This window comes from Coenobita brevimanus, unplaced genomic scaffold (genome assembly GCF_032717465.1).
Source record: "Coenobita brevimanus isolate Jiangsu-jjx unplaced genomic scaffold, ASM3271746v2 jjx.HiC_scaffold_2552, whole genome shotgun sequence".
NCBI lineage: Eukaryota > Metazoa > Arthropoda > Malacostraca > Decapoda > Coenobitidae > Coenobita > Coenobita brevimanus.
The window spans coordinates 27,123-171,301 of NW_027643492.1; the positions used below are offsets into that span (position 1 = coordinate 27,123).

Here is a 144,179-nt window from a genome sequence, read left to right on the forward strand (position 1 = left end):
CCCATTTATCACACACACCGCACAAGATGGAATTACTTCCCACGCCCTTGTGGCAAACTGCACATGGCCACTCTCCCTCGTCTTTGACAGTACCGCCACCAACCCTAGATATCATCACTTTTGTTTTATCTGCATTTTACCCTTAAACCCTTTTGCCCCATACCATCTCTCCACTTCCTAAACCTTTCCTCCGCCTCCCTTTCATTCTCTGCAATCAACACCAAATCATCAGCATACAACACCTCCATATCATTTAAGAGTCTCTCCCACCTGCTCACTGTGACATCCTCTGGCACAGTCACCTGAGCACACCGACTGGCACTAGCACAAATGTACAAAATATCGGCCATTTGGCTCACATTAGTATCAATGTCAGGATCAAACTGGGGAATATCGAATCGAGAAAGGTCCCCAATAAAGTTTTCGATGTGAACATCACAAAACTTTATAGGACGTTTTAACCGAGATTTCTTCTTCTTACAACTTCAATACAAAACTGCATGATCACCAAGCGAACCCGCCCGCACACCAAGGCACACCCTATCCACCACAGGGGGGGACAGAGCAACCGCTGTGGGGGCGTGATCCGATGGAATATCAAGACCATTATTCACAGTGAAACTTTAAATGCAGTTTAAAATATTGGTAGAAGCATTACACACATCTACTTCAGAAATCCATTCATTATGTTTCTGTGCGTGACAAAAATAAATGGGGAGAAATTGTGAATGAATGAATGATGACGCAGCCCTGAGGGGATATTCTCCCGCATTTGGTCTGATTAGCTAGTCAGGTCAGGTGCGAGTAAGGGGATGGGTCTATTATGATGTGAAAGGGGTAAACCAGCTCTGCTGTCGGGCCCTGCTGCGGATGTCACTGATTGTACTGTGCATTTGACCCATGTGTGGTGTGGTGCGGTGAGGATCTGTCCCTTCTCCCCTTTGGGGCTAAGATGCGAATGACTCTGTTTGAATGGATGAGTAAATGTGGAGTGTGTCGTCCTGTCTCGGCTACCTCCCTTTCCATGGGGGAAGCAGCCTAGGTATATAGATAGATAGATGTTTCCTATACGTCAGATTGCTCTTATAATGTTTTTCACCATATTTCAAGTTATTTACCACCACTAAATTTTGTTCTACACATACAGTAGTCATAGTATTTGCATTCTCATTAGGCAAATTAATTTGCTCAGGAATCTCAGGGTAGGTGAAATAATCAGATCCAGGGACAAGTAAATTCACTAAATACTTTGAACACCAGTACCAAAACGTGTGTTCAGGTCTCCCATTCGTAGAACATTACAATTTTCCTCTTTTCCACATATGATTTTCTCTTGTATATAACTGAAACTGTTAGGATTAAAGTACTGCGAATCTGTAGGGGATATATACACAAACCCCAAGAGCACAGTGCTCAATAGGGACAATCTGAGCCAAACTTGGTCTTTCATTTTACAGTCTACACCCATCACAGATGACTGTAAACAACGCTTTACCAGTACCACTGTGCCCCCTCTATGTCCGTCTGACCTCACAGTGTCTCTATAACAAACATAGCCAGGTAGAGAGATACGATCACTAGTTTTCACTTCATTCAACCCTATCACATCGTAATTCATTAACAATGCCAGTACAGTACATTGGGCTTTTCTAACTTTGTACGAACCCCATTGATGTTCCACGACATGATTGCAACATGTCTTCTTTGTGGTTCACCTAGACAGGAGCCGGCCGCCAGCTGTCGATGACCACCTGATCGCGATAAAGTTTCCTCTCATTCGTGTTCAGCCTGATCGTGCAGCCGACGTTCTCTGGTTTAGTCCTCTCTGCCGGCTCAACATCCCGCAGACGCACGCACACACACACACACACACACACACACACACACACACACACACACACACACACACAACTTGTCGGCAGACGCGAATACATGATTTAGGAAGCAGCTTTTTTTTTTTTTTTTTTTTTTTTTTTTCCTATCGACCATTGAGGCCGGGTCCCATGAGAGATGTTGATGTATACCAGGGGAGGCCAAAGATAAGTCAATGGCCGAAAAGTTACCAGTACGATCATCTACACGAGTCGCTCTACCATCGTTCAGAAGACAGAGGTTGGACTGTAGTATTAGGTCGGCTACTTGCTCCCCACGACCATCGATCCTCAAGCTACCACATTGATAGTGATGGGCGTTAAAATCGCCCAACACTAACTTATTGCCAGGTAGATGTTCAACTAGTGAATTTAAAGCATCACTATCAATGGGGCCGTGTGGAGTACAGTACAGAGAGCAAATAGACAGATACGTGTTATTAAATTTTACCCTGCACGCGACAGCTTCCAGAGTAGAATTTAGAATCACTTCCGTTTGTGGGTGTGATTTGTGTGTGTAAATGGCAACTCCGTGACCTTCATTATCTTCTATACGAGTGGAAGTGTTTGAACTGTGGAGGATCAGGATGATCCTCCAGGCGCGTCTCCTGTAAACAAACAACATCTGGCCTGTGTAGTGAAAGCAAGATTGCTATATTATGTAACTTATTCCCAATACCTCTACAATTCCACTGTAGTATAGTGAATGCGGCGGTTTAAGATTTTCGTGGGGGGCCAGCGTGCTTAGTCTTTTAATGCCCCCCGCGTCCACGCGAGTGGCTACCGGGGGACCTTTCCTGGTTCTTGTTCATGGAGACTTCCATATTTTCATCAATGATAAGGCTCCCAGACTCCACCGAGGAAGAGCTATTCTTTCTCCCTTGCTGGACCAGGAGCGGGAAGGACATGAGGACGTGACTGCTTAGTGAGGGTGGTCAAATTAATTTTGTCAGACTTGTCAGGCTTCTGTTTTGGCCGCACTGACTGCGAAGGAGCAGCGGCAGCCTGGGAGTATGAAGTGGCAACAGGGATGTCCGTAAGAGAGTTGGAACGTACAGGAGGCTTAGACTGAGAGGTAGGGCGTGGGGCATGAGGAGCGAATGTTAGGTCAGTCTGTGTCTCAACGGTGCACATCACGGGACGGGACACAACCGCCGATGCATAGGAGATATTAGGCTTGGGAGTTGCATGCAACTCCTTCACCTTCTTCCTTGCATCGTAAAAGGAAATGCCCTCAGTCGCTTTCTCAGTGCAGACCTCTTTCTCCTCCTTCCACTTGGGACAAACCCTCGAGGAAGTGGAGTAAGCATCCTGGCAGTGAAAGCAGCACTCAGTCTCGGATGTACAGTTGTCAGCAGAGTGACTTACAGCCGCACACTTGCCACACACGATGTTGGAAGCCCGACAAGCCTTTTCATGATGTCCATAGAGCTGACATTTTGAACAACGAAGGGGATTCGGGATGTACGGTCTTACATTTACAATTTCATATCCTACTTTGACATTTGTAGGTAGAAAAACTTTGCCAAAAGTGAGGACAACAGTGGCTGTCTTCATCCTTACGCCTTCCTAATAACGAGTGATGAATCTGGCATCAATTACATCCTGCTGAGCAAGTTCCTGTATGATCTCTTCCTCACTCATCACCATGAGATCCCTGCAAGTGATAACACCCTTGCAGGAAATCATGGATGTTGGGATCTTGGCTTCGATATCATGGCAGTGAAACTTGCGCAGCTTTAGCAAGTCTTTAACCTGAGCTGAGTTGAATGTCTTTACTAGGAGGTCCCCATTTCCAAGTGTTTTTACTTGTTCCACCTCTCCCGCACAGTGGTCAATCACCTTCTTGACAATGAAGGGATTGAGTCTGGACAGGGGAGTGGAACCTAGTGCATGAAGCGTTACGAAGGTCGCGTTATTTACAGGTATGTCAAGCGGGGAACGAGTCTGGCGTCCGTCAGTCTGGGGCCGGTCAGTCACGGTAGGGATGTCGTCAGGACTACCTCCCCCCCTGAAGGGGGGGAAGGCAGTAGGGGCGTCCGTCATAGCTACCACTTCCCCCGTGAAGGGGAAGTGGGAAGAGAGAGAAAAACGACCAAGGGGCAAAGTACCTGGGGAAGACCCACCTAGGCTGAGATTACCCTCTCAAACCACTCTCGGGAGGACGCGCCTGTGTGTGACACACCCCAGAGCGATCAGTGGGGGGTACACTCCAGAGGTGAGTAAGCAAAGGCAATCTCAGAAATTAGATATAGACACCTACTATATCTACTAAGGCCAGGGAGGAAAATGAGGTCTAGCTAACCTAACTTTATTGAAAAACGCCCTAGTGGCGAAAAAAAGAAAAAGCTAACGCCGGTGAGGCAACCCTGCAGCTAGAGGAGAGCTCAGAAACACGTCTTCCTTCTCCACGACTATTCATCAAAGTCCAGGAAGCAGCAAAGACAGCAACAATATTAATACTCGAAGGAAGGCCAAAAGCAGAGTACAGAAACCAGTTTATGTCAACGTTTCGCCCACAAAGCTTCTTCAGGATCATCATTACTGGACAACACTCCACTCCTTAAACAGACCCAAGCCTGACTGGTAGTGCAGGATTGTGTACTTGTGTTCTGGTCACCATTCAGGCCTAGGTCAATTTAAATAGTGAAGCACTGTCTACTGGTGTTGTTCCTGAAGAAGTCTTGGGGCAGAATGTTGCAAGTGGGATTCTGTACTCTGCTTTTGGTCTTTCTCTATATACAGCAGCGAATACACCATAATTTTACTGTTTATCTTCCTTATGAAAGCTTACCCAGAATCCAGCTAAATGAAACGAGTATTTCCCCATCCAATTTTTATCCCATACTTCACACTCGGGACGATTTGCATCAGTATATGACCGATTCCCGCCTCAGTGTTACGAGTCCTTTGACGGAAGGTAATCGAATATTGTTTTTGCTGGGTTTTATGGGCCGACTAAATGCCTCACACATAGTAAAGCCTCTAGTCATACAAGCCTCCGCACGCAACATACTGGTGAAGCACAAATGGTGATGGGTTTCTGTAGTGAGAATGACGCCAGATCCAATATTAACCCTCTGCAGTTCGGGACAGCTCTAGTATTACGCAAGTTTAATTGAATGTTGTTTTTGCTCAGTTACAGAATATGGACCAGGTTAATGTCTCTCACATTGGGAGGCCTTGTCTTACAAGGTTAGGCACGCAACACAGAAGCAGAAACAGTGATGGGTGTCTGTAGTGAGAGTGATACGTAAATGTGTTATAATGATTCATCCCGTCAGCCTGCAATATGAACCGACAGGGTGATCACATATGGAAATGTCCGTGAGCAAAAAGCCTCCAACACCTATCTGCCAGTTGAGGGAATGGAAGGGTGCCACATGAATTAGTTTCTTGTGACAGCAATATGAAACACACAAGAGAAAGGTATCAGAAGGAACGATACTCTCATTTGACAAGAGTGAGAAATACGGAAAGTAGGACGCAAGGCTGACAGAGAATTTTGACTCCACATGAAAATACTTAATATCAGGATTCTCTTTAAATGGCCGCCTTGGTTTGAGTTACCCTAAAAACAGATCACGAGACAAAAACGCTTTCACTGAGCGACCGTGGATCTCCAGCTGAAAGTATATTGATGGTTAAATAGTAGTGATATGTACGTTGGTCTGCTGTAACATCACATATTAGTTCTGTAGTGTGTTTTTATGAGCAAAGTGCAAACACCAGTAGATTACATGACCTCCCCCCCTTTCCTTGCGCGCGACCCCCCCCCCCCACACACACACATCTACGCGCAAGCTAATCAGTTTCCACATCTTAAAGTTGTACAAACCTACCTACGTGCAAGATATACAAGGAAAGTTATTACGAAAATGGTTATGGTCATCTTCATCTTGCTCGTTCATTGGCGAGTTTCCTTAATTGGCCTCTGGGTGTGGTTTATGGCTTCTCTCTAGACTTGAAGGACTTGTATCTCAGTACTTGAAGCTTATTGATTCCTTGTTTTTTATACTGTGATAATTATAGGTCTTTCACAATAACCTGGCCCATTATTTTCGTCCTTCATACATATATCTCCTGGTTCATTTTCTCGTCCTTCATACATACATCTGCCACCCATTTCTGTATTACCTTCACCTTCACTTGGTAGATTTTTGTCCTGTATACCTACTTCGACCATCCATTTCTACTGTACACTCACTTTAAGCTGGTCCAAATTTACGTCTTCCATACAAACTTCACTTATCAATCAATCAGTCAGTCAGTCAGTCAATCTAACTGTCTACCTGTCTATCACCAGATGCCTTAATCCCGTCAGGGGTGACCACAAATGAATCACCTCCATGTCACCCTTTCCTCCTCCATATGGCGACCTTCTCTGCAACTCACGCCCGCTTTTCGCACCTCAACCCTTCCTCTCTAACTTCACTCCCCTCCACAGTTTCTCGTACTGAAATAGATAATTTTCTGACCTGAAGTTTCCTTGTCTTGCTTCACTCCTATCCAAAGGCCTCTCGTATTGAAGTAGGAATCCTCTCATCTCAAGCCCTCTCCTACTTCTCTCGTCTCCAAAGTCTCTCATATTAAAGGCGATACACTTTCTTAGTATTCTGGTCCACCTCGGTCTCTTAAATTGGTCTCGGGTCCTCAAGGCACAATCAAAAGCTGTAGGTGTTTCGTCTGGGCAATAAAACGATTTCTTTGAGACTTCCCTTCCAGTTTATTGGCTGTAAAATCTACCGTTCTTGAGTTTTCGGTGATACAATACATTTTGTGTTCTGGCATGACATGTAAGTTAATTGTGCATCTTTTTTTTTTCGTTTGAGAGAGAGTGGGTGAGTGAGTGTGTGCGTGCATGCCTCCTTTACCGCAGCATTTTGTAAGTAGAAAATGGAAAACTTTGACCAGTTCCCTTTCGCTACCTCAGTCCATGTAATAAGGTGCTGGAATTTCCTATCAGCAAAAGGCATGGTATCACTTTTCTCTCATGTCATCTCAGTTTATATTTTTATTTTTATATTTTCCTTTTCCCTACTTTCATTTATTCTTTCCCCCATTTATATCCTCCACACTCCTACCTTCATTAATTCTTTTCCTCATTGTAATTTCCCTTATCAGGCAAATCACTTAGGATCCTCGCAAGCCTGTACTTAGAGCCGGTAGCATCAGTGGTTATAATCATTCCAAGCAGGAAAATTGTACACTTGAAATACACAGCCTCTTCGACTTATGGTCCTCCTCATCACAAAGGGTGAGGCATAAGTCTGTAGGCATATGGAAATGACACATCTGAGGTTATACTGTGTGTGTGTGTGTGTGTGTGTGTGTGTGTGTGTGTGTGTGTGTGTGTGTGTGTGTGTGTGTGTGTGTGTTCGTTATCGTGTTCGTGTTCTTGAGGCAGTTCTGCTTCATCACCAAACTAGCTCCCGTAACATCACTAACCAACACCGATGACTGGCACCTCAAATCACTAGCTCCCTCGACCAGTGCCCAGTTATCAAGCCTCTTCCCCTGTATGTTGCTGAGAGGAGAATTGGGTGATATTTTTATAGCCTCGTGACTGACTTGAGATGGAACAGTACTCGTTACCAACAGTGTATCAGGCGCCTTGGTCATAATTCTTAGTCCTTTCAAAGAGATTACATTTAAAAGATTCAGTTTAGGTTTAGGATGGATTAACTTGCCTACCTGCTTACCTGCCTGCGTGCCTGCCTGTCTGCCTACCTGATTACCTACCCACTTACATGAGTTCCTGCGTAACTGCCTTCGTGCCTGCCTGTTCGTCTACCTACCTGCCTGCCTACACACACACACACACACACACACACAAAGGCTAGGCAGACATGTTTAAGGCTATTTAGCGATGAGATGAATCCCGTGATAAAACTAGCAAGGTTTTGTTTGGTGTGTCCTGCCCTCTGTTTCTCCAACCCACAAACCTGTTTATTTATTTCCATATTAAGACAAACCCCCCATTTACCATATAATTATCGAAGTTCCTATTTATTCTCTTAGTTATTATTTATCTTCTATCTTAATTATCCATAGACTACCCCAAAGCTGTCTCATTACCATACTAATCAGATCCACCTCTTTCTCAGACACTCTTTCTCAGTGTAATTATTTATCCCAAAACCAATTTATTCTCCAGCTCAGCTAAACCCACCTTTATGTGTTAGTTTTATGTTTTTCCTTTTTAATATTAACTTGCCTTATTGTGAAACGTTTGGTGGTTATATAAGTGAAGACAAAGGATTAAGTAAGCAGTCCTAAACTCTGGTTGAGACAGAGAACGTTGATAAGGCAAAAGAAAGATTATAAATGTATGTCGACCCAGCATCCTAGCCGTCAATTCTCCAAGTCTAGAGAGAGGGCCGAGGGAGCGCAGTGGTGAATGGAGTCAGTGTGGACCGCGAGTGAGGCAAGAGAGGACTGACGCCCCTGTCACTCCCTCCAGGGACAGAGTGTCGCGGCTGTGTTAGTGGTTCGGTTCCTTACTCTCCTGCAGAAGTCTCACCTCCAAGCCTCCTTCCCCTCGTTCACAAGTCTCAAAAGCCTCCTTGAGCACCTACAGCAGTATTTTTCCCCTCCTGCAAAAGTCTCAAAAGCTTCCTTGAGCACCTACAAGTCTCATTCAGTGGCCTACTCCTCCTCCAGAAGTCTCAAAAACCTCCTTCACCCCCCTGAAGAAGTCTCACCCAGTCCCCTTCCCTCCTGCTGAGGTCCCAGCTCAAAGCCTTATGGTTTACATGCAGTGTATTTTTCTGGAATAGAACAGTGAATTTACCTAACATTTTCTGAGTGTCGATGATCCTGTTAGCTCCGTGATAATGAGGGACGGCATCAGTGCTTAGGACGATTGTGTGATACCATTCCGGCAGAAGTAACTAAAACTCCATTAGTATATTTCTTTACAACGAAGCATCTTTAGGCTGGTTGAGAAGGTTGCAGAGAACCTTCAAGACACAGGAGGTTCACCTGAAAGGATAAATACGATTCCGGCAGATATAAGGACAAGACACAATTTTTTCGCTGCGACAAGAGTACAAGCCTTCAAGCTGGTTGAGAAGGTAGCAGAGAACCTTCCAAATAGAGGAGGTTCAAGTCCAAGGATGATGGTGGAAGAGGTGAGACTTGGCGACGGAGGTAAGACTGAGGGAGATGGTGGCGGTGGCGGGGGTCTACAGGCAGGCCAGTGGAGCGCCGACCCCGAGACTGGGCTATCCCCTCTTCCTCTCCTGCCACGGCTCAGAGCCGCATCCAACCTTCACCCCGAGGTACTATCCAACAACTGGGTACACTCTGCTGCACGTGCCATTCACATTTTTGAACTCAACCCATTCATTACACAAGCCTCCGACACACCCAGCTCGTCCTACCATCCACAACCACCGTGGAACACCCCATTGTTAAATCTCCTTCTCCCTCACTCACCAACCAAAGCCCAAACTCCCACCCAACAGCTCCGTCAGGAGGGCCTCCAGCGTATAGCCCTCCTCACTCCACTGAACTCCACCACCTACTACACTGACGGCTCCGTTGCTGCATCGAGAGCCGGTGCTGCCTTCGTCTGTGGAGACAGAACATGTGGCTTTCGCATCACCAACGGAGCCTCCACTCTACAGGCTGAACTGACTGCCATCTCAGCCGCCCTTTCAGATGCCCTTGCCAACGCCCCTGCATCCACAGTCATCATCCACACAGACTCTGCAACTGCTATGCACACGCTACGACGATCCCACCATACCGACAACATCCAATTAACCTCTGACATCCTAGCCACCGCCCAAAAAATCCACGACACTGGAGGATCAATCACCATTCATTGGGTCCCCAGCCATGTTGGCATAGCTGGAAATGAAAAAGCCGACAAGATCGCAAAGAGCGCCATTGAACACCCTCACATTGACATCAACATTTCAACTAGCCTAAGCCACATCAAGCGCACCATAAAACAGAAGGCGCTCACTCTCAACCGCGAAGATCACCAAGTACACGTACAACTGGGCTCACCTTCTGCCATGTGGTTTGCCATGGCCACACAATACAAGCCACTAAAAATTACCAAATCCATTGACAACAAAACACTTACGCGCCTACACCGTCTTCGCCTGGGATACATGTGCCGGAGTAACCTTATCACCACAGATAACGACCCCACCACTGAATGCTCACACTGCAAAATGATCACGCCCTACCCACTCCTACATTACCTCCTCCGCTGTCCAGCCACTTCCCGCATCAGAACAAGCTCCCGATACCCAAACCCCGACATCCCTCGGTCCCACACTAAAGCAAAACCTGAAAGCACACTTAGAAACACTGCCGCCACAGTTGTTGCCACCTCCCACCTTCCCACTCTCATTGAAGTAGTGCGTAGCACTCCCCCTCCAACTTAAAAAAAAAAAAAAAAAAAAAAAAAAGACTGAACAAACAACTACTCTCTGCCCATAACCCACCAACTGGGCTAATATATGGCCCGGTCCCCTCTACAGGGGGGGGAAATCTTTGAACGAGCGAACGAACGAACGGGCTGGTGACACTGACGGAGGCGGCTCTGGCCAGGCTAATCAACCTGACCCCATTGACAAGTGGTCTCAACTCGACCCACAGCCAATTGCAGGGTAGTGTGCTTTGAAATTGTCGATGATAGTATGATGATGGTGATGATGATGATGATGATGATATAATGATGATGTGGACCTATAGCAATGTGGTATTAAGTCGACCCATAGCTAGTTGCAAGGTATTTGGCCATAGCACTTTAATCTGGTCGTGTGTATGATGATGATAATGACTGATGATTTGATTCTGCACAGCCATGACCAAGAGTTCATCGGAATTTCTCAGCCAGCATTGCGTCGTATCTTGCGTATTTCTCTTTCCTCCCCACAGACAGGGAATATCCTTCCTTCCCATACTCTTTTCTTGCGTACTTTATATTGCTATCACATAGAAATAGTTCATGTAACAGCCCACATTGCCACAACCGGTAGGGAATGTGGGCAAACTTTGGCTGTCCCGTACCACACCACTCTGAGATTTTAACCTTCCTGTATTGCAACGTAGTATATTGATGATGTGAGCTTAAAGCAAGGTACTGTGTTAGTACTGTCCTTGGGTGATGATGGGAACGGTGAGACTTGCACGGAACCACTTTGATTTTGCTAGTACTGGCCAGAAATACTGATGATAAGGGGTCGTTATTGCTTGTGTTAGTTCTTGGTGATGACGGCAACCTGTTGCAAGGCAAAAAAGTCAACTTTTCTCATCCGGCTGGAGCTATAAAAGGTAGTAAAGGAGAGATGCCTGAGATAGCGTGATCAAGTAATAAGTGTCCACTCACTGGGTGTAGAACACATCCGAGATGGCAAGGGTAAATTTGTGGCCCTTTTTTTACTGCAGCATTTGTCGTTGTTTTGGCAAGTATCTGGTACCACTGGAAAACAGCTTTCACCACAGTTTAAAAAAACCACGACAAGCCATGATCGGCACAACAGCTGAGGAGAGAAAAAATAATGGTGCTGTTTTCTTGCCTAGCGGAAAAGTTTTGGCGTTTTTCGGGAATATTTGGCTCTATGGAAAAAATAAAAAAGAGTTCAATAGATGGAAAGTAGACAATGTTTTGGTGTTCCTCAAAGCAGGGCAATTTTACAAGCCATACTGGGCAAGAATTTCACTTACTGATACCCAATTTTAGCTGAAGTATCGTGTTCTCAGTCGATTCGCCCACTTAAGAAGAGTATCCTGTCCTTGTGTGTGTGTGTGTGTGTGTGTGTGTGTGTGTGTGTGTGTGTGTGTGTGTGTGTGTGTGTGTGTGTGTGAGGCAGAATCTATGACGTGTGTGTGTGGCGCCGCGTTGGTGCTTGTGTTGTGCATACGTCATGAAATATACCTTTTGTGTGTGTGTGTGTGTGTGTGTGTGTGTGTGTATGTGTGTGTGTGTGTGTGTGTGTGTGTGTGTGTGTGTGTGTGTGTGTGTGTGTGTGTGTGTGTGTGTTTCTCTCTCTCTCTCTCTCTCTCTCTCTCACACACACACACACACACACACACACACACACACACACACACATATTCACACGTACCAAAACCTCGATTAAACCTATAATTGCATTTAAGGATTTAATTTTGGTTGTCATATGAAGTCTTATCAGGCGTGGTCATGAGATTACAGATGCTTAAAGACAGACTATTATTGTTGAATTGATGGTAACTCCAAGGGGGCTAACAGAGACTTGTTCTTTGTTGAGGTCTGTTCATGAAGATATTGTAAAAGATTCTTGGTACTGTAGCCTATGATTATTGTCGTTCTTGTTGATACTGATCTTGGTGCTTAACTCTGGTCTGCCTGGCCGAGCAGATGCGTCGGCCACAGGCAAGCACCTACGTTTGAGGGGCTGTCCTACAAGTATTGGGATTCGTTGCCCCCTTGTGCTAGACAGCGCCTCAACAGGTTCGGTCCAGGTTCCTTCCCACGGCGAGGTGTAGGGAAATATGGGGATATATGGCTCCCGGGTGTGCGCCACATCTGCACCGTCCAGGATGCACAGCGCCATCACGTGTAGGCTCACCTTCTGGGCCACAGACATGATGTAAACTGCATGAATGGCACACAGAATATCAAGGCCCTATGCAAAGAGATCTATTAAGGAGAAGTGATGACATATAGTCGTTGAGTTGTAGTTGTGAGGTAGGAATGAGTCTCCTTGGTTACTAGACGAGTTTGCTTTCAAGTCTGACTGCACTTGGTAGAAAGGGGTGGCAGGTGTTTGTCAACTTCGAGTAAACCCACTATAGGAGGATTTATGGTGCTCTTTACTATGCATATTTATCCCCAGTATCCCCCCCCCTCTCTCTCTCTCTCTCTCTCTCTCTCTCAAACGATCCAAGAGAATATTAATCTCCCATATGCAAAGAAACAGCTTAGGAAAAGCTACAAGGCCTGCTTAGCTAACAAGACCACGCCCTATGACTCACTAGCAGCGTCTATCTCAGCCATGTCCTGTGTGTGTGTGTGTGTGTGTGTGTGTGTGTGTGTGTGTGTGTGTGTGTGTGTGTGTGTGTTAATATGCATGTCAGGATGCGTGTGTGCGTGCTTGCATGTCTCTCCATCCACCCTTCCCACACTGACGCACAAGGACAGAGTAGCATCGTGGCCACATGTTGAAAACTGTACTCTTTTCACCTTAACTTGGCCCAGATTTTCGTCCTTTTGCAGCTTAACGTAGGTAAGTGAAGGGAAAGGACAGTACTGTGGCACTACAGGTTTCCACAGCACTTCTTCTTGACTAGCGTCCCATTTTAGTGTGTACTGTTACAGCTCAGCATTCAAAGCGGAGAGATGGCAATTTTAGGCCAAGTTAGAGGAAAAGGGGTAGTCATAGTGGTTTAGAAAGGAGGTTTGAACAGGTCCCTTGCAAAGCTGGCTCAGGTAATTTCTGTGGGGGGAATGGTTTTTGTCTCAGTGATGATAGTTTGTATTTGGGGTTTGGAGGACTCTTATCTCCTTTTCCTTGGCAGTTTATTATCTCTAGTACATATCAGTATTTTTCTTCATACTTTATATAAACATAATATGTATTTTTTTCATATAATACATTCATACAAAACCGGAGTCATGGACTGACCTCTCTCTCTCTCTCTCTCTCTCTCTCTCTCTCTCTCTCTCTCGTAAGCGAAAGCATTATCATCTTTAAAAACATCTATATTTGGTTCATCCGACTGTCACAAATAACACAATATCATGAGATCTTTCTTCTCTTGTGACAGGGCATCATTTCTCTGTTATCACATGTATTTTGGTCCATCTTGTCCGTTATTTTTATGCTTGAGACGCTTTGTATAGAGCTTAGTAGCTTGCTATGGCGCCAGTACCACCATCGCATTAATTATTCAGCTAGGATGGCCACAGTAATAGCTTTATATAAGATTCAGTAGCTTGCCATGGGCGCAGCACTGACATCACAGTAGCTATTCAGTGAAGGTGGCCATAGCAGTAACGTTATAGAGCCCAGTAGCTTGCCATGGCGCCAGTACCATCATCACATTAATTTTCCAATAAGGGTGTCCACACTACTAACTTTATGTAGGGTCCAGTAGCTTGCCATGGCGCTAGTACCACCGTTACGTTAGTTATATATTCAGTGAAGGTGATCGCAGTAATAACTTTATGTAAGGTCCAGTAGCTTGCCATGACACCAGAACCACCATCACATTAATTTTTCAATAAGGGTGTCCACACTACGAACTTTATGTAAGGTCCAGTAGCTTGCCATGGCCTCAGCATCACCATCACATTAGTTATTCAGTGAGGGTGGTCGCAGTATGATGGTAGCAGGGACAACGTAGTATAAAAACAACCCCATAACTTTCCCTTGACCGATGTTCACGTACGAAATGAAGTCTGAGTCCATATTCGTAAATTTTCTTGATCTTAAGTGGCATACGATATCATTTTTTTTTTATTTAATGCCAGAAAAGGAAGAAAGCAGAGTATTATCCCTAGATCCATGAAAATCCGTGCCTTTCAAATAATTTGGAGAAAAACAAAATGCCAAATTTCAAGATTAATTCATTTTGAGATTTCTGCACACACACACACACACACACACACACACACACACACACACACACACACACACACACACACACACACCGGTAATCTATATATATACTCTGTGAGTAGACTTGACAGCCCGTTCCCAAAGGCCTGGCAGTCTTCTTACACGCCACGCACCTTGCTTATCATCAAAATGGGTGCAGTTCCTTTCCCTCAGCTGGCCTTGTGGTTGATTCCTTAGGTACTCCATATTTACTGCCGTCAGAGGGGGTCCAGATGATATCAAGGGTAGTACAGTATTCAGATCGCCCCGTATGGCCAGTCTCGCTATCTTGCTATGTAGTCTTGGTGCGGTTTTTGCTCGCGGGTGTAAATATATCTGGTAATGTGGTTTTCATCTCCTCTTGTGCCTCGATTTCCTTAGGACAGATGCAGTATTTCTTACCTCGTTTGCAGCTACATTTTTCTTGTGCCTCAGATTTCTTTAGACAGGTGCAGCATTTCTTATCTACGTTTGCATTTGTGTTAGTCATTTGCCTAGATTTCCTTTAAGACAGATGCAGTTTTTTTCTCCTATGTTTACAGCTGTAGTGTCATTACCTTCGCTAACGGTGCCGGAAGGCCGTTTTCATCCGTGTCAGTCAAAAAGTTGGCATCGGATTTTAATAAAGATCTAGCGGACAGGTGGACAAAGGAGCAAGAAAGAGTTGTTTCAGTTTTGAGGTGGATCTGAGTCTGGAGTCTGGAGTAAAGAGTAATTTTATTTGTCGTTGGTCAAGGCATGTGCCCTCATAGTGTTTTCTGATTTATATTGTACTGTCGGCTTCACAATGCACTGTTCACTCCAACTAGGCGTAAAAGTGCCATCATCACCCTGAATGATGAGCTATGAGAAGAGATTAACACTAGGATGTGATGCTAGTCACGAAAAACTGCTATGGAAGGAATGAGAAGCCGTATCATTAACTCTGCCACTAGGTTACGGGAAATAGCTTGCAAAGGTCGGAAATATCACCAGGTTAAATATTCCCTACTGTCTTCAAACTGTGTCAAGGCCTAGTAATGTCCTGCTAAGCTAATCAGTAACATTCAGTGGGCTGGAAGGGTTGGAATCTGGTTCACTAGTTAGGGGACCCATAGATGATTCTCCTTGATACGATGCGTCAGGGTGGAAAGCGGCGGACAGACCCAAGTGTGAGTAGGGGCGGTGGAACAATAGGCTAACATTTGTCCTTAGTGTGAAGTAGACGCAGTGGAGTAGTAAGCCTGTTATTATTATTATTATTATTATTAATATTATTATTTATTATTATTATATCTCAGTTAGCGTCCTATTTAAAACCGTTAGTAGAAACTGCTTTGATATGGGTATGGCTAATTTGATAGTGTATATGTAATAGTGATCAAACTGAATTGTATGTGAATGATGTGTAGTCCATATTACTGGGCACGTAGCTGATAGTCCTGCCACTTTTATATATACAGTTTTTAGGTGTAGTAGCTTCAGGGAACGACTCTGTCTGTCTGTCTGTCTGTCATTAATGATTTTAGGACCCGAGGTGCATCACTCCAATGCACTATAGCGACATCAGCGGAGCCACACCACTGCACACTATACCATACCATACCACACCATACCACACCACACCACACCACACCATACCATTCTACCCTACCACATCACACCACATCACTTCACCACAGCATTATAACGACATCAGCGGGGCCGCACCACTGCACGCCATACCATTCCCTACCATACCACACCATACCATTCTGTCCTTCCACATCACTCCACCACAGCACAGCAAAGCACACCACACCACACCACACCACACCACACCACACCAAGAGCATTAACTGAAGGGTCCTGAAATTTCCTCATCAGATATTTTTGTTTTTAATGAATTATTTTTTATTTAATCCAATCTCAGCTCACTGCGCCTTTAAATCATCCTGTCAGTCCCACTACACATTACTTGACAACCCGCAAATAAACGAATAAATAAATGTATCAATTAAATAAATGATTAAATAGATAAATATATAAAGTAATAGACAAGTGGCTAACTCACTCACTCACTACGTAAATCTGTAAAAAAATAAAACACATTCCCTTCTCAGACACCTGCAGTTCTAGTCCTACACTCTCCACTCTCTCTCCTTTCTCCTTCGATTCCCAGATGGCCAATGCACCTGATTTACCTCCACGCTAATATGATCATTTGGCTGCCCTGCCCATCTCACCACCTGTGCCCACCTGTCTAAACACATTTTAATATCCCTACCCACTTTTTTGCTCTCTCTCCTTTCTTGCCACTTTTCCTCTGGTAGTGGCTTTGTGCACCCTGAATGGAGCAGCTGCAGCGTCCACCCAGGAGCCAAGCCTCCCCATACTTCCCTGCATTTCACCGTGGGGAGGACCCTGGTCCGGCGCTGTCTGCCACAAGGGGACGTTGTATTTGCTGTACTATTCTTGTAGGACGTCCCCGCAGAAACAGTGACTTACCTGTGGCCCACGGGTCTGCTCGGCCAGGCAGCCTGGGATTGCAGCAGCAGCAACAACAAAAACAACAACTTTGTCCACATTTTCCTTGGTGCAATACGTAACAAAATCTGTCACCGAGAATACGAGCTCAGTTTGAACAGGCCATCAGTGCTGTTAGTAGCCTATAGATTATGGGTGTAGTAGACAAAGTAAATCGCTAACGGAGAGATGCTACGAGCCCCAAGTTTTGGACATGCCGTCAGTATAGTTAGTATTCCTTGTAGGGCAGGTTCGTGTAGTTGGGATGGCCTTATCTCGCGAGACATTCATCAAGTCTTATTCACACCACACTGAGTTACACCTGCCATGAATCACTATCAGATTTACGGTGTTTATATTTGGCAAGGGGAAATATGTGACACTTTAACCCCTACACCACCAGAGACTAAGTGCAGCCTGGGTAGCAGCGTCTGGCACTTGTAGCCTAGAGAGCAATATCTGACACGTGTGGGGATATTATGACACCTTAACTCAATATCTGACACTTTAACTCCTACATGACCTAAGAGCACTTTAGCCTCGGTAGCACCATCTGACACTTGCAGCCTAGTGAACAGTATCTGGCACTTGCAATATGTGACACTTATATGGTTTAGTTAACACTTAAGATTGTCACAGCCAGCAAAGAAGTGTTGGTGAACTTTCCTCAGTGTTGTAGCTACGAAAATTGCTAACCCTCTCAGCATTATTTGGTTTAAACGTAGGAAGGATGCTGAAGATTTGGAAATAAGTAAAAATAGTGGTAGTGGTGTTGGAAAGGTCAGAATGGTAGAGAGAGAGACAGGGAGATAAGGAACATGATGGTGCTGGTAGAATGATAGGCAAGCTGGTTATGCTGATAGGGAATAGATGGATTGATAGGGGTTCTGTTGATGCTAGTTGGGAGACAGATAAGGAAGATGGTGATGCTGGTAAGGAGATAGAGAGATAGGGAGACAGGAAAGCTGGTGGTGACGGTAGGGAGATGGAGTTAGGGAAGATGATGATGGTGGGAGGGAGATAATGACAGAGAGATAGGGAGACGGAAGTTGGTTCTGCTAGGGTGATAGAGAGATAGGGAGGCTAGCTGGTTGTTTTAGTAGGAAGATAACGAGACAGAGATAGGAAAATAGTGAGGCATAGATATCAAGACAGAGAGATAGGGAGACAGAATCTGGTGATGCTGATAGGGAAGACGTATGCACCTGTATCCCATCACACCCGGATCTTGCCTGACATAACTGCCTTTTCCTCCTCTTCTGTTCTTCCCTCTACTGCCAGAATCTGCACTCCGGTCTCCCCTCCCTCCCCATTCTCACACCCCAACATCCATCCCTCCACTCCTTACTCTCTTTTTCGATCTGTTTCGCGCCCAGGTCAGTTTCACAGTTCTTTTTTGTACGCGTTCTGACTTAGCGTGATTCAACCTAACCTGACTTAGCCTAACTTAATCTAATATTCATTCCATATTCTTCTTCACATAGTCTCACTCTTTGCCAGGCTTCATAGTCCCTTCGTACGTGGTCTGACTTAAACTTAGCTGAGCCTGATATTTCTCTCATTCACCATAAACTCCTAACTCCCTGGGCCGGTTTCATAGCTCCTTCGTATATGCCCTGACCTAACCTAGTCTAACCTGGTCTAACCTAATCTACTAAATCAATCTCTGGTAGTGAAGGAGTTAAACAGAGGTTGTAATTAATCACGTTACTATGTTAGGATTCTTCTAAAATAAATATATTGTGTAGCTGTAACTAATTAAATAAAAAACACATAATAGCAGTGAAAAGATTTACGTATTAATGTGTGCTTTTCATTACACCTCTACCTAATTCCCTTTCTGAACCATCACTTCCAATTCTTCTCTGTCTCTCTCAACATCCCAATATTTTTACCTCCGTTACACTCGCACATGCTTCCTCTTCCTCCGTCACTCTTACACTTGCCTTCTCCCCCTCCATCACTCTCACACTTGCCTTCTCCCCCTACCTTCTTCCTCTCTTTCTCCTTCTCTCTTTCCATCACTCCCACACCTGCCTTCTCCCCCACCATCACTCGCACACCTGCCACCTCTCACTCCATCACTCCTATACGTGCCTCCTCCACGTCTGTCACTCACACCTACTCCCTCCCCCTCCATCACTCTCACACCTCCCCCCATCACCACTCCCTCTCACTCCTGGCATGATCGTTGGACCGGTTCCTGATTAACCTCCAGGTGTGCTAATGTGCTCAGATTATTTGTCTCCCAAGTAGGTGATAAGCAACTCCAGAATTTTACATAGTATCTATATCTGTCTATGTCTACCTATCTGTCTATCTGTCTACTCATCTATCCATCTGTCTATCTATGTATCTATCCATTTATCTATCTGTCTGTCTGTCTGTCTTTCTGTCTAGAGAGAGTAAACTAAATGAACTCTAATCTCGTAATACCTACTCTATAACTATTTTAGTATACATAGGCCATTGATTCCTTTACTCCCTATTTAGATCGACCGCTGCCTATTTTGGAGGTCGTATCGTTGAAGCGTTGGCTGGCTTAAACAGATGCTTATATTGCGCCAGCCTAATTTACGGACGATTTTACTGCACATAAATAAGCTTTGATGCTGATTCTAGTGCTGCTTGTGGCTGCTCATATGGGTTAGTTAATTCCACTCTCCAGTGCGAGAGAGAGAGAGAGAGAGAGAGAGAGAGAGAGAGTTGAGGGCGAGTGTACTAAGGCATGGGATATAATGTATGTTTATGGTATATACGGCGATTTTTACCTGACAACGATCTGTGGCGTCACTGAACTCGGTTGGTGGTCAGGTGTAGTCAGACTGAAGGGTTGATTTGACTAGTAACCAAGGAGACTCATTCATGCCTCTTAACTAAGGCTCAACGAATTTCATGCAACCATAACTTTGTACTAAAGATGAAACACACACACACACACACACACACACACACACACACACACACACACACACACACACATACACACACATACACACACACACAAAGACTCTCTAAGAGAGAAATCTATGCTTCCACAGTATAAACAATAATCTCATTTTACTTTTAAAATTCATTCGGTCTAGGAAAGAAGAGCATTAAAAGGTGACAGGAGAGGCGGGAGAAATAGGAAGAGAAAGGGACAGACACAGAAAAAGAATGATAATGGTAAAAGAAGAAGGAGGCGGCACTACATCAAGTGAGTGGAGGATGATAGTCACCAGCTACCACTAAGAGGTGGTTCTGAAACTTGGATACCTGAATATTAAGTACTTTCCCGATGCCCAGACGGCTGTGCATTTGTGACTTTTTTTTTTTTTTTTATGCGAGGAAGAAGGAACCAAAGGCCATGAGCCCGCAGTAACAGTTCCCTCCAAGAGAAAAACAAAATACAATAGAGAGCCAAATTCAAGATCCGATCATTTTGAGATGCCTGGACACACTGCGTTTGAAAGACTGGAGATCATAGGCAGGAGGAAATATAGACAGAGGGAGACAGTTCCAGAGCTGACCTGTTGCATGAATGAAAGACTGGGAGTAACGGTTAACTCTTGCATTAGAGAGTTGGACAGAAAAGGGATGAGAGTTTGCTGCCAGACGGGTGCTACGCGCCCGTCGTAGAGGTGGAGGAATGCAAGCAGACAGTTCAGAGGAGCAGTGACCATTAAAGTAACGATAGAAAAGAGATAAAGATGCAACAGTGCGGCGAAGAGACAGAGGTTGAAGGGAGTCAGTAAGAGGAGGAGAGTTAATGAGACGAAAAGCCTTTGACTCCACCCTATTGAAAAGAGCTGTATGTGGGGAGCCTCCCCACACATGAGAGTTGTACTCCACACAGGGGCGGATAAAACCCCTGTATAGAGTCAACAATTGTGCAGGGGTAAAGAAAGAGCGGAGTCGGCTTAGCACACCCAATCTCTTGGAAGCAGATTTTACAAGAGATGTAATATGATCTTTCCAAGATAAGTCCCGAGTAAATGAAACCCCAAGAATGTTCAAGGATGATGCAGGATTAATCTGAATATTATTAAACATTAGTGGGTATACCTGTGGAAGATTTTGTCGGGTTGATAGGTGTAAGAACTGAGTCTTAGAAGCATTAAAGACAACCATATTATTTTTACCCCAGTCAGAGATATGAGCCAAGTCAGACATTAGGTGTGCCATAGCCTCATCCCTTGTTTCTTGAAGTAACTGTTGAGATGGGCGTTGCGGGAACCGAATGGAAAGGTGAAGGGTGGAGTCATCAGCGTATGAGTGGATAGGGTTAGATGTACAGCTTAGAAGATCATTGATGAATAAAAGGAAGAGAGTTGGTGATAGGACAGAGCCCTGAGGAACACCACTGTTGATAGATCTAGGAGAAGAACGATGGCCGTCTACGACAGCAGCTATAGAACGACCAGAAAGGAAGCTAGCGATGAAGGTACAGATAGAAGGATAGAAACCGTAGGAGGGCAGTTTGGAAATTAAAGATTTATGCCAGACTCGATCGAAAGCCTTTGAGATGTCAAGTGCAATGGCAAAGCTTTCGCCAAAGTCCCTAAAGGAGGATGACCAGGAGTCTGAAAGGTAGGTGAGAAGATCGCCAGTGGAGGCGTCCCTGACGGAACCCATACTGACGATCGGAAAGAAGGTTGTGATAGGAAAGATGCCTTAAAATTTTTTTATTAAGAATTGACTCGAAAACTTTTGAAATACAGGACGTTAAAGCAATTGGACGATAGTTGGAGGGTTGGGAGTGGTCACCCTTCTTTGGGACTGGCTGAATGAGAGCAAACTTCCAGCAAGAAGGAAAGGTACAAGTTGACAGACAAAGGCGAAATAGTTTGCCTAGGCAGGGTGTAAGCACAGAAGCACAGTTTTTGAGAACAACAGGAGGGACCCCATCAGGCCCATATGCCTTGTTAGTACTGAGGCCAGTAATGGTAGAAAATACATCAACTGAAGAAATTTTAATGTCAGCCATGAGGAAGTCAGAGGGGGGAAGTGATGGAGGAACAGCACCGGAATCGTCTAAGGTGGAATTGGAGGAGAAAGTCTGTGCGAAGAGATCTGCTTTATCAGTAGAAGAAATAGCTACAGAGCCATCAGAGTAGAAAAGAGGAGGGAAGGATGATGAGGTAAAGTTGTTAGAAAGATTTTTGGCAAGGTGCCAGAAGGAGCGGGAAGAATTCGAGTTGGAGAGTTGAGAGCATTTAGTATGGATGAAATTATTTTTAGTAGAGCGAAGAACAGACTTAGCACGATTCCGGGCAGAAACGTAAAGATGATGTGATTCAGGGGTGGGTTGGCTCCGGTACCTTTTGTAGGCCCTCTCCTTGTTGTGGACAGCATTAGAACAAGCGTGATTAAACCAAGGCTTTCTTGCGTTAGTCAAAGGATATGAGAAAGGAATGTATGCTTCCATGCCCGAGAGAATAACCTCCGTAATGCGCAAGGCACACTCAGATGGCTCACGGCCATGGAAGCAATAATCATTCCAGGGAAAATCAAAGAAGTACTGCCTGAGGGCCTCCCAGTCCACAGCTCCAAAATGCCAGAGACGACGTTTCCCTGGAGGGTCCGCAGGCCGTACTGGAGCGATAGGACAGGTTAAGGTAATAAGGTTGTGATCGGAGGAGCCCAACGGAGAGAAAAGATTAACAGAGTAAGCAGAAGGATTAGTTGTGAGGAAGAGGTCAAGTATGTTGGAGCTCTCTCCAAGGCGGTCAGGGATACGGGTAGGGTGCTGTACAAGCTGCTCTAGGTCATTAAGGATAGAAAAGATGTAGGCTTGTTCACCAGGTGGATCCGTGAAAGGAGAGGAGAGCCAAAGGTGGTGGTGAACATTGAAATCTCCATGAATGGAGATTTCAGAGAAAGGAGAAATGGACAGAATGTGTTCCATCGTAGAAGTAAGATAGTCGAAGAATTTTTGATAGTCAGTAGAATTAGGGGATAAGTAAACAGCACAGATATATTTAGTCAGAGAATGACAGGAAAGCCGAAGCCAGAGAGTGGAGAATTCAGAAGAATCAAGTTCAGGAACACGAGAGCAAGATAAGTCGTTGCGTATGTATACACAACAGCCACCTTTGGCTTTGAAATGAGTATAGAGAAAGTAGGAGGATACAGAAAAGGGTTTGCTGTCAGTTGCCTCAGACAGCTGAGTCTCCGTTAGGAAAAGAAGGTGAGGTTTAGAGGAGGAGAGGTGGTGCTCAACAGAGCGAAAGTTAGATGAAAGGCCGCGAATGTTGCAGAAATGAAGAAGAAGAGAGTCAGACAGTGGTTCCAGGCACCTCGAGTCGTCACCGGGAGAGGGGCAGATGGCGGGGGCATTTATGGTCCCCCCCCCTGGGGACTCCGAGGCTGGGTGAATTGACGCCATTTTGGTAAATTTTGAATAAGAAGTGTAGTGTGTACTGTGCATGTAGTTTGGTGAAGATAGATAGAGAAATTTGTACTGGAGAGCATGCTGGCCTACTCTCTGTGTAACTGAGACACTGAAAAAGTTCAGCAAAGGGGGATGGTCAGGAACTAGTCCTGAGGGCTGATGAAACGGGAGCTCCAGCACTCCCTGTCATCAGCTTTCCATCCACCTCGGGAGTACTGCCCTGCTCGACTGGTGCTACAGTCTACTCCTCTAAAGGTTCTGTGAATGCAATATTATTTATACTTAACTGGTTAGGCAACCTGATATGGTGCCTCACAGCTTCCTTCCTTCTCTCTGGCCAACTAGTTACTTCTCCATTCTCTTCATCGTCTTTCCTCCAAGTTTCCTCCCACTTTCATCCAATCTTCCCCATAGTTTCCTTCCAGTTTCCTCCTCGTTTCCTCCTCGTTTCCTCTCAGTTTCCTTCCAGTATCCTCCCAATTTCCTCCCAGCTTTCTCCCAGTTTCATTTCAGTTTCTTCTCTCTTCTTTCTCATCCAGTTGCGTCACCCTTCAAGGACCTACTAAGTGGTTTTCCCTTTCCTCTTCTCTTCTCTCTCTTTCCTCCTACTTTCCTCCAAGTTTCCTCAAATTTTCCACCGTTTCCGCTGAAGTTGTCCTCCTACACCTCACCAGCTTCTTTTGGGAGTATAGGGAGGGACAGGAGGGACGTTTGTACTGTATAACCCGGGCAGCGAAGCAGCTTGGTTATATCAGTGCCACCACGTGAAGGCTCTCACCAGCACGGTTCAGAACTCCAAACACGTACAAGCATTATAAACACACACACACACACACACACACACACACACACACACACACACACACACACACACACACACACACACACATTTATTCACAACCGAGCCATTTGGAAATCATCTGTTAATAGGTGGGCAATTTTATCTCAATATGGATGACAGGCGTACGTGGGGTAATCTTGCTGAGTGTGGGTAACTGTCTGGGTCCGATCGTGTGCTGAATGGGGTCGCTCTCCCCGCACTTATATATTCCTTCATATGATCTGTACTGGCAGGAAATCCCGTCTCTGTGCCAACGTCTGAAAAAAGAAAAAGAATTATGCGGTATTGATGTTAAGGAGAATGGGTCGACAGTGGTTCATACCCCAAATGACTTTACATGCATATAGTAAAAAATAATCCACATCGTTGTTCCATATAATATCAAGTCGTGGGCACAACCAAGAGGGGAGTGGGAGACGATTAGCCTGCCCCCCCTCCCTCCACCCTTCCAACAGAATAAAGTGAACTGGAAGGTAGCTAGTCATTTATCATCATCATCATCATCATCATCATCATCATCCAGACCTCTTTTCCCACTCCAAAATGATATAGATATTAATCAAAGTTTGCCCAGTTGAATGTGCCACACTCCCATTCACTCACCATTATTTTATTTATTCATTTAGGTATTAGTCATTGTTTCCGGGGTTGTTTCCTAGAGTAATTAACAATATATATATTTTTTATGGACCAAATGGTTTCCTGTAAGCCAAGAAACCATTTACAACGCTGGGTGGTAACCATATAACCAAATCATACGTGTTCCCTACGTGTCAAGTGGGTTTGTGGAGGGTTAGTGCCCCTCCCTGTAAAACAAGTAACTCAGAGTCAAATGGCCACCCCGTACGGGATTATGGCGTCTGGCAATAGATAGATAGATAGATATTTTTATGGACTGCTCTCACCCTGGCATTGCATAGTGGCAGTAATTGCATGAGTCTGTATAGTCATCGTGAGAAGCTCATCAGGGTACAGCACTGATAACACGTGTAAAGACATACCACTACACACACTTCTAATGTCCGCCCCCACGCTGGATTGATCTCTTGTCCAGATATGAGGGTGATGGCTTGACAGGGATGTTGTATAAGAAGTATGTGCCTGGGAGTGAAGGAGGCTTTTGTTTAACGCTCTTCTTCCTTGATCATACACGGAGGCAGCTCTGAAAACAAAAGAAAATATCCTTACTCTTTTATATTCAGTCTGTCAGATGTATGGACTAACATCATTATATACCTACCAGTGTATATACGTGGAAGGAGAATGAGATATCGACTAGAAGAATGTATGCGAGTGAGGTGGAGGGGGGAAAGGGAGATTGAGGATGAGATGGAGGGATAGAGTGGAGAAATATATGAAAGAGGGTGATGTTAGTTGGAGGGAAGGCAGCTAAATGGTAGGGGACAGGGTGACAGAGAGGAAATTTGTGGCTACCCCATACGAGAGTGAGGCGTTGGGCTATAGATAGATAGTATATATGTGTGTGTGTGTGTGTGTGTGTGTGTGTGTGTGTGTGTGTGTGTGTGTGTGTGAAAGGGTACCGGTAATATTAAAATTGCAGAAGAATAAAGACTTCGCATTAGTAATAATTTAAAACAAATTTTTAAAGAAACATTCAACTGCATCCCTTATCGAGCATTCATCAGTTTTCAGTATTAGATTTTTTACCGCCTTTCTCTCCCTGTCCCATATTACCTCCTTCCTTCGCTGTCATCCTCTCGTCCGCCCCCTCTGCCTCCCTCTTTGCAACCTTCCGTCCTGCCATTCCTACTTCTTTCCCTCCCTAAATCCCTCCCTATCTCACTACCTCCTCTTCAGCCATTCCTTCTACCTCTCTCCCTCCCTGTCTCCATTTCAAAACCATCCTTCCCCACAACAACATCTTCGCCTTCTTCCCTCCCTTCCTCCCTCGCTTCCTACCTTCTTCACTCCCTCCCTCCCTACCTCCCACTCTGCTTCCCTCCCTCCCTCGCTTCCTACCTCCCTCCCTCCCACCCTGCCTCACTTTCACCCATCATCCTGCCTCACTCTCGCTCACCTTCCCCATATCAGCCTTGTCTCGTCCTCTTGTTGTGTCCAGAAGTGAAAGTTGGAGAGTGGACCATGTGTTAGAGAGAGAGAGAGGAGAGTGCGCGTGCGTACGTGCGTGCGTGTGTGTGTGTGTGTGTGTGTGTGTGTGTGTGTGTGTGTGTGCACTGCTACTGCTACTACAGAATAGTAATCTGTAGTTCCACCCCAGAAAAAAAAGAACTTGCATCTACAAGCCTTTATCAACTTTGTCATGATGATGCTGATTTGCACCCAATATATTTACTCTTCCCACACCCCAACACCTTCCCCCTCTCCTCCTGCCCCTCTCAGCCTCTAGTCATATATCCACGGGCTATACCTTAATAGATGGAAGGTAATTCCTAATGGGGACCACCTTGAGCTGCCTTCGTCACTAAATATAATTGGTTAACGTAATGGGATCCTATAACAACCATGACCATCTAACAAGCTATTATGTGCTACCTTCGTTGAGCACCTGTGTGAAGAGAGGCAACGAAAATGCGTGTTTAAGGCCTACCAATGCTCGGTTATACAAACAACTCTCAATCCCTCCTTCTCCTCTCCAGGTAAGAGAGTGTCATAGCGTGGGCAATGATAGCTGGAACGTGTGAAGTAAGTGATAAATATGCTCCCAGATTTTAGTCCTTTTGCAGCTTGATTTCGTGTAGGTCAGTGGCCGAAAAAGACAGTGCTATGGCCCAACAACACGTCCTTTCCATAACAATGTACGTGACCAGCATAACATTCTAGCGTTAATTTACTGTTCCCGCTCGGCATTCACGATGGATAGATGGCAGTTTTTGGCCAAGTTAGAGTAAAAAGAGCATAGTTGGTCCGCTACCTGGCCCAGCACGACGGTGGGATAAAAAACGTTTGTGTAACACAGGGGCTCCAACTGTCACCCTCGTGTTTGTTGCTGTGTCACTTTGGTATCTCCAGGTTTCTCTCTCTTGTCTCCTTATTTCCCTCCTTCCATACCTTTCATTCTTTCCCTCCTCTCTACATATCTGTCTCTGCCATCGAACTTGGAAAATGCTATATCAGTTTGCTTCTCTGTTTGGTGGATAGGTGGGCTGTGGGTCAAGGAGGAGTTTATCATATTTTGAGGTGGATCCGGATCCAGATACAAGAAATCATAAATTATACTGGCGTTAGCGGAGGTATGCACTCTCTGAACGCTTTGTATTTGCTGTGTCATTTGAGTCTCTCCTCATTTTTCCCATCTCTCACTATTTCCTTCCTTCCGTACCTCTCATTCTCTCTGTCTTCTCTTAATATTTGTTTTTGTGACATTATTTTCATTTCACTCTCCTCTCTTTGTATTTCCTTCTTTATCTATCACTCCTCTTCATAATTTCCTCCTTCCCTGTCTCTCTCCTCATTCCTCTCCTAACCAGCCTTTCGTTCTCTCCCTCTTATTTCACTGCTTTCCTACCTTCTTCACTCCCTCTTCTCTCCATTGTTTTCTCCTTCCTTACTTCTCCTTTCCTTCCTCTTCTGTCCTGTTTTCTTTCTGTCTTACCTCGCCCTCTCACTCATTTTCTCCATATTTCCCTGTTTCCCTATCTCTCCTTCTTTCCCTCTTCTCCCCGTATTTCCTTCCTTCACCATCTCTTCAAGTATCATGTTCACCTTCTCAAACTCTCGCTCTCTTCGTCTTACCGGAACATTTCTTTGCTTCCCTACCCCTCCTTCTCTCCTTCTTCTCCCCCCCCCCTACGTCTCTCTCATTCTTTCTATATTTCCCTGCTAACTTTCTCTCCTTTTCTCCCCTTATCTCCAAATGTCCCTAATTTCCAACTCTCCTCTCACCCTCTTCCCTCCTTATTTCCTTCCTTCCCTATCACCTCTTTTCTATATTTCCCTCTTCCCCCTCGTCACTACTTTTTAAATAACGATCCCCCCCCCACCACCACCACCACACCACACCACACAACACAACACCACACCACACCACCGTCACCACCACCACCAGTCATTGTTGCTGTGTCACTGGTCACCCTCATTCGCCACAATTGTTCTGAAATAAGAGAGAAGGGTGACGCAGGCAGTGAGGTGTTGACATAACTTTCAATTATTTGCCCGTACGAAATTAGTCACTAGGCCACGATTCACTCCCTTCCAAATTAGTATCACAATGGCCACGAGTCATACCTGCCCCTTATTCCTACACCTTTCCATACCTACCCATATTCCTAAGCCTTTCCCTACCTGCCCATATTCCTAAGCCTTTCCCTACCTGCCCATATTCCTAAGCCTTTCCCTACCTGCCCATATTCCTACACCTTTCCACATCTGCCCATATTCTTACACATTTCCATACCTGCCCATAGTCCTTTATCATAACTCCTTCGCATGTAACTATAACTCTAATATGAAACAGACAATACATAAAGGTGATGGAGTTAAGAGTGGGGTTGGATGGGAATATGTGGAAGGGAATTTGTAGTACCGTATATTTCTGAGTATACGATAAGGGGTTAAACATGACCAAGATCCGTGGTACCTTCAGCTCTGTAGATGGCCAGAGGTTGTCACATTGTAAGGCTGATGTAACTAGTAATCAAGGAGCTTCTACTCTTTATCACCGCCTTGCCAGATTTCATTCAACCACAGCATAGAATTTAAGATATGAGTGGCCCAAGTCAGTGAGATGAAGGACAAGAGAGTGTAGTGTAAATATCCCATAAGTCAGTGTTCTTGGTCTCTCAGATGATGACTACACTGAGGGGTATTAGTGTAAATAAACCGCTTGCCATCATGGGCTTAGTTCTTTGGTTCAACTTACCCCATTAGATGTTCACAAAAGGACCGCTGCCCCTGTAGTGCCCTGCTACTTTTGATGTTATCCGGGGGCTGTAATTTCAAGTGGTTAGAGAGAGAGAGAGAGAGAGAGAGAGAGAGAGAGAGAGGAGGGTGGAGGAGGTTACTTAGTTACCTGTACAGACCACCGATTTCTTAACTTACTTTTTCCAGACTGAGGGAGATGGTGACGGTGGCGGGGGTCTACAGCAGGCCAGTGGAGCGCCGACCCCGAGACTGGGCTGGTGACACTGATGGAGGCGGCTCTGGCCAGGCTAATCAACGCTGACCCCATTGACAAGTGGTCTCAACTCGACCCACAGCCAATTGCAAGGTAGTGTGCTTTGAAATTGTCGATGATGGTATGATGATGGTGATGATGATGATGATGATGATATAATGATGATGTGGACCTATAGCAATGTGGTATTAAGACGACCCATAGCTAGTTGCAAGGTATTTGGCCATAGCACTTTAATCTGGTCGTGTGTATGATGATGATAATGACTGATGATTTGATTCTGCACAGCCATGACCAAGAGTTCATCGGAATTTCTCAGCCAGCATTGCGTCGTATCTTGCGTATTTCTCTTTCCTCCCCAGAGACAGGGAATATCCTTCCTTCCCATACTCTTTTCTTGTGTACTTCATATTGCTATCACATAGAAATAGTTCATGTAACAGCCCACATTGCCACAACCGGTAGGGAATGTGGGCAAACTTTGGCTGTCCCGTACCACACCACTCTGAGATTTTAACCTTCCTGTATTGCAACGTAGTATATTGATGATGTGAGCTTAAAGCAAGGTACTGTGTTAGTACTGTCCTTGGGTGATGATGGGAACGGTGAGACTTGCACGGAACCACTTTGATTTTGCTAGTACTGGCCAGAACTACTGATGATAAGGGTTCGTTATTGCTTGTGTTAGTTCTTGGTGATGACGGCAACCTGTTGCAAGGCAAAAAAGTCAACTTTTCTCCTCGGTCTGTAACTTTAAAAGGTAGTAAAGGAGAGATGACTGAGATAGCGTGATCGAGTTATAGTGTCCAGTCACTAGGCGTACAACGTATCCGAAAGGGCAAGGGTAAATTTGTGGCCCTTATTTTCTGCAGCATTTGTCGTTGTTTTGGCAGATATCTGGTACCACTGGAAAACAGCTTTCACCACAGTTTAAATATGTGAAGCAGAGAGATTTAAGGTAACTATAAATTAAACTTCTAAAAATAACTCGTAAAAAGTACCCTAGTGGTGCAGGTGGCCGGCCTTCTCCCGGCTGTTTGTCTTTACTTGGCGCGGACGAGTACATCATATTATCTGGCTGGTGGAGAGAGAGAGAGAGAGAGAGAGAGAGAGAGAAGGCTCCATTTCTCACATCGTAAAGTGGAAGGTAATCTCTATCTCTCCTTATACCCTAGATAGATTGAAAGATAGATAGATGAGCAAAGATTAGTTTGCCCCTTCTACCCTAGAGCAATATAGTCTCCGTCATAACCATTCCGAGAACATCACTTCAATTTTCCTTCTTGTTACCGCCAGACGATTTTATTCAGCTTAGGAAGGATGACCTCGAATAAAAGCTTTTCGCGGTCACCTACATTCCAGTTCACGGTACTCTGAATGACAGTGGTAGCGTACGAGCCAAAATCCACCATCATTAGTCTACAGTATAGCCCTTGTTACGGTATATTTCCCTGGTGTGCTTGTAAGTGTGCTGTCGCCTTTTGTTCCATATTACAGGTTGCAGTGTAGACTTCGGAGCTCCCTTTTCTCAGCGATTTATTGCGTGTATTGCACCTCGGCCTCTTGCTGGATGTTATTAGGAAAGTTGTTGTTTGTTTCTCGCTTTTTTCAGCTGGAATAATACCTTCAGTAGGAGAGGCTTTATGTTAGAAAATAAAGCAGCGTAAAAAACGTAAATTCTGGTTAAAGAGGATCATGACCATTGTATTGTAATTGGGAACGCGAAGGGGAAGTCAAGTATTGTCCTATGATTTGACGGTAATTAAAGAGACACCTGTAATTAAAGGTGATTAGCCCACATCCCTCACTGCAGGTACGGAAAGGTGAGACGTGTCCTATCCTCATCAGGTATTTCAAAAATTGTCGTAACCAATAGGGAGCTTGTCTTTACATTTGCGCTTTCAATTTTAATACTGAATCCTGGCTGCAGCATCCAGGTGACGTCCTGTTTATTCTCGTTATTACGAGACGATTTTATTCAGCATAGGAAAGGTCTGTCGTACTGGAGGGGTCATCTCTTCCTGTTCTATAAGTCTGTCCTGTGTTGAATGAAACTGGAAGAAAATATTAAGGAATGAAGAAGGCATCCCCAGGGTCAGAGAGTTGATCAAGCAAACCTAAGTGTGTGTGTGTGTGTGTGTGTGTGTGTGTGTGTGTGTGTGTGTGTGTGTGTGTATCTTTTTCTCGCTGCCATGGACTCACCTAGGTATTCCACTGAGGCAAACATCATACCCTTATACTTAGCGGAGGGAACATATCGCAGTCAGGGGGTTCATCTGTCCATCCCCGAGTTTGGCATCAGTTGGGATTCGGAATAATCTTTTTAGTCGCGTATTCTCGTCAGGTAAGTAAGCTTCCTAACACCTTTTCCTTACCAGTTTATTTTTGCTTGCATCTCATTAATAATTCCTTGCATGTTATTTTTGCCTTCCATGATGGTGTTTAAAAGATATACGCAATATACAGGAGAGTAGTAAGGCACACTATGGAAAATAATTCGCTATGGATAAGGTGTCAGGGAGCCACCTTAACCGACGAGAATACAGGCCTTAATCCCATCAGTCTGAGCATTATTTCCTTCACTACTGCAGACAGAGTGGCAGAAAAAAGAAGATATGGAACGTTGTGGTGGCGCTGTGGATGTGCTGGTGTTTTTAGAGAGAATGGAGAATGCGAGACTGACTAGGAGAGTATGTGAGTGGGGTGAAGGTGGAGGGGGTGTGGGAGAAACCGAGGATGAGATGGAGGGGTCGGGTGGAGAGGTAGATGAGTGAGGAGGGTGTAAACTGGAGAGAAGGAAGCGGGATGGCAAAGGATAGAATGACCTGGAGACGATAGATTTGTAGCCACCCTTTCCTAGATTCAGGTATCTTACTATAATACTCGAAGACAAATTAGAAGAGGCCTGGTCTAAGCTGAATGAAAACGTGTGGGTGATAAGAAGATACCGATGCCGAGAAACGTTTGTATATAGAAAGGATTAATGGGGGCCTTCTAACAAATTTACAGATACCGAATAACGTTTGCATATAGATGGGATTAATAGAGACTTTCTGGTCGATATACCGACACTGAAAAATGCTTGCATATAGAAGGGGTTAATGGAGACTTTCTAACCACGTACTCAGCGTAGGTCAGACGGGTTCACCTGACAGCACCCCTCCACCTCGCTCTCTTCTGCCCAGCGAGAATAAAACGGAAAAGACGTGATCCTATCGTATCTGGGAGTCCGGGGAGGTGCCAGATTCAGTCACGTTGTTACTACACGTGCGAATTTCCCGCTACTGAGTGAAATCTTCCCTGGTTAATGCCTTGAATCCCGGTGATGTCCATTCTTTTTTTTAAGTTTATTCTTGTTATTATAGTCTGTTTGTTTTCATCTGACGGAACCAGACCACTCCCACAAAGAGAATGCTAAGTCGTGGTTGTGTGAAATTCAGTGGGCCTCAGTTAAGAGATAGATATGAGTCTCCTTGGTTACTAGTCAAATCTGCTCTCCAGCACGAATGCATAAAAAAATACCCCGCCGAATTGAAAGGGTTAAATTTGTTATCACGGAAAAGGAAAAAAAAAGTTGATAAGAGATAGTTTTCCACCGTTTAGCCGCAGTTCCTTCTTCCATGCTTAAAAAAATAAAAAAAAATTGTCCCTCGGCTGAATAAAATCGTCTGGCGTTGGTCATAGAAACTGGTTAACTCCTTCAGTCCGATGACACAGTTTTATTTTAATTCTGTCTGTCTATTTCTGTCTCTCTGTCTGTCTCTGTCTCTGTCTGTCTGTCTGTCTCTCTCTCTCTCTCAAGACGATTTTAAACTTGGAAAAGACCCTTAGTGACGAAGGGATTAATGAAGGCTAGATATAACCCCTCCAGTTCGACAAATCCCCTTTAAGCTGGATAAAATCGTCTGGAGATTGCACGAATAAGATTACAGTACTCGTAGTGAAAGGGTTGTGTACCACATTAGCCACACCGCACACCCTCAGTCCTCGAATTCTAGGACAGTGAATGAAACGAGCACTCCTCTTGCATAGCTTGGCCTGGCCAGTCGTCACTATGCCCGAAACTTCCAGCGACTCTGCTCGTGCCTGCGACCCGTTGAGGGGGGCACCAAACAGCAGCGTGCCGCCAGGAGCCACTTCCATCCAGGGATCCGTGAAATGGTTCAACGTTAGATCGAGTTACGGTTTCATCAAACGCCGGGACACTGGCGCTGATATTTTCGTGCACGCTTCTGGGATCTTTGCACCAAATCCACGGCATTTCCAGCGCTCACTTGCCGAGGGAGAGACGGTGGAGTTTCGTGTTGTACAGGCGTCCAAGGGTCCCGAGGCTAAGGACGTCACTGGGCCGGGTGGTGTTGCTGTGCAGGGCTCTGCCCGTGCACGGCGGCGTCACCCTGCCCAGAGACGCCAGCCAAAGGGTCCTGGAAGTGCTGGCAACACAAACACACTCGTTGCGATGTGTATCGCGACGGCTGAGGCTTTTAGTGGGGGTAGCAAGGCGGTTCTGGCTGTTCTCCTTCCTCAGATCTTTGAGGAGAACGGCCTTCCACGCCTTGCTATTCCCCGAAGCTTCACCCGCGATCCTCGTCTCCCCCCTCGTCAGGAGCGTCAGGCCCGGTGACAGCAGCCACCACCACCTCGCACGACACTGCGAAAACGGCTGTGTTTGGATGCCCCTCTCAACCGGACGACTGGCGCCACCACCATTGAACCTTCGATCACCGACCCGGAACCGTCACAGGCCATGGATATTGAGCATGGGGAGACTGTCGTGGAGGTCCGCCTTCCTTCGTCAGGAGCTGAGGAGGAGCGTGTCTCGTCCCCCGTCCCTCTAGTACATCTGGAAGCAGCGGAGCCCTCCTCCGTGCCCTCTCCATCTGCTCCTGACGAAGTGGAAGAGCCTCTTCCACCTTCACCACCGCCTGCCGCCATCGCTCTCTCTTCTTCTCCCCCTCCACCTAAGGAGAAGAGGAAGAAACAAAAGAAGAAAGGGGGAAAGACCAAGAGCGACCCCTCCTCCGTTGCTCGCCGGATCGAGGCCCTCCTTCCACCACTCTCAGGGACTCGTGATCTCGATGCCCGCACGGATGCGGACCTGGAAGAGCTACTCTGCTGCCTCACGGATCCGATCAACGACGCTGATACACTGCCTCTCTTCTATCAGACTTTGTATCAGAAGATCCGTGAGGCATACATCTCCAACTCCCTCTCTCCATCTGAGGAAGCCGCCATCCGTGAGGGCATCGGGTTTGATCCACCACGTGCTGCCCTCGTCAACTATATCGCCACCAGACTGCTCTCGTAACTGCTGAGCCACGCCTGATCTTGTCCTGCCTTGCTGCTTCGTCTTGCAGTTTTTGTCACCGCTATGCTCTCGTTTGAGAGCTACTTTATGCCACTTCTCTGACGGGCTCTATGTTTGCCCGTGTCCTCACCATGTTGTGAGGCAAATATCACAACAACAACAACAATGAAACGAGGTACACTTAAGAGACATAAGAGTTGTGCCTGGCATTCTGCTGCTCCCACTTAACACTTAGAGAGAGAGAGAGAGAGAGAGAGAGAGAGAGAGAGAGAGAGAGAGAGGGGTGGGGGGGTGGGGGGGAAATCCGTCACTTTCCTGTATTGTATCAGAGGGAATGATTAGGGGGAGAAGCATACGAAGCCTCTCCCAGCTTAGGAATATTAGGCAACAGAGGGAAGTAAAAAGTAGAAGAGATGAGGTGAAATATTGGGTGAAGTTTTTGTGTCTGGCTGTATAGTACTGTTACACAACTACACTTTCACACACACACACACACACACACACACACCTCAACCCCAGTGCCCTTTTATGCTCAGTGACCCGTACTTAGGCTATGGTGTCATGTGTTTACTTCTTTCCAGAGCTGAAAATATTGTCTGAGTATTAACCCTCTTATTCCCTGACATTTTATTATTCTAGCTATTTCCAGACGATTTTATTTAGTTAAGAGGGTCTGCTTGAAGTGGCAGGTCTTGATATAACCCTTAAGAAAGCCACGACATGCCGTGACCGGCACAACAGCTGAGCAGAGAAAAAATAATGATGCTCTGTTCTTGTCTAGCAGAAAAGTTTTGGGTGTTTCTCGGCTATACTTGGCTCTATGGGAAAAGAGAGAGAGAGAGAGTTCAATAGCTGGAAAGGAGACAATGCTTTGGTGTTCCTCAAAGCAGGGCAATTTTACAAGCCATACTGGGCAAGAGTTTTACTTATTGATGCCAAATTTTAGATGAAGTATTGTGTTCTCACTCGATTCGCCCACTTAAGAAAAGTATCCTATCCTTGTGTATGTGTGTGTGTGTGTGTGTGTGTGAGAGAGAGAGAGAGAGAGAGAGAGAGAGAGAGAGAGAGAGAGAGAGAGAGTACGAGGATGCAGACAGAAATAGGAACAAAACACATCCAGTCACTTAAACCTCAGACAGAGTACCAAGTGGAAGGGACTCAAGGTTTAGGCCACATTACAAAACACACACCAAAGCAATGTACAGGAAAAAGCACCACTGGGCCAGAAAAACAATATACGAAAAACAGTAGGGCCTTAAATACAAAAGACAACAAGGAGGGCGGGAGATCAGGCTGTGTTGATTGTCTTGATTGTCTCCTCTATCTGACAGAGCGTTGGACACTACGGGAGTCATTTCTGGTCATTGTCTTTTGTTTTCACCGTAACAGTGGGCCAAAACAGTAGAAAAAACAACAGAGGATTATAAACAGGAGGTAGGAAGGAGGGCGGGAGGGAGGGCTGTTATGTACTGCCTCTTCCATTCAACACAACACTAGCAGTTGGCCCTAATTATCTACGGGAGGATTCTCTCTCTCTCTCTCTCTCTCTCTCTCTCGATTTTTGTCTGTACTGCATTAGAAGGACGCATCGTGCCGATTGTGTACCCAATTTTTTAACACGAGAGAGAGAGAGAGAGAGAGAGAGAGAGAAAGTGTAAATTTTTCCCTGTAGTACACATCTCAGACACTCCTAAATAAACACACACACAAACACACACACTTATGTACACAGAACAGGCGAAACTTGGACTGTTACACCCGTAGACTTTCAGAGAGCATAGTTTCTTATAAAGCGATTTCATGGGCGACCGAAAGTTAGGTTAGGTCACTTTGGGCAGGGTTTGGTCTGATTAGGTAATTTTTGGTTGGGTTGGCTTCAGTTCGACTAGATATAGACGGATGAGGTTAGATTGCTTTAGAATACGTCGGTTTTGATAGGTTTTGGGTTGGGTTTTATTTGGTTGGGTTAGGCTGGGTTAGGTTCGGTTGGATTAGGTCATTTTAGGCTTGACTGGGTTGGGTTAGGTCAGGTATGGTATGGTTAAGTGAGACTGGGTAGGATTAGGTAGGGTTAGATGCGGTTAGGCTGCGTCAGAATTGGTTAGGTTAGGTATGAGGAGGTTAGGGGAAATTGTGAGGTTAAATACAATTAGACTGGGTTAGGTGAGGTTAATTTAGATTAGGTTGGGTTAATTTAGGTTGGATTAGGTCATTCGAGGTTTGGCAGGGTTCAATTCGAGCAAATATTGATAATTTAGGTGAGACTGGGCTAAATTAAATCGGTTTAGATGTGATTAGGTTGATTTGGGTTGGTGAAGGTGAAATAGGTTAATTATGGGTAGGATTAGTGAGATTAGTACAGATTAGATATGGTTAAGAGGGATCCGTGCACCATAGCATTGTCCTTCTCTGGTCAACCTACATTTTCCTTTCACTTTTCTATACATATCTCAATTTCTTTTTTCGACTCATCTTTCCTTGTAGCCTCACTTCATCGTCTCGTTTCTGATTCCCATATTCCAGTCAAGTTTCATATCCTTTTCCTTTTCCCTTTACGTATTTTCATATTTTCATCATTTTTTTTTTTTTACTCGTCTACGGATTATTTATATTAAACTTCAGTTCCTCACGGTAATTTCTTTCTCTTTCTCGTTCAGCCAGCCTTGTCGTCCCTCTGTTTTTATACTCACAGTTATACAAACGTTCCTGACTTTCTTCCCTCTCCCCCGAGAGGAGAATGGTGGACTGCTGGAGAAGCGCTACGTAAGCCTGTAATCCATCAGGAGCTGAGGAGGAGCGTGTCTCGTCCCCCGTCCCTCTAGTACACCTGGACGCGCGGATCCCTCCTCCTTGCCCCCTCCATCTGCTCCTGACGAAGTGGAGGAGCCTCTTCCACCTTCACCACCGCCTGCCGCCATCGCTCTCTCTTCTTCTCCCCCTCCACCCAAGGAGAAGAGGAAGAAACAAAAGAAGAAAGGGGGAAAGACCAAGAGCGACCCCTCCTCCGTTGCTCGCCGGATCGAGGCCCTCCTTCCACCACTCTCAGGGACTCGTGATCTCGATGCCCGCACGGATGCGGACCTGGAAGAGCTACTCTGCTGCCTCAGGGATCCGATCAACGACGCTGATACACTGCCTCTCGTCTATCAGACTTTGTATTAGAAGATCCGTGAGGCATACATTTCCAACTCCATCTCTCCATCTGAGGAAGCCGCCATCCGTGAGGGCATCGAGTTAGATCCACCACGTGCTGCCCTCGTCAACTACATCGCCACCAGACTGCTCTCTTAACTGCTGAGCCACGCCTGATCCTGTCCTGCCTTGCTGCTTCGTCTTGCAGTTTTTTGTCACCGCTATGCTCTCGTTTGAGAGCTTTTTTTTGCCATTCCTCTGACGGGCTCTCTGTTTGTCCGTGTCCTCACCTTATTGTGAGGCAAATATCACAAAAAAAAAAAAAAAAAGATCCGCCTTAGATATAACCATATCTCCATACACACACACACACACACACACACACACACACACACACACACACACACACACACACACAAAATACTCTCTAACGGATCTTGCTGGTGAGGAAATGTCTTGATGTAAATGTGGTGGTGTGGGAGGTTGCCATGGTAACACAGTCAAGTAAGGATCTTCTTAACGATATATTTTGGATAAGGCTGGTTAATATCCCTTTGAACACACACACACACACACACACACCTGCACATAGCTGCACTTCCACATATCCACACCTCACAATGTCTCCAAAGTCACATGCAGTAGAATATGGCATAGAAGACCCTGGTTGTGATATGATTACCCCAGTGAATCCTGGATCATACGTCTTTTATTTTATTCTTACTATCTCAAGACGGTTTTATTTAATACGGTAAATCAGTGGCAGTGACGGTTAACTAAGATATTAATCCATGCGCAGGGGAGACGAACGGCCAGTAACAGGAGTAGCCAACAGAGAGCTATGTGGCATTTCTTTACTGCAGTGTGTCACCATATCCCGCCCCACACCACCACACATCCCCGCCAGTCCCTCTCTACTCACCAGTCTTCGAAACGATCTAACATAATCTTTCCAGAGTCAGGAAGTGTAGATGTTGATACAAATTAACGTGAAATACAATTATGCCTGAGTTTCTCTCCTCATCTGAGCATGACATCCAATAACTGGTATTTTGTGTAATTACCCTTTTCGTTATTAACTAACAGTAAACTCCCAGCCCAAAAGCAGTCAAGATAGAGAGTTCCCACACCCAACATCACTTCAAAATCTCTTTACCCAAAATCTCGTGGCGAATGACGTGCAAGATTTTCGCATAATTCTCTGTACGTAGAGCGAATAACATGCTAGTTTATGGAATACAGGAGTCTGCCACAACTCTCCATTGAGGATAAGAATGGTTAAAGGAAAAAAACGTAGACAGAGGCCAGTGGGAGAAGGCTGTGGTATTGGACTGTTCGGGGGTACTATCGATGTTTTCACTGCCTTTTTTTTCTCATATACTGAGTGAAACTAAAGCTTTATTAATCCTCAGATACGCACATCATTGTTAACTGACGTGATCTGGTACGAGTATGGCTGAAAACAAAATATGTAATCAGAAAAGCGACCAGAAAAAAAAAAAATCGTTGTTTCTGCTACTAGTGGATGTTATTACAGTCAACCGAGAAAGCCCGATGAAGGTATGTGTTTGGCCAGGTTTATCTATCTATCTATCAGTCTGTCTACCTGACCGCCTGCCTGTCTGCCTTTTCTGCCTCCCTGCCTGCCAGCCTGTCTGTTAGCAAGATTATAAGGAAAAGTCAGCAGATTATCTTATTTCTTTATTTAGATTTTGAATTTACCATTCTAAACAAACCCTTACGAACTCGGGAACGTTGTCGCTGGAATCCAAGCAGGAAGAGTCAGCGGACAGTGACTAATTGTTCGCAGTTACCCATTCATTTTACTGCTTTCTCTGAATAGGGCCACCCCGACTTAATGTGTTGCGTCACAAAACGTGCGCGGGGAAGTCAAGCGAGCAGATTATCTCTGTCATTAGACTTTGAGTTAGGTTAGGATGAAGTAATTTTTTTTTGTTTTAATAGCATTCAGTAAAAGGTCAGGGGTACAAGACAAAGATAAAGGTTCAGTCAGCCGTCATGTCCGAGCGAGAGGCTCATCAATTTCGAAGCATTGTGATGAGCAAGTAATAAACAGTAGCTCAGAGATAGACTCCGTGGAGAGAGTGCATCAGTACGTCACGTCTACACGATTATTTGATTTTCTGTTACAATACTCTAGAATCACAGGTGTTTATTGATAAAGTGGACTGGCGTTTGAATCGACTGTGAGGCACGAGAGTTGTTGGCGTCACTTCATAAGCTGGTGGATAGATTTTGCTGGATTTTCTTGCCATTGTCCTCCTGCCTGTGATCTCGCCTTGTTCCCGCTGCACCCTCCAAAGGTATGCTGTTTGGCTTTTTCTATACTCGCGGCTCACGACCCTGAGGTTGTCATTATCGTACCCTGGCAACTTACCATTCAAAAGCGCGACCGATTTCGTATCATATTATGCACGAATCAATATGATAAGCACGAATATATTATACACGAATATTATTATACACGAACATATTACACACGAATCACATGCGTCTCATATAATATCAACCTCAGAGGCGTGCCCCACGACTATAATTCTGTACTCGTTTTACTCTAACTTGGCTCAAATTTTCCATTCCTCCAACCTGAATGCTGAGTTGTAGGAATAGATTAATGCTAGAAAACGTAAGTCACAAAAAAGTGGTATGGAAAGGAAGCCGTAGCGTTGTCCGTCTCTTCCAATGATCCATGTGAAGTAAGCTGCAAAAGGACGAAAATTTGGGCCACTTAACAGTGAAAAAATAATATACTACGTGTTACAATGATAATCTAGGACGTTATGGACAGTTGAGAAGTTTGCGGTTTGCAATAGAAGGACAGGAAGACAGAGAGACAGACAGGCAGAAGACACACAGATACAAGGCAAGGAGACACAAAGGGGAGACGAAGCGTGACATTATTATTAGTGTAGATGACTACAGAGCACATTGCATTTGTGCCCTAACTTTAAAAGCATGTCTTCTCATGCAGAGGTTCTTTGACGAGTAGTGAACTAACAGACAGACAGAAACATACACAGAAACACACACACACACACACACACAAATACTCTCTAATGGAAAATATTGGTTGGGAAATGTGTTTATGTAACTTTGGTGTGGGACGTTGCCATCAGAACACGCAGGCACCTCCTGCCAGACAAGCAAAGATTTTCTTAACGAAATATATTTGCATAAAGCTAGTTAATATCCTTTTGTACACACACACACACACACACACACACATTTCCTAACATGCATACACAAACCTCCATTCACACAGACTCGCTATGAACTTGGCCATCACTCCACACGCAGCATCCCTTCCGGACACACACACAGATTCACCTCCGTAAGCACAGACAACTCAACACACACACACACACACACACACACTGGGTGTGTGCGTGTGTGAAGGTCACAGCCTTGCCCATAGATCGGACTATATGAGCTCTCAGCTCCCTTCCGGGAGGGTAAAAGCTGACGATCACGACCATCAAGTGATCCTGACCGACCCGGTGAATTACACACACACACACACACACACACACACACACAGTACAGGGAATCTCTACAAATGGTAAGAAGCAGACAAGAAACATTCAGATATTATGGATCTACAGTAAGAAGTGTGAACGTCGGGGGTAGGGTTGCGAGAGGCAGACCGAAAAAGACCTGAGACGAGGTCATAGAGTGTGACCTCAGGGATAAGGGACTGAATAGGGAGGCTGCCAGAGATCAAGCAGAGTGGAGAGCCATCATGTGACTAAGGCCGACACATGCAAGCTTATTGGAGCTTTTATAAAAGATACGATACGATCACAGTACAAAGCAACTGATTAAGCAGGAAATAACTTAGTGTAGAATCCGAATGCAGTATAGATATCGCTGGGAAATAAGCCAGGAAAGATGTGATAAACTGTAGATTAGCTGGAAAGAATGGAAAACACAATCCACTGAGTGTCCACATATAGAGCCACATGGAAATTTATATTAGACCACCGCCATTAAGAAATAAAAGGACCTTTGAACATGAGGCAACGTAAGAACAAGAGAGAGAGAGAGAGAAAAAAAAAAACGAAACGACAATGGACGGTATAAAGATTCGTCAAAGTTACATAAGGGTCCCCTACTTTTTGTGGGAATTTTCTTTATTGCAAGCCCCGCCCCCAATGCGGCGTCTACCTGTCTGCCTCAACCCATTTAAAACCCCCATGCCCAGTCAGCGACCCTCAGTGTCGCTCTTGAAATAGTGGGGTGTATATCTGCTTCGGTTAGGCCAAGGCGCCGGGCCGTCTACCAAGATCTTCATCCGCATCTCGCTGCCACACCACTGACTCCAGCCATCACCGCCTCAGTTACCAAATGTTATACGGGGAGTGTGTACGTGTGCCGCCCAGCTCCGCGGCGCCTCGCTGTCTAGTTACGCACGGGGTACCAATGCACACCAGTCTCGCGTCATGGCAAGGGCGGAACATGTTCGTGTTTCGCTGAGGGTTCACTTAAGCACCAATAGTTTATTTATTACTGACCCTTTTATTAATCAACTACTTAGTTCACACCCTGCAATTCACTTAAGACTCTAAACCACCCCTACACCCATTATCAAGATCACGGCAGCCACGTAATAACCCGCCATCCTCATATCCAGCCCCCGCCTCAGACCCTGCCCCCCATACTGCCCTTCCTCCACCCCTCCCCTTTCCTTATCCCCCTACCCAAGCCCTCTAGGGCTACAACACCTTACCCTAACACCCCTATCCTACCATCCTACCCAGGCTGCTGGAGCCGGAAAAATCAGATGAACCTGAGAGGCAGCCAATAAGCCAATGCTTGGCAGAGAAAGCCGTAGCGATTCACTCCTCCCGTCCTTAATTAACAACACAGTGCACGTGCGAGACCCCCCCCCCCTTCCCAACAGCAAACACACGCACGTTGGGTTAAGCCCCGACACTCTTTCTCTTAGTCTAAATTCTTCCTCTCGTACTTAAAAAAAAAAAAAACACACATGCACTTTACACAATGCAACCAGGACCAGAGCTCTCAGTAAGGCCGGGAGTTTAAACAAAGGCCTAGTTCCTACCACCACGTGTCGTCGCCCTGGTTGCATAACACTCATCACATATACACAATCATTCTTTACCTTCCTTCCTTTCCCCCCCTTTTCTATACGTCATTATTATTATTATTATGTGGGCCTGACGTTGTGCGGTGAATGCAAGTCCCGCTCTCACTGGTAGGTCTTCCCATGCTTGACTTCCAAGTCCACTGATGATCACGGTCAGTAGGACCTGTAAAAAGGGTCAACTTTTATTTTAGGTATTCTATAGGCCTATCCATAATATTAGGTAAGTCTGTTACCTGTCCCGTAGATCTTAAACTATAGGTTTTTCTTCCTCCTTCGGCATCATCAATCGAATCAGCCACCGCACCTTCTTCTTGCTCTTCGTGCAAGCTCTGCACGCTTTGAGTACTTTCCTCTGTTTCCTGCAATTGTGAGGCGTTTCCTTCGTCCGTTCTTTCTACGTCTAAAATATCTCTCAGTTCATATTTTTGCACTTCCTCTGGTGGGAGAGGATCCTCATGGAGGGGATATGCTCTCCGCACATTACCATTCATTGTCTCGTCTAAATTATCTTCGTGGGCAAGCCTGACTCTGTCTGTGTGGACTTTCATGACTCTCCCCGTGTTTATGTCTACCAGTTTTACTGTCACATCACTAATCTTCCCTTTCACTCTAAAAGGTCCATCGTATAGAGGTTGAAGTTTCTTAGGCTCTCCTGGCTTGGGAATCTTTCGTACATAAACCCTATCTCCTGTACGAATCTCTTTTACTTTTGCTCTCGATGTCTGTTGATTCTCCATGGCCTCTTGACTTTCCTCAATGTACCTTAAACATCTTTTAAAGGTACGATTAGCTTTAATGGCCATCTCATTTTTATAGTTATCCAGATCATAGCAGATCGGTTCCTGTTTTACGACATCATACGGGACACCAGGGTCCCTTAGGAACATGAGGTAGAATGGGGATTCCTTTAACACTCTGTGATACGCTGTGTTATATGCCCATGTGGCAAAGCACAACATTGAATCCCATATTTGTGGATTATCCTCTACTAAACTCCTTAGGTATTTCATTATCGTGGCATTGGCTCTCTCAATCACCCCATTGACAGACGGGTGATACGCTGTTGTTGTTGTCTGTTTCGTCTTTAGCAACTCAGCTATTCCTTTAAGAGTTGCATTAACGAACTCTGTTCCTTGGTCTGTGACCATCCAGCGTGGTGCTCCATGAACACACACGACATTTTTAACGAATGCTCTGGCAACCTCATCAGCAGTCTTCGTGCGAAGCGGGACGGCTATCAAATATCGTGTCCTCACATCTATTACTATCATAATATATTTATATCCCTCTTCACTTGGATTTATAGGGCCGATCAAGTCCATATGAATTCTCTCAAAAGGTACTCCTACTCTAGGGTATCGCTGCAACGGCGCCGGGGCGTCCCCCGACGGCTTGAAGCGGTTGCAAGTAAGGCACGCCTTGCAATAATTCTCAACATCTTTATTCATCCGTGGCCACCAACTAAATCGCTTTAGTCTTTCTAAAGTTACTTTGATTCCCCCATGACCTACAGTCGATAATTTATGAGCTATCTCTAATGCACTCTGTTTGCATTCATCAGGAGTTACAACTTGCATTAGGCTCTCATCATAGTCATTTGTAGCGAAGTGATAGAGTAATCCATCCTCAACCATGAACTCACTAGTACTAACTCCTAGTGCTCTATGTGCATCTTTAATTTCTTCTCTAGTCACTTCTACTTCTCCATCTCGTATACATTGAAGATACTGTTCCTTTATTCTTTTATACAGTGGATGCGCATCCTGTCTGGGTCTCACTACCAACTCTCTCCATCTTATTATATCTCTTTCTTTATCTTCATCGATCCTGGATATCTGATAATGACCTTCAGGAGAGGAAAAGGCCGTCTTTTCCTTACAATCTTCTGATAATGGTATGTGATGGTACCCCTGGTGGGGGTCCAAACAGCTGAAATAACGACACACACACACACACACACACACACACACACACACACACACACACACACACACACACACACACACACACACACACACACACACACACACACACACACACACACACACACACACACACACACACACACACACACACACACACACACACACACACGTTCACAAACACAGACACAGACACAGATACAAAGACAACCTTTGTTACAGGGTAGAAAGTGCTGCGGCTTTGCTTTTCACTGCACTTCTTCATGACTAGCACTATTCTAATACTACATCCTCTCCATTGCACTTCTTCGCGACTAGCACTATTCTGATACTACTATATCCTTTCCATTGCACTTCTTCGCGACTAGCACTATACTGTATTCTAGCACTATTACATCTTTACCACAGCACTCGTTTATTACTAGCACAGTATTCCATTGTCACTATTTCAGCTCAGCATTCAAGATGGAAAGATGGCAATTTTAGGCCTAGTTAGTGAGAAAAAATATATATAACTAAGCTTTGTTTCCAGCACTAACAATCATGTATGGCGTATATATAAGGAAAATAAAATCACTTCGAAACAAAAAGTGACATCTGGGGACTAATTTTGTGTTATATGTGCACTGTGTATTATTTCAGGACTCTATTAACATTTTCCCAGTTGTATCACGAGTCAAACATTCTTCACAATTTGGTCTGGCATTATCCCGCCATTTTACGAACTCCCAGGTACTCACACAATTATAATAGTCACAGTAATGATGTTTCAGCACGTTGAGCCTTGAAATTCAGGCTTCTGTCAACCTTTCAAGGCGAGGAGTCCAAATATTACTTCCGTGGTGGACAAGCTTCTACAGAGTGTCGCAGTAAGAGACGTGGGTTATATGCTCAACCCAGCACGTACATACATACACGTGCCACATGCTCACCATATCGTGTAATCACCTTCTATCTATCGCTGTTCCTAGATGATAGATAAACGTACAGTAATTCATTTTTAAGATATTTAAATAAGATATAGGAAAATCTAATGCCTTCTCTTATATACCAACCAAGGATAAACATGTGACAACAGCGCGCTCATCCACTGTGGCCTTTGCTTAACATGATGCAATTGGTGTCTACGTTGCCTTCATTTTAACAGGAAGAACTAGACAGAGGAAGATTTTGCAACTCTTTCCTTCATCATCCTGCGGGAAAAACACATACAACCTGCTGCAATTTTCACCTCGTAAGATTCATGGAGTGAGAGGAATATTCTCATCTTTCCTGCAATGTTAAGGCTGAGTTAGGACTGTGAATTGATGGCATGTTTGTGCATCCCGAACAGACGATTTATTCTGGATATTACATGGCTACAGATATTCATTTTGTGTGATATTAGATTGTTTTAAAAGTTGTCATTGGTTGTATAATATTGGAGAATTATATTAGCTTGTTATATAGTCTACATCAACAGAGTAGTTGATAGATTGGTAGGTAGGTAGTTATAGAGAGTTAGATGATAGATATGGATAGATAGACAATTATTCTCATTCGTTGCTTATTAACAAAAGAGGTGATATTGTATTAGTATGTACAAATCCATCCATCCATCCATACGTACACCCCATACATACAAACATACACGCAATAACACGCACACACAAAACGTACATGTGTAATATAATCAACACAAAACGTACATGTGCAGCATATTAACTATCAGCAGTTTCACCCACACCAAACGTACATGTGCATATATTCAACACAAAACGTACACGTGTATGTATTCAGGTGTGTGGCACCTGTGTGAAGGCACCGGATGTGTCTGGAGTAAACCACATTCTTCACATAGATGTTAGAGGATTTTCGTGCCCAGAGTCACTAACGTATAAATAATTTCCTTGTACCTACACTTCCTTCACTTTAACTTGGCCTAGTACTCAGATGTAGCGATAGATTAGCACTAGAATATGATGCTAGCCACGAAGAACCTTTGCTGTGAGGTACGAATGAGTCTCCTTGGTTACTAGTCAAATTTATTCTCTGACAGGGACATCACAGGACTAACTTTTCCTCCAAACGTTTGTTATGCCTCGAGGGGAAGTCCATTTTGCATAAACGTTTCTCTGTTAAGCAGCAAAACGTTTACACACAGCAGAACAAAAGCTTTAGTAGTAGCATCGTTTCCGTAGCGACTTATTTTCGCTATTCCAGCTTAATTTCTTTTCATCTTATGCTGCCACTCAACATTCAAGAGGGAGAGATGGCAATTTTAGGCCAAGTAAAAGGAGTATATACATAGGATTAAGATAGATTAAATGTCTTCTTACCGCACTTCTTCGTGACTAGCATAATGGTAGAGTAGGAGTATAGTTGAGAGTATAAACGTTTCGTCAGGCAAGAGGAAAATATTTGAAGAAACGTTTATGTCATAAAGATCGTCTCTCTCTCTCTCTCTCTCTCTCTCTCTCTCTCTCTCTCTCTCACACACACACACACACACACACACACACACACACACACACACACACACACACACACACACACACACACACGGCTTATATCGAACGTCAGTCGGGTTAGAGGAAAATAGTTGAAAAACGTTCCTATCATGATAAAGATAGACTACTTAATCTCTCTCTCTCTCTCTCTCTCTCTCTCTCTCTCTCTCTCTCTCTCTCTCTCTCTCTCTCTCTCAGCATACGTCGAGCGCCTAACAGGTAAGAGGAAAGTAATTGAAGATCGTTCATATCCTGATGCAGATCGACCTCCCCTCCCCCCCTCTCTCTATCTATCTCTCTCTACCTATCTATCTGTCTATCAGTCTTTCTAGCTAGCCATCCATCTATTAAATAGCATCTAAATTCACCCTAGTTGACGGTATAGGAATTATAATTGTGTATTGCTGTGATGTTTTTATCCAGTGTTAATCATAGCAATAAACCCCAACCATCCCCCAGATCTGAACCCTAGTGTATTTACCTGTCTGTCTGTCTGTCTGTCTGTCTACTCATCTACTGTACTGTATGTGTGTATCTATAGTCAGACACTTTAACCCCTTAAGAGGCAGCCACAGACAAAATGCCTCCATGTCACCCTGTCTTTTTCAATCTAGCTGCCCCACCTCTGCTGTTTTTAGTAGCATTTCTGCCTTCATGTCACCCTGTCCTCTGCTGTCACGCTTCCCTCTCTCTGCTGTTTTTAGTACGGTATCACTTCTGCCTCCATGTCACCCTGTCCTCTGCTGTCACGCTGCCCTCTCTCTGCTGTCACCCTGTCCTCTGCTGTCACGCTGTCCTCTCTCTTCTGTTTTTAGTATCATTTTTCCATCTTCCTTTCAGAAAACCAAGAAAGTGACCCAAGTGAGGATGGGTTGGGTGCAGCAGGACGCCAGAGGACAGTGTATCGTTGTGATGTTTGCTTCCAGTGTTAGTCACAGCACGGCACAAGAGACCTGCTCCTTTGTCATCGCTGCACAGCAAGAGGTGTGTTACGTAGCCAGTCAATCTGTCTGTCTGTCTATCAATCCCTCCGTCTATATCTATCTGTCTGTGTCTTACGTAGCCTGTCTATCTGTCTGTCTTTCTGTCTGTCTGTCTGTCTATCTATCTTTCTGTCTACCTATCTATCTATGTTTCTCTATCTATTGCCAGATGTCTCAGTTGATGTTCAGTTTAATATTTCTCAGTTCTTATCATTTTATCCATTATCAGTTGTTACACCAAATTTCACCAATCACCTGATAACATTCCCAGCCTGTGACGCCATATTCTCACCCTATCTACTACTTATCTACTGCCAGACGTATTAATCCCGTAAGGGGTGGCCACAAACAAATCGCCGCCATATCGCCCTGTCCCCCCTCCATTTCACCGCCCTGTTCCCAGCTCACAGCCCCCTCTCTCGTGTACCTTTCCACCCCATCAGCCTGTGACGCCATGACATTCTCAGCCTGTGACGGGAATGCAGTGCGGTGTGAAATTGACAAGTTTCGTAACGTCTGTAAATAATGCATTGTACCCAACATCGTCACTGCGCCATACCTTGCCTTTGTGACGCAATGTGACGCTATCCGACGCCTTCATGTGGCCTGGGATGCATGTATGTGTATGTACGTATGTATTCGTGTACGTATGTGTGTGTGTATGTGAGTAGGTATATCTGTAGGTATTTCAGAGGTGGTATTATGTACGCTATGTATTTATAACTTTTGTAGACGTGCATAATTTTATGACTGAATGCAGCTGTAACTTTCACACACACACACACACACACACACACACACACACACACACACACACACACACACACACACACACACACACACACACACACGTCCTTCAGGCAGTTAAGTGAGGGAATGTATGTCGCTGCATGCCCCCCTCCCCAACCTTGTGATGGAAATTTACCGTCCTAACTAGAGCAGACCTTGGAGAGACTAACTACGAGAGTGTATGTGAGTGAGAGGGAGGGGGAGACCGAGGATGAGATGGAGGGATGGAATGGAGAGGTATAGGAGAGAAGGGGGTGTAAGTTGGGGGGAGGGCAGCGATATGGCAGGGAACAGAACGACATATAAATACGGTACTTTTGTGAGCAGCTGTGTGTATTAAGCTGTGGGAAAATTCTCTCTCTCTCTCTCTCTCTCTCTCTCTCTCTCTCTCTCTCTCTCTCTCATCGACTCTTCCAGTCTCTTTTGTCTAGGGATACACGATTCCAGACTAGACAACTTCCTGTAGGACAAATACATGAATCACTTTCTGAGAGAGAGAGAGAGAGAGAGAATGTGTGCGTGCGTGTGTGTAAATGAAGCGAGAGAGCTGGAGGGAGGGGGGGGGGGTAAGAGGAATAGGACCAGCCAGGGAACCAGCTTAGACCAGAATGTGTGTCTTGGCCATGACCCCCAACCCCAGGCCACGTGTAGGCTGATGGAAGGATACTCTGACTAGTAACCAAGGAGACGCATTCCTACCTCAACTAGTAACCAAGGAGACGCATTGCTACCAAAGAGACGCATTCCTACCTCAACTAGTAACCAAGGAGACGCATTCTTACCTCAGCTAGTAACCAAGGAGACTCACTCCTACCTGAGAGTGTGTCATAGCAGCCTGAGAGTGACTCATGGCAGCCTGAGAGTGAGTCATGGCAGCCTTCACGTGGTGGCACTGATATACGCAGGCGGCTGCACTGCCTGGTCATACACACGTCCTTCAGCTCCTTCCCTGTCCCCCGAAAGGATGATGGTGGACTGCATGAGGGTAGTATCAGGCTGCAGTCCACCGGGTTCACCAGAATAAACCGGAAAAATATACGTCATCACCCAGAGTAGGTGATGACGTAACGGTGACGTCATTTCCCGAGCCTCGGCAGTGACGTCATAACCTGTTTGGTTGAGAGTGTGAGGGAATGTTTGGTGATGATGATGAGAGAGAGAGAGAATGATAGATCGATTGGTGTATAGATAGATAAACTGAGAGAATACTGTGTTGAAGAGGACTACGGTGTGTGTGTGTGTGTGTGTGTGTGTGTGTGTGTGTGGAGAGAGAGACGAAATGGGATCTCTATTTCTTTCTTATTTGTTTGTGTGTGTGTGTGTGTGTGTGTGTGTGTGTGTGTGTGTGTGTGTGTGTGTGTGTGTGTGTGTGTGTGTGTTACCCCGTACACTTCTCGTCTGGACAGAAACGTTCCAGTAACCTTCCGCACAGTTGAATATTTCTCAAGACTTCTACCTGAGCGAATTATTCCCCAGCCATTAACACACACCAACATGCAGTGGGAAATATAAATCGCTGAGGAATAGGTGTTAGGTAACCTTCACTCGGGAAAACGGCAGCTGAAACGTTCTTGTCCAAACCAAAACTCTCTCCCTCTCTCTCTCTCTCTCTCTCTCTCCTCCTTGGTCTCTCCGTCCACCTCACACATACACTCCTAATCAGTCTCTCATTCTCCATTCATACCACTTGACAGTCTCTCCTACTTGAATAAATCGCTTCAGAGCAGACATTACGTTTTTGTTTAATTACATCATCATCATCAGTTCTCCTCCTCCTCCTTCTCCTCCTCCTCCTCATCATCATCATCATCATCGTCCCTCCACCTCCTCCTCCTCCAGATCATCATCATCATCATCATCATCATTACCATTCTCTTCTCTTTTCCTTCTTCTCATCCTCATCATCATCCAGAATTCTTTTTCCATAAACAAAGGAGAGAGAGAGAGAGAGAGAGAGAGAGAGGGAATACGTAGCGTACAAGAATGATTCGCTTAGTAGACATTACGTTTCTGATATAGCCTACATGTAGACTGACTGTGTGTGTGTGTGTGTGTGTGTGTGTGTGTGTGTGTGTGTGTGTGTATCTTGTTTCTACCCTGTTTTGAGTGTGTGCGTGCTGTTAATGCCCTGTAATGAGTATGTGTGCGTGCTGTTTTTGACCTGTGTGTGTGTGTGTGTGTGTATTAAGTGGGACTGGGAGATGGATATGGGCTTTGTCAGGACAGCAAAAGATATTCTGAAACTCCATTTCCCCATTTAATATACAGTTTAAATTGCCTGCCAGTGCCGCTCAGGGACGTGCGAGGCTGGTCACTGTTGCCTTAAATATGGGGACTGAATAGCTGATCCCGGACCCCCATTCCCCTGTTAAATAAGGGCAAGATGGAATCGGTAATGGTGATTGGTTATGATGGTAATGTCCTGTTGGATGTTCATGAGCGAATTAATACCGTGAAGCCTTCTACTCATTACGGTATCTTATTATGTCCGGCCTACGACAGATTATGCTTCGTTATTAAAGGGGAAGGAAGGTTTTATTATTCCCATACAGTTAGATTGCCATTTTACCGTGCCTCAAACAGGTTACCTCTTGTAGGCTACTATCTAAGCCTTAAATTATTTGAAAGTAGGTGGTTAGGTTAAGTGGCAATCCTAGGTGGTTAAAATCAGTGGGTAGGGTAGCTCAGGATACGTTAGGTTAGGCTGGATCATTAAATTTGCCGTAGATTTGATTGATGCACTGACGAGTCCCGATTTTGAGATGGTAGGTAATCAGAGCGTCGTCCAGTCGGTAAACAGTGCCATGTGCGAGGTGGCGGCGACCATGGATACACTGAAATAGGTAATTTTTGTTTCCTTTGCGCCTTTTGTAGCCTGTAATAACAATCTAACCATCCGTGTTGCATTTGGTCATAAAATTACTTACCTGAAGTCCGTGGCATTCCAAGAAGACAGTTGCAATCGCCGCGGCTGAAGTTTTACCGTATGTTTTGCGTAGCTTTGCCCGGTGTAATTTTTGGGAAAGTCTAGCTGATGTGTTTCTTTGCGCACAGAATTGTTACCCGAGTTGACTATCCCCTGTGAAGCCTCCTATGTCACCTAGAATATGGTCCAAAAAGGCACGTGATACAGACTACCTTATTCTTTTGCAGTTTAAGTAGCATCATCGCAGACCCATCATCATCTCCCAGCCGTAACTTCTCCTAACTATGACAGAACTGCTCCAAGCGTCATTATCCCCGCATAACCCTACACAGACTCACAGCCTTCCATCTCTCATACCATTACACCATACTACTCGATTCTTGGCTTTCAGACCCTCATAAAATCCACGGTACCAACAACATTACCCACATTCTTACGTTCACAGACTTTTCGTAGCATCCCTTCTCTGTTCATTCTTTGTATGTGGCCATACCATCTTCGAGTATTCCATTTTATCAACTATCAATGGTATGTATAGCCAGATGCCTTAGTCCTGTAAGGGGTGGCCACAAGCAAATTGCCTCCATTCCCCTGCCATTATGCTGCCCAACCCCCAACTCACACACCCCTCTCTCATGTACTAGTGCCTCTCCAGTCATTCACTCATACTTCTTTGTCTTCCATCTCATAGCACCCATATACACTCGTGGTAAACAAACACTTCATGCAGCAGAAGTACATTAACTGATAGTCTGTCTAGTTACCTATTGCCAGATGCCTCAGTTCCGTAATGGGCAGCCATGAACAAATTGCCTCCATGTCACCCTGTCCAAAGCCATTTCACTGCCCTGCTCCTGGCTCACACCCCCCTCTCTCGTATACCTCTCCACTCCATCCCTCCATCTCATCCTCAGCCTTCTGCTCCTTCTCCCCTCCTCCACCTCACTCACATACACTCTCCTTGTTAGTCTCTTGCTCTCCATCCTCTCCACATGGCCAAACCACCTCAGTGTATTTCTTAACGCTTTCTATCGCATCCATATCCACACCACGACACTCCCTCACTTCCTCATTTGTCAGTCTGTCTCTCCATGTAATTCCACATGCTCCTCACAGATAACTAATTTCCACTGCTCTCACTCTTGACTTGTGTCCTTCCAACAAGGTCCAAGCTTCACTTCCATACGATAGAGTTGGCATCGCAGTACTGTCATGCAGCAATTTTTTCACTTCCATGCTCACTTCCCTGTTCCTTATCACTACTTTCAAGAAACCAGCAACCTATCTTCCCTGTTGTACCCTTTCAAGCACTTCACCCTCCAAACTTCCATCATTACTCATCACACTACCCAAGTACTTAAACGTACTCACATTTTCCATTTCCTCCTCATCTAACCTCACTGTACATTCAGTGGCTTCATTTCTCTCAAAGACCATAACTACTCTTCCCTACATTCACCTTTAGATTCTGTTTCTTACACACACTCCCAAACGCATACACCAAGCCTTGCAGTTCCCCTTCGTCTTCACTTAACAACACAGTATCATCTGCAAACAACAGTATGGGGAGTTTCAAAACACTGCCTTGATAATCTTTAATATTTTTCTGCTTGTTTTTGGGGTGATAAATGAACATTCCTCATTAAATTTCTTTCCTTGTTGATTTTTAGCCAAGTTCCTTCTACTTTATCAATTGCTTTTTCAAGTGTAATGGCAGACACTTCCAATGTACGTCCTGGTTGCTTGTAGTACTTCATCCCAACCTGACATTTTAACCCGACCTGTCCCAACCTAACCTAGCAGTTTAACCTATCCTAACTTAACCAAGATTCGAGTAAGATTTCGTTATTCCGTGATTACCGGGTATGTACAAATGTTGGCGAGGCACAACGAACACGACAAAAAAAACAAGGGAAAAAGTCAGCACAAAACAATTGTTTACCACCATGAAAATCATTTCATTTCATTTAGTTTTGTTTATAAAGGCGCCAACATGCTTGCATGCTTCGTCCTCGGTCACCTAATGGCGGCTCTCCATGCTGCTCTATCTCTGGCAGCCTCCCTATCCAGTCCCTTATCCCTGAGGTCACACTCTATGACCTCGTCCCTCGTCTTTTTCGATATACCTCTGGCAGCCCTACACCTCTCACTCTCCACACCCAATTGTAATCCCCCATCCTCTCTGCATGCCCAAACCATCTCAATCTGCCCCTCCTCATCACAGCACCAGTTCTCTCCAGTCCCATCCTTCTTTTCAACTCTTCCAGTAGCAGTTGAATTGGTACAGTCCTTCTGCTGCTGAAGTTAAAACATACATTTACCACCTTCATTATTGGTTATATCATCCAGCTTCTTTATGCAGTTAACTAAAATTCTTTCACCTGAAATTGGTCCAGATTTTCTTTCTTTTGTAGTTTATATCATGTAGCTACAGCATATCATTGGCTGAATACGATAATGCTACAGCTCTACACCCTTTCCATAGCACTTCTTTGTGACTAGCACCATATTCTTGTGTTATGGTAATATGGATTTCAGTTTTAGGCCAACTTAATGTCAGTAGATACTAATGGTACATACCCTTTGCAGAGCTGTACCTGAGCAGTGTGTCCAGCAGGAAGCAAAGAAAAGGACTCAAGATGTAATGAAGACACTCTGTTGGAAAAGGATGTAAGGAGTATCATCAAGTATGTGAAAGATATCATTATAAGTGTTTGATATTATTTACTAGTTAATTTTTTTTTTTGTTCCCTATATCAACAAGTGGGTTGGTGGAGGGTTGGTGCCCCTCCCCGTAAAACAGGTACCTCAAGAGTCCAGTGGCCACCCCATACGGGATTAAGGCATTCGGCTATAGATAGTTATAATGTTAATAGAAACTTTGATCATAACTTAGTATTTTGCAACAAAATTTGATCAGTTATCTCATCAGTTAGTATTTTGCAACAAAATTTAATCATTTATTTCATCAATTGTACAATACTTTCAACAAGTTTTTAAAATTGTAAGCATACTTTGTGGATGCCTTGTATAATCATTGTATGCTGTATACCGTTTGCAGAGCTGTACCATGTGTTTGGAGATAAATGGTTATTTGCCTATGGTTGCAGTCGGTTCAGGAACAGTGTCCTTGGAAGCAAAGAAAAGTATATTAGTTGTAATGGAAACACTCTTAGAGAAGGACCTAAGGAAGATCATCAAGTACGTGGAAGATGTCATTGTAAGTGTGCAGTATAATTTACTAATATTTGTTCTTTACTCAGTGTAGTGCTCCCTACTTCTTCCTTCATCTGTATCATCCTCTTTTCCTATTTCTCCCATCCAACTGTCCCTTTTTATTACTCTTCCTTTCTTTTCAGGTGACTTTACATTGAGTAACAAGCCTAATGGTTTCCTGTAAGCCAGCAAACCATTTACAGCACTGGGTGGTAATTAAATAACCAACCCATAGGCCTACGTGTTTTCATATATATACGTCAACAAGTGGGTTGGCAGAGGGTTAGTGCCCCTTCCTGTATAACAACTAACTCAGAGACAAACGGCCACCCCTTATGGGGTCATGACTTGTGACTGTAGACAGATATAGATATGTTCTTTTCTTTGGATTATGAATGTAGAAATACTTGATAGAATCATTAGGCTAAATTAATGTCAAAATACAATACTGCAATAAGAATCTTTAGACCAAATTATTATCAGAATAAACTAATGGTATATACCCTTTGCAGTGGTGTACCTAAGCAGTGTTTCCAGCAGGACGCAAAGAAGAGGAATTTAGATTTCATTGGCACAGCAAGGAAAATTGTTATGTCTGTGGAAGGCATCATTGTAAGTGTATGGTATTATTTACCTATGTACTCATCTCCCTCCCCCCACCTTACACTCCTGTCTCTCTCTCTGATACCCCTCTACTCCATCCCTCCATCTAATCCTTGGTCTTCTCCTCCCTCTCCCCCACTTAACAATTTTAATATGGTAATTTGACCCAAAGAGTTAATGTTAACACTCGGTTCCTATTGCCAACCGTCAGCTCAGTCTAATTATTTTTACAGAAGATGAACAGAGGAAGGGGCAAAAAAACATTGGCGAGAATAGAGTACATGTAATAGATTTGACATGCAGTGATTAATGGTGGTTCTGTTAATGTGCATGATTCATCGACACTCATATCTGGTGTGTTGTTCAGAATTCAGTACTAGATTTGTATTAATCACAGGTGGGTAAAAAGCATACTGTACTTTGTGGGTGACAGAATGACTTGGAGGCGTTTTGTCTGCGGCCACCCTTAGCAGGATTAGGGCGTCATGCTATAGATAGATAGATGGGACTTTGTATCGTCACTGGCGTCAGGATTCTGGGGTCTGGAATGCTGAGTGTGTGGTGCATCTCACTGATCATGCTCTTTATTAACTCTCCCTCTGTTATATATTTCTCTTCTATTCTTTTTTTTTTTTATATCCTGTATCACCACATCTTGGGTGGGAAAAAAACGTCGAGATGATGATGTATTGCCATGCACATATCTGCAATAGAACATTATCTATCTATCTATCTATAGTCAGATGCCTTAATCCTGTAAGGGGTGGCCATAAGTAAATCCCCTCCATGTCACACTGTCCCCTGCTATTTTGCTGCCCTCCCCCCAACTTGCACCCCTTCCCTCCCATACCTCTCTGCTCCACCTCTCCATTTCATCCTCGGTCTCCCCTTGCCTCTCCTCCCCCCCCTCCACCTCACTCACATACTTTCCTAGTTAGTCTCTCTGTCCATCCTCTCTCAATGGCCTAACCACCACAGTATATTTCTCCCAACGCTTTCCGTCACATCCACACCACAGTGCTCCTTCACATCCTCATTTGTTGGTCTCTCTCTCCATGTAATGCCACATGCTGCTCTAAAGTAACTCTTTTCCACTGTATCTGTTTGCAGGTAATGTGGAATATTCAGCTAAGGTGTGTGCAGTCTTCCTGGAGGTGTTGTGTTCACAGCGTCAGCAATGTTCATCACACATCATCACAGAAGATACCGTACCTAACAACCTGCACCATTAAGTGAACGCATCTGTGTTGAGGGACAGAGTTCTAAGGGATCTGCAAGTAAGATATATGTAGTATCATGGGGCTGTATTACTGGTAGGATGTTTGTATAATGCTTCATGGTACAGCACACCCTTGTTTTACAATGAGGTGGCATTTAAAAAATCCATTGCATAACTGTTTATCATGTATTGTCAATTATGTGGGTTCAATGGGGATACGTTTTCGGCCAAGAGTCACTCACCCAACAAAGTCTAAGAACGTGTTTTCAACTCACCTAAACTGCAAGTAATTTCACATCACTGCACTTCACCTGCTGCCTCAGCTCCAGCACCACACTGTTGTTCCATCCCTGACACTAACACATCCAATAGTGGGTGAGTTCAAAGGCCATCTTGGAGAAAAAAAAAATTGCCATAAGCTTGTGTGTTGGCAATTGTGTACAGTAAGCGAAAATAGCTCTTTTACATCAACTAGTGAGGCTTCATACAGGGTCTTAATAATCGTATAAGCAAAAAAAGCTATTATTTGTCAGAAAAATGTCTTACAAGTGATACATCGCATACCAGTTCGTCATATAACATTGGTCTACTGTACTGTACTTCTTCCTTAGCTATTTTTTAGCGTATTATGATTGAAGAGTTGAGAGGAAGGATGGGACAGCAGTGTATTGGTGTTTTAATGAACAAGAGCAGAGTGAGATAGTTTGACTATGGGATAGGATGGAGGATAACACACACACACACACACACACACACACACACACACACACGATTATACTATATGATACTCATTCATTTTTTATAGACGAAGATAGTCGTCCGTTTGCAGTTCATTTTCCATAGCTCAGTAACAGAATAAGGCAGTACTATGGCCAAGCATATTTGTCATACCACTTCTTCGTGACTAGCACCATATTCTAGTGTTAACCCTTTGTCACAGCACTTTATTTAAGAAAGAGATTGCAATTTTACGCCAAGTTAGAGTGAACAGGGTATAGCTATGATGACGAAACACATATTTGTCTCTTGGTTTCCAGATCACTGCACGCGCACTCCTCAGGTCACGTCTTCCATAAAACAGACAACAGAGGGACAGACAGCGTAACTGAATGGCAGGCTATAGATGGAGTGAGAAGAAGAGGTACACAGAAAACAAGATAGAGATGATACGCGCAGATCCACCGATATCGGAAGGAACAAGCTAAGAGCCAATGGATCAGAGTGGACAAAGGTGAGAGGGGTCCTTATCATGCAGTGGTGTGTCACAGTTTAATGAAGTTGATGACGACGATGATGGTGGTGATGATGATGATGATGATTGATGATGATGCTGATTGATGATGATAATGATGTTGATGCTGATAATGATGATGTAACTCTGTGCAAACTCTAAAACAAGGTTAGATGATGGTGATGAATATGATGATAAAGGTGATGATACTGATATATCTTTTGTACCACATTTTTAACAGTGCTGGGATGATGATGACATGCTGCTGCTGCTGCTGCTGATGATGATGATGATCATGATGATGATGATGATGATGACTAGGAAGATGATAATGATGATTACTACAACGAAGACGACGACGATGATTTCGACGACGACGATGATGACAACGACGACGATTTTCAAGTCATTGGCTGAGTCACCTCTCCCGTTCCTTTCTGTTTAACTATGTGTTTTGGTGACTGGGCATTGTGTGTGTGTGTGTGTGTGTGTGTGTGTGTGTGTGTGTGTGTGCGTGCTTGCTTATGTTGGTGTATGTATATCTTAGTTGATGATACAATAGTTATTCAAATGGCAGAATTATTTCCACACATTCATAGTTTTATTTCAAGGGTAAATATTAGGCTATGAATTTAGGACCTTTTACCCATAGAGTTACTAGACACTTACGCAATATTCTGAAAGGCTTATTACATCCCGTAGATCACATAACAGGGTTTGATAAGTCACTGATCATCGTCGCTTTATGTATCGTTAGGAAGTGGATGAATATGAGTGTCTGAAATAATACATATATTTTGGCCTTTATTTAAATGGAAGAATTAACCTCACAGAATTATGCACTTTTAATTTTAAGGATACAACACATGATTTTCTACATTTTATCACAGTAGCTCTAGGACCGGCCCTGCCCGTCTGATTCTCACTAACAATTTACGGATGAGAGGTGTTGTACTCATATAGGCTTTGGAGATTATAGTGAAGCCAAGTCACGTTCTACCAGCCCCACACACTAAATAACATTCAATCACTCACCCACACCACACCACACCATACTACCCCCACACCATATCACACCACACCATACCAGTCTCTCACACTACATGACACGAAATCACACTCCCACACAACACAGAACCACCCTCCCACACCACACCACACTACAAAAAATCCTCCTCCCACATCATACCACACCACACATAACCAATCTCCCACATCACACCACACAACAAAAAATCATCCTCCAACACCACACCACACCACATAAAACCACCCTCCCACACCACACTACACCTCACCACCCAAACCTCCCCACATCACACAACCCTCCACACACCACACCACACATCCTTCCACACAACCCTCCTCACACAACACCACACAATCCCCTCTATACCACACTACACCACACAACCTCCCCCTATACCACGCTGCACCACAAAACTCTCCCACCACACCACACCACACCAAACCAAGGGGATTAATTAAAGGGGTCTGAAGCTCCCGCATCTGGTAATTCTGAACTTGTTTCCAGGTACCTTCACGCACAATCCTCTGGTCACACCTTCCACAGAGCAGGCAACAGATGGACAGGCAGCGTAACTGAATGGCAGGCCAGAGATGGAGTGAGAGGAAGAGGTACACAGGGAACAAGATAGATGAAACTCGCAGATCCACCGATATGGGATGAGGCTAACAACCAATGTATCAGAGTGGAGAAAGATGAGAGGGGTCCTAATCCTCCAGTGGTAATGTCAGGGCCTGATGATGATGATGATGATGATGATGATGATGATGATGATGATGATGATAATGATGATGATGATGATAATGATGATATTAATGATGATAAAAATGATATTGATGATGATGATGATATTAATGATGATAAAGATGATATTGATGATGATGATGATGTTGATAGTGGAACTTGCTGGTGAGGAAATGTGTGTATGTAACTGTGATGGTATCGGGAAGTTGCCATGGTAACACACAGGCACCTCGCACCACACACACACAACACACACACACACACACACACACACACACACACACACACACACACACACAATTTATTTTTGGGTAGGGCTGGTAAAGAGACCTGTATGATCATGAGAGTTAACAGAGACAGTATTAACACTCTTATGACTCACTCTCAGCTGAATGCTATCGCCAAGCAGTACCTGGAATAAAATACTAGAGTTGCCCCTACCATGAGAGGGCCCGGGTACCATCTAGTGGTTGTGAAAGTAGCTGGACAAGTTTTTAGTCTTGGTGGGCGTCGCTACTTGGCTACTTTTGCTAGTGGCCGTATGACAGTGGAGGGACGAGGGTGTGTGTGTGTGTTGCTGTTGCATCATTCCCCTGAGGTAAGTGTTGGCTATTTGCTGTTTTTAGCCATTAAGGTGACTACATTAGGACACAAGGATATCGCACTGACAACCAGGAAGTATCATGGCCCAAAGAAATATTACCTATGAGGCTACTAGACGTAATTCTGATGAGACAAGGGGGCTGTTGGTGTGAGGGAGATGAGGAGGCCTTGTACCGCCTCAATCTTGGTGTCTCAGACCAGTGAAATAGCAGTGTGAGTGTCATCCTGTAGATTCTCGTGCCGATCAGACTGGTGGACTAGGTTTGCCTGCCTTCTTGTCCATGTCCACCCAACAGTACAGTTTGGGACCTGAATGTAAACTGATAAGTGCGATTCAGATTTCAGAGGGACAATGTGATGGAAAAAATTATTGTATGTAAATTATTTTGTCCTGAAGCGCATGCACACACACACACACACACACACACACACACACACACACACACACACACACACACACACACACACACACACACACACACACACACACACACACACACACACACACACACACACACACACACACACACACACACACACACACACACACACACACACACACACACACACACACACACACACACATGCACACTCGCACACGCGCACGCACACACATGCACGCATGCACGAACTCACGCACGCACACACACACAGACAGACACACAGAGACACACACACACACACACACACAAAGTATATTATGGTGTTGTTCATTTGCCTAGGCCGAGATCGTCGTTTTTTTGCAGCTGATTTCCCGTAGTGCAGTGGTAAATTTGGACAAATATACAGCTCTGCATCATTTCCACGTCCCTTCTTCGTGACTAGCATCAGTCTAGTGTTAACCCCTTGTCACAACACAAAATTTAAGAAAGAGATTGCAATTTTACGCCAAGTTAGATTGAACAGGGGTCCTTATCCTGCAGTGGTGTGTCACAGGCTGATGATGATGATAATAGGGTTGTCGGAGATGATACTGATAATGATGATAGTGATGTTGCTGATGATAGTGATGTTGAAACTCCTGAACCAACTAACTGGACCGAGATTATAGTGATTGTAATGATGATGAAGCAGTTGGGATAATAATGATGATGGTGATGACGGTGATGGAACTTATGTAGTAACTCTTTAACAGGGTTGTGATGATTGCTGTGCTTGACGCTGTTGCTCCTGGCGATGATGATGATGATGACGATGATGATGATGACGACTACGACAACGATGATCATGGTGATGATGATGATGATGACGGTGACGGCGACGATTTTCGTGTCTATGGCTGAGTCACCTCTTGTTTTTCGTTTCTCTTCAAATGTAGTTGGTGATTGTGTGTAGGAGAGAGAGAGAATGTGTGTGTGTGTGTGTGTGTGTGTGTGTGTGTGTGTGTGTGTGTGTGTGTGCACGCATGCTTGTGTGTATTTGCGTGCGTGCGTGCGTGTGTACAGCATTTCCCTCACACTCGAACTATTCATATCATAAGAGTGCAAATGAGGTCAGGGATATTGCTCTTCTTGGCCATGCAAATACTAAACATTTACACTATATTCTGAAAAAACATACTGGATTCCTAAGGTCACTCAATGGGTTTCAAAAATCATTGTTCACTGTCTCTTTATTTATCGCAAGGAAAGGGATGGATGTGTGTCCGAAATAGTAGCTCAGTTTTGGTCTTTCTCTGGACTGTGAATTATTTAAATGGAATAATTATCCTTATTTATATTGGTTTAGTTGTGAGGATGCAACACACGTTTTGTTTACGTTTTATCAGGGCACATCAAAGAGCGGCCATGTCCATCTGCTTCTCACTAATGATTTTCGAACGAGGTTCTACATTCGTCTAGATTTTAGGGACAGTGAAGCCGCACAGCACCACAACACGCCATACCATACCATACCATACCATACCACACCACAAAACCCCACACCACAAAACCCCACACCACACTACCCCACACCACACAACCCCACACCACACCACCCCAAACTTTACCACACCAACCACCCTTCCACACCACACCACACCAAGGGGATTAACCAAAGGGTCCTGAAGCTCCCACATCTAGTAATTCTGAGCTTGTTTCCAGGTAACTCCACACACACACCTCAGGTCACGTCTTTCACAGAAGAGATAACAGAAGGAGAGCGAGCGTAACTGAATGGCAAGCCAGAGATGGAGTGAGAAGAAGAGGTGCACAGAGAACAAGATAGAGGGATGATATGATGCAGATCTACCGAGCAAGGACGGAACTGGCTAACAATCAATGGATCAGAGTCGAGAAAGGTGAGAGGGTCCTTATCATGCAGTGGTGTGTCACAGGCTGATGGTGATGATATTGATGGTGATAATGATGTAGATGCTGATGGTGGTGATGCTTTAACATCTCAACGTATGAGGTTACAGAATGCACAGTGAGGCTGCATAGCCAGGAAATGGAAGAATATGAGTGCATTTAAGTATTTATGTAATATGATGAATAAGGATGGAAGCTTAGAGGATGAAGTGACTGGAATGATGCGTCAGGGAAGAAGGGTTGCTTCTTCTCTAAAAAGTAGTGATTAGGAAGAGGGAACTGAGGATGAAAGTGTTAAAAAAAAAAAGGGCACTGCATGCTGTGATTCCCACTTTAGAGTATGGAAGTGAAGCTTGGATCTTATTAAAAGGACGCAAGTCAAGAGTGAGAGCGGTGGAAATGAGCTACTTGAGAGGAGCATGTGGAGTTTCATAGAGAGAGAGACAGACAAATGGGCAGATGAAGGAGCGTTGTGATGCTGATGTGGATGAGACTGAAAGCGTTAAGAGAAACACTCCGAGATGGTTTGGCCATGTGGAGAGGATGGCGAATAAGAAAATGACTAGAAGAGTGCACATGAGTTAGCTGGGAGGATAGAGGGGGAGGGGGAGACCGACGATGAGATGGAGGGAAAGAGTAGAAACATATGAGTGCGATACTTGAGCTAAATGGTAGAGGACAGTACATCATGAAGGCGATTTGCTTGTGGTCACCCCTTACGGGATTAAGGCGTCTGGCTATAGATAAACAGATATAGATAAATAGATAGATAGGTAGGTGATAATGATAATATGATATTGATGATGATGATGATGATGATGAGAATGGTAATGATAATGAGAATGACGGTGTATATAATGATGATGATGATAATGACGACGGCAGCTATGATGATGATGAGGTGGAGGATATTGATGATGATTTTTGTCGGCAGGTGGAAGGACGAAACAGCAGGAACTCTACCATCGGTCCAAGCATCCACGATTCCACATCCATCCATCCATCCATCTTGCTTGATGTTAAAAGCTAAGTCTATTTAACCTAAGTAGTACCAATTGCTTCTTCATAAGCTTTCCAGCTGTCTGAACAGATCTGCAGTAGCTTTTAACTTCTAGAATAACTCGGTTCTGGTGCTCAGTTTGGTACTTTTATTTTCCTTTGATCAGAACTGGCTCGGCAAATTTTGAGAAAAGTCCCTCAAGTAACTCCTATTATTTTTTTACTAGGTTTCTAATGATGTCCATAGATCCGTTGTTGCTTTAATAGTTCCCTAGACAACACAGTCTTGGCGCTGTTCTCTGCCACCCTATTATACCATGTCATATAGTGTTCTCGCTCGCTTGCCCTGTTCGCTCGCTCGCTTGAACAATAAATCACTGAAGAAAAGGTGGTATAAAGCCCCCTAAGCCGCCACAGTATTATAACCCTCGGTATGCAGTTCGTTCCCTGCGGCCTTGTAACTCTATGTACCCGAAGCGCTTACAAAATAACTTGAAATAATTTTCCTATCGTAACTATACTCGTTTCACTTTAAATTGGCCTGAGTTGTTTTTGTTGTTCTTGTTACACCTTAGGCTCCTCTGGATGTGAACCCAGTGTTATGTTGAAGGATTGTCTGTGTTGTGGTGGTGTGGTGCAGGAAGTGAGTGGGTGTGCTGTGGTGTGGGGGTGCCACTTTGCAGTATGAGAACAGGAGATTGTATGTGTGTTATATTTTGTGTTAGTATTGTAGCAGGGAAGGTTGGTGTGCTCGTGTCTCTGGGTTCGGTAGTGTCTGAAGGGTATATGCCTGGTGGTGGCACATGAAGGATGCTGTTTGGTAGAAAGTTTTGGCTGGCTGGGGTGTCTGCGTGTTTATGTATGTGTTTGGTATAGCAAGTTTTGGCTGGCTGGGGTGTCTGTGTGTTTATGTATGTGTTTGGCAGAAAGTTTTGGCTGACTGGGGTGTTTGTGAGTTTATGTATGTGTCTGGGAAGTGTAGAGTCGGGTGGAGGAGGGGATATGTTGCAAAGATACTCTGTGTAGTGTTGGGCGGTTGTTCGATTTTGTTTCTTTGTGGAGAGGATGATGCAACATAAGGTTACAAAGGTGGGACGGATCTTGAGCTGAAGTGATGAACTGTGTGCCTCTCATATTCACTTGGTCTCTGACTGAAATTAGTTATGTTTCTTGGTGTAGGCTGTCAGTACTTGTGGTCTTAGTGTCTTCTGCTATCAAGGTATTGTTTTCTGTTCTTTAAAGCTCCTTCGTGTTTGAGTTGGATATGATTACGGCTCAGCTTGTGCGGCAGTAATTCACGGTTGTTTTAATGTATTACTTATAAGTGGAGGATGGAGTTGGGATGTATATGAGAGAGGGTGTGAATTAGGGGGAGTGATGCATAATGACGGGGGACAGGGTGGCATAGAGGCGACTTGTTTGTGGCCACCTCTTACGGGATTAAGTCGTCTGGCTATAGATAGATGGATAGACAGATAGCTTATAGTTTCCATACGGTTTGCCGAGTAGTAGCGATAGTTATCACTAGAATATGATGGTAGTCACGAATGAGTGCCGTGGAAAGGATGTTAGGCTGTAGTATTGGCTGTTTCTGCTACTGATCTACGAGACATTCTCATATGCTTTAAATGAAACTCTGTGTCAAGTTAAAGTGAAAGGCGTGTATGTTTGTGTAGGAGGAACTAGAGACAAGAAGGTATTCTGTGGCCTGTTTTCTTTGTGCTTCCTAAAAGACACAGTAATAGTTATGACGGGGCATTGATGGCAAGATTGTGGGTCAGCACACACTTACGGCCTCTCATTATACAAGGTGGTCCATATATTACGCCACCCAGTTCTTGTGTGTTGCGGGCACGGCTCAGTGAACATTACCAGTGTCTACCCTGCATCATTATCTTCATTATCTACTTCCCACAACCCTCTTCAGGCTTAGCTTTATAATATAGGCTTTAATTTAGGTCCATTGATTGCATGGTGGAGAATTCCCATAACCTTTTTTATGCTTAGCTGTATATCATTGTATTGTATAATCTTTTATGTCCACGATCACAAGGCTGAGTAGTAATTTGGTGAAGCAATCAGAATGTCTTAGCTCATCACAAAAGCCGTCCCCACAACACACAAGACTGCAGAGCGCAATATATTTATCACCTATATTAAGTCAAAGCCACAGTTAAAAAGGTAATGAAACAAGACAGAAAAGATAAGTTTTCATTATTAATACTTCAGTACAAAATACATTAACAGAGACAGCAATATAAAATATGCATTCAAAAGTAGCATTTGTCCACAGAACATCCTGGACTTGCAAGGCAGATCACACCATCACCACCAGGCTTCTCTCGGCAGGTCAGGGCAGATCACCAGCAGCATCAGCAAGTAATCTCACGGCTGGGGAAGACACGACACCCTGCCGCCGCCGCCGCCGCCACCACCACCACCACCACACCACCAGGCATCTCAGAGTAGGGGAAGACACCACACCACCGTCAGGCTTCTCACGGCAGGGCAGACCAAACTTCAGCAGGGTATGACCAGTGTGGCAAGGAAGCAGCAACAAGGTAGCAGACTCCAGCACGACCTGTGGACCAGATGTGTATTAGTTCAAATCAGTGTTAGCTTTAGTTATTTAATCTTCTATCTATCTCTATCTATTGCCAGACGCCTCAATCCCGTTTGGGGTGGCCACAAACAAATCGCCTCCAAGTCGCCCTGTCCCCCGCCATTTCACTGCCCTGCTCCCAACTCACACCCCCCTCTCTCATATACCTCTCCACCCCATCCCTCCATCTCATCCTCGGCCTCCCCCTCCCTCTTCCCCCCTCCACCTCACTAACATACATTCTCTTCGTCAGTCTTTCACCCTCCATCCTCTCCACATGGCCAAACCACCTCAGTGTGTTCTCCTAACGCTTCCTATCACATCCACATCCACACCACAACGCTCCTTTATATCCTCATTTGTCAGCCTGTCTCTCCATGTGACTCCACAGGCTCCTCTTAAATAACTCATTTCCACTGCTCTCACTCTTGACCTATGTCCTTCCAACAACGTCCAAGCTTCACTTCCGTACGTTAGAGTTGGTATCACAATACTGTCATGTAGTAACTTTTTCACTTCCATGCTCACTTCCCTGTTTCTTATCACTGCTTTCAAAGAACCAGCAACCTTTCTTCCCTGCTGTACCCTTTCAAGCACTTCACCCTCCAAACCTCCATCCTTACTCATCACACTACCCAAGCACTTAAACGTACTCACATTTTCCAATTCCTCACCATCCAACCTCGCTGTACATTCACTGACTTCACCTCTCTCAAAGACCATCACTTTACTCTTCCCTACATTCACCTTTAGATTCCGTTTCTTACACACTCTCCCAAACTCATCCACCAAGCCTTGCAGCTCCCCTTCGTCTTCACTCAACAACACAGTATCATTTGCAAACAACAGTACAAGGAGTTTCCAAACACTACCCTCTCTCACCAGGACCACTCCAACATCCACTACCCTACCTTGTACCTCTTTTATTACCCCATCCATGTACAGATTGAACAACCATGGAGACATGACACATCCCTGCTTCAACCCAACCTTCAAAGCGTGGACTCATTAGACTGCTCAGATTCTGTTGGGAATGGCACACAGTTAGGGAATTATATCACCAATATTTTATCCAAATTTCCCATACAGGGTGTTGCATGAAATGTTTGACAAACTTCAGAAAGTTGTTCTTGGGGCAATTTTGAGTTAAGAATTGCTGCATCAACCTGGGCTAATTTCTCGTCTATTATGCTCAGGTTCTGTAGGGAATGGCAGCAGATTAGAGACTGGTATCGCAAAATTTTATCCCCTGCCACCACCACCAGGCCGTTTATTTTTAAATCCCCTTGTAAAACTGTAGAGATATATCGGCAGGACAGTAAATAGTGATCCTACTCTGGTACTCTGTATGGAATTTCAGAGAGAGAGATGATGATGCCACTGATTCATGGGATTATCTTTAATTTAACAAGAAACACGTTACTTACCTCTCTATTCAGTTTGCACGAAAATTAATGTTTAAAAGACTGATAATATATTCACGAAATTTTCTTCTTAAAATTTAATAAGTAAATGTTTAATTTGAAGTGTGACGTCACTGGTGCATTTTGGGAGCAACGTTGAGAGATGCTGGAGATGAGTGAAGATTTTATTCTTTACGGTGTTAGTCTACTTCTTATTATGGTAATTTTTATGCCCATGTGTTTATCAGTGTTTGCTGTCATTATCGAGAGGTGTAGTCGGCTGATGTAAGTTGTAATTATTAGCTATAAGGATGATATACGGCGGTGTGTATCTCCAGGTGACCAAGATGTCCCTTTAAACTCGAGTAAGCAGTGCTACTTAAATCCCCTGATATTCACACCATCTGTTTAGGTTTTAAGGTCGAATGTGATCCTGTACATGGGCAGGCATAGTAGGTTAATTGGCTGGAAAAAATGAGGGGATGTGTGTAAAAACTAATGGGTAGTTTGTTTACATCAGGGATATAAACTCCGCGAGTCCCTTTAACTCTTGCAATCCCGGTGATGCCCTTTTCAGTTTATTCATAGTGCCAGAAGGCAATTTTATTCAACTTATGCAAAGTCTCTGCTATTGCAGGAGTTCAGTGAGGCTGTGCCTAACCCCTACACTTCCAGAAGTCTATACAGAGCTAAATATAATCATGAGATGGGGAAAAAAAAAAAAAAAAAATCCCTGCTCTGTGAGTTAAACTAGTGAAGACTGAAGGTATTAAAAAGAAAATATTCATTCCAGTGCCTGATAGCAGAGGAGACGGTGACATGGAGGTGAATTGCTTGTGGTCACCCTGGTGGCATCATATCTAGCTAGCTGTTGAGGGGTACGTTTCCAGGTCAGCAGCTGCCCCAGTCAGAACGGTAAATGTGAGTATTTAGCAGAAACCACGTCTGGAATTCAAGCACTGTATTTTGAGGTATTTTCTGTTTATATCTCACCATTTGTTGATTTTTTTTCTTCTGTGAGATTTCAGTTGCAATTACCTCCTTCCTTCCTTGGATTATTTAATCCTCAAGGGGAGTCATTGATACCCCCAGGGGGATTCATCAGTGTCCCCAGGGGGCATTTGTGACAGAAATGGCTTATACTGTAAGAGAAATATCAGCAAATGATGAGACAAACAATGCTTCAGAATACAGAGTACTGTAATTGCAGTTGTGGTTTCAGCTATATACTATACTGTATTAACCCTTGCCTGCTGGTAGGTAGGTAGATAGAAATTAACAAATCTAGTGAGGAAATATAGTCCATTTGCATATACAGCCAGCACTCACATAATGTGGATATACAGTACTGTACCCTGAAACTCCTGCTTTATGAGAATTCCACCTTATCAGGCCATATGTTTACATGTTAAAGGGTTTCATGTTACCTAAGCCAGCCCCAAGTTCTCCATTTGGGGCGATTTTCATTCTTTTTTTTTTCCCCAAGACATTTACATACTTAATAAAGACATCACTACAGTAATCCCTCGGTTATCTGATGTAATAGAGCCAACGGCATGTCTGGATAGTGGATCCTTCTGGATAATGGACTTCTCCTCTGGCCCCCCTTCATACATACCCTAACTTTGAGAGCTGTTGGAAAAGGCCACAACAGTACCCTCCTGTTGTTCTCAAGAACTGTGCTTCTGTGCTTACACCCTGCCTAGGCAAACTCTTTCGCCTTTGTCTGTCAACTTGTACCTTTCCTTCTTGCTGGAAGTTTGCTCTCATTCAGCCAGTCCCAAAGAAGGGTGACCACTCCCAACCCTCCAACTATTGTCCAATTGCTTTAACGTCCTGTATTTCAAAAGTTTTCGAGTCAATTCTCAATAGAAAAATTTTAAGGCATCTCTCCTATCACAACCTTCTTTCCGATCGTCAGTACGGGTTCTGTCAGGGACGCTCCACTGGCGATCTTCTCACCTACCTTTCAGACTCCTGGTCATCCTCCTTTCGGGACTTTGGCGAAAGCTTTGCCATTGCACTTGACATCTCAAAGGCTTTCGATCGAGTCTGGCATAAATCTTTAATTTCCAAACTGCCCTCCTACGGTTTCTATCCTTCTATCTGTGCCTTCATCGCTAGCTTCCTTTCTGGTCGTTCTATAGCCGCTGTTGTAGACGGCCATCGTTCTTCTCCTCTATCAACAATGGTGTTCCTCAGGGCTCTGTCCTATCACCAACTCTCTTCCTTTTATTCATCAATGATCTTCTAAGCTGTACATCTAACCCTATCCACTCATACGCTGATGACTCCACCCTTCACCTTTCCATTCAGTTCCCGCAACGCCCATCTCAACAGTTACTTCAACAAGCAAGGGATGAGGCTATGGCACACCTAATGTCTGACTTGGCTCGTATCTCTGACTGGGGTAAAAATAATATGGTTGTTTTTAATGCATCTAAGACTCAGTTCTTACACCTATCAACCCGACAAAATCTTCCACAGGTATACCCACTAATGTTTAATAATATTCAGCTTAATCCTGCATCATCCTTTAACATGCTTGGGGTTTCATTTACTCGGGACTTATCTTGGAAAGATCATATTACATCTCTTGTAAAATCTGCATTTGTCTTTTTAGTATAATAGGAAAAGTGTATGGTAGGATACTTATTGACAGAGTTAGAGAAAGAACAGAGAAATTAGTTGGAGAAGAACAGGGAGGCTTAATGAAGGGAAGAGGTTGTGTAGATCAGATATTCATTCTCAGATCTTTAGTGGAAAAGTTTCTAGAGAAGGGAAAGAAGTTGTATGCGGCTTTCATGGATTTGGAGAAAGCATATGACAGGGTGGATAGACAAGGATTGTGGAAAGTGTTAAGAATATATGGAGTAGACGGGAAGTTGTTGAATGCTGTGAAGAGTATGTACGATGGTGCGAAGGCTGCAGTGCGTGTGGATGGTGAACTAAGTGAATTTTTCTCTTTGAAAGTTGGGTTGAAACAGGGATGTGTCATGTCTCCATGGTTGTTCAATCTGTACATGGATGGGGTAATAAAAGAGGTACAAGGTAGGGTAGTGGATGTTGGAGTGGCCCTGGTGAGAGAGGATAGTGTTTGGAAACTCCCTGTACTGTTGTTTGCAGATGATACTGTGTTGTTGAGTTAAGACGAAGGGGAGCTGCAAGGCTTGGTGGATGAGTTTGAGAGTGTGTGTAAGAAACGGAATCTAAAGGTGAATGTAGGGAAGAGTAAAGTGATGGTCTTTGAGAGAGGTGAAGTTAGTGAATGTACAGCGAGGTTGGATGGTGAGGAACTGGAAAATGTGAGTACGTTTAAGTACTTGGGTAGTGTGATGACTAAGGATGGAGGTTTGGAAGGTGAAGTGCTTGAACGGGTACAACAGGGAAGAAAGGTTGCTGGTTCTTTGAAAGCAGTGATAAGAAACAGGGAAGTGAGCATGGAAGTGAAAAAGTTACTACATGACATTATTGTGATACCAACTCTAACGTATGGAAGTGAAGCTTGGACGTTGTTGGAAGGACACAAGTCAAGAGTGAGAGCAGTGGAAATGAGTTATTTAAGAGGAGCCTGTGGAGTCACATGGAGAGACAGACTGATGAATGAGGATATAAAGGAGCGTTGTGGTGTGGATGTGGATGTGATAGGAAGCGTTATGAGGAACACACTGAGGTGGTTTGGCCATGTGGAGAGGATGGAGGGTGAAAGACTGACGAAGAGAGTATATGTGAGTGAGGTGGAGGGGGGAAGAGGGAGGGGGAGGCTGAGGATGAGATGGAGGGATGGGATGGAGAGGTATATGAGAGAGGAAGGTGTGAGTTGGGAGCAGGGCAGTGAAATGGCGGGGGACAGGGCAACGTGGAGGCGTTTTGTTTGTGGCCACCCCAAACGTGATTGAGTTGTCTGGCAATAGATAGATAGTTACACTACACGTGGCCTCGGAGTCCCCAGGGGAGGGACCATAAATGCCCCCACCTTCTGCCCCTCTCCCGGTGACGACTCGAGCTGCCTGGAATCACTGTCTGACTCTCTTCTTCTTCATTTCTGCAACATTTGCGGCCTTTCCTCTAACTTTCGCCCTGTTGAGCACCGCCTCTCCTTCTCTAAACCTCACCTTCTTTTTCTGAGACTCAGCTGTCTGAGGCAACTGACAGCAGACCCTTTTGTGTATCCTCCTACCTTCTCTATACTCATTTCAAAGCCAAAGGTGGCTGTTGTGTATATATACGCAACGTCTTATTTTGCTCTTGTGTTCCTGAACTCGATACTTCTGAATTCTCTACACTCTGGCTTTGGCTTTCCTGTCATTCTCTGACTAATTAGTCATTCTCCGACTCTGTTTACTTATCTCCTAATTCTACTGACTATCAAAAATTCTTTGACTATCTTACTTCTACAATGGAACACATTCTATCCATTTCTCCTTTCTCTGAACTCTCCATTCTAGGAGATTCCAATGTTCACCACCACCTTTGGCTCACCTTTCCTATCACTGATCCACCTGGTGAACTAGCCTACACCTTTTCTATCCTTAATGACCTAGAGCAGCTTGTACAGCACCCTGCTCGTATTCCAGACCGCCTTGGAGAGAGCTCCAACGTACTTGACCTCTTCCGTACAGCTAATCTTTCTGCTTACACTGTTAACCTTTTCTCTCCGTTGGGCTCCTCCGATCACAACCTTATCACCTTAACGTGTCCTATCGCTCCAGTACGGCCTGTGGACCCTCCAAAGAAACGTTGTCTGTGGCACTTTGGAGCTGCGGATTGGGAGGCCCTCAGGCAGTACTTCTTTGATTTTCCCTGGAATGATTATTGTTTCCATGGCCGGGAGCAAAAAAAAAAAAGCATTTAGACACAGGAAGTTGACTGCTGGGATTAAATATAATTAATTAATAAAGCATGTTGCTGGATTTGAGGGGTTGTTGTTGTTGATCAACCCCAGAGTGTCTGGCTGAGCTGACCTATCAACCACAGGCCTGCAGTCCCTGCAGGATATTCCCATGCAGTGATCCACTAGATATGGGGAAAAGTGCAGAGGTTTGGTTCCTGGATGGATGTCATGTTTGCATCACTCCACTCATTTAGCAAGGACACCGTAGCAGGCCCCACAGCTTCATCCTGACTTAGCTGTTATCCATTAGTTCATCCCATTCCGTGTTTCTGCATGTACTGTGTTGTTGATCTTCCTGATGCCTTTCTCCTTCTCAGGAACTTCCCCTCGAGGGACGGCCATGACAGAAGTCTCTCCAGACTTCAGTGTCATTTCTTGTCTTCTTTGCTTTCTCTCCCATTCTTCTTCAATTCCCACTGCTCTTTTATGTAACCCGTTCAGTCTAATGATGTCATTTGTTTTTTATTGCTTCCCCAAGATGATTTTATTCAGATTATGAGAGTCTTTTCATGCTGGATAGGTTAGATACAGCCCTCATTAATCTCTTCACCACTAGAGATCCTTCCTAAAAAGAATAAAGATCATCTGGAGGTAGCAAGAATAAGTTATAAAGACATCACCATACGGAAGGAGTTAAATTGTTCAACTTCAAGGTAGCCAAATGTACTAACCATTTTTTTTTTTTTTCCACCTTCATATGTGGTCTTAATCTTCTAATGTTCTCACCTCTTGACTGATGTAGAACTCTTGTCATTCTTTTGTTCTCCCTAGATACCATGAAACTCAGCAGTCACAATGCCCTTCATACGGTTAATTAAATTGCATCCATTAGCATCCCACATTAATATATTCATGTTCATTTGTTTGCTTATCCTTCCAGATTACTTATCTATCTATCTATCTATCTATCTATAGCCCGACGCCCTAATCCCGCAAAGGGTGGCCGCAGACAAAACGCCTCCAAGTCACTCTGTCACCCACCAATTGACTACCCTCCCCCCAACTCACCCCCCCCTCCCTCATATACCTCTCAACTCCATCCCTCCACCTCATCCTCGGTCTACCCCTCCCTCTCCCTCCCTCCACCTCACCTACATACACCCTCTTAGTCAGTCTTTCATTCTCCATTCTCTCCACATGTCCAAACCACCTCAGTGTATTTCTCCTAATCTTTTCAACTTATAATGATACTTATAATGATACTTTAGACCACTCATTTTCATAGGCTTGACTTATACTTTATGGTCCTCTTACATTTGTCTATATGTAATCATAATGAAGCTTTGATATCATTAAGATATTAAATTGAAGTACCTGTACATGTGGAGAGAATGGAGAATGAAAGACTGACTAAGAGGGTGTATGTAGGTGAGGTGGAGGGAGGGAGAGGGAGGGGTAGACCGAGGATGAGGTGGAGGGATGGAGTTGAGAGGTATATGAGGGAGGGGGGGGGGTGAGTTGGGGGGAGGGGAGTCAAATGGTGGGTGACAGAGTGACTTGGAGGCGTTTTGTCTGCGGCCACCCTTTGCGGGATTAGGGCGTCGGGCTATAGATAGATAGATAGAGAATTTCTTTTCATGGGCATTTTTCCTGGAGGGGATGGGAGGATAAATGGGCAACCCCCCGTCATTGGGACGGGGATATTCTATATAATATTACCCCCACCCCCCTCACCAACAGTTCAAATAATCCAGGGGAAAAAAGCAGAAATTAAACCTGCAATTACGTGAAATAGTTTTTGTTTGCATGAAAAATACAGTTATTTTAAGTCCTGAATATTGAATATTATAACATCAGAGAATGTAAGTTGATCTGATGTAGGAAGCACAAGTTTAAAAACAAATATAACTGTGATGATTAAATGGTGCCATATTTGGCTGCAAGTAATGAATTATGCTATTTTTCTTGTCATCATACTACAGTACTTAACTGACATTTTGCTTGCTTTAATTACATTATATACAACCAGTTATAGAAGCTCACTTAGCAGTGGCCTGCTTGTCTCAAAAGTACTGAACATCTACTTTTTAGTCTTGGAGGTCACACCTCCAGTAAGCGGAATAAATCTATGCCAATGTCTTTCACAGTATTAAGCAACTAGTGATTCTCTGTTTATCCCATGCATCTCCATCTCCTTCTCCTATGTAGCTGAACAGTCATAAATATCCTGCACCTGACATTTCATACTTTATTAAAATTAAAAACAATTGTATAATGGTCCATCCTGGTAGATTACTTTATCTGCAATAAAACTGTATTACTGTACTGTATAACACTCCATCCTGGAAGGTGAAGGCAGTCAGTGTTCTGACATTTAATAAGGTCCTGCCTTCATGTGACTGAACACAGCATTGTGTAACAAGTCAGATTGTTTCCTCCAACCCAGGAAACTATTTACTGCATTGGGTGGTAACCATATAACCAACAAATCAATGCAGGGTGGTAAAGTGGGTAAGGGGCTCCAGCTGGATATGGCCCATTTAGGTTTTAAATCTAAGAGGTGGGTGGGGTTTATTGCTCACAACACCACTTAGGGTGAGCAAGTGATCATTCTTACCTTAATGTCTGATATTAGTAGACTAGCCCCTGAGCCCCAAAGCTTCAGATGGATCAATAAAAGCATAAGCAGTGCCCATTGTATGCAATATTCAGTTTGTCCATATTTGCCCACCACTACACACACATACACAATTCTTCCTCATAATAACCCGTTATGGGTGACATAAACTACTTGTTCTTTATGACATGCAGTCTGTGAGCAGTATGTTCTTAGACTGCTCGTATAGGCAGCATCTCTCTGAGAACACAGTTTTTCATCCATTTTTCCTACATTATGATCCATATATTGCATGCATAGAAATGGTGCTATTAATCACAGAAACTATGCAAGTTTCTTAATTTTAATGATGGTAGGGCTTGCAGGGGTAGATAAGATGGGGTTTCCCAACTGACAGCTGAGGAAGAGGTATGTGTTTTGGCTCAGAGCAGCGTGTGTTTTGTCTTCAGTGGTGCGGGGTTGGGAGGAGCAGCTTGGTAAATAGGAGTTTGTGATGTCGGAGGTGACACTGGATTTGGCCCACTTCTGCCTGCTATTTCACATCTTTTGGGGTGTTAGGCATGTCCAGGGGTATACTGCACAAGGATTGTTGACCCGTCTGTGTACAAGGCCAAGAGGGACACCGTGAACATGGTACTAAGGAGAAGGACTGTATATATCTGCTGGAATGTCTGTCATTTATACCTAGCCTAGCCTAGACTTTTCAACCTCCTTATTCTATCTTAACTTTGTTTATTTGCCATCAAGCCTTTTTATAGAGCAGAGCTTTGGCTACCATCCTTTTTCTGTAATTTCTTTATTATCATTCCACTTACAGCTCAACCTTTTATCTGTGTAGCTTTTGAAAGTACCACAGCTAGTATCCATAGGAGTTCTTAAACCATCAGTTCTTTACATTATTGTGTCCCTATTATTCTTGATGTTTTGATGTTGCTGTTTCCATTATCTTAAAATTTAAGAGAAAAGTTTTCATTTGCTGAATGTGAAGGTAGATAACGAAGACATTTTTAAAGGAAATGATCTGAATATGATACCCTGATATACAGTATTTTTCACATTATATTCAGTACTGGAATGAAATCATCTGATGTCATTAAGTGTGTTCTGCCAGGATTGCAGTGACCTTTTGCTAATTACAGACATTGTTAGATTGTTGCCCAGCAGAAGTGCACCATTCCAATGTCAGGAGAAGGAAGAATGTCTTAATTCATTGGTACTAAAGATAAAAGCTTATTTTAAAAACCCAATCACACAGTATGTCTAGTAATGGGCAGCGGGTCTCCTCTCAAAAACTACCCAAACTATGGAGCAGCCTTCATACTGGCATTTACCTTTGCTGTAAAGGCAGTTCCAGGACAACTGCCATGGTGAAATGGGGCTGTACTCCTGTTTGATACCACGGCATCATGAACTGACCAGTCGTTCACACTAATCAGCGGAAGTGTTTGTAAGATGAAATTCATCATTTGGGTCATACTAAAAATGAAATTTAAATTTAAATATTTTATATTTAGTGTAGATTGACCCATCTGAAAAGCAGCAAGATAGCTGGTTCTTACGGTGGGTGATAAAAAGTGAATCAGACCTTAATATAAGTAACATACTTTGTATAAAATATCAAGATGATGGTACCAGACACACATTAGGTTGACAGGAAAATAGATTTGGTGCCTGATAAGCTCATGCTGGACGTGACATAGTATCCCTTTCCACTGATATTGTAAATGGCCAAGTATAGCTTTCAGATTTCTAATATATTGTACTTTTGTGGGCAGCTGAGGTTCTGTATTAATGATAATTATTTTTATTAAAGTTTTGGCTTACCAGCTGTTTGTAACTGTAAGAGATTTTGTTTTTCAGCGTAATAAAATATAAATTTGGCTTCACTTGGGTGCATGTGTGTGCTGTTGTATACAGTATTTCTAAAGCTTATATAAACTGTAATATCTGGGGATGGAGATAAAGAATAATGTATGTGTATGCCCTATGTTATAAAAGACAACTAAGAGGTGTTGGAGTTAGAGTTTGGTACCTGCTATGATGCTAGTGGAGGGAGAGAGACCAACCTAGGTTCTGTCTTTTTCTAATTTATTTCCTCAGTGAGATATCTTTGCTCTAAATCTGCTTATCCCATATGAACATGTAAAATTGGGTCAGGTTGATTATAAAGAAAGATCAATATGATTTGCAGGACGTGTACATTTCGTATGTCATGATAATGCTGGCTTTGTTTAGAAGAGAGGAAGATTGGTATAGTATTAGTCTAGAATTGATTAGCCTGTTCTAGTATGGAGCTGTTTACAACTTTTTCATGGCAGTGTTATGAGCAGCTTTATGTAGAATGAAAAACTTGTCACATATATTGAATACTTACAAAGATTTTTTATCATATGTAAATTGAACATTAGGACACATACAGTTTGGCGTACAGTGTAAGGCTGTGTGCATTAGTTATATTCATAGAATTAATACAGTGCCAGTATTTAACATAATTTTCAGTGTTTTTTTACTTGGAGTATAACCCAAGAAGTGAAGGAACATTGTGGTGTGGATGTGGATGTGATAGGAAGCATTAGGAGAAACACTTTGAGGTGGTTTGGCCATGTGGAGAGGATGGAGTGTGAGAGACTGATGAGGAGGGTGTATGTGAATGAGGTGGAGGGGGGAGAGAGGTAGAGGGAAGCCAAGGATGAGATGGAGGGATAGAGTGGAGAGGTACTGTATATGAGAGAGGGGGGTGTGAGCTGGGAACAGGGCAGTGAAATGGAGTTGGAAAGGGTGACATGGAGGCGATTTGTTTGTGGCCACCCCTTACAGGATTATGGCATCTGGCAATAGAGAGAGAGAGAGATGACCCATTACCAGTGTCCTTTTTTTCTCTCTCTCTCTCTCTCTCTCTCTCTCTCTCTCTCTCTCTTTTTTTTTTTTTTTTTTGTATACCAAGTAATTTCATATTTTGTATCATAAACAGTGTAACAAAGAAAACTTGTACTGGTTATAATTAAATGGTATGTATGTGAACTAGGAGATGATTAATTCCTTAGCACAAAGCAAGAGGATTAGTTAATGTAACTGCAGATTATCATGACATATAGCTGGTTGTAATAGGTTAATGCTGAAATTGCATTATATAGTATTAACAGCAGTTATAATTTTTGGGCTCTGCAGTATATTAAAGATGTTGGTAAATCCTGGCACACTAAACTCATATTGTATTCCAGCTGTTCTTTGTGTGGTGTTCTGGTGCTGTGGGTACTTATTTTTTTTAGGTTGTTGAAGCGAGGCGTGGACCTTGCAAGAGGGGAACAAGTCAAGAGTGAGAGCAGTGGAAATGAGTTACTTGAGAGGAGCATGTGGAGTGACATGGAGGGACAGGTTGACGAATGAAGAAGTGAAGGAACGTTGTGGGGTAGATGTGGATGTGGTTGAAAAGATTAGGAGAAATACACTGAGGTGGTTTGGACATGTGGAGAGAATGGAGAATGAAAGACTGACTAAGAGGGTGTATGTAGGTGAGGTGGAGGGAGGGAGAGGGAGGGGTAGACCGAGGATGAGGTGGAGGGATGGAGTTGAGAGGTATATGAGGAAGGGGGGGGGTGAGTTGGGGGGAGGGGAGTCAAATGGTGGGTGACAGAGTGACTTGGAGGCGTTTTGTCTGCGGCCACCCTTTGCGGGATTAGGGCGTCGGGCTATAGATAGATAGATAGATAGATTATTGTATAATGTTAGAATAAAACTAATCATTTTGAATTCCTTTTTCAGTGAACCTAAACTAATCTTTTTAAACTTTGTTTTTCAGTGAACCTCACTCTGGGTTCTATGCTGCCCAGATTGTGCCAGCATTTGAATACCTCCACTACCTTGATCTCATTTATAGAGATCTAAAACCAGAAAATTGACTAATAGATAGCCAAGGATACCTCAAGGTTTGTTGTTGTTTTCTAGGGGAGGGGAGGGGAGGAGCATTTTTTTAATTTCCAATATACACATTACAGTTGCAAGGAGTGTCATTTGAAGTTATTGATAGACATATTGAATAGTTTGATAAATTGCAATGCAGGTAACTTTATTATATGAAATGTTTGTAAATTACGTTGAATTTCTTTCCCATACAGTAGGAATGCATTATTGTTCATTATATGCATAAAATGTGTGTATTTTAGTGTATTTGTATATTTAATTAATGATGTTTATCTTGAATTTAGTCAGACAATGTGCATGTCATTTCAATGATTACTTTTATTATTTCATTACTTTTAATATTTCAGGTGACAGACTTTGGATTTGCCAAGCGAGTCAAAGGACGGACGTGGACATTATGTGGAACCCCAGACTACTTGGCCCCAGAAATCATTCTTTCTAAGGTTAGTTTTTTTCTGATACTTCTACTGTATTTAATTTCTCTTTCTATTTGGCCGATTATCTGGACATTGATATTATCCTTATCTGGCTAGAAAGTAGGTGTTTTCTGTAATATATAGATATGTTAGAATACGGAGTATGAAATGGAGAGAGTACAGTAGTCAAGGACTTAGACATAATTATCACACAACATTGTTATAGAAGTTGGTCAGGCATATAGCTTAATTGATACATGTCCATAGTGGTGCTTTTTATATTATGAAGGTTGGGTTTGAACGTTGTGGGGTAGATGTGGATGTGGTTGAAAAGATTAGGAGAAATACACTGAGGTGGTTTGGACATGTGGAGAGAATGGAGAATGAAAGACTGACTAAGAGGGTGTATGTAGGTGAGGTGGAGGGAGGGAGAGGGAGGGGTAGACCGAGGATGAGGTGGAGGCATGATTAGGGAAGAGGGGAGGGGGGGACGAAACAAGCTCCACCTGCCACTAGCCCAGCTCCCGACCCTCCCCCATACCCCTACCTAACCCCCACCCCACCTGTCATACTATTCATCTTCACCTCTACAATAGAGGTGAAGATGAATAGTTTCATGCTGGTACATCCAAGGCCAAGAGCAAGTCCAAGCCAGATAAATCCTTAGATAAAGCCCTGAAAATTTTGAAAAAAGACCAGATAAAATAAAAAAAATTCACCTTGACAAATTCAGAGTATTGGGATTTGCAGATTATTGGAGGCCGAAGTAGAGGACTTTTACTGTATTATGAAAATTCTTTACTCATGTCCCATTACAATTCAGTTAGAGCCCAGTGTATGGTATAATTTGTTATTATTAATAGACACCTCAGTTGCTCAATTGATAGAGGTCTTTGGATCAGAAGAGAATATTCACTAACCAACGATGGTTTCAACCCAAGAAGTGTCCATAGGTATTTCTGTCACATAACTCTGGCAAGGAAACAGGGTAGCTTCCTGTGGCATTAATGATGTGGACCACAGTAGCCTAGCCTCAGGTTCTTCTATGCCTTACATGGGGAGTACTGAAGCACCAGCTATTTGTTGTAATTATTATTGCAAGGGTGTTGGAGCCATTATAAATGATACGTATGATTTATCACTCGGAGCAAGTTCTGAGACTGTACTCAGTTTCATTTCACTTGACAGAACAGGGCCTTTCCTACAACTTGAATACAGGGAGGTCACAGAGTTATGAGTACTATAATTTAGTTACCCCAAAATCAGCTTGTTAAGTGAATGCTTGTACATCAAATTACATTACCTTTAAAAAGACTTGGTTCCTGACCACCACCACATTACACCTACACTGCCATGTATGACAGTTTTAAACAAGAATAAATTTAGTTACACCTAAAGCACATATAGCAATAACATTTGACCTATAATAATGTATAAGTACTGTAATGGAAGCAGAATGAAAGAGAAAATAGTATAGGAATATACTGTATATGTACACTTACTGTACTTGAACGGTATACGGTACAAATGTTTGAGTTCATTGGGGTTGAGCTGCCCTTCTGTCACTTCACCACTGTTTGGAAGGCATGAAGTAAGAAGCAGAGCGAGCTCATTGTATATCACTATCATCATCATCATCTGGACCTCCTTTCCCACTCAAGGGCAGGCTGAGATGTAGCAACATCCAGAGAGCCCAAGTTTGCCCAGTCCAATGGGCCACATTTCCATTCACTGATCATTCAAGTCCCCAGAATCCTGGCTCTGTCTGATATGCCAAAAAATGTTCACCACATTCTGTAGCTTCACATAAAGGTATCCAGTAGAGTCGATCATTTAGATAATACCGTACCTGTGCGTACAGCCCATTACACCAAATATGACCAAAGTGAGTGCAAGAGAGAATGAGAGTGAGGCAGCTTGTGGAAGAGTGGGAAGGAGGGGTGCATAGAGCTCACAAACTTGCCCCCAAGACATCAGTGTCATGTTATTCCACACTTTGTCCAGCTAGCTTCGCAGCTGTGCATGTCTTGAGTTTTCATTATGTAGGCCTCGTAATTGATTCATGGATTCTCAACTGGCCATTGTAACTTTGGATTTTCAGTACTTGTAATGCCAGAAAGTGCCCAGTACATGCCAGCATTATAACACTTGATTCTTGTATAACTAGGCCTCCCTGCACTAAGTTGTGGTTGCATGAAATATGATAAACCTTATTTTTGAGGTAGGAATGAGTCTTCTTGGTGATGTATCAGATTGACCCACCACTTGGCCATCATCATAGGTGAAAGAGGCTGGGAAGCTTCATCAAGATGTACTCTAACTTAATCACAACCTTGTTATTACAGGTGCGGTTCCCTGGTCACTTCTCTTCTGACCTGAAGGATCTGTTAAGGAATCTACTGCAGGTTGACCTGACCAAGCGGTATGGAAACCTCAAGAATGCTGTTAATGATATCAAGAATCACAAGTGGTTTGCGTCGACAGACTGGATTGCTGTATATCAAAGGAAGGTAAGATTGATCCAATGTATGCCCTGCTTTTTCTCACTGAAAAAGTACCGAAAGGTGGGCTGTTCAACTCACCGATTGGCTATTTTTTGTTGCACTAAGGTTTGTAGTGCAACATTTAGGGCACTTAAAAAGCTTTACTGTATGGGTAATGAAACACAAATGATTCAACATAGAAAAACACAGAAAAGGCATATTTGGGGGGGTGGGGGGAAGTTATGTTTATCAACACCTGATGTGGGGCAGTTGGACTTGGTGGGCTTTCCTTCAGTGAAACATTCGAGGTTTTCATTCAAGTTGCTCCGACCTTTGATGCCTTCTTGCCCAGTACTGTCCATTAGTTGTGTGCCTTCAGGAGGCCCGCCTCTCTGCTCCCCCTGCTTCAATTCGAATCGAAGCAGCCAGAAGAAGTTTGGTTATATACGTTGATTGGTCCTCCTTCAATCCATGACAGCTGCTAGCATTGAGCCCTGGAAACAATATTTGGACTAAGGTACTTGCTGCTGGCAGTGATGGAAAACATGATAGATGTTGAACTCTTCATCGTATTCATGATAATCTCCTCATGTTTTTTATCGTACCTGAATATCCAGAGCTTTCCCGTAGGATCATCCGTGATGTTGGTTTTGCCATAATTAATAATGTTTGGAGGGGTTGCTCCCCTAAGGCTGTCTTCTACCTTTTTAAAGTTGGCCACTATGACCTCTTCAGAGACAGCAGCCTGCTTCCTCAAAATATTTTGGCATATCCTGGAGGACAGCAGGACTTTTATGTCTCTTCAGGAAGCCATGTACTCAGTCTGTACTTGGAAGATTATCCTTGAAATCTGCGATGTAATCTTTACAACTGTCCAGATAGTACTGAAGAAGTTGCAGCATATAAATTGCCCCAAAGTGCCAAGGCAAATTGCCTGAGTCAAATTGCCCCTTTAGTCTAAAATCATATTATTTTATAAACAAAAGCAGCTAACTTACTCTGGTAGGTGGATAAACATTAATGACACTCAGTTTGTTATTATATATCCAAGGGACAGCGGAGGAAAATACAGTTAATCTTGTCTTTATTGTTGTATAAAAAAAATGTGAAAATAACAGAATGAGAAATTGATCACAGTTCACTGACCTTCAGCAAGCTGTCCCTAAATTTAATTTACAATATAAATTAGCAATTTCAGATTATAGCACCATATGAGAGTGTCAGATATACCCCTTTTTACACTGTCTGACCACCTGAGTCTCATTACTCCTTATTGACTCTAATTGCCTCAGGTGAGTCGAATAGCCCCATCTTACGGTAAGTAATGGTGGCAGTAGAATTACAGTAGAAGTTTGCATGATCTTAGTGGAAGGTTTTCATTTCCAGTGTCTTCAACACAAAATATGGTCACTAATTTCACTCTTGTAGCAGTACTGGTATATAATTACCAATCAAGGTCTGTTCACTCTGCACTAAGGTTTTTGTTTCCCCTCACCTCTGAAACTCACTCATACACACCTTAGTTGAAGCTTCCTCACCATGGATGCAGTGCACTCCAGTCTGCAAGAATAACTAGGCAATAAAAATGCATCTAACTGTATTTTTTTTTTTAATATATTTAATTATTATAAATGAAGTCCATTGCACTAGCTCTTTTCCTGCTGTTATGCCAGATGCTTAGATAATGTGCTTAGAATTCAGAAAGCAGCCATAGGACATTACCAGATCTGAACTGTATTTCTGTTGAAAGTAAGGCTATAAATTTTAGATGCTTAAGTACTGTATACAGTGATCGTATTTTACTTTTACACTATTTATATTTTAACTTTAAGCATGTGGAGTTACAGGTTGACGAATGAAGAAGTGAAGGAACGTTGTGGGGTAGATGTGGATGTGGTTGAAAAGATTAGGAGAAATACACTGAGGTGGTTTGGACATGTGGAGAGAATGGAGAATAAAAGACTGACTAAGAGGGTGTATGTAGGTGAGGTGGAGGGAGGGAGAGGGAGGGGTAGACCGAGGATGAGGTGGAGGGAGGGAGAGGGAGGGGTAGACCGAGGATGAGGTGGAGGGATGGAGTTGAGAGGTATATGAGGGAGGGGGGGGTGAGTTGGGGGGAGGGGAGTCAAATGGTGGGTGACAGAGTGACTTGGAGGCGTTTTGTCTGCGGCCACCCTTTACGGGATTAGGACGTCGGGCTATAGATAGATAGATAGATAGATATTTTAACTTTCTCTTACTTTATGCGGTGTATACTAACTAATGCATGTTGCTATACTGTATTTATTTGCTTACCGTAAAGTAGATGTAATACACTACTTGCTTTTACTTTGGGAGCTACTTGAGAATAACATTTATGGGAACTAGCTATATAACCAGTCTTTACTGTGATATAAAGCTAAGCCTATATAATATCTACTGCATATATATATATATATATATATATATATATATATATATATATATATATATATATATATATATATATATGTATCATCATCATCATCACCAACCGTTGAATGTCCACCGCAGGACCGGCCTATCCCAACAGAAGTATATATCTATATGTGTGTACAGTATGTATCTATCTATCAATCAATCAATCAGTCAACCTATCTATCTATCTATCTATATAATATGTACATAGAGAGAAAGTAAGAGAGATATCAGAAGTCCCATTGAGTGATGAGCAGGGTGGCTTTAGGAGTGGCAAGGGATGTGTGGATCAAATATTTGCAGTGAGGCAGATAGTGGAGAAGGCTTTTAAGAAGGACTATAAGGTGTTTATGGCATTTATGGGTCTGGAGAAAGCATACGACAAAGTAGACAGAGAAGGATTGTGGAAGGTTTTGCACATGTACAGTGTAGATGGTAAGCTGCTAGGTGCCATCAAGAGTTTTTATGATGGTAGTGAGGTATGTGTAAGGGTAAATGGGCATGTAAATGAATGGTTCACGATCATTGTGGGCGTGCAACAAGGTTGTGTGATGTCCCCATAGTTGTTCGATATATATGTGGATGAGGTGATGAGAGAAGTAACAATGCGAGTGATGGAGAGAGGGATGGCATTGGTAATGAATGATGATGAACGGAATATGGTATCTCACATTTGTTGTACGCTGATGATGCAGTGCAACTTGCAAATACCGGACAAGAGCTTGGTAGACTAATGCAGAGTTTTGCTGATGTCTATGAGCATCATGCCTTGAGAGTAAACATAGAAAAGAGTAAAGTGATGGTAATCAAGTGAGAAGGTGACTCTTAGTGTGATATTACAGTGAATGGAGAGAGACTGAATTGGTGAGAGAGTTCAAATACCTGGGTACAGTGACAGAAAAGAGAGGAAAATGTGCAAAAGAAGTGGAAAGTAGAGTGACAAGGAAGGAAGGTAGCTGGTGCTATGGAGGCCTTGATAATAAACAGAGGCTTGAGTGTTGCTGCTGCATGAGGCTTAGGCGAAGGAGTGTTAGTGCCAGTTTTAACATATGGATATGAGACTATGGTGTGGCATGAAAGTGAAAAGTCAAAAGTGTGAGAGCAGTGGAGATGGGACTGCTGAGGAATGTGTGTGGAGTAGAGAGAATGGATAGGATATGAAGTAATGTGACTCGTGAAGGATGGAGAGTGAGGGAGTCTGTGGACACCAGAATTGTAGAGAGTGTACTGAGATGGTATGGTCATGTGGAGAGAATGGATAACAATAGAGTGGTGAAAAAGGTATATCTGAGCAAATTTGAAGGAGGGAGGAGGTGAGGTAGGCCAAGGAGAAGATGGAGGGATGGTGGATGAATGTGTAAGGAAGTGAGGTATGGAAGTTGGTGAGGCTGGGGATTGACAAGAGATCAAGATGGCTTGGTAAATGTTGTGAGAAGAAGTGCATGATCAGTCATTTGGCACCCCTTTTAAACGTGACAGCGTTGGGATTGGCTCTATCGGATACATTTATGTGAAGCTACAGAACCTGGTGAAAGTTTTTGGCATATCAGATAAAGCCAGGATTCCAGGGGCTTGAATGATGAATGAATGGAAGCATGGCCCATTGGAGTGGGCAAACTTGGACTGTCTGGATGTTGCTACTCCTCACCCTGTCCTAGGATGGGAAAGGAGGTCCAGATGATGGTGATGATGACATATATATATATATATATATATATATATATATATATATATATATATATATATATATATATATATATATATATATATATATATATATATATATATATATATATATATATATATATCTATTGCCAGACACCATAATCCCTTAAGGGGTGGCCATTTGACTTTGAGTTATTTGTTTTAAGGGGAGGGGCACTAACCCTCCACCAACCCACTTGTTCACACGTAGGGAGCACGTATGGTTTGGTTATATGGTTACCACCTAGCTTTGTAAATGGTTTCTTGGCTTACAGGAAACCATTTGGCTTGTCACTCAATGTAAAGCCACCTGTAAAGGAAAGAAAAGCAATAAGAAGTGACAGGAAAGATGGGAGAAATAGGAAGAGAGGAGGGGAGGCACAGAAAAGAATGATAAAGGCTAAGGAAGAAGTAGGCAGCACTACATCAAGTGAGTGGATGATGGTCGCCACCACCTACCACCAATATATATATATATATATATATATATATATATATATATATATATATATATATATACTGTATATATATTTTTGTTTACATATAGACGCCTGGAGAGATCATTATAATCAGTTGCTGAATGAGGAGTTTGACTGGAACAGGGAAGGTTTGGAGTCAGCAGATCCAGTGTTTGACCCTTGGCCTTTGATTCATGCTGCTGCTGTGAGCAGGGCAATAGGCAGGATGCAGGTGGGGAAGGCAGCAGGTGTGTCTGGGTTGACTGCTGAAATGCTGAAGGCCTCAGGAGATAATAGAGTGGGTTTAGTCACTGACCTGATAAATACAGTTATCTATGAGTATGTTTTCCCAGATGATTGGTTGAAGAGTGTGATTGTAATTTTGTATAGGGGTAAGGGTGATGCCCTGGAAAGGAGAAATGATAGAGGCATGAAACTTTTGGACCAGATAATAAAGGCAGTGGAGAAATTTCTAGAAGGTATGGTTAGAGAAAGAGTGAATATTGATGAGATGCAGTTTAGGTTTATGCCAGGCAAAGGGGCTACTGATGACATATTCCTTGTTCAACAGCTTCAAGAAAAATATACAGGAAAGAAAAGGGATCTGTACTTTGTTGATTTGGAGAAGGCCTTTGAAAGAGTCCATAGGGAGGTGGTAAAGTGGGCAATGATGATGCTTGGAATCTAGGAGAGGCTGGTTAGAAATGTGGCTATGTATGTGGGTGCTTGGACACAGGTAAGAGTGAGTGGTGATTTGAGTGATGAGTTTTCCGTGAATGTTGGTGTGCATCTGGGACCAGTCTTAAGCCCCATGTTGTTGTTGTAGTAGTAGTAGTAGTAGTTCCCTACGTAGTCTGGCTGAACAGCCCCGATTCTCTGAGGAAGGTCATGGCCGAGACCGGGCTTTCCCACAAAGCTCTCAAGGAGTGTATGTTGTGTTGTTGGCATAGGTGATTGTGTGCAATGCAGTCTTCCATAATGTGCTTCATAATATGGGGTGCTGTATCACATCCTGGACAGGCATCAGCGATGGAGTCATCCAGCCACTTCTGATAACTTTAGTGGGCTGGATGATGCCTACATCTCAGCCTGGCCAGGTGGACCCTGCCCTCACGAGGGAGATAGGATTCAGAAGGGTGGATATCAGAAGGCCGTGCATGCAGCTGTGTGTTGTCTTTCAGTGACTGGATGGAGCGGCGAGTGATTTGAGTATGAATATGCTCTGGAAGCTGGTCTGAGGCTGGCGAGTGGGAAGAGATGACAGTATTTGTTTATGATATCGTGTGCTGGGTCTTGTTTAGATGTTCCTTGGTGTGTGTGGATGTGCTGCCATGTAGTGTAGTGGATGTTGGTGGGTTTGTGGAGGCTGCAGCGAGAATTTGGGTACCTCTCATGTCTAGACGATCCCTGACTTTGAGGACTTTGGTTTCTTGATGTAGATGATCTATGGGTGTAGTAGCTCTGCAGCCTGTGATTATTTTTAGGGCCTTGTTTTGTATGGTCTGTAGAGTATTCCAGTGTGTTTTAGTGAGGTTAGGAGCCCAAGCAGGGCTTGCATAATTCATCACTGAACGTATGTATTGTTTGTATACTGTGGTGGTGGTTTCTTTGTTGTGTCCAATATGTGACCTCAGAACATTGAGTCTTGGTGTTATTTTATTTTTAATGTTTGTGATGTGTTGTTTAAATGACATTGATGTATTGTATGTTACGCCAAGGATTTTGTGTGTGTGTGTGTGTGTGTGTGTGTGTGTGTGTGTCAGGGGAGTGTTGTTTATGGTGAGGTGTGGAATGTGACTGTGTTCTGCTGTCCAGTTTGTGAAAAGGGTCACTGTAGATTTGGCTGGGGCTATTTTGAGCCTGTTTGTGGTGAATCATTCGTGTAGTGTGTTGAGGTAAGGTTGGAGGATGTGTGCAGCTGTGTTTGCATTTTGGTGTGTACATGTGTTATATCATCTGCATAGGAAGCCATGTGTATCTGTGGTGTGTGGGTTGTGGGTATGTCATGCATGTATAGGTTAAAGAGTGTAAGGGACAAAATAGATCCTTGGGGGACGCCATTTGTGAAGTTTCTGATGTTCAAAGACTGACCGGCAAATGTTACATGTGCACATCTGCCTGCTAATTAGTTTGCCAGCCATCTTTTTGTGTTATTGTGCATGTTTGTGTTGAATATTTTGTTTGTGAGGTTGTGGCAGGGGATGGCAACAAAAGATTTTCTAATATCTAGTGTGACTAGGAGTGTTCTATATGGTGGCCTAGCTGAATTCATGCCATCAAAAACTCTCTGTGTAAGGTCTGTAAGAAGAGTGTTTGTGGAGTGTAGTTCCCTAAAGCCATGTTGTAATGGGGCTAGTGGGGTGTGAGGTGTAACTAGTTGTAGTACCAGTCGTTCAGTGACTAGAAAAGGTGCAGAGGAGTGTGATGGGGTGGCATAAGGAAGATAATGTGGGGTCTTTGTTGGGTTTAGGGATAGTGATGATAATGGCATGCTTCCAGATGTTGGGTATTATGTTGTGAGTAGCTGTAGTTTGATATGTTGGTGACTGCTAGCTTGTATGCCTTGTGGTCCAAGGTGTTTAAGGTGAATGTTGCTTATGTTGTCTGGTCTACAGGCAGATGAGTGCTTAAGGTTGCTAATGGTGTGCTTCATCTGGTTGCAAGTGAAAGGTGTGTAGTCTGGGTCTGTGGGGAACTGTCTCTTACGATAGATGATACGTCAGTCGTCGCGAAGGGGATTAAGGTGGCTGACATGTGAAAAGTTATTGATGAGAGTGTTTACTTGTTGTTTGTTTGAGGGTATGGTTTCTGTTGTTGTGATGGCAGCGTGTGATTGTGTGGTGTTGCTGTTGGAGAGTGTGATGCTGTTTAGTGTTTTGTAGAGTTTGCTGATGTTTGTTTTGTGGTCAAGTGTTTGGAGATAATTATTCCAGATTAGTGTTTGCCATTCTGATATTTTATTGTTTGTTTGAGTGTTGAGTTCTTGTATTTGTTGTATGGTGTCTTGTGTATGGGGTGTTGGGGAGTGTTATAGTGTGTCCCGTTGACTGATGAGGCCTTGAATTTCTGGTGTGAAGTTGAGGTTGTGTCTCTTTGTGTTTGCCTGTAGGGATGTGTCTATTGTCTGCATTTTGTATAATTGTACTGAAAGTGTGCACAGCGGTGTTGATGTTTGTGATGGATATACTGTTTAATGTTTCAAAATGTTGTTCTGTTTCAGTTACAAAGGCCTCCCAGTTGGCTTTCTTATAATTAGTGTATATGTGTCTGTGGCCAGCTGGGGTGATTCTGCTTTTGGTAGTGATGATGATTGGGAGGTGATCAGATCCAAGGGATTTGACTACTCCAGGATGTTTTGGGGGCGAGGTTTGGGGAGCAAAAGGTGATGTCTGGGGATGATGGGAGGAAGAGTTTGGTGTGGGGTATGGGTATGTTGATGAAGATTAGTCTGCATGAAAAGATGATCTCTTTGGGATTGTAGTACCAGCCCTCTGTCTGTGTCAGGGTTGTTGACTTGCCAGGCCGACGCCTTGGTGTTGAAATCACCACCCAGGATGATGTTGGGTATGTTATTGATGTGGTGTATTTGTGGAGAGTAATTGTGTGGTACTGTGGGGGATGATTGGAGGGAATGTATGTGTTGGCGATTGTTATATGTGATTTGTTACCAGTGAGGTTTACTGAGTTGCTTGTGACGAAGTTTGCACCCCATTTTGATATGCTAGTTGACAACTCTTTCTCACAAGTATTTATGAAGTAAGAGATTAAAAAAAAAAAAATGTGTGGATGGTTTTTACCCATGTAAAAAGTTGTGTGGCCATTTCATATGGTATGCTGTTTGATAATTTTTACTTTCGTTTTCTCTCTTTGCCCCTCTCTCTCTCTCTCTCTCTCTCTCTCTCACACACACACACACACACACACACACACACAGGTGGGAATTAGGGTTGATGATGATGATGATTGAAGGAGTGCATTGTAAACTGATTGATATTAGTGAAGTTCCCATAAATTTGTAGCTTACTAATGCAACTAATAAAATAGGTTTTTATTATTTACTTGAGGATTAATATTTTGGAGTGAGAATATTGCAAATTTTACTTGTTGGCCCCGTTCATTAATTGTTGGTGAAAATGACATGTTTGTGGCCTGCAGTATTTTGAAATTTTCTGGTATCCATACCTGCAGATATGTTAGCTACTATTTCTCTCCTCAGTACTCTAGAAGGTATTAAAAGTCCTGAAATGGTAACTTAGTATTTGCAGTTTAAATATGTTTGGTTGCTTAGATTACTGTTGTATCATGACGTATATTTTCAGAATTATCTTGACAATCTTCAAATTTCATCCTGCATTGGTGTATTGTAACTACTTTTATGACAAAGGATCTGAAACTGTCAGCACCCTGCACACTGTAGTCGCTGTTCCAGTGCTGTTAAGAGTGTAGTACCATAGTCTTCCTAGATACTGAACAATATTCTCAATCACTGGGTATGTTTCCTCAAGGCCACTATGTGTTTTAGTACCTTTAATGCTTGCACTGCTGACTCTTGCATGTTATGGTGTGTTGTGGTAGCTTGCAGCCCCTCTGGTTCCCAGACTAAAGAGCCCTGGGGACACAACCCAATTTGGTCAGTATGAGGAGAGCAGGGCCACCTTCCGCTTCCACCCCACTGAACTTTATGTCAAGGAGTTTTGTGAATTCTAAAGGGTTGGTATGGCATTCTGTGCATGTGAGTATAGTTATAATCAGTAAATAGATTGTAGTGTGTGTTATTTCAGAATTTTTTCTTTATTCTGTTCATTCTCAGTAAACCTTTCCTATGACTTGCAAAGAAAAACATTTAAATATACATATCTTTTGTTAAGGGAAATTACTACTGCAGCCTAAATATCTGAAAGTGTTAAGTTTATCAAAACAGTTGTCATTTAAAGGTCTGTCATTATTAAGTTGCTGTTGAATTATCAGAATTTCATTATTTAAAGTTGCTTCAGATTCTTAGTCTTTTGAAGGTATAAATAAGTGTTTTTTTGCGCTTTCAGCCCCTCAGTCTTGAACTAAAACAGTTTTTTACGTGAAGTTGTTGCCCTTAAAGTAACATTCTGCATATATACATTCTGTACTTTAAGTGAGGATGGACAGGACTTGCGGTAAATCCAGTCAAGCTGTATTAATTAGTATAGTGACTACTGCCTTGCAAAGAGCTCAATTCTACTATGTCATGACATTTGACTTGCCATCAAGTCGAAGCACCCTTCATTCCCAAGTGCAAGGGTCCCGGCGATACCAGCAACTTTGACGACTATGAGGAGGAGGCTTTCCGCATCTCCACTGAAAAATGTGCCAAGGAGTTTGCTGAGTTGTAGAGGCCTTTTGCAGTGTCTAGAAGCTAACGTGGCTCCCAGTGTATGTGTACAAGTTTAGTACTCCCCTCCAGAGACCCCCAGTGCATGTGCGTCGTTGTATACCTAAGGCTGTGTGCTCGCCACTATGTGTACCATGCAGTCTGGCAAATGCAGCTGGTGCTTGGTTGTGGGAGATGCTGCTTTATACTTGGTGACTCACAGTGAGCAGACAGTGCCAGGGCCCCGGCTGTGATGGCAGCAGTGCCAAGAAGCAGTTTAGTGATGACTTGAAGGTGCCACAGAGGGGAGTTATCTCCAGTGTCACTTGAATTCCACTTGATGAAATATTATATTGATCTACAGTATATTAAGAATATTGTCTGAGAAGAAACACCTGAAAAGTATACATCTACAAATTTCATGCAAGTTGACGTCAAGTAACACTGGAGATATACTTGCCTTTATGTAGAAAAGCACTGCCTCAGGTAATCCTAGACAGAGGCTGTCAAGTGATGGTGTGATGGTAAGGTCAAGTTGCTGTGGTTGGAGCAAGTGCCATTTTTTAGCAAATAAGATGGCGCGCGCAGGGAGGGGTGCCACTGCCAACCAGCCACTTGGGTCTGGATGATAACTAGTCATGTGGTGGGCGGGGTCGAGGAGCACCAGGATAACACCACTACAGGAGACACAACAAACTATTTACATATGTATATTGATGTGCTTTTGAAAGTTGGGTTACATGCAGTTTGAGAGGAAGAGCTTTTTTCTTTTTGTTTTTGGTCAGGTTGATTCAGCTGGCACATAGAGTAATTGAGAATGACTGGTACTAATAGAATTGATGAAGAGAAATTTGAAGTGACAAAATATGCCATGTTAAGGGATCTCACCTTAATCCTATGATGAAATTGCTTAAGTGAATGGAGTGGGGTGGTGTTGGGAAGAACTTAGAACCTCTCAGTACTTGTTCTTCCCAAACTCTTTCGCCAGCTTTGAAAACTTCTCTCCCCTCTCAACATGACAAGTGAGCTCCAAACGTTGACTGTACAACAACTGCGGCAGTTTCTTGACGCCATACTGCTTAGAGCGCTTCATTGGGGGGTCGGGAGGGGCCTTGGCAGGTAGGAGGTGGGGGGAAGTTGCACAAAAAGGCAAGTAACTCTCGTACTCCACGGCAACGGTCTGCAGTGTGCGGACTGGCAGGACAAGAAGAGCAACAACATGGCGGCATTAGTATGCACATATGCCACCAGGGACGCGCGGTGATTGTTTGTTGGGTCGCGATTTTCAGTTTGAATGCCGCGGTTTACGGTTCTCCTCAGAAAAGGCCCACTTGGGTGCCTAGATCCGCGATTTTCGTGACTTAACAGTGATTTAAGGTTGGCAGCAGTCTGATGGCCACCTAGCCTTGATTTATGAATCCGTAATTTATGAACACTTGATTTACGAGGATTGACTGTATTACCCATGAGTAAAAGATTAAAATTAAACATAAAATACATACAGTATTGACACAGTACATGTAGTACAGTAATACAGTACATAATTTAATCGTACATATCATAAGTAATATAAACAGTAATCATATACAGGTATAATTACGAGTGAGCAAGCGAAGGAAAGTCTACTGTTGGAGTAAGGACAACAGAGCGAATATGAGCAACCTGGCACACCATCACACTTTGCAGAGGATAATAACTTTTTACTTATGGCAGATAGAAACCTGATTCCATTTAATACGGTGCATACACTCAATATAATTCATGTTAGCCCATACCCTCGGTCATAAGAATGTAAGAACCATGCTATATCTGGGATTTTCCTGAGGAGTGTTTAGCAGAAAACTGAAACTTGATAATATTAAAAAATTAATTTAAAAAGATTTAATGTCGTGACATTAGGTTTTTATGCAATGAAATTAAATATAGATTAAATAGATGAATAAATACTTTCAACTTTTCTGTAGCTTGGGGGTGAAATTCCATAGAGTAGACACCCATTTTCCAGCAGTTTTCTGTTTATTGGCAAGACTTACAGCCAAGATTGTCTTGTGTGTGTTTTGGGGTCTGCCTGTGTGCAGATTGAGCCCGGTGTCTGAGCCTTATGATACACATTACCTCTGAAAAGTGCATCGTACCGCTGATAGCTTCCTGTTTCTGAGCTGGATGTTGTTAATTTTGCCAGATATTGTTTTAACAGAACTGAGCCAAAAGCGTGAGATAATGTAATGGGACGGAAATTGTGATGACAGATAATTGAGAGTTTAGTGTACTTGTACCACTTTACTGTATCACTGCATCTCATCCTCAGTCTTCCCCTCTCCTTCCCCCATTCACATGTGCTCATACTATCAGTTTGATATGTGTATATTGAACTGCAATCCAGTACATCCAGGAAAAATCTAGTGCAGCCATGTCAGTTTGAGATAGTGAAAAGTGTGCCTACTGATACAATGCTGCTGCTGTAATGCAGTACATGTAAGTAATACAGAAAGAAATAAGGATGCATATCAGTGAATCATTAATTAATTTTGTCATGGAAGTATATACAAGAATACATTAAGTCCTCTTCATAAAGCATCCTTTTTGTTATTCCATTTTGCTTTTAAGTATACACTAATCTACAGAAAAAGATTGCCCTCAAGGTTGATTGCTAACGATGAAGTGGATTGGCCAGTTTTACCATTTTAATGCACTACAGTTCTTTTACTTTACTTTGGCCCAGCTTTTTGCCCTGTTGCAGATTACTTCACATAATTCAGTGGCAGAATAAAATATAGTGGCTCTACAGTCTTTTCATAGCACTTCTTCATGACTAGCGTCATATTCTAGTGTCAGTCTCTTGTTAGAACTCAGTAATCAAGTTGGAGAGATGGCAATTTTAGGCCAGGTTCGAGTAAAACAATTATAGTTATACAAATATCAGTATAGTTGTGTTATTCCAGAACTCGTACATAAATTGTAGAAATGCCTGAATATAAACTAGATGCTTGTAATTTTAGGTAAATTTCCTTCACTGATGTCCTTTCAACAAACAGAATATATAACTGTTCAGTTTCATGATGTTGAGGAAATAATGTAAATTGCGTTAGAGCTCACAGGTGTTAACAATAACATTCATGTTATGCAGTATTAAATTTGAAAGTTCTGTTGTGTATCTTTAGGTCTCTGCCCCCTAACCCTCAGCTTCTGTGTAAACTAATAATAATATCTTGTGATTACACATACAGCAAAAGTCCGGTAATACGAAGGGCAGGGGACCGAGGGTCTTTCAAACTATTGGTTTTTTTGGACTATTGGGAGGGACCTCTGAAAACATTAGACATATGTACACTCACGATCACTAATTCCTGCCCAGGGGTGTCCCCTTCCTACCCCTGTATACCCAGGGAAGAGGGGAGGGGGGGACGAAACAAGCTATACCTGCCACTAGCCCAGCTCCCGACCCTCCTCCATACCCCTACCTAACCCCCACCCCACCTGTCATACTACTCATCTTCACCTCTACAATAGAGGTGAAGATGAATAGTTTCATGCTGGTACATCCAAGGCCAAGGGCAAGTCCAAGCCAGATAAATCCTTAGATAAAGCCCTGAAAATTTTGAAAAAAGACCAGATAAAATAAAAAAAATTTGCCTTGACAAATTCAGAGTATTGGGATTTGCAGATTATTGGAGGCCGAAGTAGAGGACTTTTACTGTATTATGAAAATTCTTGACTCATGTCCCATTACAATTCAGTTAGAGCCCAGTGTATGGTATAATTTGTTATTATTAATAGACACCTCAGTTGCGTGATTGATAGAGGTCTTGGATCAGAAGAGAATATTCACTAACCAACGATGGTTTCAACCCAAGAAGTGTCCATAGGTATTTCTGTCACATAACTCTGGCAAGGAAACAGGGTAGCTTCCTGTGGCATTAATGATGTGGACCACAGTAGCCTAGCCTCAGGTTCTTCTATGCCTTACATGGGGAGTACTGAAGCACCAGCTATTTGTTGTAATTATTATTGCAAGGGTGTTGGAGCCATTATAAATGATACGTATGATTTATCACTCGGAGCAAGTTCTGAGACTGTACTCAGTTTCATTTCACTTGACAGAACAGGGCCTTTCCTACAACTTGAATACAGGGAGGTCACAGAGTTATGAGTACTATAGTTTAGTTACCCCAAAGTCAGCTTGTTAAGTGAATGCTTGTACATCAAATTACATTACCTTTAAAAAGACTTGGTTCCTGACCACCACCACATTACACCTACACTGCCATGTATGACAGTTTTACACAAGAATAAATTTAGTTACACCTAAAGCACATATAGCAATAACATTTGACCTATAATAATGTATAAGTACTGTAATGGAAGCAGAATGAAAGAGAAAATAGTATAGGAATATACTGTATATGTACACTTACTGTACTTGAACAGTATACGGTACAAATGTTTGAGTTCATTGGGGTTGAGCTGCCCTTCTGTCACTTCACCACTGTTTGGAAGGCATGAAGTAAGAAGCAGAGCGAGCTCATTGTATATCACTATCATCATCATCATCATCTGGACCTCCTTTCCCACTCAAGGGCAGGCTGAGATGTAGCAACATCCAGAGAGCCCAAGTTTGCCCAGTCCAGTGGGCTACATTTCCATTCACTGATCATTCAAGTCCCCAGAATCCTGGCTTTGTCTGATATGCCAAAAAATGTTCACCACATTCTGTAGCTTCACATAAAGGTATCCAATAGAGTCGACCATTTAGATAATACCGTACCTGTGCGTACAGCCCTTTACACCAAATATGACCAAAGTGAGTGCAAGAGAGAATGAGAGTGAGGCAGCTTGTGGAAGAGTGGGAAGGAGGGGTGCATAGAGCTCACAAACTTGCCCCCAAGACATCAGTGTCATGTTATTCCACACTTTGTCCAGCTAGCTTCGCAGCTGTGCATGTCTTGAGTTTTCATTATGTAGGCCTCTTAATTGATTCATGGATTCTCAACTGGCCATTGTAACTTTGGATTTTCAGTACTTGTAATGCCAGAAAGTGCCCAGTACATGCCAGCATTATAACACTTGATTCTTGTATAACTAGGCCTCCCTGCACTAAGTTGTGGTTGCATGAAATATGATAAACCTTATTTTTGAGGTAGGAATGAGTCTTCTTGGTGATGTATCAGATTGACCCACCACTTGGCCATCATCATAGGTGAAAGAGGCTGGGAAGCTTCATCAAGATGTACTCTAACTTAATCACAACCTTGTTATTACAGGTGCGGTTCCCTGGTCACTTCTCTTCTGACCTGAAGGATCTGTTAAGGAATCTACTGCAGGTTGACCTGACCAAGCGGTATGGAAACCTCAAGAATGCTGTTAATGATATCAAGAATCACAAGTGGTTTGCGTCGACAGACTGGATTGCTGTATATCAAAGGAAGGTAAGATTGATCCAATGTATGCCCTGCTTTTTCTCACTGAAAAAGTACCGAAAGGTGGGCTGTTCAACTCACCGATTGGCTATTTTTTGTTGCACTAAGGTTTGTAGTGCAACATTTAGGGCACTTAAAAAGCTTTACTGTATGGGTAATGAAACACAAATGATTCAACATAGAAAAACACAGAAAAGGCATATTTGGCGCGGGGGGGGGGGGAATGTTTATCAACACCTGATGTGGGGCAGTTGGACTTGGTGGGCTTTCCTTCAGTGAAACATTCGAGGTTTTCATTCAAGTTGCTCCGACCTTTGATGCCTTCTTGCCCAGTACTGTCCATTAGTTGTGTGCCTTCAGGAGGCCCGCCTCTCTGCTCCCCCTGCTTCAATTCGAATCGAAGCAGCCAGAAGAAGTTTGGTTATATACGTTGATTGGTCCTCCTTCAATCCATGACAGCTGCTAGCATTGAGCCCTGGAAACAATATTTGGACTAAGGTACTTGCTGCTGGCAGTGATGGAAAACATGATAGATGTTGAACTCTTCATCGTATTCATGATAATCTCCTCATGTTTTTTACCATACCTGAATATCCGGAGCTTTCCCGTAGGATCATCCGTGATGTTGGTTTTGCCATAATTAATAATGTTTGGAGGGGGTGCTCCCCTAAGGCTGTCTTCTACCTTTTTAAAGTTGGCCACTATGACCTCTTCAGAGACAGCAGCCTGCTTCCTCAAAATATTTTGGCATATCCTGGAGGACAGCAGGACTTTTATGTCTCTTCAGGAAGCCATGTACTCAGTCTGTACTTGGAAGATTATCCTTGAAATCTGCGATGTAATCTTTACAACTGTCCAGATAGTACTGAAGAAGTTGCAGCATATAAATTGCCCCAAAGTGCCAAGGCAAATTGCCTGAGTCAAATTGCCCCTTTAGTCTAAAATCATATTATTTTATAAACAAAAGCAGCTAACTTACTCTGGTAGGTGGATAAACATTAATGACACTCAGTTTGTTATTATATATCCAAGGGACAGCGGAGGAAAATACAGTTAATCTTGTCTTTATTGTTGTATAAAAAATGTGAAAATAACAGAATGAGAAATTGATCACAGTTCACTGACCTTCAGCAAGCTGTCCCTAAATTTAATTTACAATATAAATTAGCAATTTCAGATTATAGCACCATATGAGAGTGTCAGATATACCCCTTTTTACACTGTCTGACCACCTGAGTCTCATTACTCCTTATTGACTCTAATTGCCTCAGGTGAGTCGAATAGCCCCATCTTACGGTAAGTAATGGTGGCAGTAGAATTACAGTAGAAGTTTGCATGATCTTAGTGGAAGGTTTTAATTTCCAGTGTCTTCAACACAAAATATGGTCACTAATTTCACTCTTGTAGCAGTACTGGTATATAATTACCAATCAAGGTCTGTTCACTCTGCACTAAGGTTTTTGTTTCCCCTCACCTCTGAAACTCACTCATACACACCTTAGTTGAAGCTTCCTCACCATGGATGCAGTGCACTCCAGTCTGCAAGAATAACTAGGCAATAAAAATGCATCTAACTGTATTTTTTTTTTTTAATATATTTAATTATTATAAATGAAGTCCATTGCACTAGCTCTTTTCCTGCTGTTATGCCAGATGCTTAGATAGATGTGCTTAGAATTCAGAAAGCAGCCATAGGACATTACCAGATCTGAACTGTATTTCTGTTGAAAGTAAGGCTATAAATTTTAGATGCTTAAGTACTGTATACAGTGATCGTATTTTACTTTTACACTATTTATATTTTAACTTTAAGCATGTGGAGTTACAGGTTGACGAATGAAGAAGTGAAGGAACGTTGTGGGGTAGATGTGGATGTGGTTGAAAAGATTAGGAGAAATACACTGAGGTGGTTTGGACATGTGGAGAGAATGGAGAATAAAAGACTAAGAGGGTGTATGTAGGTGAGGTGGAGGGAGGGAGAGGGAGGGGTAGACCGAGGATGAGGTGGAGGGAGGGAGAGGGAGGGGTAGACCGAGGATGAGGTGGAGGGATGGAGTTGAGAGGTATATGAGGGAGGGGGGGGTGAGTTGGGGGGAGGGGAGTCAAATGGTGGGTGACAGAGTGACTTGGAGGCGTTTTGTCTGCGGCCACCCTTTACGGGATTAGGACGTCGGGCTATAGATAGATAGATAGATAGATATTTTAACTTTCTCTTACTTTATGCGGTGTATACTAACTAATGCATGTTGCTATACTGTATTTATTTGCTTACCGTAAAGTAGATGTAATACACTACTTGCTTTTACTTTGGGAGCTACTTGAGAATAACATTTATGGGAACTAGCTATATAACCAGTCTTTACTGTGATATAAAGCTAAGCCTATATAATATCTACTGCATATATATATATATATATATATATATATATATATATATATATATCATCATCATCATCACCAACCGTTGAATGTCCACCGCAGGACCGGCCTATCCCAACAGAAGTATATATCTATATGTGTGTACAGTATGTATCTATCTATCAATCAATCAATCAGTCAACCTATCTATCTATCTATCTATATAATATGTACATAGAGAGAAAGTAAGAGAGATATCAGAAGTCCCATTGAGTGATGAGCAGGGTGGCTTTAGGAGTGGCAAGGGATGTGTGGATCAAATATTTGCAGTGAGGCAGATAGTGGAGAAGGCTTTAAGAAGGACTATAAGGTGTTTATGGCATTTATGGGTCTGGAGAAAGCATACGACAAAGTAGACAGAGAAGGATTGTGGAAGGTTTTGCACATGTACAGTGTAGATGGTAAGCTGCTAGGTGCCATCAAGAGTTTTTATGATGGTAGTGAGGTATGTGTAAGGGTAAATGGGCATGTAAATGAATGGTTCACGATCATTGTGGGCGTGCAACAAGGTTGTGTGATGTCCCCATAGTTGTTCGATATATATGTGGATGAGGTGATGAGAGAAGTAACAATGCGAGTGATGGAGAGAGGGATGGCATTGGTAATGAATGATGATGAACGGAATATGGTATCTCACATTTGTTGTACGCTGATGATGCAGTGCAACTTGCAAATACCGGACAAGAGCTTGGTAGACTAATGCAGAGTTTTGCTGATGTCTATGAGCATCGTGCCTTGAGAGTAAACATAGAAAAGAGTAAAGTGATGGTAATCGAGTGAGAAGGTGACTCTTAGTGTGATATTACAGTGAATGGAGAGAGACTGAATTGGTGAGAGAGTTCAAATACCTGGGTACAGTGACAGAAAAGAGAGGAAAATGTGCAAAAGAAGTGGAAAGTAGAGTGACAAGGAAGGAAGGTAGCTGGTGCTATGGAGGCCTTGATAATAAACAGAGGCTTGAGTGTTGCTGCTGCACGAGGCTTACACGAAGGAGTGTTAGTGCCAGTTTTAACATATGGATATGAGACTATGGTGTGGCATGAAAGTGAAAAGTCAAAAGAGTGAGAGCTGTGGAGATGGGACTGCTGAGGAATGTGTGTGGAGTAGAGAGAATGGATAGGATATGAAGTAAAGTAATGTGACTCGTGAAGGATGGAGAGTGAGGGAATCTGTGGACACCAGAATTGAAGAGAGTGTACTGAGATGGTATGGTCATGTGGAGAGAATGGATAACAATAGAGTGGTGAAAAAGGTATATCTGAGCAAATTTGAAGGAGGGAGGAGGTGAGGTAGGCCAAGGAGAAGATGGAGGGATGGTGGATGAATGTGTAAGGAAGAGAGGTATGGAAGTTGGTGAGGCTGGGGACTGACAAGAGATCAAGATGGCTTGGTAAATGTTGTGAGAAGAAGTGCATGATCAGTCATTTGGCACCCCTTTTAAACGTGACAGCGTTGGGATTGGCTCTATCGGATACATTTACGTGAAGCTACAGAACCTGGTGAAAGTTTTTGGCATATCAGATAAAGCCAGGATTCCAGGGGTTTGAATGATGAATGAATGGAAGCATGGCCCATTGGAGTGGGCAAACTTGGACTGTCTGGATGTTGCTACTCCTCACCCTGCCCTAGGATGGGAAAGGAGGTCCAGATGATGGTGGTGATGACATATGTATACTGTATATATATATATATATATATATATATATATATATATATATATCTATATATATATATATATATATATATATATTTTATTTATATATAGACGCCTGATACGCCAGACACCATAATCCCTTAAGGGGTGGCCATTTGACTTTGAGTTATTTGTTTTAAGGGGAGGGGCACTAACCCTCCACCAACCCACTTGTTCACACGTAGGGAGCACGTATGGTTTGATTATATGGTTACCACCCAGCATTGTAAATGGTTTCTTGGCTTACAGGAAACCATTTGGCTTGTCACTCAATGTAAAGCCACCTGTAAAGGAAAGAAAAGCAACAAGAAGTGACAGGAAAGATGCGAGAAATAGGAAGAGAGGAGGGCAGGCACAGAAAAAGAATGATAAAGGCTAAGGAAGAAGTAGGCAGCACTACATCAAGTGAGTGGATGATGGTCGCCACCACCTACCACCAATATATATATATATATATATATATATATATATATATATATATATATATATATATATATATATATATACTGTATATATATTTTTATTTATATATAGACACCTGGAGAGATCATTATAATCAGTTGCTGAATGAGGAGTTTGACTGGAACAGGTAAGGTTTGGAGTCAGCAGATCCAGTGTTTGACCCTTGGCCTTTGATTCATGCTGCTGCTGTGAGCAGGGCAATAGGCAGGATGCAGGTGGGGAAGGCAGCAGGTGTGTCTGGGTTGACTGCTGAAATGCTGAAGGCCTCAGGAGATAATAGAGTGGGTTTAGTCACTGACCTGATAAATACGGTTATCTATGAGTATGTTTTCCCAGATGATTGGTTGAAGAGTGTGTTTGTAATTTTGTATAGGGGTAAGGGTGATGCCCTGGAAAGGAGAAGTGATAGAGGCATAAAACTTTTGGACCAGATAATAAAGGCAATGGAGAAATTTCTAGAAGGTATGGTTAGAGAAAGAGTGAATATTGATGAGATGCAGTTTAGGTTTATGCCAGGCAAAGGGGCTACTGATGACATATTCCTTGTTCAACAGCTTCAAGAAAAATATACAGGAAAGAAAAGGGATCTGTACTTTGTTGATTTGGAGAAGGCCTTTGAAAGAGTCCATAGGGAGGTGGTAAAGTGGGCAATGATGATGCTTGGAATCTAGGAGAGGCTGGTTAGAAATGTGGCTATGTATGTGGGTGCTTGGACACAGGTAAGAGTGAGTGGTGATTTGAGTGATGAATTTTCCGTGAATGTTGGTGTGCATCTGGGACCAGTCTTGAGCCCCTTGTTGTAGTAGTAGTAGTAGTTGTTCCCTAGGTAGTCTGGCTGAACAGCCCCGATTCTCAGAGGAAGGTCACGGCCGAGACCGGGCTTTCCCACAAAGCTCTCAAGGAGTGTATGTTGTGTTGTTGGCATAGGTGATTGTGTGCAATGCAGTCTTCCATAATGTGCTTCATAATATGGGGTGCTGTATCACATCCTGGACAGGCATCAGCAATGGAGTCATCCAGCCACTTCTGATAACTTTAGTGGGCTGGATGATGCCTACATCTCAGCCTGGCCAGGTGGACCCTGCCCTCACGAGAGAGATAGGATTCAGAAGGGTGGATATCAGGAGGCCGTGCATGCAGCTGTGTGTTGTCTTTCAGTGACTGGATGGAGCGGCGAGTGATTTGAGTATGAATATGCTCTGGAAGCTGGTCTGAGGCTGGCGAGTGGGAAGAGATGACAGTATTTGTTTATGATATCGTGTGCTGGGTCTTGTTTGGATGTTCCTTGGTGTGTGTGGATGTGCTGCCATGTAGTGTAGTGGATGTTGGTGGGTTTGTGGAGGCTGCAGCGAGAATTTGGGTACCTCTCATGTCTAGACGATCCCTGACTTTGAGGACTTTGGTTTCTTGATGTAGATGGTCTATGGGTGTAGTAGCTCTGCAGCCTGTGATTATTTTTAGGGTCTTGTTTTGTATGGTCTGTAGAGTATTCCAGTGTGTTTTAGTGAGGTTAGGAGCCCAAGCAGGGCTTGCATAATTCATCACTGAACATATGTATTGTTTGTATACTGTGATGGTGGTTTCTTTGTTGTGTCCAATATGTGACCTCAGAGCATTGAGTCTTGGTGTTATTTTATTTTTAATGTTTGTGATGTGTTGTTTAAATGACATTGATGTATTGTATGTTACACCAAGGATTGTGTGTGTGTGTGTGTGTGTGTGTGTGTGTGTGTGTGTGTGTGTGTGTGTGTGTGTGTCAGGGGAGTGTTGTTTATGGTGAGGTGTGGAATGTGACTGTGTTCTGCTGTCCAGTTTGTGAAAAGGGTCACTGTAGATTTGGCTGGGGCTATTTTGAGCCTGTTTGTGGTGAATCATTCGTGTAATGTGTTGAGGTAAGGTTGAATGATGTGTGCAGCTGTGTTTGCGTTTTGGTGCGTACATGTGTTATATCATCTGCATAGGAAGCTATGTGTATTTGTGGTGTGTGGGGTGTGGGTATGTCATGCATGTATAGGTTAAAGAGTGTAAGGGACAAAATAGATCCTTGGGGGACGCCATTTGTGAAGTTTCTGATGTTCGAAGACTGACCGGCAAATGTTACATGTGCACATCTGCCTGCTAATTAGTTTGCCAGCCATCTTTTTGTGTTATTGTGCATGTTTGTGTTGAATATTTTGTTTATGAGGTTGTGGCAGGGGATGGCAACAAAAGATTTTCTAATATCTAGTGTGACTAGGAGTGTTCTATGTGATGGCCTTGCTGAATTCATGCCATCAAAAACTCTCTGTGTAAGGTCTGTAAGAAGAGTGTTTGTGGAGTGTAGTTCCCTAAAGCCATGTTGTAATGGGGCTAGTGGGGTGTGAGGTGTAACTAGTTGTAGTACCAGTCGTTCAGTGACTAGAAAGGGTGCAGAGGAGTGTGATGGGGTGGCATAAGGAAGATAATGTGGGGTCTTTGTTGGGTTTAGGGATAGTGATGATAATGGCATGCTTCCAGATGTTGGGTATTATGTTGTGTGATTAGCTGTAGTTTGATATGTTGGTGACTGCTAGCTTGTATGCCTTGTGGTCATAGGTGTTTAAGGTGAATGTTGCTTATGTTGTCTGGTCCACAGGCAGATGAGTGCTTAAGGTTGCTAATGGTGTGCTTCATCTGGTTGCAAGTGAAAGGTGCGTAGTCTGGGTCTGTGGGGAACTGTCTCTTACGATAGATGATACGTCAGTCGTCGCGAAGGGGATTAAGGTGGCTGACATGTGAAAAGTTATTGATGAGAGTGTTTACTTGTTGTTTGTTTGAAGGTATGGTGTCTGTTGTTGTGATGGCAGCGTGTGATTGTGTGGTGTTGCTGTTGGAGAGTGTGATGCTGTTTAGTGTTATGTAGAGTTTGCTGGTGTTTGTTTTGTGGTCAAGTGTTTGGAGATAATTATTCCAGATTAGTGTTTGCTATTCTGATATTTTATTGTTTGTTTGAGTGTTGAGTTCTTGTATTTGTTGTATGGTGTCTTGTGTATGGGGCGTTGGGGAGTGTTATAGTGTGTCCCGTTGACTAATGAGGCCTTGAATTTCTGGTGTGAAGTTGAGGTTGTGTCTCTTTCTGTTTGCCTGTAGGGATGTGTCTATTGTCTGCATTTTGTATAATTGTATTGAAAGTGTCCACCTCTACGACGGGCGCGTAGCACCCGTCTGGCAGCAAACTCTCATCCCTTTTCTGTCCAACTCTGTAATGCAAGAGTTAACCGTTACTCCCAGTCTTTCATTTATGCAACAGGTCAGCTCTGGAACTGTTTCCCTCTGTCTGTATTTCCTGCTGCCTATGATCTCCAGTCTTTCAAACGCAGTGTGTCCAGGCATCTCAAAATGATCGGATCTTGAATTTGGCTCTCTATTGTATTTTGTTTTTCTCTTGGAGGGAACTGTTACTGCAGGCTCATGGCCTTTGGTTCCTTCTTCCTCGCATAAAAAAAAAAATAATAATAATAATTGTACAGCACTAATTTCTGTTTTTTTTACATTACTTTGTCTGGTAAAGGAGACCTATAAACCACAGCCAAGCAATTACCGTGGTCAAACAGACTCATCAAGCAGACAAGCAATCACCACTACAGGGACATACCTTGCAGTTACATGAAAAAGAAATGGCTCTGCCAGGGGAAAATGTTTGCTCAGCCATAATTTCCACCTGGATGCAAGCATTTTGTCCGAATAAAATGGAAAATGTATGATTATTGGTTTTGAATAGCCAGATCACAGGGTCTGGATAATGGACATCAAGCTAATTGAGGGATTACTGTACATATAAACACTGGAGGATTCCTTACCTTGAATGGAAGAGGTTGTGGGCTTGCCAGAGGGAAGTGGAGTGGGGTCCCGAGGCAGGGCAGGACTCTTCTGTCTATCTATCTATCTATTGCCAGACGCCATAATCCCGTACGGGGTGGCCACTTGACTCTGAGTTATTTGTTTCACAGGGGGGGGCACTAACCTTCCACCAACCCACTTGACACGTAGGGAGCACGTATGGTTTGGTTATATGGTTACCACCCAGTGTTGTAAATGGTTTCTTGGCTTACAGGAAACTACACCTTTAATATTCCCACTGTTCACCACAACCCTTCGATCATCATTCTTCACACACTGTTCACCTATAATATCCCAATTATCCCTCTTCATCTGATTTGCCACCTTAAATATATTTTTCCCTTCCTCATGATTTAGGTTATCAAGTCTTTGTGACTCAGACTTCACCCTGTATATCTCTCTTCTAGCCCTATGCTTGGCAGCCAAGTATTCCTCCTTGTTACCACCCTTCTTCCATTCCCGGAAAAGCCTTCTTTTCTCCTTAACTGCAGCTTCTACACCCTTATCACACCACCAAGTTACTTTATGTCTTGGTGGGCCTCTTGTCCAACCGCATACTTCAGTAACTCTGAAGAGGTTGTTCTTGAGGGCACTGTACTGTTCATTAATGCCTCTGTCTACAGCTCCCTGTTCAGCCACGACTCTCCTCAACTCGCTATAGAAGGCATCCCTTACTACTTGGTTTCCCTGCTTCCATATTTTCCTCCTAGGTACATAAGTCCTCTTTTTCATCACTCATTCTTTAAGCACCATATGACAAATCAATAGTTTGTGCTGCTGCACACACTCCTCACCTCCTATAACTTTAACATCCCTCACTAACCTCCTGTCAGCCCTCCTGACCAGAAAATAATCTATCTGACTGCTTATGTTTACATCTACTGTATTATGTTTACATCTACAGTATTGCTAACATTTCTGAGAGATTACTTCTTTAGCAGAAAAAAATGGAAGTTAATGCATGGAAAGAAGTACTGTATGCACATTTCTGTATTACCTAATATTCATTCTGCCAACATGGAGATTAAAATTAATATTATGTAAAACATGTGCAATTTGAGAAGAGTTCAAGAGAAAAACATTAATAAAGTACTTGTGGCTTCAGAAATCATGGAATAAAAATAAAGACAGTCATACACTGTGCCTGACAATAAGGACAGGAAATAACATATGGATAAGTCAGTAAAACATTCAGTTTGACAGTAAGAATATATAATAAAGGTTATATACTGTAGATGGGTACAGTGTGTGTGTGTGTGTGTGTGTGTGTGTGTGTGTGTGTGTGTGTGTGTGTGTGTGTGTGAGGAGTCCATCTCACCTGAAATCCTGCTGGTGTGGGTGTTGGGTCTGAGGTGGTGCGATATCCAGCCACACTGTTGGCTTTCATGTGACAGTTGCCATCCTCCCAGACACATGCTGTATAACGCCCACACTCACCCTCTGAGTTCACAGACTGCCCCTCTAGGTGTAAGGAACCATGGGAATCACAATTTATTAACCCCCTTCACTGAACAAGTATTAATATGTTAGTTTATCTTGGTACTGGAGTGACACCTTCACTAGTGACATCAGTAGTACTGCACAGTAAGGACTCTTACTGGTCATAATGATCACACAGAGCATGAGTGCAGCCAGAGTGTGGGGAGAGGGTAGGCTCAACTGGGGTGGGAATGATCAGTCGGCTGTGACGACATCCCACGCAGACACATGACAGCTATATGTCATAGGCTGATGCAACCTGTGCTGTGACGATCACTGGCCGCGTTGCATCTGTTCCCACCATATCATGACCCAAGTTTGCCGTGTTATGACCATATGAACGATAATTTGGGGCCTCTTGCCGCAACATGTCAATCCTCACCACATAGTAAGGTGTTAGAATAAATGGGCAGCTTCCTCTGGCTGCATAATGTCTATCATTTTCATGTTGTGACTAAATTTGGAAATAAAATTTTGCCTCACATGCGTACACCCAAATAATCTCTAGTTACTGTAGTCCAGTACATTTACGGGTAGATGACCTGTTTACTTCCCTTGATGGCATTACACTGAATGATGGCCATATCTTTTTGTTTAGTCTTGCCACCTGCACTACACAGTATTTCATTCATGTGAGGGGAGATCATTTTGGCCTAAAAGTATTCCAGCAATCTCCATTTATCCCTTTCTCCCCCCAAATTATTGTATTGGTTCTTGATCCCTAACTATGATTGTATTAAGCTTAGCAGTGATGAAGTGTGATTGTTAATATTTCAGGTGTTGGGGAAGAAGATACACGTGTTTGAAGTCGATGCCAAAGACAACAAGACGAAGGAGGTGGCCACATGCAGTGTTGATACAAGCAAAGAAGACAACATCACCCTTGAAGTGTGGTGTGGTGACGACGCTGAGTTCTGCGGCAGCCTGGCCTACAACTGCCAACCAGGTGAGTCAAGTAGTGCCCTGCCTGACTGACGCACTTGTTCATTATAATATAGTGCCATTATCAGAGTCAGGTCACAGTTATAAAGGACTGGATAGAGTGCTACCTGCAGGTTGCTCTACCTCTACACTGATTAACAAACAACGTTGGGTGGCAACCACATAAACAATGGACGCCTGGTGGTCTCAGAGGTTAAGGCGCTCCAACATAATGTGCCAACAGAAGGTTTATATCCTAAGGATGGTTGGGGTTTATTAATGACATAACGCCACGTAGGGTTACACAACGATCAGCCTAGAGTGTCGGCACTACGAAGCCTAGCCCCGGGCCCCTATGCTCCATGATGGGGCAATAAGCATTTTAAACAATGATATCTTAGATGTAGCAAGCTATGGTTGGGTTAAATATAAGGTTTTCGTTAATTACACAATCAGGCAGCATAAAATAAAAACTCCTCATTAAATTGAGTACAACAACACATCAGGAAATATTCAGTGTAAAAACGTTAGTGGCAAGCATAGCATACTGCCTGGCACGAGCATTACAGTACTTCACTACTGCCGGCCAGTCTGTGCCCACCAATGAGTGCACAACTGACCGCAAGTACTACTGCCACAATAACTGATTTTCTTTTATCATTCTAGACGGCTATTTTTCTTATACAGAAGTTGATATCGTAAGGAATAACTGCAACGGCGATATTGAACTGGTGATGAATGGAGAGAGATGGATTATATTTGCTAACCTGAAGTATGCAGGTGAAGCTGTGTTGTTTGTCTGTACTGAATGTAGTATCTGTACATTGTATCAGAGTTTTGCTTGTGTTTGTGTTGCCTGTCTGTACTGAATGTAGTATCTGTACACTGATGCAGAGTTTTGCTTGTGTTTGTGAGATGATATTTGGCATCCTTGTAAGATTTGACGTCGAAGATGGCTGGCGTAGTAAGTTAAGTATCCTGCTCTGCCTCCATATTTTCCTTACTTACAGCTAATTTCCCCACTTAATTCTGCTTACTGTTGTTATACATGGCAGTGGAGATAAATAAGTGTAGTTTGGTGGGAGAATATTGTTGTTTGCAGATATTTAAAGGATGTCGGGTTTTTTCGTGTCCTTGCCGAAATTTTGTAAACATTCAGCCCCCGAAATATTTAGGATGTTCGTATGTTATGTATTTCCGTTGATTTATTGTTTATTGTTTATTATTTATTATGGTGAATGGTTGGCGAGTAGAGGTAGGGGAGAAGATGAGAGAGAGAAGAGAGAGGTATATGTGAGCAGGAGAAGGGAGGTTAAGAGACTGGTGAAGGAGAGTAAGAAGAAAGTGGATGAACAGTTTGGGAGGAATCTGAGTGTGAAATGGAGGGAGAGTAAGAAATTGTTTTGGAAGGAGGTAAAGAAAGTAAGGCAGTGTGAAAGGGGAAATAGTAGAGGAGTGAAAGATAGGAATAATAGATTGTTGGTGGAGAAGAGAGAGAAATTGAGGAGATGGAAGGAGCACTTTGAGGATTTGTTGAATGTAGAGAGTGAAAGCAGTGTGAGTATAAGTGGTTGGGGAATGGCTGGGAGAAGAAGAGATGAGAGGAGGGAGGAAGAGATCAGTAGATCGGAAGTAGTGGAAGCGATGAAGAAGATTAAGCTGGGAAAGGCCCCAGGAATTGATGGAGTGTGTGGTGAAATGCTTAGGTGTGGGGGTGAGATTGTTGTGGAGTGGATATGGAAGTTGTGTAGATTGGCTTGGGAAGAGGGAAGGGTTCCAGAGGACTGGAAATCAGGTATAATTGTTCCTCTGTACAAAGGAAAAGGGGAGAGAGAAGTATGTGGTAACCATAGGGGTATTTGCCTTCTTAGTGTGACTGGTAAAATATATGGTAGAATACTCATTGATAGGGTTAGGCATATGATAGAGGAGCTAGTTGGAGAAGAACAAGGGGGATTTAGGAAGGGAAAAGGGTGTGTAGATCAGATATTTGTTCTAAGATGTTTAGTGGAGAAGTATCTAGAGAAGGGAAGGAAAGTGTATGCTGCCTTCATGGACTTGGAGAAAGCTTATGACAGAATAGATAGGCAAGGTATGTGGAAGGTATTAAGAATATATGGAGTGGAGGGGAAATTGTTGAGTGCTGTGAAGAGTATGTACGAGGGAGCTAGGGCTACGGTGCGAGTGGATGGTGAGCTGAGTGAGTTCTTTGATCTCAATGTGGGACTGAAACAGGGGTGTGTAATGTCTCCATGGCTGTTTAATATATATATGGATGGGGTTGTAAAGGAGGTACAAGGTAGGGCAGTGGATGTGGGGGTGGCCTTAATGAATGAGGGTGAGATTTGGAAGCTTCCGGTGTTGCTGTTTGCTGATGATACAGTATTGTTGAGTGAAGATGAATGGGAGTTGCAAGGTTTGGTGAATGAATTTGGGACAGTGTGTTGGAGGAGGAAGCTGAAAGTTAATGTAAACAAGAGTAAAGTTATGGTGTTTGAAAGGAATGAAGTCACAGAGTGTGCAGTGAGGTTGGATGGTGAGGATATGGAGAATGTGAGTGCATTCAAGTACTTGGGTAGTGTGATGAGTAAGGATGGAACTTTGGGGGATGAAGTACGTGAAAGGGTACAGCAGGGAAGAAAGGTTGTTGGTACACTGAAAGCAGTGATGAGAAATAGGGAGGTGAGTATGGAAGTTAAGAAGTCACTGCATGATGGTATTGTGATCCCTACCCTGACGTATGGAAGCGAGGCGTGGACCTTGCAAGAGGGGAACAAGTCAAGAGTGAGAGCAGTGGAAATGAGTTACTTGAGAGGAGCATGTGGAGTGACGTGGAGGGACAGGTTGACGAATGAAGAAGTGAAGGAACGTTGTGGGGTAGATGTGGATGTGGTTGAAAAGATTAGGAGAAATACACTGAAGTGGTTTGGACATGTGGAGAGAATGGAGAATGAAAGACTGACTAAGAGGGTGTATGTAGGTGAGGTGGAGGGAGGGAGAGGGAGGGGTAGACCGAGGATGAGGTGGAGGGATGGAGTTGAGAGGTATATGAGGGAGGGGGGGGTGAGTTGGGGGGAGGGGAGTCAAATGGTGGGTGACAGAGTGACTTGGAGGTGTTTTGTCTGCGGCCACCCTTTGCGGGATTAGTGCGTCGGGCTATAGATAGATAGATAGACTCTTATTGTTAAAACAGCATTGAGAGTGGGGAGAGGGCAATTTTGGGTCAGGTTAAAGTGAGCTCAGTGCAGTGCTAGAGAAATCATCAGTAGGCTGTGGGATGGGTGGGGGAGAGGGCACCAAATGTACATAGTTTAGGTGAGGTAAACAAGACTATGAATCTGTAGGCCTGTCAGTCTTTCTCTCTGTTTATTTATCAGTCTAGCTGTTTATCTATTTGTCTGTCTCGAGATATCTTAATACTGTAAATGATCACCACAAATGGATCACCTCTGTGTTACCATATCCTCTGCCATTTGGTTGCCCTTCATCCAGTTTACACCTTTTCTGAAATCTCTCTCCATTCCCTCCTTCCATCTCATCATCAGTCTCCCCCTTCCCCTCCCACACATGCACATTTCCAGCCAGTCTCTTACTTTCTGCTCCTCCACATGGCCAGACCATCTCAAAATGCTTTCATGCACATCATCATTAGCACCACAACTTCCTTTCACTTTATCATTTGTTGTTGCTTATGAATTTGCTTGTAATTTTAGCAAACCTTATTACAAGGATGTCAATACCTCATAGTTATTATTATTGTTGCTGTGGCATGTTAGGTGTACCTGTTATTCCAAAACCTTAAGCAGATGAATCCCAAATGGTGATGATGGTATTAATGATATTTTTTTTCACAGGTTGAGTGAAATGGCACATTGGAGCAGGTGGCGTACCAGAGCCATGTGCGAGTGGATCCCAGATGACGATGTAGGGAATTGTAGTTTGGGCCAGGGAACTGAGTTGGTAGGATGTGCTGTGGGTAACCCAGGGATTCAGGTTCAGACAGGCCCAAAATGGGCACAAAACAGGAGGGTTTGGCTCTTCTGTCAGTGTTCAGGTTTGGAATTTTCATCATTTTGTTCCCTCTCCAAATAATTGCAGCCAAACCTAGATCTAGGTATAGCATGGTTAAGGATAGCATAAAATTTCTGAGTGCTATAGTCCTTTCACCGCAAGAAATCCGTTCAGGGTGGGGCCCACCTGGTGAATCACCTCTAGCGATGCTGCCAAATCAACCGTAGTACGTGCCTCTCTCTCTCTCTCTCTCTTATTTCCCATCTATGTGCTATTTGAAATTGTTTTTTATATTCTGTATATAGTAAAGGAAGCTATATAGTACATTGAGTATCACTTTTTAGAATTATAACAACGATTTGAATGAATTATATGACACGTGGCAGCGCTTATTTCCCATGTTGCCACGCCGAGGTTGGCGAGGGACCCAGGGTCACTCCCTGTCTAGCACAACAAGACATAGCAGCTGAACATTTCGTAGAGTCATTCTTCGTCAATATAACAGAAAGTTCTGATGACGAAGAAGATTATGATTAAAGATCAGAGAGAGGATTAGGCCTATAGGGGAAACCTCTTAAAAATAAAACGCGCCTAGACTTTTACCTCATAGGTGGTGTGGAAAAAAAGTTGAAAATAAATAATAAATATATACAATATACATATATATATATATATATATATATATATATATATATATATATATATATATATATATATATAGAGAGAGAGAGAGAGAGAGAGAGAGAGAGAGAGAGAGAAACAGGTGAGATGGGGGTAGGTAGGGAGACAGAGTGATAATCCGATAATTGGTGGTCAAATTGGCAACGTCGCACTCGGGGGAATTCCAACTTCTGCCACACCCTGAACGGACTTCTTGCTGCGAAAGGAGTATAGTGATATCCATGCTGCTAGATCTTTGGCAACTTCCCTATGCAGTCCCCTATCCCTGAGGTCACTCTTTGACCTCATCCCAGCTCTTCTTTGGTCTGCCGCTCGCAACCCTACCCCCAACGTTTACACATCCCTTTCTGTGCCCAGTTGTCAGCTCCTATCCTTTCCACATGTCCAGACAATCTCAGTCAGCACCTCCTCATCACAACAACACACTCCAGTCCCATCCTTGCTCTCAACTCTTCAGTCATAAACCTAGCCCCCCAAGGCCTCGCGTTCAAGGACGCACTGCACATCCACCCACTCATTGTCATTTCTGTATGTTTAAGCCTGCAAATATCCTCTTCCTTTGCTGCCCAAGTGTCACTACCATACAGTATTGCACTCCTGGCACATGACACATACAGAGGTCCTTAGCACAGAGGGAAAGCTCTCTCAGTGTCAGGAGAGGCAACAGCTCACTGAATTTCTTCCAACAACTCCTCACTCTAGCCACAGAGCTAGCTTCAGCCCCACCTCCAGCACATAACATGTCTTCCAAATAACAAAACTCTTCCACATACTCGAGAGACTCACCAACAAGGTCAGTCCCTCCATGCCTGACAAGCTTCACCTGCTCTCCCCAACACACGGCACCCATGAAATCAGCATTATATCGCGTCTACCTCTAGTACCACTACGTATCTTATGCACTCACTTATCACAGACTGCACAAGACGGAATTACTTTCCACGCCCTTGTGGCAGATCTCACATGACCACTCTCCCTCTTCTTTGACAGTACTGCCACCAGCCCTATACACCATCACTTTAGTAATATCTGCATTACTTTGAGCCCTTGTGTTTCATACCATCTCTGCACTTCCCAAATCTTTCCTCCGCCTTCCTTTCATTCTCTGTAATCAACACCAGATCATTGGCATACATCATCTCCCACGGGAGTCCATTTCTGAAGTCACATGAGAGGGTTTCAAGTACCATGATAAACAACAAGGGGCTCAAAATTGACCTCTGGTGCACGCCAGCATTCTTGGAAAACTTGTCACTCAAATTTCCATTCACACTTACCTGGGTGTGAGCACCCACACAAATGGCCATAACCACCCTAACCAGCCACTCCTTGATCCCAAGCATTCTCATTGCCCACTTCACCACCTGTCTAGGGACTCTGTCAAAGGTCTTCTCCAAATCAACAAAAACAAAGTACAGTTCCCTTTTTTTCCTATATATTTTTTCCTGAAACTGTCAAACAATGAACAATGAATATGGCATCTGTGGTCCCTTTGCCTGACTTAAACCCAAACTGTAACCTATCAATATTCACATTTTCTTTAAACATAACCTGTAGTTCCTGGAAGTGATAATTAGTTGTATCTAGTTTATTTTATATGACCAAAAGTTCGGTTAAGTGAGAGAGAGTGGCCGAGGCATGGCTGTTACCATGCGGGTGTGTCCAGAACATAGATTAATTACCTAGTTGCTAAGTCACTTTTTTTTTCCTACTGTAATTCACTAGTATTAAGTCTCTTTATAATATAATATCTCTAGTCGATGAGGCATTGTATAATGAGGGTTTACTGTATTTAGCAACTAGAATACGAAATGCTATAGAGTTCTGTCTGGGCCTCAGATAAATGTGTGATTTTTGTAGGCCAAGTATTAGGTGCCCAGAGACTGTGAATTATTTATTATTGAGTTGAAATGACTTTGCAATTCAGTACTTCTTAGGGCTATGTTGTGAGTAAATGTTGACATAGTTGCTTTGTGAGGCACAATGATGTTGATGCAGTGATGATTTTCATGGTTAGAGTTACAGTTATTCATGCTTATTGTATTTGTTATAGTACTTTCTCTTCCATGTTATCCCTACAATAAGTATTATTTTGAGCAGACCTATGTGTCTGTAGTGCCATGTGTTATTCTGTTATTACTTGAGATGCTGAGTGTTGTTACTCATGTTTCTTTATTATGAGACCTTCCTGATCATGTGAAGGGATTACTTGCATTGGGAGGAATAGTTATTCATTATTCATATTAACTTCTAGCGGGTCCCAGTGTGGAGGTCAAAGTACCTGAGGGAGTCAAAGTTCAAGTGTGGAGGTCTAAGCATCAGTGAGTGAGTCAAGGTCAGCAGTGGCAGAGGACTGGACCAGTGAAATTTGTGCTCAGAGGGACAATTATGAATAAACACATTGGACTGGGACAGAGGACCTAAGCTTTGTGCATTTGATATTAAGACCATATAGGTATATATTTTATGTGCCAACTGATTCATGTTTAATCTGTAAAGCAAGTACCTGGGGAAGATTTCTACTTTTTGGTCTTGTTAATACACATTCCCTCCCACTCGAACCTTATTGTTTGTATAACCCTTGAGAACTGGTGGTGTAGAGCTTACCTAGTAGTTTATTAATGTACAACTTAGAAGCATTCTGGGAAACTGCGAAGGTTGGGCTTGGGTTGGCCTAGTACCACTCTTAACTTGGCCACTTGAAATGTAATAAACGCAACCGAAGAGGCCGTTAATGGGAGAGAGTCTCCATCAATCTGAGTTCCTGACTGTTTCATCACACATTGGTCATCAATAGTGACTTGTTTTCTACCCCTTTTGACCATGTAAAAGTCTGGATCGCAGAGGTGACAGTACATACCCTCTAGAACTCTCTCCATTACCTTCATTTTCTGGTCTAAAGCCTTATGCCTCTATAATTAAGTGTGACCTTAGGGTTAAGGGACTGAACAGGGAGGCTGCAATGGATCGTGCAGCGTGGAGAGCCGCCATTAGGTGTCCAAGGCCGACACATGCAAGCATGTTGGAGCCTTTAAAAACGAAACGAAACGAATTTCTTCTTTCCAGGGCATCACCCTTCCCCTTGTAGACATTTACAATTACTGTACACTCTTCAGCTAATCATCTGGGACAAACACTCAGTTATAATCGTATTTATCAGGTCAGTTACTAACCTTGCTTCTGTATCTCCTGAGGCTTTCAGTGTTTCAACAGTCAACCCAGACACACCTGGTGCCTTCCCCACCTGCATTATTATTATTATTATTATTAGTATTAGTATTATTATAATTACTGTATTACTATTAAATACAGTAGAACCTCTTTGGTCCGGACCCTGTTAATCCGGATTTCTGTTAATTCGGACAAAATTTAAAAATAATAAACTCCAAAAAATATGTTGAAAATAATTCTAAAGTCATTCTCAGTATCGGTGCAGAAAGCGATCGTCACTTGTTTAGTCTCAGATCATGCTAGGTCGTAACATGGGCGCCTGTTTAAACACACACTAGCATTCATTCCATCATCTAGTTCACCGACCATTTATATTTTTACGCCGTATTTCAAAAGTTAATCCTCCTTACCATGCCCCCTAATGCAAGTGTAGCTTCTGCAATGAATAAAGGTGTTAAAAGGAAGCATGTAACACTAAGTATTGCAGGTAAAGTGAAAATACTGGATAAACTAGAGGCTGGTGTTCCTGCCGGAAAACTCATGAATGAGATTACCCTGATGGTCCGGACAATCTGCTAATTCGGACAACCCTTCCCCCCGTATAGTCCGAACTAGAGAGGTTCTACTGTAATTATTATCGGGAGCAGGCTGTAGTATGGTACCAGCCTGTGAGGGCAGTACTGTACTCTCAAGGAAGGTGGAAAAGCTGGTGATAGGGAGAGCTGGAGCTCCCCCTTGACATTTTTCAGTGTCACTAACATAGAGGGTAGGGCAGCATACTCTGCCAAACATTTTTATAACTACCTGTATTAGCTGGTACTGTAGTTAAGCCACATGATTATATCAGTCCCACCACACGAAAGAGTCCCTCTTAGCATCATGTGTACAGTACGAAAGACTCCTTAGGCAGACTTGTGTTAAAGCGAACAAGTAATGATCAGAATACACTTGCAGAGTTACTAAACAGTGGACACCAAACATAGCCCAAAGTCCTTTCATCCATCCATCTATCATCCAATCCTACATTGCCCAATAAGGAGCATAGGAGCCCGGGGCTAGGCAGTTGGTCCCGACATTTAAGATGAGAGTGACCAGCCTCACTCATCCCTGAGTGGCATTACATGAGCAATCAACCCCAACCACCCCTAGGATATAAACCTTAACTGGCTCAATCGGACTGGAGCACAATAATTACCCACTAAACCACCAGGCACCTGGTCCTTTCATATATATTAAGGCTACAACATGCTTGCATGCATTGTCCTTGGCCAATTAATGGTGGCTCTCCACACTTCTCAATGTCTGGAAGCCTTCCTATTCAGTCTGTTATCCCTGGAAGGATCACATTACTGGTATAAAATATCAATGCTGCAATTTATGATGTTAGAATATGTTATGATGAATATTTGTATGTGTAAATAAGCAGTTAGGCTGTTTGCACCATGTTCTTCAACTAACTAATTCATTGCACTGGGGGACACCAGTGCATACGAGATTTCTTGGCACCTCTTCCTTACTCATTTACTTTACATATTGCTAGCAGCCATGGCTCAGTGCGTTAGAACGCTCCGCACTGACCGAAGGGTCGGAGGATCGAATCCACCCAAGGGTCATTGGTAGACATCAGGAAGGGCATCCGGTCATAAAATGCTACACGCTCCAGTCCAAAAGTCCTCTACCCAGGGGCAACGCCTTAGCCCTTCGGGGATACCTGGCGTAAAACCAAATTATTATATTATTATTTTTTATTATAGCACAGTCTCTTTATCTGTCTTGCCAGACACCATAATCCCTTAAGGGGTGGCCATTTGACTTTGAGTTATTTGTTTTAAGGGGAGGGGCACTAACCCTCCACAACCCACTTGTTCACACGTAGGGAGCACGTATGGTTTGGTTATATGGTTACCACCCAGCGTTGTAAATGGTTTCTTGGCTTACAGGAAACTATTTGGCTTGTCACTCAATGTAAAGCCACCTGTAAAGAAAAGAAAAGCAATAAGAAGTGACAGGAAAGATGGGAGAAATAGGAAGAGAGGAGGGGAGGCACAGAAAAAGAATGATAAAGGCTAAGGAAGAAGTAGGCAGCACTACATCAAGTGAGTGGATGATGGTACAGTACATATAAACATTATGTATATTTTATATATATATTTTTTTTTCCACAAAATTTATCAACTAATTTAAGAGGGTGTTAAGGTGTATAGAATAAATTGCTAAAGAAGAGGTGTTAGGAAATCTCCACAACCTTTATACTGTACTTGAAAGGTATATTCATTTGTAAAATTTACTATTTTATTTTTTCTTACTGCTTCCAAACTATTTAATTCAGCTTAGAAGAATAGCCTGATGGTGAAGGGGTTAGGGGATGCTTGAATGATTGTCCCATTGTACTGGGCATGATGTTGATAGTTAATAAGTGTTGTTCAGTTAGGTCTTAGTTATAGGTTTTTGTACTGTAAGGCGAAGCTAAGATTTTGAATGCTTGAATAATAGTTCCGTTCCACTAGAGATCCACTTGGTAGTTCGTTAGGTGGTAGATGGTTGGGAACATTATCCCTGGTAGGTGCTACCATGTGAGTGGTGTGGAAACACCATGTGAGTGGTGTGGAAACAGAATCCTGGTACCTGGCCTTGCACAACAATCCCAGATGGAGACCTCAGCCACAGTTACATAGTTGTCAGAGTACTTGATAAGACTGCTATACATGTATATCTCTTGTACAAAACTAAAATCTGTTCATTAGGGATAGGTTGGATTTGTTAATTGAACACGACACTCAGGCAGGAAACTCAACCAAATGTACGCAGTTGTCGTAGTTTAGGCAGAGACAACAGTTAGGCATCAACTGAGCTGAAAAGGTTGAGAGATCTTTGTTAGGCTAAACACACTATAGGAACTCAACCCAATTTATGCAGTTGTCATAGTTTGGGGAGAGACAACATTCAAGCATCAACTGAGCTGAAAAGGTTTAGGGATCTTTGTTAGGTTAAACACATTACAGTACATGTATACTGTAGATGCCATCAACAGGTTATTAAAGGCTTGCATGTGGAGGCATAGCCAAGTCCCTCAAAATGATAAAAGCAAATGTAATACTGTTGATAGTCTTTGTACTTTTATAATTATTTTTATTATTAATGCAGCCCACCTTATCTATTAGGTGGAAATTATAGTGAGGATGAATATGGTGATGATGATGATGACAACAGCTCACATACTTGTGTGATAGTTTCAATTTCCTTGGTTCTGGATCCTACCTTGCTTCTGTGTGGGAATTAGGGTTAGGATGATGATCATGAATAATTTTTAATGCCCTAGGGTTCACATTAATCATCAGGAGTTAACTAGAAAGCAGTACTAGGTTCAGCCATTGAAATATAAGAATTATTAACCCTATGTACATTTTCTACACAGATGTCAGATATTTATTGGGAACCATATATGCTGTGAGGGGTTGGGGGTCAGGAAGAGTGAGCCTAGATGTGGTTTTATTAAATACTAATGTTTAAGTAATATCAAAGCAATGTTCATGCAGTCAGAGCCATATTATTAAAACTGAATGAAGCATCAGAAAACCCAAAATTTGTATGAGTGATGGGGTATCTGCTGGAGAAAGGGCAGCCTGATGGCAGAGGACAGGGTGACATGAAGGCAGTTCATTTGTGGCCACCCCTTCTGGGATTAAGGTATCTGGCCATAAATAGACATGTACAGTATAGAACACCTGTACTTGTTAGATTAATCAACTTGCAGCCCACATTACAGTAGTCAGCATTAGTACAGAAGGATCGGATATGTTATGTCACCATGACATGGCTTGGAAATTATCATTTGATGATCCTTATCCATAACATTGCACTCTTAGTTGTAATAATATGGCCATAAATCTTCTTTATAAGTCTGGGATGCATGCAGGCAAATTTCTGCTTTAAGTGAAGTACCTTAGAGATGTGTTAGATTCATGAGGAGGGCTAAAAATGATCCTTATCCATAATATTGCACTCTTAGTTGTAATAATATGGCCATAAATCCTCTTTATAAGTCTGGGATGCATGCAGGCAAATTTCTACTTTAAGTGAAGTACCTTAGAGATGTGTTAGAGTCATGAGGAGGGCTAAAAAGCCAAAGGCAAATCTAAAACAACAGAACAGAGCAACTTTATGAAGAATGACAAGCAATGTTAACAGGAAAAAAGGTGTTATTTATCAGCAGTGTATTTTGAAAGTTTTCAAGGAAACAAAATTGGTGCATCAGTCTGTTTCATGACAGTAAAAAAAAGAAAAGATCTTATGCAGTCCTTTAGTACCCCTTGAGAAGCGTAGGAGTACGAGGCTAGTGTTTTCAGTCCAGACATTTAATGGCAGAGTGACCATTGGTTCATGTATATCTGATCTGATCTTGTTTCTCCTGATTTACAGGATGAGTTGAATGGAAAAGTTTGTAATATTTTCAAACATTGCTGCCTGGTATGGGAAAAGTTCTGATAATTTAGCGTGATCCCTGACTTATGAGAGGACTGGCTAAATGTATGATACAGTATAAAAAAATTGTACAGTATATACTTTCAGATGTAATATGATCAGTTTTCTGCCATAGCTGTGATTTCTTTTTTTCAAGTTGGATGAGGAGAAGAGAGAACTGAATTTAACCCATGTCTCTTAGTTATGAAATTGATCCTAAGGCTATTGTGAATCCCTCATAATATTTATAGCCCTTAACCCCATGTACCCCATAAGAATTAAAGTAAGTTAGAATTGGTTAAACTGAGGTACTATTGAGCTGGTTAAATTAAATGTTATATGTAGTAAGTTAAGTCTAGTAGGTTAAACTAAGTACAGTAAGTTGAGTGTTGTAGGTTAAAGCAAATAAGTTAGAATGAGTATATTAATTCTATTATGTTAAATCAAGTAGAGTTCATTAAGCCACTGTGATTCAGAAGATCAGATCTGCCAGGCATTGGCTTTGAGACTTGACCCATAAGAGTGAGGGTCCCATCATACTGAAGGAGTTAAATAAATCATGTACCCCGTTCCCTGTGGCCACAAGAGAATTTTCTCATAAGCCCTTCAGAATTACTGTATCATGTAGCTATATCAATTTTCATAAGTTTTGACATTTCTGAGGCAGTCATTCTACCTCCTGACTGTATTTCACTTACTGTTCAATTTTAAGGTCTTTTAGTAATGGCTTTTATGTAACATTTCTTCATGCTGCTGTTTCCTTTAAAAGCCATGTCTTCTTGATTCCATTTCATTATATAATTCAGTGTCATGGCCTGTATTACTTGGCCATTGGAGTTTGTTATGTAGTTCATTTTTTGGGGGGCCATGGCGTAATTTAATAATGGTAGATTAAATATGATATTGGCCATCATTTTCCTGAAAATCTTGCACCTCAAAATTTGCCAATGAACCCCTGCATAAAACTTCCAGCATTTAATCAGATAATCATAGTACTGTATGAGTTACTAATAGTCATGAAATTCACCCTGTTTTACCTCAAAGTGTATGTGTGGTTGATATGACCCTTCTGGCTCAATAGTCGATATGGAGAGAAGAGTTTTATTGTAGGAGGCGATTTGTTTGTGGCCACCCCAAACGGGATTGAGGCGTCTGGCAATAGATAGAAAGATAGAATATAGCCAGCTCTATTGCCTGGTGATATTGGTGCCACCATGTCAAAGCATCCCTCTACAGTATCAACCAGAACCTAATTCTCAATATAAAGAAGGTTGAGGTATGATTCAGCAACAGGTAAGAAAAAATAAAATATAAAGGAGTATCAACAGTACATCAAGGTTAGTGAAATGACCCACACATATACATTCAGACGGTTGTAATGACATAACTTGTTTTAATATGAGGGACCTGGGTCACTCATACAATTCAAATACCAGTTTGTGGTTGCTTAGAATGAGTCATAGTTGTAAGGAAGGAGTAAGTCTCCTGGGTTACCATTCATACTGACAGCCAGGCTAACAACAATTGGCCATCAGCTCAATTACAAGAGATTAGGAATTTATGTTAGGATAGAATTAATGCTCTGTAGGCAATTTTGATCACCTTAGGAGTTCCCTTCACACAGTCTCCCTTCATATGATATCTCCTTGGTTACTAGTCTTATCATCTGTGCAGTCTTGCCACACTTGCCATCAACTAATCTGAAAGGGTTGGAGATCTCTCAGGCTAGAGAAAATAACTTGTAGACAGTTTTAATAATCTTCAGAGACCCCATTAGCCATTGTTTCCTCTGGTAGAACTAGGCCAGTAAGCAAGTTTAATCTCCTTTGGAAGAGTCTCCAAGTAGTAAAGAAGTTGATCAAGGCTTTAGCCACTCCAGTTCATGTACTCTTTCCTAAGCTGAATGATATTACTTAGAATTAACAGGATTAAAATACAATACCAGATGCAAAGACCCATGGATTAAGTATTTTATTGCAGTTTTTGCCCCTTCGTTCTTTCCTCGTCTTTCTGCCTACGGGTGACTTTACACTCCCAATTCTGTCTTGCATTCCTTCATTCTTTCCTCTTCCTTCTGCCTGTGGGTGACTTTACACTGAGTGACTTTACACTGAGTGAAATAGATAGATGGTCTGGTGTTAGAAATAGATAGTAAAATGAGAATATAACTACATCTTTTGGATTACAGGGCACAAACTGCTCCAATGATTAGCCTTTATTCTTGCTAATTTAAGACTGTTATTCAGCTTGGGTAAGACTTTTCAAACTGGAAGGGTCACATTACAACCTTCAGGAACCTGTTCAGTAGGAAAGTAATTAAAGGTTGATAGCTTTTGGACTGAAGGTGTTAGGGACAGGCTTCATTAAGCCATTCTTGTTACCTTTAAACTATGTTAATCAGCATAGGAGAGACTTTTCAAACGTCCCATATGACATTCTTTAACATGTGTAGGAGAGAGACTGGATAAAGCCTGATTGGAGATATAGTATATTGAACTGGAAGGACTGCATACCTTACATCCTTCATTAACCATTGCTGCTACCTTTAAATAAGAATTATCATACTGAAGGTAATTACTAGCAGCCTTCATTAACATATTACTGTACTGTAATTAGGAGAGAGGTTTCATAAGTTGATTGGAAGTCAGGAGACAGCAGGAATATACCATTACTGTTAAGGGGGATGAATTTGTGTGTAGGCTATGATATAGGAAGCATATCTCAGAATATGGATGTACAAGGTTAATCATATCTTGTATAGTACTTCCACTTTCAGATTTGATAGCTTTTCCTTTCGTAATCTTTACTGAATGATGCAATCAGTTCATGATTACACATTATATAATCTCAGACTTCATCTGTGTCATTGTAGTTGGCTCACCTTGACAAATTTTAGTCCTTCTGCTGCTTAGTTCCTGTATCTAAGTGGCAGAATAAGACAGTATTATGGTTTTGCATCCTCCCCATAGATCTTCATTGTGATTTGCATGATAATCTAGTCTTTATCTCTAGAAACAGCTCAGCATTCAAGGTGGAGAGATGCCAGGTTTTTGTCAGTTTAGGGTGGACATGTAGTCTATATGGTTCGGTACAACAGATAGGCTTTCATTCTCTGAGCTCGCACGGAAGCTATGACCAATGAGTACTGTACTGTCTTCCTGTGCAGTGTATATTTTGTCATTTGTACTCTCATTATAAGTTTCATTAAAGAATTTGTATCATATGTTTAGTTTCTGTGTCACTCAGTGTGTTAAGTTTATGTAATATATGGTTAATCGTTTAAGTCCTGCCGTTCGTAGCAGACTAAGTTGCAGTTTTTACTTTCTCCCTTTATATAAGTAGCAACTGCTCTATATTCTTTCCATTGCACTTGTTCATGATTAGCATTAAACTGCAGGCTTAGGTATTCCAAGTAGCTCAGGAAATTTCGAGATATCTCCTCCTAAAGCGACATTAATAGGTACATGACAATTTAGTTTAGTCTGTGCATGTTGTCCAATTTCCCATTTTTTGTAACATGTAAAGAAATAAAATACAGTAGAAGTTTTAGCCGCTATCTCTGTGGGGCCGCGGTAGCAGGGTCAGCATGGTGCTGGCTTGCTAATCAGGAAGACCCGGGTTCAAGTCCCGGTGTGATAGAGGTTTCTTTAAAATGTGGCTGAGGGAAGTTTGCGTAGCAGGCTTTTCTTAAAACCACAAGGCCCCATACTTACAGTTCAGCTCACATACACCAAGACACTTACACACACTACTACATACATACATACACACATCAAGACTACTACATACATACACACATCAAGACGCATACACACACTACTACATACATACACACATCGACACACACACACAAGACACGTACACAGCCACCTTCACACAGTAGACACACACGACACGTACACAGCCACCTTCACACAGTAGACACACCACACACACACACAGAGGGTGGGACAGACACACCTTGGGCAGACAGCAGACACACCACAGGCAGACAGAGATGGGTATATACAAAACACAGGGAGTGAGAGAGGAGGGGGTTTTATTAAAAAGTCCAATTTTGGTATACCTCCTGTGGCAAAATTGATATAGCCCCCCCTTTAATATTTTTTGGATCTAGTGCCCCCCAGGCCCCAGACCCACTCGGCTGAACCTGTCTGGCGTCAGGTGGAACATGATGCTAGAGTTATGTCGGTCGTGAGGGGGTTAATGGTGACGGTATTGACACTGTCAGGCTCCTATGACTCACTCAGTCGAATAAAATCGTCTGAGTCCGCTGAAATGGGGTACTAGAGTTGTCCCAAGCACCAGAGGGGGGTTCTTAACCCCCCTCTGGTGCTTCCTCTGGTGCTCGGGACAACTCTAGTACCCCATTTCAGCGGACTCAGACGATTTTATTCGACTGAGTGAGTCATAGGAGCCTGACAGTGTCAATACCGTCACCATTAACCCCCTCACGACCGACATAACTCTAGCATCATGTTCCAGCTGACGCCAGACAATTTGGTTCAACCAAATTGTCTGGCGTCAGCTGGAACATGATATACCAGAGTTATGCCGGTCATGCGGGGGTTATTGGTGAGTGTAGTAACTGTCAGGCTCCTATGACTCACTCAGCCGAAAAAAAACGTCTGTCAGCTGGAATGGAATACTAGAGTTGTCCCAAGCACTAGAGGGTTAGGATTTTAACCCCCTGAGTGATGCTCGGGACAACTCTAGTGCCTCATTTCAGCTGACTCAGACGATTTTATTCGACTGAGTGAGTCATAGGAGCCTGACAGTGTCAATACCGTCACCATTAACCCCCTCACGACCGACATAACTCTAGCATCATGTTCCAGCTGACGCCAGACAATTTGGTTCAGCCGAGACAGGATCCTAGGATCCTGAGAGACACTATAACAGCGGTTCCCAACCTGGGAGCCATGGGCCTTATTGGTAATATAAGATATTATAAGTTATTTGGTCTGGGTAAAACCTGACAAATCAAGTATGAAATATACCTTACTGTGCTAGTTTGCTTCTCATAAGTTTCTCGGGGGGCCACAGGACCAAAAAGGTTGGGAACCACTGCACTATAACATCACAAACAAAATACAAAATGCCTTCCCTCCATCCTGAACGTACTATAATTCATTTACATTAAGTAAGCTCGTATTTTCGTATTTTTGCAGCTTATTTCATGTATCTTAGTTAAAAGAAAAAAATACTACGAGCCGGTGAATAAAACCAACACATGTAGACGAAGAATATAATTACCAAACAGTTTCGGTGGACACTGCCACCATCTTCAGTGGTCAAGATAGTGAGAGGGAGTGACATACTGACCATACAAGGGTTCCTTTTTATGCCTGTGTGTGTGTGGAAGGGTGGGGTAAAGGTGAGGTGGGGTGGGGTAGATTGTAAGCGGGGATTAACCCAAAGGGGATTTTTGGGGGGACATTACCGGACAGATCAGGTGTAATTCCTATCTGACCTTACCTGTGTCGTAGCAGGAAGGGACATGTCTCTTCCTGCTACGACACAGGTAAGGTCAGATAGGAATTACACCTGACCTGTCCGGTAATGTCCCCCCAAAAATCCCCCTTGGGTTAATCCCCGCTTACAATCTACCCCACCCCACCTCACCTTTACCCCACCCTTCCTGCTACGACACAGGTAAGGTCAGATAGGAATTACACCTGACCTGTCCGGTAATGTCCCCCAAAAATCCCCCTTGGGTTAATCCCCGCTTACAATCTACCCCACCCCACCTCACCTTTACCCCACCCTTCCTGCTACGACACAGGTAAGGTCAGATAGGAATTACACCTGACCTGTCCGGTAATGTTCCCCCCCAAAATCCCCCTTGGGTTAATCCCCGCTTACAATCTACCCCACCCCACCTCACCTTTACGCCACCCTTCCTGCTACGACACAGGTAAGGTCAGATAGGAATTACACCTGACCTGTCCGGTAATGTCCCCCCCAAAATCCCCCTTGGGTTAATCCCCGCTTACAATCTACCCCACCCCACCTCACCTTTACCCCACCCTTTCACACACACACAGGCATAAAAAGGAACCCTTGTATAATCAGTATGTCACTCCCTCTCACTATCTTGACCACTGAAGATGGTGGCAGTGTCCACCGAAACTGTTTGGTAATTATATTCTTCGTCTACAAGTGTGGGTTTTATTCACCGTCTTTGATTATCACGCAAGAGTGATTCATCCAGCCAATACTACGAGCTCTGTATCTTTTCATAGCCCTTCTTCGTGACTAGCATCGTATTCTAGTTATCTATAGTTACAACTGAGCATTCAAGTTGGAGGGATCACAACTTTAAGCAATTACAGTAAACAAACAAACAAAAAGCAAGTGTCGTCCTCTTGACCTCTCGTCTTCGCAGGAATGCAGCGGTGGCGCCATCTTGTGCGTGGAATGCGTGAAGTGCAGGCTCTTGAGTGGAAGGAGCACGGAGCCACGGGAGACTTAATAATATTCGCTAGTCAGCCGGTCTAGAAGCCTGGGACATTTGCCTGAAATAATAATAATAATAATAATAATAGTAATAACAACAAAACCACTCATATACGTAATTCAATATCTTAGTCACTCGATCTGTCCATTCCGCCTCTTCTGTACGAGACGCATTTCTGTAAGCTATTTTTTCTAACATGGGAGGTTCGATACGTTTGATTAAGCCTATCCATAAGACTCCTAAAGCTGAGTAAATGCCTCTGAAAGTTACAAAATATAAAATATAAAACGTCTATATGATATAAAAACCTTTGTTCACCTCCGGGATTCGATCTGTGGCGCCTAGACCAAGTGCTGACGTCATGTTTAGGCTACACTTTGCTACCTTTAGACGATTTCCTGGAGCTTAAAGAAACCCTCTCGGGATGATGGGACAGACACAATAACCCCTTCAGACAGAGAATGACTTAGTTACTTTGTTCTAGGTAACCGGACGATTTTATTCAGCTTAGGAGATCCCCTCGTAGTGAAGGGGTTGATGGTGACACTATCTAACCCCTCCAGTACGAAATTTCTCTCCAGAGTTGAAGAAAATCGTCTGGAGGAAGAAAGATGAAAATCGAAAAAAGTGTTAATGTGGCGCGGTGTTGCTCCCGTAGTAGGGAAAAGCTACACGTACGATAGCAGGGGCTCTTTACCCTGGTACGTACTCTGGTCGTAGCCGGGAGCTGACCTTTCCGACCAGAAGCAACTGAAGGGCGTACAAGGCCGCTCCTTCCCCGCCACATATAGAGACTGTCGGCGCGGTGTTGCTCCTGTAGGGGAGAACAGCAGGAGAGGGATGCACTGGGGCAACTCTCTCTCTGGGGTGTACTAAGGCCGGAGCCTTGGGTCGCCTTACCCTCGTACACTTTATTAGGCCGTAGTCTTGGGCCTCCTGCCCTAGAGGGTGTAACAATTGCCGTCAATACGGTGTTACCTGGGACTGAAGCTAGTTCAGTCCCACCCCTTTTCTGACGATGGTTGTCCCGCCCGCAAGGTAGTTGCCTTTCCCTGGTCACCTGGTGTAGGGGCAGTTGCGGGGGTCAGGGGCTCAGGATTTTAGTGTCCTGGTGACCCTCTTGATCGGGGTCACTAACCCCAATGTTGTATCCTCCTGGGGTGGTGGTGCGTTGGCGGCCCGGTGGTGGGGTGGGGGGTGGTGAGGTGGGAGGTCCGGCGGCGGGCACGGCGGGCATTTTACCACCCTCGCTTTGTAAAAGTCACGACCCTGTGACTGGAGGTGGTAGGTGGTGGAGGTGGAGGTCTGGTGGGCCGGGGTGAGGTGTTGGAGGAGGCTGACCCAGTGGGTGGTGAAGGTGTTGGGCTCCTGATGGGGGCTGAGAGTGAGCCGGAGGGAGGATGGGTGGTCAGTCCGGCGTAGGAGGCGGAGAAGGTGGGGGGTCCCTCGGATTCTGACAGGTGGGCGGTCGTGGTGGCGCTATAGCACCCTCTCAATTTTCGTCTCTGGTTGTGGTGGTACGGTGGTGGTGGTGGTTGTTTCCGCGGCGGTGAAGGTGGGAGTCGGTGATGGGTGGTGTGGTGCAGTGTTGGTGGTGGGCGTAGCGGGCGGTGATTGAGAGTGGTGGGTTGGAGGAGGTGGGGTAGCCGGAGGAGATGCAGGCGGAGGTGAGGTTGGTGAAGGATCAGAATCGGAGGAAGATAGTGGTGGGTCAGATAAGGGTGAAGTGGGGGAAGGGGTTTGTGGGTATGGTGAGGTTGAGGGTGGGGTGGGGGAGGTGAGCGAGGAAAGAGAGGCAGGTGAGAGTGAGGAGGAGGATGGTGTGATAGGGAAGGCGAATGAGTTGGCTGTGTTGGCGGGAAAAATGAGTGGCGGGGAAGTGATGGTGGTGGGTGGTGTGGGGTGGTAGGTGGGACGGAGTAGACAGAAGGAGGCGGTTTTGGGAATTAGGTTAGGGGAAGATGAGGTAAGGGTTCTAGGAGGTCTGTGAAGGGGGAGGCAGGCTTTGTGTTGGGGAGGAATAGGAAGGGGGGAGGCGGTAGTAGTGGAGAAAGTGGTGCGTGAGGTGGGAAGGTTAGGAATAGGGGAGGGCAAAATAGAAGAGATAGTGAGAGGAAAGGAAAAGGAAAGATGACGTTTCCCCCTGTCGTGGACTGGGGGAGATGTGAGGTGGCCCTCGTCATTACGGTGGGATGCGGGGGCGCCTTCTGTGCCTTCCTCGTTCGTTCGTTGGACGATTTCCCCTCCTATATAGAGGGGGCCGGGCCTTATTTTAGCCCAGTCAGTGTGCATCTGTATTTAGCTGGGTTTGAGGACATGGGGTATGGGGCAGAGACCGCTGTGCGGTCCTGTAAGGCGTTTTTTTTTTTTTTTTTTTTTTTTTTAATTGTTCACTCGCGCATCCTATGTCTGCATGCAGAGATGGGGAAACACCCCGGCATGCAGGCACAAACGCACGAGTGGTTGAGAGAGTGAGAGGGGATTAACGGGATAGGTGATTAGTGACAGTTAGGTTGGCGGAGGGTGGTGGGTAACGGTACCTGACAGGATGGAGGGGGGCGTGGCGGCAATGACAGTCGTGGCCGCCTGTCTGAGGGTTGTTATTAGGTGCGGTGTAATATTTCCGTGCGGAATGTCTGGGTTTGGCGGGTTGGCTGGTCTTTTTAGTTTATTGTTGGCTGGGCATTTTAGAATGTAATGGAGTAGTGGGAGGGTGGTGTCGGTGTTACATTGTTCACATGTGGAGGTTTCGACATTATTTTGGATTTGAGTTAGATTCTTATAACCTAGCCTGAGTCGTCTGAGTCTTTGGAGGGTTCTGCCGTTAATGTTGGTGATGGCAGGGATGGGCTTGTATCGTGTCGCATTTGCGTACCATAATGCCGAGGGGGAGTGCCTCCCTCGTCTTGCATTCCTGCTTTGAGGCTTGCGGCAATCCGCGTATGGTGGGGAGGCTTGTAAGCGCTCTTGTGTTGTTTTGCTGCGCCGGGCAACTTTTAGCTGTTCACGAATGTCGTGGATTGGGCACTCAGGGCAGCAAGGAGAAAATTCCCACGGATTTACAGGGATGAGATCCGTGGGGAATTGCTTGATGTTTCCGATGCGTTTGGGGGAGGAGTGGACGGCTAGAAGGCGCCTTATTAGGTTGATTTCTTTATCCAGGTCTCCCGTCGGTTCATGTATTATGAAGTGGTTTTTAATGAAACCGGGGAGGGTCCTGAGGAGTTTGTGGAATATGAGTTGTTCCCGGGTTTTTGCGTCTGTGCCCGGGTACGCAGCGGTGACGAGCCGCCTAGCCTGGATGAAGGTGTCATCGAGGCTTCCGTCGTATGTGAGGGCGTCTAGTTGCGATAAGGCTACAACTGTGCCCGAGATGGCGTCGCTGCCTGTTTCACAATTTGTTTGAATTGATCCCATTTTAGTCTCGGGACGATTGTCGGAGTGACAGTGGCGATTATTTTACCCAGGTTAGGTAATGTGACCGCAATCTTTTCTTTGTCTGAGTCGAACCCTATGTCTAAGAGGAGTTTAACCATATCCAAGTACTCATCAATGTTACATTGGTCCGGGTTGAATTTCGGCAATTGAATGTGATGTTTGGCTGCCATTGTACAAGTTTCCTTTTATCGTTCCTCCGTGCTTTTACTCGGATCCAGAACCACCGCTTGCCGCCAGTGTTATGCTGGTGTTTTAAGGCGACTTCTCGTCCTAAAAACACTAGCGACTGAAGCGGGGTCCTCTTTCTAGACTGGAAGTAAAGCACCAACAAAGGAACAGGACATAAAAACCAGGCAGTACACCTTAACACATCTATAACCTTAATTCTAACCGTTACAATACAACACAGAGTGATATTTGAGATACAGGGGAACAGAGACACAGAGTTAACATTCAGCACCACAAAATATAGTTACACTCAGTGCACACTACAATGCTCATACAGGGATATCTTGAATTATATATGGTACTGTCTATGTGTCACTTTTAGGCAGGATATACACTGAACTGATCACAAAGGGGATAAACAAGACTGGGAGTCTGTAGGGGAAATATTACTGTAAATAAGACAGGGTGCGGATAGCGACACTTGACACAGTCACCTGGTCACGGCGACGCTCACACTCAGGCGACTTTGATGAATGGTCATGGAGAAGGAAGACGTGTTTCTGAGCTCTCCTCTAGCTGCAGGGTTGCCTCACCGGCGTTAGCTTTTTCCTTTTACTCGCCACTAGGGCGTTTTTCAATAAAGTTAGGTTAGCTAGACCTCATTTTCCTCCCTGGCCTTAGTAGATATAGTAGGTGTCTATATCTAATTACTGAGATTGCCTTTGCTTACTCACCTCTGGAGTGTACCCCTCACTGATTGCTCTGGGGTAAGTGACACACAGGCGCGTCCTCCCGAGAGTGGTTTGAGAGGGTAATCTCAGACTAGGTGTGTTTTCCCCGGGCAATTTCTCCCTTGGTTGTTTTTCTCTTTCTTCCCACTTCCCCCGTGAGGGGGAAGTGGTAACTATGGCGGACGCCACTACTGCCTCCCCCCCCCCCTTCAGGGGGGGAGGTAGTCCTGACCGACCCCCGACTGCTGCACGGACGGACTGCCCCCAGACTGAACGGCCCCAGACACGTACCCGTCTTGACATTAACATACACAACGCCGAGTTTGTCATGATTCATGCGGTTAGTTCCACTCCCCTGTCCAGCCTCAATCCCTTCATCATCAAGAAGGTGATTGATGGGTGTGCAGGAGAGGTGGAACAAGTGAAAAAACTTGCGAGTGGAGACCTTCTCGTAAGAACCAAGAATTCAGCTCAGGTCAAGGATTTGCTTAAACTGAGGAAGTTCCACTGTCACGATGTCCAAAAAACGATCCCGCACGCCATGAATTCCTGCAAGGGTGTTATCACCTGCAGGGATCTTGTGCTTATGGAGGAGGAAGAAATCGTACAGGAACTTGCTTAGCAAGATGTAATAGAGGCCAGATTCATCACAAGATTTTCGGAACGCATAAGGACGAAGACCGCAACAGTTGTTTTGACTTTTGGAAAGGTATCTCTCCCAACCAATGTGAAAGTTGGATATGAAATAGTAAATGTCAGACCATACATCCCGAACCCCCTTCGTTGTGCAAAGTGTCAACTCTATGGGCACCACGAAAAGGCTTGTCGGGCTTCCAACATTGTGTGTGGCAAGTGCGCGACTGTAGGTCACTCTGCTGACAACTGTACATCCGAGACTGAGTGCTGCTTTCACTGCAAGGATGCTCACTCCACTTCCTCAAGGGCTTGTCCCAAGTGGAAGGAGGAGAAAGAGGTCTGCACAGTGAAGGCAACTGAGGGCATTTCCTTTTACGATGCAAGGAAGAAGGTGATGGAGTTGCATGCAACTCCCAAGCCTAATATCTCCTATGCATCGGCGGTTGTGTCCCGTCCTGTGATGTGCACCGTTGAGACACAGACTGACCTAACATTCGCTCCTCATGCCCCACGCCCTACCTCTCGGTCTAAGCCTCCTGTACGTTCCAACTCTCTGACAGACATCCCTGTTGCCACTTCATACTCTCAGGCTGCCTCTGCTCCTTCGCAGTCAGTGCGGCCAAAACAGAAGCCTGACAAGTCAGAAAATTAACTTGACCACCCTCACCAAACAGTCACGTCCTCATGTCCTTCCTGCTCCTAGTCCAGCGAGCGAGAGAAAGAATAGCTCTTCCTCGATGGATTCTGGGAGCCTTGTTATTGACGAGAATATGGAGATCTCCACGAGCAAGCACCGGGAAAGGTCCCCGGTAGCCACTCGCCTGGTGGCGGGCGGCATAAAAAAACTAAGAGCACTGGCCACCCTCGTAAATCTTAAACCGTCGCTTTCACTGTATTACAGTGGAATTGTAGAGGTGTCGGGAAAAAGTTACCAAATATAGCAATCTTGCTGTCAATACACAGGCCAGACGTTATTTGTTTACAGGAGACGCGCCTGGAGGATCACCCTGATCCTCCACAGTTAAAACACTACCACTCGTATAGAAGATTTGAAGGTCACGGAGTCGCCATATACACCACAAATCACACCCACAAACGGAAGTGATTCTAAATTCTACTCTGGAAGCGGTCGCGTGCAGAGTAAAATTTAATAACACGTATCTGTCTATTTGCTCTCTGTACTGTACTCCACACGGCCCCATTGATAGTGATGCTTTACATTCACTACTATCCATTTCATGGACCGTGTATCATGGTTTTTCTCAAATATCTTTCAAACTAATCAATTGATCGGTATGATACTTTGACACAGTGTACATGACACCTCCCGCTAATTTTTGGTAATATACGGCATTGCCAAGTGGTGTTAGTGGAGGCGTTTACTCTTGACGTTTAAAGGCAAAGTCGCGTGAGCCCTGCAGGGCTAATCTACACAAACGAACGTCCGCTATCCCCCATCTCCTTCCTCTCCCTCCCTCTCTCCCTCCCTCCCTCTGTCTCACTGTTTCACTCTCTCTCTTTCTCTCAGCATTCCCCCAATACCTGTATGTAACATACAATATGCAATAAAATACCGTTTACCATTATATTATTCAGTAGTAGCAGATAACTGGAAAGTTCTTAATGAAAAGGATATAGCGTGGTCTGACCTAACGACCATAATAGGCTATTGGTTAAGTTTTCCCAACGAGGGTGTCAGGTGCGGGGTTGTCTGTCGGCTGCAGCACTTGTAGTATACCTACTGACTGCATCAGGCTAGTGAAGGACACGGATGCCTCATCGCTGTCATGGCCGCCATGTTACTGTGTCCGCGTCGTTGCAGAAATGCAATTGCACTCCGACTCCTAACCATATACAGAATGGAGAAAGCTAACAATAGATTAAGGATTAATCTCAATAGGTAAGTGAATCTTCAAGTGTATAAATACATAACAACACACTCACACGCAAAAAGCACACACATATTGGTCACTCAATCAATCAATGCATCTATCTCCCTATCAAATTATCTATTACTTTGTCTCTATCTCACCCGTAGTATACAAAACGGTGGCTCACCATTATCCATTCAATAATTGCTACACTCGTTGTAGTAAATAGGTTGTTATCTATTGAAAGTATATATTTATGAAAACACAACAACAGTATTGTGACATTCTTGAATATTTCACGAATGCTTTACAGACTATGTTATTGTTTTTAACTGCATGCTTCTGTATGTATTCTACAATTGTAGTTTTTCCTGCACAGGCCTTATGATCGCGTAGCAGATGTCATGGGAATGACGGTGGGAGCAGTGTGTGCACTTGTACACCGCAACCCGGGTTCTCGCAGTGGTACACGAACACCACCACCTGGGAAAGACACTCCCCCTGCAACACCACCAGGCACACCGACACCCACCTCCACACCACGTCTCTTTGACAATTTTGCCATTGGTGCCATACGCCGCCATGTACATGGTGAATTTGCTAAGAAACATACTTTCACCATTAGCACGTTGACAGACGACTTACGGAAAAAGGACATCATCCCTAGTGAAACCTCAGACACAGCGGTGTGGCGATTACTACACAGCATGGGGTTGCGCTATAAGACCTCACAGAGGAAAATGTACGTACGCAAGGAGTCACTTGATATTGTGTGCTGGCGCATTGGCACTCTCCGATCACTCAGGGAATATCGGAAGGAGGGGAGACGAGTGGTATACGTTGATGAGACATGGTTCGCCACGAGGATGCATCCCAGCAAGGAGTGGGTGGACACCTCACAGCCTGCCACCAGTGCCGCCTACAGTCGTCAGGTCCCGCCTGGAGAGGGTGAGCGCTTTGTGGTTGTTGCTGCGGGCACAGCTGACGGTTTTGTTGACGATGCATTCTTGTGCTTCCCAGCAAAAACAAAAGTGGTGACTATCACGGCGAAATGAACAGTAATCTCTTCCTCCGCTGGCTGACGTCGCAGCCCCTTCCAGCCTTGCCTGAGCCATCAGTGCTGGTGCTTGACAATGCGCCATATCACAACCAGCTGAGTGAGGAAAGTCACTGCCCCACCACCTCCACCATCAAAGCAGGCATCGTGGAATAGTTGACGTGCCGCCAGATACCATTCCCACCACACGCCACACGCACTGAGTTGCTGCAGTTCTGTAAGCAGAACCGGCCACAACCGCTGTACCAGATTGATGACGTCATCCGTGCATAGGGTCATGAAGTCGTCCGACTGCCACCAGCTCATCCTGAGCTCAACGCCATTGAGCAGGTCTGGGGTTCAATGAAAAAACATGTGCGTTCCTCACTGCAGCGGTTCACTCGGGCAGATCTGCAGGCCAGGATAGAGGAAGCCAAGCTTAGTGCAACAAGGGAGGTGTGGGAAGGTGCGGTGAGACGGTCCAGAGCCTTCGAGGATGAGTACTGGTGCACGGATAACATCCATAAGCGTGTAGATCCCGTAATTATCAACATCGAGAGTGATTCCGAGGATGATTTGTTCCTTGATAGTGAAGAAGACTGTGAATAAACTTTCTGTAATATGCTCAGTTGTTTGCATCACTTTTCTACCTATTATGATATTTATTATGAGAGAGAGAGAGAGAGAGAGAGAGAATTTCATAAATCCATTACGGCCCTATTATGTTGTGTTGATTATATACCGTACCGTACTGGTTTGTAAGTTAAACTGTGTGATTTAATTTTGGATACCTTATCTTACCTGCTCGTAGTAAACACGTCGATATGGGGGGTAAAGGAATTAAGAGATCGTGATAGTAGGCACATTATATTGGGTGAATAAGGTGACGGTCATACGCTCTTTAGTCAACTCCCGTTTATATAACTTCAGGACATACAATAACAATGATTAAATGAACACAGACTCTACAAACAACAACATACTGTATTTATGATACCCGATACTAATCATTATAACATGATAGAGTGGACAGAGGGGGGGGGGCCACGGGAAGGCCAGCAGGAATGAGGGTTGAAGGGGGAAGTGAGGAGGGGAGGGGGAAATGAGGAGGGGGAAGGGAGAGGGGGAGAGGGAGGGAGGTAGGGAGGGAGAGGAAGGGGATGGGGGTAGCGGACGTTCGATTGTGTTGATTAGTCTGGCGACTCACGCGACTTTGCCTTTAAACGTCAAGAGTAAACGCCTTCAGTAACACCACTTGGCAATGCCGTATATTACCAAAAATTAGCGGGAGGTGTCATGTACACTGTGTCAAAGTATCATACCGATCAACTGATTAGTTTGAAAGATATTTGAGAAAAACCATGATACACGGTCCATGAAATGGATAGTAGTTGAACATCTACCTGGGAATAAGTTAGTGTTGGGCGACTTTAACGCCCATCACTATCAATGGGGTAGCTTGAGGATTGATGGTCGTGGGGAGCAAGTAGCCGACCTAATACTACAGTCCAACCTCTGTCTTCTGAACGATGGTAGAGCGACTCGTGTAGATGATCGTACTGGTAACTTTTCGGCCATTGACTTATCTTTGGCCTCCCCTGGTATGCATCAAAATTTCTCATGGGACCCTTACGACGACTCCTTGGGAAGTGATCATTTACCCATCTGTCTTTCTTATACACGCGACATCATTTCGGACACTCCACCTCCAAAATTTAACTATAAGAAAGCAGATTGGGGATCCTTCTCAAGGATCGCCAATTTAGATATATCTGGGGAGACCATAGATGTTAAGGTCGAAAATATACCTACTTCCATATTACACGCAGCTGAGGCTGCTATTCCCAAGACTTCTACAGTTCAGGCGAAGCATAGAGCACATTGGTGGACGCCGGATTGCCGACAAGCATTAAGAAAACGCAATAGGAGATACAGGATTTTTGATAGCCCACTGAGAAAAATTTTATTGCATACAAACAGGCACGGGCTGAGGCAAGGAGAATAATAAGAAGGGCCAAACGTGACTCCTGGCGGTCCTTTGTGTCCACGGTGACTCGTACAACACCATTGCGTAAAGTCTGGTCCACTATAAGAATATTAAATAATAAAGGCCCATACATACGTATCACCACCCTGCGGGTTAATAATAACATCTATGACGAGCCCGTGGACGTTGCTAACATCCTCGCCAGGAGTTTTTTTCATGTAAGTAGCTCAGCCAATTATGATCCGCGTTTTCAACATCATAAACGCACGGCTGAGCTACAGATATTAGACTTTGCCACAGACGACGTAGGCTTCCCGTACAACCAAGAGTTTACGCTAGATGAACTGCTCCTTGCCCTAAAATCCTGTAAAGACACCAGCCCTGAACCAGACACCATCACGTATGGTATGATCCAGCATCTTAATCAGGACAACCTGATTAAGATGTTAGCATTGTACAATGAGATTTGGGCGCCTCGAACGTTCCCAAACTCATGGCACTTTGCGCTCGTCATACTGATACCCAAAGAGGCTGGTCGTCTTATGAATCCCACATCATTTCGTCCTATTGTGTTGACTTCTTGTCTATGTAAGGTCATGGAAAAAATGGTAAACAATAGGCTTCGTTTTGTTTTAGAGTCGAAGAATTTGTTACATGATCAACAATGTGGCTTCCGTAAATACAGAAGTTCACTAGATCATTTAATGAATTTGAAGCATTGTATTGCAGAGGCATTTGCCAATAAAGAATTCATGATAGGGGTGTTCTTGGACATCCATAAAGCCTATGACATGACATGGCGACATGGTATACTAATGAAGCTCTATGCTTATGGTTTAAGAGGAAATTTGCCAATTTTTATTTCAAATTTCTTAAGGGACAGGACTTTCTGTCAAATTGCCCCGTAACGTAACATCGGATATATTTATCCAGGAAAACGGGGTGCCACAGGGAAGTGTGCTTAGTCACGTGGAGACAGGCTGACGAATGAGGGTATAAAGGAGGGTTGTGGTGTGGATGTGGATGTGATAGGAAGCGTTATGAGGAACACACTGAGGTGGTTTGGCCATGTGGAGAGGATGGAGGGTGAAAGACTGACGAAAAGAGTGTATGTGAGTGAGGTGGAGGGGGGAAGAGGGAGGGGGAGGCCGAGGATGAGATGAAGGGATGGGGTGGAGAGGTATATGAGAGAGGGGGGTGTGAGTTGGGAGCAGGGCAGTGAAATGACGGGGGACAGGGCGACTTGGAGGCGATTTGTTTGTGGCCACCCCAAACGGGATTGAGGCGTCTGGCAATAGATAGATAGATAGATGATCAATGATATTCTGTCATCAGCTTCCATCTCCAGGAATCTTAAATACTCGCTCTATGCTGACGATTGTGCAATATGGCACTCCTCCCGTAATGCACAATTTTCGGCGGGCGGATTCAAGCAGTCCTTGACTCCGTCCACCTATGTGCCTCGCAGTGGGGATTTAAGTTTTCCGTCCGTAAGTGTGCCGCTGTAGTCTTCACTAATCGTAACGTACCTAATTTGTGCTTAACTTTGGATAATCAGGCGGTATTTCTGTAAAATTTCTAGGAATACATTTTGATCGAAGAATGAATTTTAAACTTCACGTTAATACTTTGCTTGCTCGTTGTGATAAACCGTTAAATGTCCTTAAGTACCTAGCGGGAACTACCTGGGGTGCCGACAGAAAATCTTTATTAATGGTGTATAAGTCCCTTATTCAATCGAAGCTAGACTATGGCGCACAGGTGTATGGCTCGGCATCTGATGCCACGCTGAAAGGATTGGATGTGCTACAGAATAAATGTTTGCGAAATGTGTCTTGGAGCCGTCCGGTGTACACGTGTGGCTCGTATGGAAGTAGAGGCGAATGTGCCTCCCCTCCGTATTCGCCATGACCACCTGGCCTTGTCCTACGGCGTAAGGACATTAAGGAAAAGTAATATCGGCAATGTGGCCTGTACCCCCCTGCGTCAATACCACCACCTTCTGCGGGGGGTGCGTCGGCCACTTGCCGCTCGCCTCCACTTACTGACTCAGGAGCTTGGTGTGGACCCCAGTGACTGTGACAAGTTGGTGTTTAAAAATATAGCGCCTTGGGAGCCACCCGGCTTTACAGTGGATGTCTCATGGCTCCCAGCACCAAAGGCCAAGGCGCCGGAGGCGAAGGTCCACCACTTGTTTCGTAACATCAGTGTTCATCACTTGGGGTCCCATCAATTGTACACCGACGGCTCCAAGTCGAGTGAATGTGTGGGTGCCAGTGTGTGGTCGACTGAATGTGCACTTAGGTATCGGTTGCCGACTCATACATCTGTGTTTACCTCCGAACTTTTTGCTATTGACAAAGCCATAGACTATGCCCTCAATTCTAGGCATGACTCATTTGTCATATTTTCGGATTCAAAATCAGCCCTTCAGGCAATTGCATCTTGTACTACGGACTCTCACGAGATCCAGGGCCGCATCGTTAATAAATTGCATTCATGCAACAAGTCATTCACGCTGATCTGGGTGCCTGGTCATTGTCGTATCTACGGCAATGAGAAGGCTGACTTACTTGCAAAGTCGGCTGTAGAGCTCGAGGAGACTTGGGACGTTCCTCGTGATCTACGATCGAGTCTATCTCTAGGAAAGAAATCAATAAATCTTCTGTGGCAAGGTCAGTGGACCAGACTAAATATTCCGACCTGTAAGCCGTACCTGGGCGACTGGGACACCGCCAACCGCCTCAGTCGCCTGGAAGAAAAAGTGTTGGCACGGTTAAGGCTCAATGCCACCATTTTTAACACATATGAAACCTTATATAGAAAGACGCTTCCCACCGCACTGTGACATCTGTGATGCGGTGTTATCTATCAGTCATATCATCCTGCGCTGTCGGCGATTTATTCGTGAACGTGCTTCACTTATAAATTACTGCGGCGCAGCAGACGTCCCCTTCACACTTTCCACCATCCTGGGTGATGGGACATTGTTATGACTGATAAATTGATGGCTTTCTTGAGAGAGACCGGACTGATCAGAGTGATGTGACTTTTTTACTGTGTGGTTATGGTTTTTATCAACGGTAAATATGTATATATTGTAATATTAATTAGGGTTGACAGTTGACATATTTTTAATAGTTCCTCCTCCCACTAATCTATTTCTAATATATATGTCCCCTACATTAAGCCAAGTTCCTCGGCTGACAGTCACCAGCTGATGAGTGCAAGTGTGCAATACAGGAAGGTATCGGGCACTTGCAGTCGATGGTGGTCTGCTGGGCGAGGTTCTTCACTTTTTGTATAAATTATGTAAACACATTATACCATCTTGCTTAAGTTATTCTAATTAGGGCCGACAGCTGACGTATATGGAAATGTTCCTGACTCGTCTGGCTCCCTTTCATATATTGATGTCCCCTATATTAGGTTGTGCCTCGACTGACAGTCACCAGGTGATGAGTGCAGGTATGTAATGTAGAAAGGCATTACATATCTGCAGTCGATGGTGTTCTCTTGGTCGAGGCTTTTTTACCATTAGTGTAGGTCTAGTTATTTGTCTCTTAGGATCTAGTATAGGTTAGCGATTTGTCTGTTAGGTGGTTAGTTTTAGGGTATTTAGATTAGGTATTTTTGATTATAAGTAATATAAGGTTAAAAATATAAAAAATAAATAAAAATAATAAAAATTAAACTACAAAAAAGTAATAAAATAAAAATTATTATATATATATGTACAGACGTCGGAATAAGTTCTTTTCCTTTTCCGTGGACTAAGGTGTTTGTAACACTGCTCGATGGAGAGGTGTCCCCTCCTCCTCCCTTCCTCATAGTCCCACACTCCCACCCATAGAGGTAGGATATCTCCCACCCATTCCCCAACTTTTCTCTCCGACCCCATGACCCCACCCGGTACCCTCCATACTCTCGCTCACAGCCAGCTAGGGGTTTCTGTACTTCAAGCACCTCTCTGATTACGTGTAGTCCGAACAACTAATAAAGGAATAGTACGGTGTATGTCATAAACCAAGTTTGAAATAGGTTTACTATACATACACACACACACACACACACACACACACACACACACACACACACACACACATACACACACACACACACACACACACACACACACAGAGTTAGTTAAAAGACAGGCAGCGACAGGCGGAGAGGGAAAACGAATGGAAAAATGAGAAATGAGTGGGCAGTTACGGAGAAAATAAAAAGGGGAGAGGCAAGGAGAGAACAACGAGAGTTAAGAATAGAGACAGATTGTGAGAAGAGGCAGTGAGAGGTGAAGTGAGATACAAGCAGTGTGAAACGGAAAGAGAAAAGGGAGATGTGAATCGAAAGGCCGGGAGACAGGGAAGTAGAGACAAAAGGGGAGACAGCTGAGAGGAAATGGGCATGGAGCAACCACAGAAACAGGGATAATTAAAAAAGAAAGTGGGAAAGAGAGCTACGGAACGGAATACTGAGAACGATAATGAGGAAAATTAGAAAAGAAGGCAGTGTAACAGAGAGTAGGAAAAAAGTGTTATTCTGGCAAGGACGCAGGGAAAGAAGTAAGCACGATAAGACGAAAGCATTGAGGCTGAGTAAAACGAATGACATTCATGTAAAAAGGGAGGGAGAGAAACAGAAAAATGAGAGAAATTTGCGGAGAGAAAGTACAGATTAAGGGTGGGAAGAAAATAGGTTAATTTTTAGGGCAAGAAAGAGGCGGGGGATGTTAAGAAGGGACGACAAGGGAAAGGGCACGGAGGGAGGAAGGGAGGGAAAGACAGTGGGAAGAGCGGAATGGAAGAAGACATTTCGGGTGACAGGGAGAGACGGAGAAAGGAGAGAGAAAAAGGAGCATGCAGTTATTACTGGGGAAAGAAAGCAGTGAAGGAAATGGATTTAGTACAAGTAAAGAAATACGGAGAGAGTAATGATGAAAAAAGGTAACACATGTAACAGATTTTAAAAGTAAGACAAAGTTGTGACACAGGGAGGGAAAAAGAAGAGTGATGTAAGGTGGGAGTGACAGAGGGGAAGAGAGACGACGGAAAGGAAAGAGAGAGGGAGGAAGCTAGGGACTGAGCAGATTGCTATAAAGAGGGGAAGGAGGGAAAGTGAAACTGAGGATGAGACAAAGGATCCAGAGAGAGAGAGGGGGGAGTACACAGACAGGCACAGACAGATAGGTCGACAAATGTTCAGAAAGTGTGTGTGTGTGTGTGTGTGTGTGTGTGTGTGTGCTTCCGTCCCTGCGTCACTTCTATAACATTGTTCCATTATTTCACCTGAGTGTTTTCCTCTTCTCTGCTTCAGTTTCTCCTCTCACTCACTTTTTTTAATCAATATTTTTCCTGATTGTTCTTACCATTACAAGTCTCTCTCTTTCTTTCTCCCTCCCTCCCTCCCTCTCTCTCTCTCTCTCTCTCTCTCTCTCTCTCTCCCTAGGAATAAAGAGATTGTCCTCACAGTCTATATCTCCTTAATACGGCCACTTCCTCAGTTACTGTGGAATTTTGGTCGACATACATCGACCTAAAAAGAGTTCAGGAGACCAAGATATCAGGTTGGCCTGAGGGCTGTGGGACTTTTTTAGTACAAACTGGTTGACTACGAGGTCAGCTCATTAAAGTGTTTAAAATCTGAATGGGTTTCACAATCATTACATACAAAGTTGCTTACTCTTAACACGGACTCGGCACACAACCATGGTTGGAAGCTGTAAATGACAAAATTTACCAGCAGATTACGTGAAAACTTTTTCACGTGCAAGATCTGCTCCACATGGAACTGACTCAACATGGACGTTGTTAACACTACAGTAGAGAAGTTTGATTCATCGGCAGGATCTTACACTAGAATATATGTGAACAGGATATGCATTCCCAGGCAAACAAGAAGTATCTCCACAGTATGGGCTGCATAGTCATTAAGATCCTAACTGTGTGTGTGTGTGTGTGTGTGTGTGTGTGTGTGTGTGTGCGCGTGTGTGTGTGTGTGTGCGTGTGCGTGTGCGTGTGTGTGTGTGTGTGTGTAAAAGAGGTGTCTACTACCGCAACATTTAATCACAGCAGATTTCTCTCTCTCTCTCTCTCTCTCTCTCTCTGTATATAGTAAATCTTTTCCTAACATGGTTTATATGTACTGTACTCTTCCTTTATTAGTTGTTCGAACTACACGTAATTAGAGGTGCTTGAACTACAGAAACCCCTAGCTGGCTGTGAGCGAGAGTATGGAGGGTACCGGATGGGGTTATGGGGTCGGAGAGAAAAGTGGGGGGGTTTGGTGGGAGTGTGGGACTATGAGGAAGGGAGGAGGAGGGGACACCTCTCCATCGAGCAGTGTTACAAACACCTTAGTCCACGGAAAAGGAAACGAACTTATTCCGACGTCTGTACGTGTAATTCACCGAGTCGGTCAGGATCACTTGATGGTCGTGATCGTCAGCTTTTCCCCTCCCGGAAGGGAGCTGAGAGCTCATATAGTCCGATCTAAGGGCAAGGCTGTGACCTTCACATACGCACACACCCGTCCCCTTGCTCGAGGGGGACAGTAACCACCCACTTCATCAGTGAAACTTTTCGCAACCTGAGCGAGGCGCGAACTCCCGTCCACCAGTTGGCAAGCGGGAACGTTACCACTGCACCAGCGAGCGGTGTGCATGAAAGTGTGTGTGTTCATATGCATGGATGTGTGTATGTATGTATGTATGTATGTATATATATGTTCGCATATATATGTATATATATGTCAATGTATATACATATATATAATTTTGCCTTAATGACCAGGGGCTCCGGCCTCAATGGTCAATAGGCAAAAAAAAAAAAAAAAGAACACTCAGGCTTTTGACCGGCCCGCGCACCCTAGCCTTATGCGTTCACAGAAAGTTCTTTTATTGGGGGACTTGGATAATTACTCTAAGGTTCATTCTCTGTCCTGCCGACACTGAGTTCTTTTGGGCTATTGGTAACTGCACTGTTCTTCACTTAGTCACTGTTCACTGTTCTTTTCCCCGATTTGTTCTCGACACAAGGGGAGTCACTATTTACCTGTATCTTCTGGGTAATGTTCACTCCGTGACAAGGGCGTGAGGGTAGAGCCCTAGGGGGACCCGGCCTGCAGAGGGCAAGGGATTACCCGCAGGGGAGTCACTGCCCGGGTCACACTCGTC

At 43.6% G+C, this 144,179-nt stretch overlaps 1 pseudogene; it reads left to right on the forward strand.

The window, feature by feature from the left end:
* The first annotated feature begins 28,718 nt into the window (after window positions 1-28,718).
* Window positions 28,719-92,959, forward strand: LOC145389856 (cAMP-dependent protein kinase catalytic subunit 1-like; annotated as a pseudogene).
* Window positions 92,960-144,179: the final 51,220 nt, after the last annotated feature.